This window comes from Eretmochelys imbricata, chromosome 5 (genome assembly GCF_965152235.1).
Source record: "Eretmochelys imbricata isolate rEreImb1 chromosome 5, rEreImb1.hap1, whole genome shotgun sequence".
Lineage (NCBI taxonomy): Eukaryota > Metazoa > Chordata > Testudines > Cheloniidae > Eretmochelys > Eretmochelys imbricata.
In genome coordinates this window covers 106,674,491-106,818,669 of record NC_135576.1, presented here as the reverse complement: position 1 = coordinate 106,818,669, position 144,179 = coordinate 106,674,491, and positions in this window count along the sequence as shown.

The window sequence follows — 144,179 nt, the reverse complement described above, 5'->3', positions numbered from 1 at the left end:
TATGCTGTTCAGCAAAATAATAACACAAGTTGTCATGGCTTCAGGCATTATCCTTTTTGCTATATTAAGTGTAAGTTCAACTGTTTGCTGCTTAGCTATTCTTTTTACCATACTTCTTTTGAGTCATGGATATAACTGAATATTTGGTATGGACAAATAAATTCTCATTTCTTTTACTTTCTTTCCTTTTGTTAACTTGGTTATTCTTAATACTTAAAAAAGAAGGGGCAGCTATACTGTATAAAGCTATTTATAAAGAGAGCCAATTTAGAATGGGATCTAGCTATTTACATGGGCAATTTAAATGAGACATGGCTAGAATGGCCTTGGACTCTTTTTAAGGCTCCAATACCTCAGGTTATTTGAATTAGAAGAAGCACAGTTGTATCTTCATTAACTTGATCCTAATGTGATAAACATAAGGGTCCAAATCACTTCCTTTGTGTATTTAAAGGAAATGAAATGGGGGGCCATAACCAGGGTTTTTGGGTCCACTGCTGTTCTGCTATATTATCTCTTCCAGCAGGCATGATCTGCAGTAGTGTGCATCACGGCTGAGAAACATGAAGGTTGGGTTCTGCAAGGATAACTTTTTTTTTTATTTCTTTACTCTTCTAGCCCCATCCACTAGTTTGTGTACATGCAGAAGCAACACCTCTCCTCCCCAGTTTGGCTGCTAACAATATTTTTTTAATATTTGGCATAAATGAAAGCTATAGAGATGGAGTTTCTGCAGTTTCAAAGAACAGTGGTTTACCTTTCTTTACTGGTTTCACTGGAATTCAAGGGAATAAGCTACCTAGCTCAGCTGTTTCCTACCACTAATATCAAGCCCCTCACCATGTGTGTCTCCTCCTACTTTGACCAGAAAGTTAAGTTCCAGCAAGGCCAAGGAGAGAAGAAAGGTAGATAGGTATGCATGCAGTTCAGGGATGTTACTATTCAAAACAATTGAATTAAAAGAATAGCTTTTGAATTAAAAGAATAGTTCTAACAGTTTCTACTGTCTTTAAATTCTCATTTGTGTTGGAACTGAAGGGATAGATTAGGTATAGAGCTCACTACTTACCAGGAGCATAGCTGAACCATTTTAAATTCACATATTGTAGTCCTACTGTCCCCAGGAGTCTTTGACTGTTTTACCATGCTTTTGTAATGAGAATATACTGACACATTTTCATTATTAGATCAAAGGAGTGAGGCATTGCATGAAACCACTTGCAAATGAAATATCAAAATTGGCTGGAGTATACACTTTCATTCTAATCAAATATCATTCTCTTTTTCAGAAATCAATAGAGGAAACCAAAGAAAGGAGACAGAGGGTCTGAATTTAAAACAGCTAGTGAAATCAGACTTAAAGTAGGTTCATTAATACATGGTTGACCGGAATAACTGAAACTTAGATTTTATAATTTAGAGGGCCTTTTGGAAATATCTACCTAATTTATAGAACGCTTTTCAAAAACAATGTTTAACTTTAGTTTCTTATATATTGAAACAAACTATATACTTGTTTCATGTTGAAATATGCATGAGACTCATACCTACACATTTCTATTCACTTAAAAAGAATCTGAATGTATTCTAGTCTTTTTATTTCTTAAAACTGAAAGAAGCACTGCTTTTAAATACTGTATCTAGAGATTGCTGCATTTTAAGTAATAAGATTCAAAGTCAATTGGGGGCATATAATTGAATTAGTACTCATTACTATTGTCATAGGCTGTGACATATCACATGAACTCCTTATTAGCAACCAGCACAAACTAAATTTGTGAGATCACCCAGTGTCAATAAGAGTTAACCAGTCTTCATACATTCACATGCCAAATCCTTTTTACCTTTAGAACATGTTCTCAGAGAAACTGCTTATGGAGCAACAGATTAAGGAAAGTAGAAAGACTCTAAAGAGCTGTCTTGATTTGCCAATGTGTAACACAGTTTAGGTGCTCCAGAAAGAAAATGCCTAGCTGTATGAAGAAAATATATATGACTAATTGGAATAGCTCATAGCTTAAAGAGGTAGTGCATGTGAAGCCCCATGAGGAATTTTTATAAAACCCTATTCTCATTTACTATAGTGATCAGCCTTCCAAATGTGAAGTGAAATGAGAAAAAAAACCTATTCAATATAATAGGACACTCTGCCAGCTTTACAGTTTCATGATTGCCAAGGTAATTCCATAGTCCCCATATCTACATAAAATTATACACCTGATGGAACTTGGGCAGCCACAAGAGATCATTTTGATTGCTATGGGCCATATTCTGCCACCTTTACTTACATTGAGTAATACTTTGCTTATAGAGAAGCCTCATTGGGACTGCTTAAGGAATTAAGGTACTAGTCAATGGGTGATATTCTCAACCCAGACCTGGGTCCTTTTCAGACTGCATCAAAGGGTTGAGGAAGAAGGTGCCCCAAAAGCACTGGATGTAGCCAGGGGAGAATTCCTCTGGCATAGGAACCGAGGAAGACAGTTTAAGACTTCTAAAGACCCCAGCCCCTCATAACCCCCCTGGTATAACAGACATGCCAAGGGTAGGGCTGATGGCAGAAGGGGAATGTTAGAGCTGGAGTTATAACATGTTGCCTTAACTTAGATAACCTCTGAAGCACCCCAGAATTGGGAGTGTGAAAACATGAAGGTATCTATAAAGTCACCTTAAGTCTTCCCCCTCTCCTTCCCATGCTGCTGTAAGGACACAGCACAGAATTTCACCCAGCATAAACAAGGGAATCACAGTCTTGCCCTGTAATTACAATTTTTCTTTTACCAGTGAAGTCAGCAAAAGCTCATCAAATATTAATTATAATCAAAAGAGGTAGGAGTTACAGATTCTACTTGTAGATTCTGTCAGCTTTTTCCAGCAAAAAACAAAAGCAGCACTCCACACAATATTATTCTGAGCTGTATTGTTGTAATACAAAGAAGTAAGAATAGTGTTTTGGTCTTGGAAAAAGATACAATGTGTGGGCACGGAAAAGAGCCAATGAATGACTTTATATATATATATATATGTGAGAGGGGAAAGAGACCATGCAGTGGATTTTTGTATGAGAAAAAGCACTTTAGCTTTGAACTTTGGGATAACTGCTCTAAAACTGGTAAATCAATAGTTTAAAGATTCATTCCCTCATTTTGCATATGACTAACTACCCTGTGCAACCTTGAAAAACATGTAAGCCACAAACAAGGTGGATGAACCTCAAGAAAGAGAGAAACCTGTTCCCCTCTAAGGAACAAATTAGGCATATATCAAAAACTAAACAAAACACAAAACCCTTGAACACTGTACAAAAAGGACAGAGCATAAATTAAAGGCTCCCAGGGGCAATTCCAGTGTGCAGCCAAAGCCAAGTTTGCTGCTTTATTTAGTCGGCTGGTCTCTAATTGTGCAACGCAATGAAAATCATTTATAACTATAAATGCCCCACAACAACATGGCAAAGAAACAGGGTTGCAATGTAATATTACAGAACATTTACCTGTGGGTAATCAGTACAAACTGAGGGAGATAATAACTGCTCAGCTACTCTGAAATAATTTACTCATAAAAGAATCTTCATTAAAGTAACATTAAGGAATGTTTTCAATGTGATATATAGGGATTTAGCTGCATGATTCCCTTTAATATCAATGGGACTTGTGGGGCTAAATCCACACATGCTGCAATGAAAATTGTATTTAAGATTTTAACTTAAATTCATAAAAGGAAACAAATTTGGGGTGAAGACTTTACTACATTGTGCCCACTTACTACTAATAATATGGAATGAGAGACAAGCACATTATACTGTAGTACCTGCAATAAACATGCTGCTGTACCTTACTTCTTTTAACTGCTTAGGGAGAGAATAAAGGCTAACCTCATGAGCACCAATGATGATAACAAACAGAGAAAACATCAGCTGAATTTTGTGAAAAGATTCTATAATCTAAATTATTCATACAGTCAGTTGTAACAATATGCTGTTAGTGAGATGTAAGAACAATTTCCCTGGATTCAAAGAGAAAGGGGTTGAAATAATTAGTGCTAAGATAGCTTGTGACATTTCTTAGGAGATCCAGCGAAAGCAACTACTCAAGTTTAAGGGTGAGATGTAAAGTAAAAACACCTGCCTTCAAAGGGGATTTCCATGATACCCTTGGAAGCCACCTAGAAGCTTACTCAAAAGCGTGGGACCAAAGGCTAATCAGTTCATTCTTCAGCTATTTTGCCACAGACTGGTATAAAAGCACACTAACTGGAGCAGAGTAACACAGATTCCTCTTATCACAAACTCCAATATCTTGGTAAAAGCAAAAAATGATGTATAGTGATGATAAAGGAAGAAAAAAAGTGTCAAGTATCTCCAGACCAGAAACACCCATAAAAACTGACAGACCGTGTGAGGGAGGTAGCAGGTCGCAGTAAGACAGGCTTTCCTAATGTTACACCCAAGAGTGACTGGAACATGTTATTTTAGTACTTTAAATGTTTTTTAGGCCTAAGTGGGAGCTGCTGGGTTTTTGAAAATCAAGCCACTTATGTAAGCACCTACATAAGGATTTAGTATCCTAACTTTAGGCACTCATTTTGTAAAATCTTGGCCCTAATAACCATCTTTCACTAGGCAATAGTACTGACATAGCATTTACTCTTAGGGGTATAACATTAGAACTCTTTTAGTATGACAGGCTTTTCTATCTCCCTTTCTAAAGACACCAAGGGGCCATGAAGCTGATTATACATTTTTGACTAAAGTTGGTCTTGACTAAAGTTGGTCAATCCTGCAAAGTTCTGATCACCCTTGCAGTGGGAGGTGAGGGTGCTTAAACCGTCTCAGGACTGAACCCTGGAGTAATGAGGATAGACTTCTTTTTAGCCTATGTGCAATGTGTCTCAGTGGCATATCACCAGGATCACTAAATTTGATCTGCTGGTTGGCTCATTAGCTTCCCCATCCTAGTTGCATTTGCATATATCCATATCTTCGAAGAGTTGATTTGCTGTTCCTGATAGTGATAATGTGACAGATGTAGAAACTCAGTAGAAGTGGCTATTTTGAGGTCAATATACTAAGTTAATTGTTGTATGTCATAACTAGGGTTTATATATTTATCTTAGGATTCCATGTGACTGTCATAGCCCCAGAACTCGCTTGGAGTCTAGATAAGTGACAGGAATGGGATCCAATGAGCATTTCCCCGTTATGTCATTGTAGAAAGAGGGGCTAGTAGGCAGATTGACAGTCCTTCAAAAAGATGCCATAGGATTCAAGGAGAGCAGGGAAAACTTGCCAGCAACTCAGGATTGGATGAGACTAAGCAATTGTTCCCTGAACTCATTGGACAATAAGGGGGCATTTCTGCCTTCCGCAACCATCTAAGAAGCAGTCCCAAGGCCTGGGGTAAGAAAGTAAGGAATGCCCAATTGTCCTACATTGGCCCAATTCTTCTGAGATTCATGGAAACTTTGATTGATATTGAAACCTGAAAGAAGGTGCACTTCTTGAAAAGGTATGCACAGGTATAAGTAAGATGTTGTCCAACTCAAACTGAAATGGTAGTAACTGGCTTGATTGAAAAAAATATTGTTTCATTGATTTTTTTTAATTCATTTGCTAACTACAAATAAAATATTTAACATTTTTAAATGTGTATTCTATAGAGCTGAAAAGTAATATTAAAACTTCTGCTCTGCAGATTGCAGGTTGGGTTTGGGTTTTTTTTTTTTTTTTTGTGGCAAGTTTACAAAAACTTCCATAAAATCACAGTATTTCTATGCAAATTAAAATCATCCTGAATTATCTGTCAACAATTGGAAAAAATTTTTAAAAAGTTTTGAAATTTCAATGTTATTTCCATACTGAAGCATTCACAATAGACCCATTTGACAGTTTTTGCAAGACTTTAATTATTTTAATGATTTTTATTGAAATGTTAGAAATTTACATTAAAACATTTTTAATTATTAATTTTTTATTTACCAAAAACTGTTTTCTCGTTGAAAACTAGGCTTTTAGTAAATGAAAATATTCTATAATTTTTAAGTTATACAGCTTTTCTAAAAGTTGAATCAATTTTATATCTATCTATCTATGTAATCATGAAATGTCATAAAACACAAAATTTCATTAATATTGAGACATCATATAAAACTTTGTTTTTTTGGAAAAAAGGTCATTTTTCTACAAAAACGCTTGAGTGAAAAATGTTGACCACCTGCACATGAAATTTTTGCAATTACACTATTATGTTCTATATGCGTTATACTATACCCTGTAGTGTGGTCCTAACTAATAACAGCCATGTCTAATATTTACCCTACATCATGAGTTAGGGAGACAAGTGTAATCATCCTCATTTTACAGGTGGTTAAATAACTTGGTCAAGACTGCAAAAGTTATTGTCAGAGCCTTCTCAAATCAATCTCTTTGACATAGAAGATCATTTTCATAGTCAAATATTTCTAAAAAAATTAATGAGCATTTTCAAATATAAAATGATCCTCTTCCACTTCCACAGAACAAAAATGACTTTGAAATTTTGGGGGTTCATTATAAGAAGCTTAACATTTTGACTAGTCCTACTGACAATAGCTCCTGCAGAGAGCACAAAGAGGAGTGGAAAATTTTCTCCTGGCACTGCTGCCCTCATTCTACAATCCTTATTAACTCATGGATTCATGGGGCTGGTCTACACCTAGAGCTTGGGGGTGTTATTCCCAGCTCACATAGACATACAAATGCTAGCTCATGAAGCTAGTATATGTCTATGCAAGCTGAGAATTACACCACTAACTCCCAGTGTAGACCTAATCATAAATTATAAGGCCAGGAAGGGACCATTGTGATCATCTAGTCTGTCCTCCTACATAACAGAGGTGATAGGACTTCCATTAATTAATTCCTGTTTGAAGTATATCGCTGAGAAAAATATGCAGACAGGATTTTAAAATTTCCAGTGATAAAGAACCCACCAGAGTTTGTTCCAATGGTTAATTACCTTCACTGTTCAAAATCTGAACCTTATTTCTAGTCTGAATTTATGTAGCTTCAACTTCGAACCATTGGATCTTGTTATACCTTTTACAGCTAGACTAAAGAGACATCTATTATCAAATTTCTGTTCCCCATGTACGTATTTATAGACTGGTCACCCTTAATCTTTACTTTAAATTAAATAGATAGAGCTCCATGAATCTGTCACTAAAAGTCATATTTTCCAATCATTTAATCATTCTCATGGCTCTTCTCTGAACCCTCTCCAATTTATCAACATCCTTGAATTGTGGACACCAGAACAGGACATAATATTACAATCCTAGTTGCACGAGTGCCAAATACAAGGGTGACATAACCTACATATTCTTGCTTGATATTCCCCTGATCATAGATCTGGGGATCACATTAGCCCTCCACTGGGAGCTCATATCCAGCTTATTATTGACCCTGACCCCCAAGCACCTTTCTGAGTTATTGCTTCCCAGGATAATGTCTATCATCCTGTATGTATGACCTTCATTCTTTTTACTTTGGTTATAATTTTACGTTTGATCATTTTAAAATGAATATTGCGCTTAGCTTTCCATGTGATCCAGGTTGCTCAGTATCAGTGACCCGTACTCTTTATTATTTACTACCTTCTAATCTTTGTCTTTATCTGCAAACTTTATCAGTGATGGTTTTTGTTTTCTTCCAGGTCATTGTTAAATAGCATAGGGCCAAGAACCAATCAATATGGGACCCTATTAGAGAACTCATTGATGATTTCCTGTTTACAATTTTATTTTGAAACCTGTCAGTTTTTAATTCATTTAACTCAGTAATTTAAAGGTTCATCCTATCAATAAACAAAACAAAAAAAAAAAACAGCTTGTTCTTGCTACCTTAATTTCACCATTCACCTTCATGAGGTCTTTGTCCAGGAATTTGTATAGGGCCAGGTTTAGAACTTGTGCTTCTTGCTCCTAACCCTCCATTTTGAGCACTAAATCCCTGTACACTCAAAATCACAGAATTTTTAACCTTAAAATCACTCAAATTTATTTAAACATAACCCCTCCCCCATTCCTAGAAAGACACCTTCTGTTGTAAATTTAAGCGAATGGCAAATTTTTACAACCATGTTGCTCAAAAACCAACGTTTAAGACCATTTTTGCAATATGCCAAATACCCTCAATTGAAGTAATTGGGATCTGAGGACACAAAAATATTAATGTTAGATATTCAGTTATATTCACATGCTCAGTACCCCTACAATACCAGAGGTAATAATGTGAAGAGGAAGCTGTGCATATAAAGCTCTTATTGTACCTTTCATTTTTAAAGCACTGTTATGAGCACTTACTATTTCTGTTAAATGATTGACACAGTAAGTGTTTCACTTTAATTGGCACTTCTGTGATTTATCACTATCTTGTTGGGAACATACCATTAGGCCATTTGTAAGTGAATAGCAGGGTATTCTACATTTGACAATGCTTCAAGACTTTTAATGATAGCTCCCAGTAAGACCAAGAAACCTACTAAGAGTTCATATCACCATTTGATCTATTTAATGAATTAGACCAAATTCCAAACTCCCCCTCTGAGTAGGACCATTCCGAAGGTCCCTGGAGCCATCACAATGTCATTTTTTCTGGTACTGCAACTGTGTGAACAATAGGATTTGAGAATCTAAACTGGGGAGTAGACCAGGCAGTCTCATCCTATCAAAAATAATTGCCTTACCATCTCAGCTCATTATTTGCAATATAACCAGATCAGTTGGTGCAGGCAATGCTATGATAATCATACGTTAGGCAAACAAGGGCCACTTCACGTCTTGCTTTCAGATTAAGTGAGTAGTCTTCTGATATTGAGATTTGAAAAACTGTATTGAGGGTTCCCTGCTGTCACTCTTTTACCTCACATACAGAATATATTATATTTCCTCCCCAAAGCTGTTCAATAAAACCCTGCAAAGGTGGCGACCAACCACAGCCTGAAAATATCAGTACCAACTATTGACACACAACCATATGTCCTTATGTTCCTAAGGATATACTCTCTATTTTCTTAATCATTCTATATATTATTAAAAAGCTTAAAGATTTCCAGCATAGCTTGAATGGCTCAATATCAATTTGACCCTTACTGTTGTGGAAGGAATCACCCCAGTTAGGATTTTTTGTGTATATAACTTTAGAAGGGGGCAGGGAGTAACAATTAATTCTGACACATTTTGATATGTGCATTATTTCCTTGGCATTTTGATCTGGCTCAAATGAGTTCTTTTCAGCTCCGACACTGTATATCACGTTTTATATTAGCAGCTTTAACTCACCATACCATCTGACTGTATCAACACCTCGCTTGCACTGATGTGAAAATGTTGGAAATCCACGTATCCTCTGCTCTGTCCTATGCACCATATTATCATATCATAGAATAATATCAACAGTTAAAACTTACTTCTGAAACTTCTGTTTGTTTCAAGATTTTTGAGTAGGTTATAATTGTAATTAGAAAAATCCTATTTGAAAAATGCCATTAGGAAAACAAAATTCTTACTGTAGATCCCAAATTATACACTACATGGTTAAAGCTGATGTATGTAAACTAATTCAATTCCAGAAGGAAAATCTGAAACTACTTAAAATACTGCTGACACTGATGTTATGATCTGGGGCATTTCAAGGTTATTTTTTTATTCATTTTTATTTTTGTTTTAGTACCAGTAAGCTGTTCTGTCAAGAATCAGAGTTTTAATGAAAAATAAACACCAGGAATGGAGTCTTGCCAAGACAGTTGATATAACAATCTCTTAGAATGGATGCAGGCTACTATAGATTTTGCCCAGATGCCTTTTCTCATCTCTACATGCATAGTGCATATATAGTGTATGCACATATAGTGTAGGAACTCTACTTTAGTTGCTTTAATTGAAATACTTATCAGGGACAATTAGGAACCCTTTCACAGGCAGAGAAATTCTGTGTTGGTTCAGTGCATACATGTGTACCTATGGTTGCGGGGTGATTGATATTGATTTAGGCTGGTCTACACTAAAAAGTTACACCCCTGAACAACTTAGTTAAGATGACCTAAGTCCCCATGTAGAAATGCTAGGTCAATGGAAGGTTTTTTGCATCAACTTAGCTTTGCCATCTTGGCGTAGGTAGTGAAATCTCTCCCATAGAGGGGAATCCCCTTGGCATAAAGTGCTGCAACAGCTCAGCTGCAGTACAGCCACTGTAGTTTCAAGTGTAGACAAGATGTTATAGATCTAGATTCTTTGTTGCCCTGCACCTCCTCAGTGCAAAGTAAGTATTAAATGCTACTAAATCAGAATGGTAATGATATACACCAATGCAAAGTGAGGGTAAATTACTATACAGGATAGTGGAGAATCTGGGCTACAGTAAGTTTTATGTATTGTGATAGACCCAGGCCAGTTGGGTACAGTAGAGTAGCAGAAGGCAGATATACTGGCCACTGGATGAAGTTTTCTGTTCTGTGACTGACCAGAGCAGGGACTGCTCCAGGCTAATGAGAACACCTGACTCCAATTAACCTGCAAAGAGTCAGGTAAGGCCATTAAGCTAATGTGATCACCTGACTCTAATTAAGGCCCCTCTGATAATATAAAAGGGCTCACACCAGCCGGGCAGAGGGGAGCCAAAGGAGAGGAAGTGGGGTTGAAGGACTGGTCAACGAAGATACCTTCAAGTCATTGGTAAGGGTGAAGAAGGGAGAAGCAGGAGACGTGTGGGGAAAGGGGCCCAGGGAAATGTAGCAACTCTGGCAGTGAAAGGTTGGCTGCCTGCCAACAGCTGCTACCATTAGGCTCCCTGCGCCAGAACCCAGAGTAGAGAGCAGGCCTGGGTTCCCCCAACCCACCACTACAAAAACACCTTCTGGGAGGGGAAAACAGGCCCCGTCAGGACAGGAGGCTAAACTGTTTTGGCATGAGGCGGTAGGAGCAACAGAGACTGTGGGAATTCTCTTACCAACCTCCATTGCTGGCTTATGATGGAAAAGGGCTCAGTAGACTATCCCTGGCCCTAGAGAGAGAGCAGGGCTACGTGGAGGGTTGCAATGAGCCTCCGAAGCTAGCATAAATGGCCTGGAAGTGTGGAACCCACAGGGACAAGGTTGGAGCTGTGCCACAGTATGTACATATATATTATTCATCCATAATTTCATAGACCCATACCCATAGCAAGTTCATAACTGAGTATTTTTGTAGTAGAAAACTGAAGTGTGAGGGTACAAATCTGTAAAATATTTAAGTCAATAGTTATTAGAGCTGTGTGTGCATGCATAGGTACATGTGTGTTTAATACCAGATGGTTTAGTATGTTGTAAAGATTTTGAGTATCTGGTTGGGATGCCTATTTTATTTTAAAGTGGTGAGGAAAAAATATTTTATACCACATGTTCCAGAAAAACAAAAACTATTTTCAGAGTGTATTAAAGTTCAATTAAATTCTGAAAATTGTGTCTTGTCTTCTGCCTCCTATGAAGCCAGGTGTCTTAATTGCCTGGAGTGCAACTGTGGGAAGTTCAGGAGTGGAAAATTATAACCAATGCATTTTAGAACACATCTGAACAGTGCCTAAAACAGCTTTCCTATACTTTTTAACTCCAATATCTGAATTTTCAAGGGATAGCATCAGGTAATTTCCCCTTCCTAATGGTACACATCTGCTATTTCTAGACCCAATGATTCACAGGTCTTTTGAATGACCTCAGTGGAGTTTGTCATTTACACTAGCAGAGAGCTTGGCTATTATGTTTTGATTCCTACTGCCCATCCTACTTTTTTACTATGTTTAATAATTATATAATCACGTAGGCATAAACCTTGGCTAATCTTTTTGTTCAATCTGCTGTGGTTGCTTTCTATTGTGTAAGTGCCATTAATGTATCTGACAATGACCATTAGAGAATTCCCTCTTTGGGAAGGAATTTTAGTGGAGGAAACCGGATTAAGGTAGCCTGCTGCATCCTGTGTTAGCTGTTTCCTTGTAGAGTAGACATCAGGATGGACAGAGTGGAAAATCTTTCTTTGATTAGGTTAATGTGGCCCCAATGAGGTCTATTCACTGGTGTTAACATAGACTTTTTAAAATTGATGCTGAACATCAACACTACTACCTTTTATGAATCAGACTTCTAATCACATCAAACAAGCAGTTTAGTTCGACAAATTTGTTTCGCATAAACGCATGTTGATTGGCTTTAATTATATAACCCTCTTTTAATTCTTTATTAATGAGTTCCATAACAGCCATGCCATTATTTTGCACAGGAGCAATGGAAGGGTGACAGGCCTATAATTACCCAGGTCATCTCATTTACATTTTTAAAATATTAGAACATTTAGTTTTCTTCTAATTCTCTGGAACTTCCTCACTGTTCCAAAATGTATTCAAAATCAACATTGACAGTCCAGTGAGCTTCTCATCCAGCTGTTTTAAAACTCTTAGATTCAAATTTTAGAATCAAATCAAGACCTACTGATTTTAAAAATGCCTACATTTAGTAGCTGATGTCTAATATCTTCTTTAGTTACTTTTGAAATGGAAAGTATTTCATCATATGACATGACAACATTGATCTTTTATAAATATGGAACAAATATTAATTGAACACTTTTTTCTGCATTATTTTTGACAGTATTATCATTTCCACCTAGTAACAGGCCAATATCCTTCTTAGGATTTTTTTTATTCCTAATATGCTTGAAAAGCATCTTATTTTCCTTAACTGTTTTTGCCATAGATTTTTCCTTAGTCCTTTTGCTTCTCTTATAAATTTTCTACAAATCCTAGGTTCTGTTCCATCATCATTACTATCAGCTTCCTCTTCCTTTCATTTGTTAAGTATGGTGTCATTTCATTTTAGGGTTTTTGGGGTTTTTTTGCTTTTGTCTTTAATCAGCGTGGCCTTCATTCTCAGTTGTGGTTTTTTGGGCATCATTATTATTGCTCACATTTTTCTTTTAAAATTTTTCTCCCAACTGATTTGGCTTATAATTGTTTTCAGATATGTGACATTGGCCCTTTTAAGATATCACGTGTGTCTTCTTTCAAGCCCATCTGTTAGCTCAGCAACAATGATGGGGCTAAGTGCAGCCATCTTCATTTGGTTTCTGTTGTCTACTATTAACCAGGCATTCAGTCATGACTCCTTGGTATACACTTGGAGGGCCAGACATGCCCTTCATGAGTGGTTGCTGCTGCTAGTTACCCTCCGTAGGTTTAACACCTTAAACAAAGCAAGGTCCTGGGGTGTGGCTCTGCGGTTCACACATAGCTACTTGGAGTGACAGCTGAGTGAGTTGCCAGGATCAACTGCAAGCAAACCACTCTCTGCTATGCAGACATACTACTTGTTGAACTTTCCCATATATCTAAAGCATACAGTACTTTAAAAGGGCCAGTATCACAAACCTGAAAACAATTAAAATCAGTTAAGAGGGGAAAATACTGGTTTGTACATAATCCATGTAATCAATTCATGATAACTTGTACCTGAGCTACCACTAATTTAGTTCTGTGATAAAGTTCTCTTCATCTGTCAAGATAGTCTAATATAGATTACCTCCATGCAGGATGCAACAGTTTTTGAGTTAGGAAATTGTCATCTATATTATTTAGAAATTCAGAGGATGTTGAATTTGGAAATTCAGAGGCAGGATAAGACCTAGACCTCCAGCATATGTCCCTGAGATTGAAGTTCCCCATGACAACACAGGTATTTTTCCCCCACCTGGTATAAACAAGTCCTTGAGGTGTCAGTTATTCTGTTCTCTATTGTGATTTGGTGGTCTATAGCAGACCTAAACTAGTACCTCATTTTGTACATTATGTAAGAGAACATTGATCCTTATCCATATCCATAATCATTCAAGATCATTTGCTTTTGAGTTGTCAATGGCTCAGAAATAGGTAATGTCATTTTTTTTGTAAAGTTGTACTCGCCGTCCCCTGTTGCCCACTTTATCCCTCCTAAATAGGTCTTAACTTCTGATTTTTAGCATTTCTATCCGACTTCAGTAACAGCACACTAAATTGATTTTATGTTCATAAAAGAGCAATTCCAATTTCTCTTGTTTGTTGCCTAGGTTCCTAGCAGGGGTATACAGGCAATTAAATATCTTTGTTTCTCTTCACATCCTTTGTTCTCAACATCTTATTTTGTGATAAATGAGTGTGTATGTGTACCCACTTCTCACCCTTCCCTTTTGTTATCAAAGTAATAGTGGTTTGCAAGTGATCTTTAAAATTTATGGAGTGAACCACTGCTATGGATAATGTGTCTGTCCAAGAAAATGTGGTGATTTTATATTTCTCTATACCTGAAGCATAAATGTTACAATATATCCAGTTGAGTGAGGTTGTACTATAAGATGACCAACACAAAGCAGAATAACAGAAATTGCATTTAAAAAAAAAAAAACCAGTCATGTTTTCCTGGTATTCAGGGTTGTTTTTGTCTAGCTGAGATATTCACTAAAAAGGGGGAAACTGTGAATTACTGGGTGCACAGTTAAAACAAATTATGTAGACACAGTTCCTTTGAAAAATATTCTGACATTCTTTATAACCAATATATGTTTAAATCTATGTGTAAAATTTATTCAAGAACATATTCACCTTTATTTGAGAGCATACCGATAACAACTACGTGAATGCATCTCAGAACTAATCTCTGCATGGCATTATGGAAGAAACTGCTCTATCAAAGCCTGCTCTTGCCACTTAATGACCTTCTCCTACAGTACATCTGATGTGCCTGCTGCTACCGTTGCTGCATTCCAAGTAGAAGTTACTGCCTCAACATCTCCTGCTACATTAGCTGCATTTCAAGACTAAATGACAGCTCAAGGATCACACTTGGCTTTTGGCATGCAGAACCCAAAGGGAGGGTGTTCTATTTTAGTCCATGAGAGACTATAATGCTGGTTTAAAATAGGATACCAAAAATTATCTTCCTCTGCTTGGGTCTGTAGCTTTGGAACCTTACCCTTTTAGTAAGTATTGAGTGTATGATTTGTGTACAGTCTGTAACGATGGGAGCTAAAACTCTTGGAAGCCCGGTGAAGCAATCTCTGGAGCAGAAGAGAAAGAGTGGCAATTATATGGATACTGCCAATGCCTATTTTCTTTAGGTGGTGTGTCAGCATTTCTGTTATGGCTCCCCTTTTTTCAAAATGGAAACTTAACATCCATGGTGTCTGACAGGTAAAGGTTTTGGTTCTGGGCCATTCTGTATAATCTTTTAAAAGAAGAAAAATCCATCTGAAATATTTAGTTAGTAACTAATTATGAATGTATGCTCTGTTTATCGGATACAGTTGAGCTTAATGGTGCCCAGGGAAAGAGCTATCAGGTAGAAGATGTGATTGGTACAGTAAAAGAATCTTTTATGTGGTTTAGTAAAGGTACTGAAAGCATACAGAGGTGACCAGCTGGAGGAAGCCCAAGGCCTGGGGCACAGATCCTCAAAGCTGACTCCCATTAATTTGAGTGGGAGTGAAGGCCCTAAATATCTTTGAGGATCTGAGGCTTCCTGACTCTTGTCAACCACAGCATGTGCTGAGGAAAAAAGAATTCTCCATATTGTATGTGAGAAGTTCCAAGATCAGGAAATAGTTACAACTGACTATGGCTTGAGCCATATCACGTTACTTTCTCAGCCCCATCTCCTCCTTCAGAAGAACACAAATGTTTCTTCATGGAGTTTCCTCCCAAGTCCTCCTTTTGGGGTTAAACTCCCCTAGGAAAAAAAAACAAGGAAGGCCCAATCATATACGCACACATCACATCCTGTGTGTTTCCACAGCTTCTCTGAGCCTCCCTCCTAGGAAAGGTTCACACTCTCAAGGCAGATCCTGTTTCCCCCTTCTTGTCAATCCATGTAAAGTGCTGATGCAATGTTACATTCAGCATCCAGAAGTACATAGAACACTTTATAATATGTAGGTGCAGAATAAACTAATAGCATCCATACTATTTATGGGCTTTTTTTAAACACCAAATAGGATCAGATTTTAATCACGCAACCGAGCTTTACTCCACTCTATCAAATAGGACAATAATGAATGTATCTGCTATGTATCACTGGCAGTGAGTGGCATAGTCTCCATTATGCATTGTTTCTGGAACTATTGGGCCTAACAAAGTAATCAAACAAGGCTAATACTACCAGCTAACCTTCAGAAGAAAAACAAAATAAGCAGGCTCTTGGGATAAATACAGTCCTGATCATTTTTCTGGGCCATTTCTATTACTAGCAAAGTGAACACTAGGCAATTCAGTGTCTAGTATTTGTATTTCCTTATTTGTTTTTATGTTTTTCATGGACTTTTTCAATACCATAGGGAGACATTTCACACACTAAAATAATGTGAGATCTGGTCTTCTCACAGTAATTCAATTACTGGATAGTGGGAATACCATGGAAAGACCAGATCATTCTTTATTTTGGCTCCCTTAAGGAAAAGAAACTCATGGAAAAAATAAACATTACTATCGCTATATTTAGGTTTATCCAAAAGTACAACCCCAACAAATAGAATAATTCATTTACTTAAATTTTAAATACAATAATCTAAAAAATGTCAGTCCTACCCTCTAAGTATTCTTAACATTAATTCAAAAATACAATACAAAAATCATTTCAAAACCACAACATCAGAACATTTCTCTCCCCACCTCCTTCACAAAAGTACTAGACAGGACAAATCAGAACTTCCCACACCTGAGCTTTCTTAGCAGTAGAAGATTTTCAACCAATACAGCCTGAACAGTCTCTCTACCACCCACCAAGGATGTCTTTGGGGCAGAGACTGAACCCATACTTCCTTTAAAATAATCCGCATCTTGCTCTGCTCAAGGGAGACAGTGACTATCTCCACCATTGAAGAACACAGTACTTCACCAGCCTGGAAGCTAAAGGAGCCAAAGCATAGATGAAGTTCTTCCAGGGCATTCCAAATCTCCATAGACAACACTGATTGGCATTCAAGCAGATAAAGCCTAGCATTTTCTCCTTCCTCCCACCTCAAAAGTTGCCCAGCTTCCATTTCTAGAGATAGATGAATCCGAATCCAATCAAATCTGTTGACAGTAAGCAGAAATTTCTTCACAGTGGGAGGAACCTGCATAGAAATCAAACGAAGACAGTCCCGATCAACAAAGCTTCCTACCACCTGAAACAAATCCTCTGAGACTTTTCAGGTGCTGTATGAGGTTAAAGTTCTCACATCTAGAAACAATATAAGAATGTTAACAAACTTTACAATTCTATCAGTCAGGCTCTCTGAGAGCTCCACCATGATGCTTCACCCTTCTTCTGTCAAACTTCTTCAGTATATTGTATATACTGACTGACTAATTTAAATGTCTAATGCCAGAGGGGGGGAGTGGATCTGCTTTGGGCTGAAATGCTCTGTCCCCTCTGAAAGCATAGGAATGGGGAGTAGGAGCTAGAGGCAGGGAGTCTCAGGGAAGAAAGTAAAGGAGGAAAATATTAAAAAGAAGGGGAAAATGTACAAAAAGGAGTAAAAAGGAAAGACTGAGGAGATTCTAAATAATAAAACTGAGGGATAAGAGGAAATGGGATAAAGAAACAAGGTGGGAAAAGCCAGAAATGGTAAGAAATGTATTTTTATTTCATTCCTATTCTGACAAGCTAGTCTGGTTTCCATTGGTGGTTCTTAAAGACCATATCTGCAGTTTTTAAAGTCCTGTCAATATGACTGACCACCTCTCTTGAAATAGTGAAGAAGGGAGAGTACCAACATGGGGTTTTTTTTCTTTTGCCTAGGGCACAAACACACTTAGACCAAGTCCTCCTCACCATCGACCCTAGTTCTGAAATCTCACCTTATAACACATTAATTCTGTTCAAGTTGCAATACAAAAATATCAAATTAGTTTGCGGGGGGGGCGGGAGGGAGTTGATATAGGGGGGAAATCTCGGCACTAGCAAGAAGGTTGCCTAACAATTCTCTAACCATTTTTGTATTACATACCTTATACTCTCCCTATTTCTCTGTGTTTAGATTATATTTATTTGATTTCAATGACAGTGAGGTACCTAAATACCTTTGAGAATATGGGCCCTCGTTTATAAATAATTCACAGCACCCTGCTTTGCACAAAAATTTAGTGCCAGATCCCTAGCTGGTGTAAATTGAAGTAGCTCAGTTGAACTCGCTTATGATTTTTTGGTGCTTATTTCACTCTAAGCTGAAATTAGAGTTTGGTGCGAACTGATTTTTCATATCCATGGAGAACATTTCATTACAAAATTTCAGCTGAGTTATTAGGAACTTGCCACTATCCCTGAAAAATTCTCTTCCTGGTCTTTACAAAGCCCTCAGGGTTAGGACAGAAATTTCCTGAATAGCATCAGCATTGAATGTGGGTGGGTATCCCCTTTTTTGGAAAGCCAACAAGAAATCTAAAATGCCGCAATACATTTTGGGCGAGATCCACAAAATCACTTAGGTGCCTAACTGCCACTTTTGGTGCCTAAATCCAAAATGTAGATCCTCAGAACCCCCACTCAGCTGCTACCTAACCCTGTAGCTGCATAAGTTTCCACTAGTAAAAAGCTGCCAGACAGAGGAAGGAATTAAACCTGTGAGTGCTCTAATCACTAGGTCGAAGGTTGTGATCAGGGGAGAAGTTCCTTCTCCTTTTGTTTGAGAAAGGGCTTAAGGGCCTAACTCCAGGAGAGAGTTCATGGCTGTGAATCCCAAGCAGAGGGAAGCACCTCCATCTGGCCCAAACTTAGGTGCCTAGGTTCCTTTGAGGGGTGGAGTTTAGACCACACCCTTCACCTTGGTATTTCCTACTGTCTATCTTAGGCAGTTCCCTGCTTTTCTTGCTAGTGGTGTTTGTGGATCCCATTCTTAGGTGCCTAACTTTCCTCATTCACTGTAAAGAAGTATGGCTAACTTGGGGGTATAGATTCCACAAGATGGAAAGGTTCCTAAAAATTTGTTGCAATGCTAAGCCTAAATGACCTTTGTGGATCTGGACCCTTTACTTGCCATCACTTTCATTTATAACAAATTAATAAGTGTGTTATACCAAGTTATACCAAATGTGTGGACCACTTTAAAAAAGGAAAGCATCATAGCTGGCACCTTGATTGTTTATCATTTGATGATGAAGGTGGCATTCCAGATTTCCCTTTTGCTAACAGTTTTATGTTGCTATGCACTTCCTCTCTGTGTGATAGAGTTCTAAATATATATGTTTGCACTGTGCAATCAGGGACATCCAAGATATTGGGCAATTTAGCCACAACATTCAATTTCTCTTTATTCTTCCCACAGGTTTTGTGGGATGGACGAAAAATAAAAGCATGTAGGTGATGCCTCATGTCTATTACAAATAGAGACCTCTAGATACCATCATTTGCCATCAGATAACAATATTTCTTGCCAGTATCTCAAGTGATTCAATGCTTAAATAATTAATTGGTTTATATATTTCTGTGTGCAGGATTAGGATACTTGCTTTAGCAATGACACAATCATCCAGTTCACAGCCTAGTAGATTAAAGAGCTATACTATCTTTGTTTTTCTTTGCAAAAGTTGTATGGAAAAACAGAACATTATGTGTAGTTCTTGAGTAATTCACAGATATTTATATTCTTGGAAAGCAGTAATGGAAAAGTCCTATATAACTTAATAGGGAATAAAATCAATAGGATACTAGAGAAATTTGCTAGCATTCTTTAGAATAGAAACTACTCTAAAAACCCGTTACTAGAGAAAGATTGCCTTATAGTTTGTTGGATTTTTTGTTTGTTTTGTTTTCAATGATGCCATCAAGAGGATTAATTTTTTTGTTAAATTCTGTAAAATGGTTCCAAAACACCTATGAAAAAGCTATCATTTTATTAAATTCTATAAGACATTTCTATTAGCCCAAGAATGATAGATTCTCCAAAGAACAGATACTAGGAATCCAGCTATTGGAGACTAAGTAGCTCAAGGGATGTCACTAAAAATAGAACAGAGAATCTGAACATGCTAGAATAATAAAGGAAAAAAGCAGAAGGTTAAAACAGGAATAGGCCTAAGGTGACTTCTAAACACTATGAGGGGTGTGAGATATCTTAATTTATGAATATTATGTTTCATCTGCTTGTTTGATTGGTATTGTGTTGTTGGCTACATGATAAGACTTAATTCAAGTAAAAGCTGACCAGTAGGTAGGCAGGAAAGTAGGCAAAAACTTCTGTTTTGTTACCCATTGACCCATATTTAAGACAACGCAGAGAACCAACTGCTGTGAAGTCTATCCCTGACCCCACTAATAGGCTGTATAAACTGAGTTAACCAGGCTCAAGAGACACAAGGAGGGAGACAAAGAACTCTGAAATGGATCAAAGGGGGACCGTCCCAGAGTAGGGGCAGAGACACAGGGACTATGAGGATGCAGATTAAAGTTGGGGGTTTCTGGACACAGTAGGCTAACCAAAGCCTTAGAAAAAAAAAGCTATGCACATAGTTGTTTGTTGTCTTAAATACTTTTCTTTGTGATTTTTATTCCCTCTGTTGAGATTAAATAATACTTTGTTTCAGGTCACTGTATTTGCCTACTGGTCACAGCTCCCAAAGGGAAGACTTGCAATTCAGTGAATCCAGTTGGGTAATCATGACTGCTACGCAGGGTAATGTAGCCAAGATACAGTCTGAAAGTGGAAGAATTGAGAGATTCCACCCCAGGACAGGTGAAGGCGAGAAGCCTAACATCTGAGAGTGAACTGCCTGCTGAACATTGACAAACACTACAGAACAAGGACTAAAATATTTCCTCCCTACCCCTCTCAAAAGCTAGACAGGAGATAAGATTCTTTTAAAATATGGGCAGTTTAAAAAAAAATGGAAGGGAGAACTTGAGTGTTTCTAGCAGGGGAATTGATCCTAGAACTCCAAAGAACTAACCCAGATTCCTGTCTAGATGCTGACTCTGTGACCTCTTATATACATGGTCAATGAAGACTATGTAGCCCCTGTAGAAATCTCCTGGGGCCCTATTCTCCTGTTGTAGGATTGTTATACTCTGTTTATATACTTAACACAATGGAGTACAGATCCTGATCAGGTCCTCCTAGGCATTAATAAATGGGAGTGTATACTGGTCAAGGTTCCTTTCCCACTCTGAATTCTAGGGTACAGATGTGGGGACCTGCATGAAAGACCACCTAAGCTTATTTTTACAAACTTAGGTTAAAAGCTGCCACCACCAAAGTGTTACACAAAGGACAGGGGAAGTGCCCACTTGGAAACTTCTCTCCCCCCTCCTCCCAATATCCCGCCAAGCCCTACACCCCCTTTCCTGGGGAAGGTTTGATAAAAATCCTCACCAATTTGCAGAGGTGAACACTGACCCAAACCCTTGGATCTTAAGAACAATGAAAAGCAATCAGGTTCTTAAAGAATTTTAATTAAAGAAAAAGTAAAAGAATCACCTCTGTAAAATCAGGATGGTAAATACCTTACGGTGTAATCAGATTCAAAACATAGAGAATCCCTTGAGGCAAAACCTTAAATCACAAAAACCGGAATATACATTCCATTCAGCACAACTTATTTTCTCAGCCATTTAAACAAAGCCAAATCTAACACATATCTAACTAAATTGCTTATTAACTCTTTACAGGAGTTCTGACCTGCATTCCTGCTCTGGTCCTGGCAAAAGCAACACACAGACAGCACCCTTTGTTTCCCCCACCTCCGGTTTTGAAATTATCTTGTCTCCACATTGGTCATTTTGGTCAGGTGCCAGCGAGGTTATTTTAGCTTCTTAACCCTTTACAGGTGAAAGGGTTTTTCCTCTGCCCAGGAGGGATTTAAAGGTGTTTACCCTTCCCTTTATATTTATGACAATACCCTACATTTTCAGAGAGTAAGCTAGAGTCAGAAAACAATTAGGTGCACTTGGAAGGTGGAGCAGCCCAATTTAGGATTAGGCTTAGTTGAGGAGGACCTTGGTGACTGAATTAAGGATTAGTCCGATCTGGGAGGAGGTATGTAATAATAAAAGGAGGACTTCAGGGTAGCAGAAAGGAACTAAGAGCCTCGGGGGGAAATAGGCTTTTGGAGCTTTTTCTGAGACAGGTGCTCTGGTAGAGAGCTAGGCCTGGGAGTGAGCTACTATGGTAAGCTTTAACAGAAGAGCCAGACACTAGAGAGGTGGTCTGAGCTCCCAGAGAAAAGGGGCTGCTCATTCTACCCCCATAGGAGGCAGACAAGGAGCCAGATCTCCTGAAAGAAAGCCCCAAGAGGCGTTGCTCTGTCCAAGGAGTAGAAAGGTCAAAACTTGCAGAGGAGTGAATGTAGGAAGGGACTGAAGAAAAGGGTGTAGACACACTGAGGTAGGAAGTGGTCCAGAGATGCAGTAAGATGTCTGAGGAAGCAGACCTTAGCTGCTGGCTGCAAGTTCCCTGGAGTAGAACCCAGAGAAAGGTTTCCTTACTTGTCCCTGAAGAACAAGATGTGGAAACCACCCTCTTAGAAGGGTGTATAGCACTATTGTGCCCAGAGTTGGGCTGGAGACTTGCTGTACAGTTATTGGACTACAATTTGGTGGTACTGTATTACCCCAGAAGGGGTGGGGGGTTGAAGGAAGACTGTAAGTGACTTGGCTGTAGGGCTGAGTCACAAAAAGAAGCAGACTACTTCAGGTCTGGAGCAGTATTGGTAGGAGGCAGCAGAGGATCACAACCTGGTGTGCCAGCTGTTGAATCACTCATCTATACTATGAGTGCAGGGAGTAGGCTAGCCCTTGGGTAGAGGCACCTGTGAGGGTAGTAAATATTGTTCTTCCCTGAACAGAAGGAACTTTGACATGATCTTCATGCAGTGGTTCTGTGAGGTGCAATCAATGTTCTTGTTTTGGTTTTTTAATAAAACTGATCCTTTTTGCAATTTCTGGGGGCTGATAGAATATTTTTTGCTTTTATGTGACAAGTCAATATAGACTCCTTCCATTTTGTTATGCAGCTCTGGTAGAGGAGATGTGATGCAATAGTATTTACCAATTAAAGGGCTAGATTGTGCCTTTTAGGTACAGCAATGAGTAGATGAGATGCAAACTACACCAACCTCTGCGTAGCCCCAGGAGGCATTCTGCGGCAGGCACCCCTCAAAATTCCAATGGTTCTCCTGCTATAGCAGCAGTGAATTACAATACTCTCTGTGCTGGTCAGGGAGTTATTTTCTTTTGAAAATCCCACTAGACCTATCTGCATTTTTAGGCAGCTAAATAACTTTTAGAAATCTGGCCTTTGGACCATAAAATTCTGAAAGGGCTGTTGTCAAGGTTCCTTCCCCACTCTAAACTCTAGGGTACAGATGTGGAGGCCTGCATGAAAGACCCTCCCAATAAAAAAAAAAAAAGGTAAAAAGAATCACCTCTATAAAATCAGGATGGTAAATACCTTACAGGGTAATTAGATTCAAAACACAGAGAATCCCTCAAGGCTAAACCTTCAGTTACAAAAAGACACAAAAACAAGAATATACATTCCATTCAGCACAACCTAATGCATTTTCTAACTAGATTGCTTACTAACTTTTTACAGGAGTTCTGGAGAGCATTCCTGCTCTGGTCCCAGCAAAAGCATCACACAGTCAGACAGACCCTTTGTTCCCCCCCTCCAGCTTTGAAAGTATCTTGTCTCCTTATTGGTCATTTTGGTTAGGTGCCAGCAAGGTTTTCTTATCTTCTTAACCCTTTACAGGTGAAAGGGTTTTCCCTCTGGCCAGGAGGGATTTTATAGTTCTGTATACAGAAAGATGGTTACCCTTCCCTTTATATTTATGACAGCTGTAATATGACATTTAGCCATATCCTTGTATAATCTTAAACTAAAAGTAATTGTATTCTCCTCTGTCCAGAATATCTTTTTATTAAGACACTTCATAGAAACAATAAATCTCCCATGGGACCACTCTAAATCGATAATATTTTGCAAACCATTGTTGCAAATCCTGCCCACTATTCCTATAACACAGTTCCATCCACACACAATTGCTTGTAGCAATACGGAAGTGTGCATGCTATTGTTATGATTGCATTTGCTGTGGCTGGCTACATCTGAGTAGGTAAGTTTTTGGGGGCGGTGGGGAGGGAGGGAATAGCCTACTGTTGCTCTAGCAGTGGTGCAGCTCCAACAGTGGGAGCAGAGACATAGATTGATCATTGGTATTATGACTGTGCTGTTTAATCCTCTTGTGATAGAACACTGAGGCCTGACAGGTGGGTCAGCACTCTGATCACTATAAGCTTGATTAGGTCCTTCCAGTGATGGATGGCTGAGCAATTAGCTAAACAGAAAGCAAAGCTGGAGAGATATGGAGCTAATCAGCCATCAGCTGGCTCACCTGGTCAAAACCAGGAAGGCAATGTTACAAGGGGGAGGACCAGTCTAGCTGAGGCCAAACTGAAAGAGCTCCCAAGATAGGGAGATCTCTTCCTTGGTGGGTCCTGGTACAGTTGGAAAGTTGTAGGAATTAAAACTGGATATTGCACTGCACTGTACTGGTGTTGGTGGAAGGATTTAGAATAAAATACAGACTGAACACGAATAGTAAATGGGTCTGAGCAGTTTCTGGGGCATCAGAGAATGTGGACACAGCATTGCCCTGTCATATCACCTCATAGACTTTGGATAAAATAATAAAACAAAGCTTTTACCACCACAAACACTCTTCACCTGTGCTACTGTGGCTATAGAGCTATTTATACTCACACCAGCACAATAAGAGCTAGCCCAAGTATGTGTACATTAGCAGGGGAAGCACATAATGTTGACATAGCCTCAGCATCCGTAGGAGATGAGAACATTCATAGGATGAGTCCCTTTGGCCCGCTGTTTTCATTTCCTGACTATCCACAGTTTCCATTGAAGTCAGGCACTTAATCTCAGGGGAGGGGAGAGGATGGGTTCTTCATCTAGAATATTTTGTGCCTCAGTACTGACCCTCCCCCGCCTGTCTAGCTGTCCTAAAAGCTTCCAGTTGTGGGACTTCTTCCTCCTCATTAGAACTCTCATAAGAGGTGTGAAATATTTGTAGTGAAAGGAGAACAGCTTGAACTTGCTCTTTTTTATTGTTACAAATTTTAAAAGGGGTCTGGTTTGCCAGTTCTCTCTCAGGGAAAAAAAAGAGAAGGGGGGGGAAACAAATCCCTCTTTTAAGGGACATGAGCCCATTTTTGAAGTGAAGATGAGCAAAAGATGGCTTCAAAACCTGGTGGTTGACATTGAAAATGGCATTTAGAAAATAGGTATTTCACTGAATTTCATGTAAAGAGGAAACTTCAAGGTCCTGAATGAAATCACTCAAAAATGAAGCAGCAAACGCTTTTTTTTTTAAATCCAGAATTTCTTGGGGAAATTCAGGGGGATGGACTCATTAGACTACACAACAGTAGCCTATCACCCATATTGTCTGTTTCCTTGTACTCCCTGTATATATCTATTGTTTCTTGTCCTATACTTATAATCTATCTTTTTATTTCATATTTATACAGTTTCTAAACACTATGGTAATATTAATTCTGGTTATCAATCAGAACTTTTAACAAGACTTCCTGGAAGTCAGGAAACAGATATTCCTAAATCTATTTTTTTTAAATCCAGGAAATCAACAGCAATTCACCATTCTAATCTTATTGGTGCTAATCAAATTAGTGTTTTAGACATCAACAATAACAAATGAGGTTTAAGTATTTGACATGGGGTTCATACAAGAAAATGGTTAATGCTTGAATATTTTATGCAAACACCAGAAAATATAATAGATTAGGACTAATGTACAAATAACCCTGATTTAGTTTTTTTATATCAAACCATCACTCTACAGTTTTGCCTGTACTTAGTTTTTAGAGATTACTAAGGTTCTATAGAATAGTTTATAAAAATGAGAGCTTGAAATGTTAGCTACCTTTTTGACTTAGAAAGAGATGTGAAAATAATAAATGGGTCCTTTAAAAATCTGTAACTGCCCAGTGCTTTATAAACAGTAAGGGCCAGACAGTGACGCCTTCACACACATTCTAGGAGATCCTCTGCTAGTGTAAATTGTCATCTCCACTGACTTCATGGAATATCCTTTGGCTTGACTTGAATGGAGCTATGACAACTTACATATGCTGAGGATCTGCCCCTCTGACTTCAACATGATTTAAGAGTTTAAGAATCTGAACCTAAATAATTTAAGTTTTACAGTGCCCCTCTAGGTAGTAAATATTTGTTATCTTCAGTTTACAGGTAGGGAAACTGAACCATAGGGTAAGTGCAAAACTTTCAAGTGTGCTGATTTTTGGTGTTCATATTTGTGAGTTTCCATCCTTGGACACCACAGTTACTGAGCACCCACAATTGCAAATGCAGCAAAGGGGAGCTGTGGGTGCTTGGTGCCTAAAACTCAAGGCACTACAAGACTAAAGTCAAGAGCTTTAAAAACTGAGGCACCTAGAATGAGTGGACATGTGTTCAGGGAAAAAAAATTGTCCCTTAAAATCTCTGCCTCACATAACTCAAACTGTGTCTAGGGGCCAAATCATGACTTTGATACATACCCAGGCAGGGGATTTAGAGGGGACCTTAAGACTCCTCCTTTGCTCCTTAACACAAACTTCACACGTTGTGAGCCACAGTGTAGGGAAAGAGAAACCTCCACATCGCTCCTGCTATTTACATGCAAGTGAGTAGACTGTGAGTGGAGCTGACTCTTCTCCCCCATCTCCATGTTCTGACCAGCACAGTTGAGCCAGCGCCATGGGGGCAGGAGGAGAGGATGTAGGCTACACTAGGTAAAATGCTGGTGCAGTTTAATTCAACCTGGAGCAAGGGGAAACAAGGCATCAGATTGTGACTCCGAGTAACAATGTGCTCCTTGGCCTCCTCCTGAGGCAACACAACTGCATGCTGTTCCTTACCCAGGGATATTTTTTAAGCACTTAAATAACCCAAATGAAACAGCCACTGTAAATATGGTAGATTTTTATAAATGCCAACAATAGGTATGGAAATGCTTGAGGTCACTGTAGTCAAAGAAAACTGGCTCAAAAAATAAAGATGATTGTAGCCTTTAAAACTCACCGGTTGAGTGTTTTAAATTAGGTTCTGTAATACTTGCCTCCTACTTAAGGCTGTTGTGAGCTTTAACTCAGTAATGGTCTTCAAGTGCTCTCAACTCAATAGAGGTGCTGCAACAAAGCAAAGTATTGTAGTTACTGAAAATACTAATGGGTTTCATTTAAAAAAAATAAAGCTAAACTTCCACATAATTGGTAAATGATCTCCCACTTCAAAACACTGCAATCATAAAATGGCTGATCCCTTACTGAGCTTTACAGGGGAAACAGGGAGCATTAGGCTGCAGGCAAGCACCTCTCCCTGCTAGCAATCAGTGATTGGGAACCTGCCAGCTGGAGTCACATGGCTTAGGTGCCTAAACAGTTTGTGGTGGGAATGGGTTGGCACTTGCCTTGCACCACACAAAATGGCTGGAGGAGATGGTGGCAGTAGCCACCTTAACGTTTAACCCAGTGGGGTTAGAGCACTTACCTGTGATGTGGGAGACCCAAGTTCAATTCCCTGCTTTCTGCCTGATGGATAGAAAGGGTGAAACCCCTGTTCGAATCCCCTTGGGAGTTGTGTTCTCCAACCACTGAGCTATGGCATATTCTCATGCGGGGTGGGAGGCTCTGTCCTCTTAAAGCTGTTTCTCTGTGGATAAATAATGAAAGAGTGACTGGAGGAGGGGGACTGGACTCTGGATCTTCCACCACCAGGCTACTAGGAGGAACTTTTACCCTGACAACTTAGGTGCTGAGTGAGTTTAGGTACCTATAGGATTTTTATGGGAGTTTTGTGGATTGCCATGGAGCCTAAAATCAGGATTTTGATTTTTAAACCTAAGATTTAGGAGCTTAGTACCTTCATGGGTTGGGGCCTATGTTCCTTCAGCTGGCCTTAATGACTAACCTAGGTCAAAACAAAAGAATCAAGGAAAGAAGGAACCAAGTATCGACAATGCTTATGGTATTGGAAATTCTACTTATTTGAATGCATGTGGTGGTCTATTGGTGAAAGTTCTGAAAGGATAACTTTCTTGTGCTTTTGTTCAAGAGCAATGATCTATTTCATCAGCATTTCTAAAGTACTTATCACCATCATATCCAGGCACTGAACATGGTTTATAAGAAATGCTAGGATCTTTGTGACAAATACAGCAACTTCTGGAAATATCCTGGGCAACGTATTGAATTAAATTTGTCTGTATGGAGTTCATTGTATTAAAAATTCAAATATTAATGTATTTTGTGGGATTCTATGTAACTTCTCTAGTGAGGGTATATGACAAATGTAAACATGAGAAGTGCTATGAGCTCCAAAGGACTATTTTAAACAATGCACCAGATAAGAATGAACTTTTAGTTGAGTAGGTTTCCTAGGCAACACTTGGGAGGAGGGAAATGCACATTTCCACCTCCAGACCCAAACCTTTAAAGTTATGCCTTGAGGAGAAACTATTGTCTTTTGATTACCTGTTCCCGGCCCAAAAATTGTATAAAAGAGTAACTTGCAGATTCACGGGGGTGGTTGTTCTGAGAAAAAGGGGTCATGAACTTGTAACCACAGGGGAAAAAAAAGCCTGTGTGAGGTTTGAAGGACTACTCACCTGCCAGAACCCTTGTTGGGGTGATCTCTGGTAAGCTTATTAACATGAGTGTAGGTTCTTTTATTATTTTTAATGCTTTCTATACAATGCTTTTTCCTTCAGAATAAATATGCTTGCTTTGAAAGAGCTGTGTGGTAACTTAACTGTGGGCAATTCTTCTGTTTGTAGCCTCTGAGAAGAAAGCAAAGCAGGTCTGCTGTGGCAGTCTGACATGCTGGGAAATTCACAGTGTAGGCAAGGAACATTGCAACCTGAAAATATCCCGCTCAAGCAGGAGAGACACCAGTTCCTGTCCAAGAGAGGTGGCAGCTTGGGAGCCAGAAACCTAAGAGTGAGTGCCCTTTCTGGACCACAGAGGGTGAATACAGTTACAGTTGCCATGACTTGTGACACATCCTGAGAGCATCCAGAAATGTTGGAATCTCTCATTATAAGGTAGTCAGTTCTTCATCCTGGCCTTTGGCTTGATCTTTTGGTTTCTGCAATACCTTTTGAGAGCACTGGCTCAATTCTGTTTGAGCATGCTATGGTGACAAGGTGAGATTAACAACCTGATCTGAAGACAAGGGAGAGGTGGTGTGTTCACTTGGCAGGGAGGCACAGGGCCTTTATTGAAAATATTATTCCTTTATTTCCCTCCAGCTTAAATCTCCGCTCTTTTATTCTACATGAGCTAGGTGACTGTAACGGCCTTGGTGTGTCCTGGAAAAAGAGACCGTCCTTGAGCTAGCACAACGTTCTCTCATTAAAGCTTCATAAATTGGCACCCAAGCCTTGCATTGAATCCAGTAGTGAATGGGAAGCCAATCCAGGTTATGGAGCACTGGCATGATAGAGTTCCCTTGGTTCATTACATTAAGGAGATGGGCTTTTGAGTCATTTGCCAGTTGAGTTTTCTTTGTGAATTTCTTCTGCAGGCCCAGGCCGAGTCAATTACAATAGTCTAGTTTGGAGGGTATGAAGGCATGAGGCCAATTCATCATCCAAAAAGAATAAAATGCGCTTAAAAGGAGGCTAAAATTGTAGTAATGAAGCTCCATATTAATGGTATTTTGATTTAATTTCCATTTTGCTTTCTTAGAAAAACTACAATTTTCAGGTATCTTTGATATGTGGCGGCTGAACATACATCTCATATCCCTGTGTTAGTGGAGAACATAAATAAAATGTATTTACTTGATAGGCTAGATCAGACACATTTTAAGAAATTAATGCACTCTGCCAATTTTATCTGAGGTAACATTTCCAGAGTCTAAATAACTTTTAAAATGGGATTTATGCTCCTATGTCTTTAAAACACTTCCAAAAATATAACCCCTCTGAATTTTTTACCCCAAATGCACAAGTAAACATATGATTATTTGCAGATTACCTCTATCTAGATTATTAATTCCTTATAAAATCAAGGGGTAAGTCAAATCAAAGTTTTTATTATAACACTAGGAAATATCTTTTGCAAGGACATGTAGCATGACCTTCAACTACTAATAATCTAGGAGGAGTTCTAGCCTACCTGTTCATATATATAGAATGCCTAATATATACATTGTTCTTCAAAAAAGTAAGGCACTAGGGAAATATAATCTGTATCCGTCACCATGACAAATGCCCTTATGGTGGAGATGGCTGCAAAGCACACTTTTATCTTATTGATAACACTGGCACAGCAAAGATACAGTCATTTTCACATGAAGTAGCACCAGCAAATTTTACCAGTTCAAAATTGTATATAGTACATTCCTCAGAATTGAGGAGTACAGGAAAAGCGGTTAATTTGAGAGCAGGATAAATGAGAAAATTTGAACAAAATCTAATTACATCTTCTGAGAACCTGAATAAAACAAAATTAATATTTTCTTCAACTCCCACTTCAACAACTATTTCCATTAGTTCCTGAATACATTTTAATTAGTATATTAAAATGGTTAAAAGTTAAACTTTTTGGTTCCTATAACTTGTCTATGATTTTGGAAATGTTTTCTTTGAGGTCTTTGTTTGAGTACAATATCAATTTGTATCTCCCTCTCTGCATAGAAATATGCAGTATTGCTATGTTATGGACATGAACAGTGAAATCAGGCAGAGAAACGACTCCGAGAAATGAAGGCACAGGCTGGGAGAAATGAAAAGGTGGTGGTGTGGGAGGAATGCGTTGCCTAGGGAGGTGGTGGAATCTCCTTCCTTAGAAGTTTTTAAGGTCAGGCTTGACAAAGCCCTGGCTGGGATGATTTAATTGGGTATGGGTCCTGCTTTTGAGCAGGGGGTTGGACTAGATGACCTCCTGAGGTCCCTTCCAACCCTGATATTCTATGATTCTATGGTGATAACAAAAAAGATGGCATAAACTTAAAAAAAAAAAACATTTATATGCTGGTTTTAAAAATGGGTCTTCTCTAAGATCAGCTTTCTAAGTTCTGTGGCAAGTAACTAGAAATGTATCATACCAGCAAATGACTTATCTGAATGTGGTAATATGAGAATCTTTGACTTTATAGATAATACAGTCACATTCCTCTGGGAAGGTGTGAGTTTCTTATAGAAACAATGATCTCCAACTACCACAGTTTGACACAACATGACATGTGGCAGCCAGAAAGAGAACACATATCACCACTGCATGTCTGAAGTGTGTTGCATCTGGATTTGTGTCGATAAATACACACATCACTCTTAAAGTTTAAGATCTTGTAGAGCTTGTAATTGAAAGTTACTAGTTGGAAGCAAGTCCCTACCTGCGTGAAAACTGTATTTTTAAAAATGTGATTTGTCCACCTGCCATCACTTTTTACCTCCAGACTACCCTGCTCCTCCATGCACATACATATTTCAAAGTAAATCTTAGTGCTCCTGAGGGACAGACTGAGAGCACTAGAGTGGGGCCATGTGTAGTGCAGGTTCTTTCAGTTTAAGTTTTCTCACACAGTTCTGCAAATGCATTTCAATCCCAAATTATGCTAACCCTGCTAGTCCAGGACTGGACGTTCCTGTGGAACATTAATAATGGTCAGTATGGAGTGTGGTTTCTATAATGCATTGTTCCAGGTTTACTTATGACACTAGTCAAACATGCATTTCAGCAATTGACTTGAAAAGTACCTTTTATTATAGGTGGAAATATTTCCCTTAATATTTTAGCTATCATATGGCCTTTTTACAGATACAGAAGCACAGAATTCCATCTCTTTTAGATAAAAATAATTGATTGGTTTATCTTTTTCAATCAAGCTACTGAGAATTTTCTTTACTTCGGTATAAACTTCACCTCTAGGTCCAGTTTATCAAGGTTAAATTAAAAGTGAAACTGTAAGAAATTCTTCTATTTTTGTTCAATTTCATCTGTTCATTAAAATTCAATCTTCTATTCATTAAAATTACATCTTTAACACATGCCCTTGTTACTCATTTATTCTAATATTATCCACATCACCCACCCAATTTTCTATACTTAACAAATCTAAAGGAAATCAATATCTACCAAATGTAATCCTGCTCTTCTCTCACTTCATTCCTCATTCTCAATCATGTCTTTTGGTTTATCCTGAGGGGCAACATTATTATGCATTTCCAGTACATTATTAACATTAGTTATATACCTACAAAATATTTTCCTAGATGTAAGTTCTAAAAAAAAAAAAAGTTAGTTACTAACTCCAGTTAGTTGTCTTGTTAATGTAAACCCAGATCTTCATCCTAGAACAGCATTCCACTTGAACATGCTAATGGCTGTTATCCTATAACAGAGAAAGTTAAATATCCAGAAAGACACTCTTTTTTGAGCACCTTAATTTCGAATTTGTTCAATTTTCATAAAATGAAAAATAGGTAGAGACCCTGTCCAGGGGTTAAAAGCCACATAGAAACCACCGGGAGCTGATGAGATCCAAACAATCTTTGTAGGGTAGGGTGTGGGCAGAAAGTTGTTTGAAAGGAGAAGGGAAATGTACAATTTCTGATATAGTACAATATTTGTATTGACATTGGATTGGATAATCTATTTTTATTTTTGCTGGACCTAGTTTCATAAATAAATCAATCTCTCGGACGCGCACACACACACAAGTGTAAAAGCACTATGTAAAGCCAAAAGATTGTTTTATTTATTACAGCATTTTTATTGTACAAATAATATAAATAGCAATGATAATGTGAATTAAATCTTTGATTCAGAAAAGCACTTAAGGGTGTGATTACTTACCTGGAAGAGGGAATATCATGAACACAGAAGTAGTTTTCCCAGGGTGAGGCTCATCCATTGTACCAGAGGTATACTTATGCCAGCAATTTTCTGAAATGTCAGGGAAACTACTGCATAATTTGTTGTTTGGTCATGGGACTTCATTTCAATGTCCCCTAGCTTTGTATGGAGAGGAAATGGGATACAGCACTGTACTTGGAGTCAGGAGACCAAGGTTCTATTCTTGGCTTTGCCCAGGGCCTGCTGGGTGACCTTCAGGAAGTAACTTCATAGCTCTGTGCCTCAGTTTACCTGTCTGTAAGATGGGGATAGATGATCCTTTGTAAAATGCTTTGAGGTCTACCAATGAAAAGAACTAGATGATATCATTAAAGTTAATCATGTGCTTGAGTACTTTGCTGAATCAGGGCCTTATTTGTTAAGACTTCAGTATAGGGAAAGTGCTTTTGTAAGCATAGAGCCAAATCACGCTCAAAACCAGCAAACAGTTACACATTTGTTTAATATAACTCACTTGACTTCAGTGGGACTATCAATGGAATACAGTTACTCAGATACTTTGCAGAATAAGCACATGCATAAATGTTTGCAAAATGACTGGGCATGACTGCGCAGGATTTGATAAGTACATTGGAAATGCATTGTGATGCTAAAGTAGAAACCATTTAAAATGCCACCAACATGGAGCAATGGGTGGGGAAACTTGACTGGAGCTGCATTGATTGGGACAGCCTCAGAAGAAAACGGGGAGAAACACATGATGGGGACACACTAGAGAGGCCCCTCCTCCTGCAGAGGCTCTATTCACCCATTAGTAAGCAGGAGGAAGAAGGGAGCTGATTGGCCCTACATTCTCTCTTTGCATTAATTTAAATCTTTGCTCAGATACATGGGAGCTATTACCTGCACTGTTTTTTCCAATCACCATCCCAACTCCATAACTCTAATATCAGACCTGAGGCGTCTGATATCTGATGCTGTGGGTCTGACCAAGTGTCTGTTTGGGGGAGTGGGAAGAATCTTTTTTTTTTTTCTTCCTGTTGGGGCCAAACTGACATAGGCCTATTTTTCCCCATCTTCCTCACAACATTTCAAAGGCACAATTAGGTTAGGTGGAAGTGGGACTGGGTAATTAGTGGTAGTACTTAGTAGGGATATTAGTTCATTGCAACTTGTGGACTGTTTCAAGTGTGGTTAAAAAGCTAAAAGGGATAGGTCCCAGAAGTAAAAGACCTGGGATTTTGCTGATGGCTCTTGTGCCTATGGGATGGCAGGAGACCTCTTGGCTTTCACAGGTGAAGCCTCCCCTCCCTTTTCTTGTGTCCTCTGTCTTAGTGGGCAGTGAGGGGAGCGACCACTACCTCACAATGTTTTTGTGCTTACTTAAAGTTCTGTAGAATGTGCAAGCAGGGGAGGGGTGGTATGGCCTGACCACTTTTAAGCAGTGGTCCTGTACTAAATCAGTACAGCTGCTACCAAACTTTAGTGAGTGGCATTGTGACCCAACTCATGGGAAATCTTTGCTTATACGATGGAGCACAGGGGAGTCTGCCAAGAACTCATTTCCTGTCAGCACCAGCACATGTGCTCTGTGGGTGAGTGAAAGGGGAGACTCCTTGGCTGTGGGAGAACCAGGGTCCCTGTGGGAGGAGGTAGGGATGAACATGGACAGGAACAAGGTCCCTGCTAGAGTGACAGGGACTAGAATTTGCCCCCCCTTACCTCCCCAAGAAGTATCTGAATTAGTGTCTCTGTACCCTCAAAGGTGTGCATGTGTGTGTGCGTGTTAAAGGATTCGAAGAGTGAGCTGAATCATGGGGCTAGGCTGAGGAAAGTCTATCCTGAGTTATGGGCGAGATACTGAGTGCCCTGTAAACCTCCCCTTACTCCCCCAGGACTACTGAAAATGTCTATGTGAAAGCATGGGTGTCAGGCTGGATAGGCCCTTGTGTCCAGTTTAATAAAGTTGCAGTCTACTGCTTAGAATCCATCCCTCTATCTTCATTCACCAACTTCTCCTGATCAAGACTCTATTGGCCAACCATTACCCCAAAAGTAGTGCAGCTAGCTAAGTATGAGGGGGAAAAACTAGGTTCATTTCAGGTTGTTGCAACTGTTGGCAAATACTGACCTTTTTAATGCTTACCAGTGAGTCCAGTTGAAAGAAGTGTGCTTCATTAATTTGCAAAAAGGCTCAGCATAGGGGGATCCGTCTGCATCATCTGCAAATTCTGCTCCGTGAATAGGGTTGGCTGAATGAGCTACACCTACAGACTTAAATTAGTCAGTTCCCTTTTTTTACAAATTCCATTGTGAGCACAACTAGTTAAAAATAATGTGGGTTAATAAGGGATGTTTTGAGGTGAACACAAGTTTAGTTTAAAACCTTGTGTGGGGGACTATATAGAACTGGAGTACCAGTGCTCTGACACCTTGAAGATGACTACAAAAAATCTGAAGTTTTGTAAATTGAAAACACTTATGTAAATCAAACAGTGCTTCTGTGGCCCCTATCTGTACTGTGACAAAACAAATATCTGAACGTATCAGTTCTTTCAGAAGATATGCTGCTGGGATTTCAATGGGAAAAGAGGTTGTTGTTTTTTTTTCCCAAAACAATCTTTCTGAAGCCAAAACAGTAGTTTCCTCATCTTAATTATGTGTGGATTAGACCAATTATTCTGATAGTGCTACTGCTGTTAAGGATAGGAAATGGAGCTGGTACTGCTGTGGTAGTCATTCTTGGGTCCACCTAGGATTAAAGATACTGCTTGATTATAGAGCTTGTTTTTGGCAGATGGAATAGGAAAAAAACTATTATCGTGGCTGCTGAGAAAAATAAGAAAAATGCTGTTATGGCAGGGCATGAAGAGATGCTACTGAAGCTAACGTTTTCAAGAACATTTTGAGTAGAAGCCATGCTTCTATAGGAGGTAGGGGAATAGGAAAATGTAAGCCTATAACACATTAACAAGACGAAGCATAGATATCACTTATTTCCAGAGGGAATATTACCCTGTTTGTGTAGGGGAGCTGTAGTTAAAAGTAGTAATACTCTAGAATAAGAGTACATTCAATTTTGGAATCTTATGACTAACATTTATTTTAAATAGCACAATAAATAATGTGCAAAACACGAGCTACTTTTTTTTTTAAAAAAAAAATGTCCTTCTATAGGGTGTTTGGAAAGACAGCAAAAGTTTTTCACAAAAAATAAATAATACACACATTGGAAGTATTAGGCCATAAGATAAATAAGATTTAATTGGCATCACAGAGACTTAGTGGGATAAGTCTCATAACTGAAATATTGGTATAGAGGGAAATAGCTTGCTCAGGAAGACAGGCAGGATATAAATGGAGGAGGTGTTGCTTTGTACATCAAGGATACACAAACTTGTTCTGAGGTCCAGAAGGCAGAGCGAGGCTTGAGTGTCCCTGAGGAAAAATAAAAGGTGTAAAAAAATAGGGGTGAGCTCATGACAAGGGGTCTATTATAGACTACCAAATCAGAAAGAGGAGGCAGATCAGATATTTCTAGAACAAATAACAGACATATCCAAAACACATGAACTAGTAGTAATGTGGGGCTTTAACTACCCAGACATCTGTTGGAAAAGTAATATGGCACAACACACATTTTTAAGAATTGGTTTAGACAAACACCTGTCAGGAAGGTCTTGTTTACTTTTTTTCTTCCTCAGAACAGAAGGTTGAACTTGATGTCTTCTCAAGATCCCTTCCAGCACTATATTTCTGAGATTAAAAATATAATCTTCTGAAAATTCAAAAAAAATTCACCAGGCTTAAATATTTACTCAAATATTGTGAGTAATTTGTATTTTTATCTCCTCAATTCTATGTAGGAGAAGAATTTAGAGGGGAAGAGACCGGGGTGCTTGAACAATTTTTATAGTGGGGGTACTAAGAGCCATTGAACCAAACTGTAAACATTATATATAATGGAAACCACTTCAAGCTATGGGGTGCTGCAGCACCCTCCACACCGCTAGTTCCAGCACCTATGGAATAGACTGCCATTGAATGAACTTGGAGTTTTTATCGGTAATGCAGACTAGAGTCACTATGTGCACTACTCAGCACTAATAGAATCTTGAAGCCAAACTTGCCTAATACATATTCCTAAAGGTAGACTCCCATATACTTATGTCAAGGTTCCTCCCCCACTCTGAACTCTAGGGTACAGATGTGGGGACCTGCATGAAAAACCTCCTAAGCTTATCTTTACCAGCTTAGGTCAAAAACTTCCCCAAGGTACAAAATATTCCCCCCGTTGTCCTTGGACTGGCCGCTACCACCACCAAACTAATACTGGTTACTGGGGAAGAGCTGTTTGGACGCGTCCTTCCCCCCAAAATACTTCCCAAAACCTTGCACCCCACTTCCTGGACAAGGTTTGGTAAAAAGCCTCACCAATTTGCATAGGTGACCACAGACCCAAACCCTTGGATCTGAGAACAATGAAAAGCATTCAGTTTTTTACAAGGAGCCTTTTAATAAAAATAGAAGTAAATAGAAATAAAGAAATCCCCCCTGTAAAATCAGGATGGTAGATATATTACAGGGTAATTAGATTCAAAAACATAGAGAACCCCTCTAGGCAAAACCTTAAGTTACAAAAAAGATACACAGACAGAAATAGTTATTCTATTCAGCACAATTCTTTTCTCAGCCATTTAAAGAAATCATAATCTAACACATACCTAGCTAGATTACTTACTAAAAGTTCTAAGACTCCATTCCTGGTCTATCCCTGGCAAAGACCAGCATACAGACTGACACAGACCCTTTTTTTTTCTCTCCCTCCTCCCAGCTTTTGAAAGTATCTTGTCTCCTCATTGGTCATTTTGGTCAGGTGCCAGCGAGGTTACCTTTAGCTTCTTAACCCTTTACAGGTGAGAGGAGCTTTTCCCTAACCAGGAGGGATTTCAAAGGGGTTTACCCTTCCCTTTATATTTATGACAACTTATTTAGGAAATAAGTAGCCTGATTTTGACTTTAACAGAAGCTTGCTGAGTGAAAACGAGGCCACTAATTTTAGCCACCTAAATATGGATTTAGGAACTTAATTTAGGCACCCATTTATTAAAAATTGTGGCCTCAGTAATATAGGTTGCATTTTGTTTCCCTTTAAATTGCAGTTCTTCAACATTAGAATAATTTCAGGATTTAGTGCAAGCAGGAACAAATCCTCATTTGATACAAATGCCTGCAGTTTTAGTACAAAGAGTTTTGTTTTGCTTATATTTGTGATATTGTGTTGGCTGAAAGTCAAATTCTTTTCAACTGAGAGGATTACTATAGCATAATTAATAATGCGAGCTAAATGAAAGTAGGACTGACTTACAGAGGTTTCTCCATCTTTTTTGCAGTTAATAGGTCTTTAACTGCACTTCTGTACTAGTATGCAAGACCTAATTAGAAACAAAACAAAACATTGATTTGTTTAAATTAAAGAGAATCTGTTTCTCTTTGAACCTGTTGAAATGCAAAGACACAAAAACCAAACTCTTCCACCCTATACAATATAGATAAAGAAAGCAGTCAGTTGCATTGTCAGTCAATTATCTGACTCTTTTAAAAAATGCACCTTGCTTCTTGCTAGATCTATTTCCCTCTCTCCCTCCAGATCCCAGTCCCAGTTTCCTTCACCCTTTCCACCCAGACAACTCTCTCCATCTCCCAGCCTGGCTCTAGTCCACTCTACATTTGATTTGGGCAGCTACCTCCTGCCAGGGACCAGTAGAGTGGGCATTGAGAGCACAGGAACAATGGGCTTCTGCTCTCATTCTATTTCCTGGACCCAGACCCAACATGGCTTACAGCTAGGAACTGCAATTTCATGGAAAGTCCTGCTGAGCCCCAGGCTGGATCATGTCTAGTGCAGATAGAATCTCTGGGGAATTTAGCTGTGAAGCTCTAGGTCTCCAATGAGCATGTGTAAACTGCATTTTTTCTAAAGCTTACAACTTGGCCAAATTTGGGAGAATTTTCATAGGAATGTCATAGAGCACATCCCTGACACAAAAGCCATCTGTCTGACAAATTTCAAGTCCCTGTGTTGCTCTAGAGCTCTTCAAAAAAGAGGTCACCAGTTAACAGGGCCAAAAAATGTATTTTTCCCTAGACTCATTCTTGGAAATGGCTGAACCATTTTAACTGACATTTTCCAAAACTATTCACCCTGAGGCAGTCACTCAGCATAGAAAATTTCAGCCTAAATACTTAAATTCTGTCAAAGTTATAAGCAACTGAAAACAGGCTCATATAATAAAAACAACAAGGAGTCCTTGTGGCACCTTAGAAACTAACAAATTTATTTGGGCATAAGCTTTTTGTGGGCTAAAACCCACTTCATCAGATGCATGGAGTGAAAAATACAGTAAACAGTATAAATATTACAGCACATGAAAAGATGGGAGTTGCCTTACGAAGTGGTGGGGGGGTGGTCAGTACTAATGAGGCCAATTAAATTAAGGTGGAAGTGGCCTATTCTCAACAGTTGACAAGAAGGGGTGAATATCAAGAGGGAAAATTACTTTTGTAGTGCTAACGAGGCCAATGCAATCAAGGTGGATGTCCCACATTTCCAACAGTTGACAAGAAGGTGTGAGTATCAGCAGAGGAAAAATTACTTTTTGTAGTGACCCATCCACTCCCAGTCTTTATTCAGGCCTAATTTGATGGTGTCCAGTTTGCAAATTAATTCCAGTTCTGCAGTTTCTCACTGAAGTCTTGATATTCACCCCTTCTTGTCAACTGTTGAGAATAGGTCACTTCCACCTTAATTGAATTGGCCTTGTGAGTACTGACCTCCCACTTGGTTAGTCTCTAATGTGCTACAAGGACTCGTTGTTGTTTTTGCTAATACAGACTAACATGGCTACCACTGTGAAACCGGTCTTGTAATAGGAAGCACCAGGCAACTTTTGATAATAAGCCATGCTTCCATACCTGATCACAATAAGGAGACTTAGTGTAAAATACGACTCATTTCCTGTCAATAGCTAGTGGGAATTCGGTAGTGTCCACTGTTGCCCTATCCCTCCTTTTTGCAAAAATCAATTATTTCTTCTTTTATTAGCTTAGATTTAGCAAAATGTAGCTTATACAGTTTGCAAAGCTTGCCAAGTGTGTTTATCCCATTGGGTCTTTTCTTTCATTTAACTGAATTAAGCCTGCTTCATTTTTGGATTTCCCTTTCCTCATTGAACTTTGTGAGGGAGCTGATAAAATCCAGTGTCTTCAAGCCATGTCCCTTCAGCAATGGCACTATATATGCGTGATTTGTAGCCTGCACAAAGTCCGGACAAAGAAATGTGCCTTGTAAGAGTTTCTAAATGTAAGCAAGTTTGAGTGGGAGCAAATTGCAGAAAATCTGTTACTATGAATGCTCTGTCTCTGGCACCTATGACATTCTTGGGGCAGTTAGTACAAGCCTTGTGGGTAGTCATATCCGATGGTGTGGTGGGTCAGAGATGGAGAGCTATTATAAAGTAACTAGGACATAGGGCCTTCGGGAATCATGGAAAATGGTTTCACGAGATAGGATAAAGTCTTAATTACTATTATACAAGTGGACCCTGCCATCCAGTCAGAATGCAAGGAAGCAGTAACTTTACTTGGTGATGACACACGTGAACTGTGTGAAAGCTTCAGCTTCCCAGACATTCCGTGTGGCCTTGCCTGCTCCAGCCAAAGCATCTGGCTCCCTGAATCTGTCAGAAGATGCTGATTAAAGACAACTAACAGTACCAAAACTCAACTGTACATTGAGATAGCAGTTATATAATTGGCCTTTACCTTTCTATGGCAATAATCAGATTAAAAACCTGTCATTTTATTGACTCAGGAATCAAATGATTACTTTTGTAAAAGAGTAACAATTATATTATTTCTAAGTTATTGTTAGTAAAATTTCTAAATTCATTTGAGTCACTTTCATTATCGGCAAAAGAGCAGCTGGAGTTACCTGAATAAGTGCCTTGAAAATAACCTATACCCTCCACTTCATTTTGCAGACAAGAAAAATCCCTTCTGAGTTAACATGTAGACCAGTGATGCCTCATTCCAGTATTTCTACTGCACTGTGAAAAATTTCATAGCTGGAGAAGACTTCTGGGATATTCTGTTCTACAACCAATATTTTATAACATTTCACAGTTGTGCCGAGAACAATCATGCATGACCTCATGGGAGACAAAGTTCTTTATGTTCATATCACCTATTATTTGTGACCTTTTGTTCAACTGGTTGTATGCCTGTCACAGCACGTTATGCAAACGTTCCTGTCTGCTATGTCCACCGTGATCGTATCAAAGCCATAGGATATCACAGGAACCATGCAACATTTTGTATTGATTGATATGAAAAAGCCCACATCAGTGTCAAAGCAATTCAGCAGTTACAGAAACAGTTTGGTGAGCAGCTTATCCTGGGAGAGTCTAAACCTGCAAAAACTAACTACTGCGAGTAATGCTCACTGTTGTGACCAATCCAGCTGTGACTTTAATCAGGCACTTAGGAGCAGTCAAGATCCTCAGCTCTGGCTGTGGAGAGCTTAGAGCTATTGAGGAGTAAGGATGCAAAGAAGCTTTTTGTACACCTTCTCAAGCTGCCAATGACCCGAAGGGGCTGTTCCAGCAGGTAGGGACTGCCAGGGCATAGGACGCCACATTCAGCCACACTTCTCTTCTTTGGTAATACCCTCTCTACTTATGGTCTAGGATGGGGGTGGTATAGAAGCCACTCTTATGGTTTTATACTATGTAAAGTTTTCCCTTTATGGAAGTGATCACAAGATGTCTGCAGGGAGGGTTTGTGTGCTTATTTAAATGTGATTTTGGGGGATGTTATTGAGGAAAGGCTAGGTCCAACATTTGTTTGTGAATGTGCTGAGGTTCATGGCCATACCACTATCTTCTAGAAACAAGTTTCTTAGTCATGGGCCAGTGGCTGAGAAAGCTCTCACTGCTGCACATGTCAATTTCAGCTTTTGAGGTTGCCATTTTTAGAGGAACTAAAGCATAGATCCTCACAGGTATTTAGGTGCCTGATTCTTATTAAAATCAATGGAAATTAGGTGCCAAAATACCTTTTGCAGTTCTGAGCCTTAAGTGGTCCTACAAGGTCATGATGCTGCACTGCTGAAATCTTGCCGGTAACATGAATCAGTCCCGTTAAGGGCTTTGCATGAGCAATCACTTCTAAACTTGTACACTTAAAATAATTCATAACACTGTCAAAACTGGTGACCAAATAAGTCACATTTTTATCAGTTTCAATAAAAGCAAAACAGTTTGTGGTTTTAGCTAGCTGGAGATTGTGGTGCTCGATTCTTCAGGAGGCCATGTCCCTTTGGGATTTGCAATGATGATTTTATTCTGTTGCTTTCCACAAAAAGGAAACATATGGTAATTATCATGGAAATCAAATGTGTGAAGAAGAATCTTTGATCTGATCCCAGGTGGAGTTTAATTATCCATGCAGAAAGCTATGTTTCCTGGTTAAAATGACCAGACCTTAATCCTTCTACTGAAATTGACTTGCTGTGTAGCCTTGGGCAAATTGCTAAATCAGTATCACCATCTGTAAAATGGGAATAGTATTGTGGGGGAGATTTTCAAAGTCACAAAGAGGACTTAGGCACCCAGGTCCCATTCACTTTCAATAGGAGTTGAGCACACTTTGAAAATCTCTACCACAGGTCTCAATCCTACATAGACTTACTTGCATGCTTAATCAGCAGTATCAGGGTGACTTGGTGATCTAATAGATGCATTATTAATATTAATGAATATTTGTAAAATGCCTCTAAGATAAAAAGTATTAAGTATTGCTATTGCAAATATTACGTAGATCAGACACTTACCAGATGTTTTAGATGCATGAATAGATGGTTTTGCTTTAAATTTCAAACAAGAGTCAACATCTTAAAATACAAAGTCATGCTCATCAGGTGTGAATCAGCATAACATCATTGGCTTCAATCACAGGGAAGGCATGGACTGCAACAGAGTGGCTGAAGATCTGGCCCACAGTTCTTGTGTGTAGAAAATATATGGAGTTCCACAAAACCTAATAGACTTTTAAAAAAAAAAATTTTAAAAAAGCAGTTCTAGTTTAGATTCAAACATTCTCATGCAATATTTGCAACCCAACCATCACAGCATTGTGGCAGTAGGAGGTGACTTTGAGAATACAATGCAAAACCTTTTATTTAGAAATGCATGACGTGAGGTAAGGTATGCATCACATACTGTGCATGTATGCATCACACAATGAATTGCATATGTCACATTATTAAAACTGTCATTGATTGTATGATTTTTAGCCAAATCCCTTTGATGATATTTTAGAGCAATGAGCTGAATATTCTAGGGAGGTATTTTCAAACTCACAAATAGGACTTAGGCACCCAACTCCCATTGTCACCTTAACTGCCCTCTGTGCCAAGGAGAATCTCCTCCCTCCCCTTAAGTACTTACCTGATTTTTTTTAAATACGGCAATTTTCTTTTAAAAATAATGAAAAACTTTTGCATCTGGGTGGAGCAAGTAAATTCAGCAGCAGCAGTATGGTTGGCTAGTGTCTATGTGGAATCTGTTCCAGAAAGTAAATTTGACTGGGGAAAAGAGAGTGGTGTTTCCTCTGTACCTGTACCAAACTGGTGAAGAAAATGGTGCTTGGCCACTACATTATCCTCCTGGCAGGTATTATTTGTTTTCTACTATTGTATAGTTTTCTTAAACAACAATGGGGGGCAAGGTTCTTCCTTCTGGTCCCAGCTGTGCAGTAATTTAGCAGATCTCTGCAACCTTAGCTTCTCCCAAGGGCTTTCTGATTTCTTCTTCATGATTCAGGCATCTGGGAAAATCTGCCAGAGTGAAAGCTTTGCCTTAACTTAGAGGACATAAACGGGACTCAGCTAGAGAAACAACCACTGTTTTATTTGAGATTGAGCAAGCCCCGCTTTAACGATGGAAACAGTGTTTTTCCATGCTTTCGGGCTTTGTCTGAGAAACTGGTTTTGCACAAAAAGAACAAATAAAATGTGTTTGCCATTTGAAGTTCTGTGCCAACCTGGTTATAAGAAAGGATCATCCTTTTAAAAGGGAAAAACTTAAATCCTGCCTCACCTTGGGGAGATGGAACAGATGACCTCTTGAGGTCCTTTCTAGGGCTATATTTTGATGATTCCTTAATTTCTCCCCCTTCTTCTTTATGGGCACATTACACCCCTGATCTTGGTGAAATCTTCTCCAGAACTAAAAATGCTTTAACAAAGGGCTCTAACAAAAAATAAAAAAAGGCCCCATAAACCTGTGATTTTAAACCCCCTTTACTTGAAGGAGGACAAGTGCCACATGTGCTGGCAGAGGAGAAACTGAGCATGATTTGTTTCCCCTTCTAAACAAAATCACAAGCGAAGAGGGAGGCACCAACACTTGACAAGCAAACTGCTGAGGCCCACATCCTGTGATTACTTGTACTTATCTTCAAGTCAATGGGATGGCTTGTATAAGGCAGGCCTAGGTCTTTGTAGGATCGGGGCCTAGGCACCCATGCAGGATACACATGTTCATAGCTGAAATGTGTGGTGCTTCTATTGTGTAGTGTTAAATTTATGTAATGTTGAGTTGGGGGGGAGGGGCAATTGTCTAGGTGGGTATGGGTGTATCCTCTCCCAGGAAGTGCTTTAATAAAAATATGCTTGCATGCTATGCAAATTAGTTTTTTCCAAAGGCCAAAATTCCCTACTTCCAGTCCTCATTGCAGAAGTGTTTTTGAGCTTCAGGGATAGAAATAATCTTGGGAGAGATGATATATCAGCATCCACAGTGGGAGGTGAACTTATCCAACGGAGGGGAAATCAATTGGTTGCAGAACTTTAACAAGGGGCTCCCCCAAGCCCTTCCAGGCCATGGTGAACAGAGTTGTATTGTAATCATTAGATTAAATATCATTTACTGCGAGTTGAGATCACATGTGGCCTTCAGAAAAGGATTCCCAGAGTGAAAGCAAAACAGGAACTTTGTCTCTAGAGTAAAGAAGCAAGGCTTTTGCCCTTCAATTTCACAAGTATTGTTGTCAAAATGTCCTTAAATCATGACGACATAAAGCAACACCAGCTGCCCCTTTTCCCCTGCTGTGCTTCCCAGCTCCCAATTTTCTGCCATCTAAAGCTCTGTGAGTGCCTCTTCTCCAGTATGCTGGTCTCTCTTTAAAATATATAACCACACTATTCACCCTTCTCTGTATATTAAGTATACTGGGCCAGATCATGAACTATACTACACGCTCAGTGAGGGCAATAAGGAGCCTTCAATTCTCTCTGCCTGCTACCATGGTGCTCCACCTCCAGGCATGTATTGCATCCCCTCCACATGCCAGTCAGTACAGCTGAGAGGAAGTAATATGTGTTTACTGGCTTATGCGGCTTGTTACTTTTGGAAAAAGGCGGGGAAGAAAGACCAACCTGTGAACCTCTGAGTTGCACTGACCCTTTCTCAAGGTAGACTGTAAGATTATTACCTAGTCCTTGAGGAGTATAACAGTGGTACCAATTAGGAATTAGGTAAGATATTTAAATATTTTTAATGATGACTTAACCATAGTTGTTATGCATGAAGACGATGTATCACCCTGACTCGCACCATACAAGTGAACTTTTCAATCTGTAGAAACACAAACTGGAGTAGGCAAAACTGCTTGGTTTCACACTTACAGCTTAACATCCTCTTAAGAATGATTTTTAAATTTGCAGCAACTTTTTGAAAAATAACTTGTCAATTTGGTGCTCATAAAAAGTGCAGAACTTAATTGTCCTGGAGGGTGTGAGATCTATTTGACCATAGAAAAGTTACTGCATGAATAACTTCAGAGCAGACTATCCCATGCTGACCTAAGTAAGTACTTGAGCCCAGGTCACCTCTAAGAGGAAGATGATGGTTCCATCTACAGCATGTTCCCTTTCAGTCCTTGATCTGTCTCCTGAGACTATCAACAAATGTGCCTGTTGTGATTGCTGAAGGTAATTAACCCCCATCAACATCAATCAGAATTACTCAACTCATTACACATTGCTGACTGACCCCTGAATGTTCTTCTATTGCATGGACTGTACCCCTACTCCTTTTGAACTTAAATGAAAATATCTATAACGAGATTTAGTTGCAAAGAGGAATATCTGACCCTAATCTGCCAATGTCCATTTAAATCAATAGATCCAATTTACATCAATTGTCAATCCAGTTCTAATTCAAGTGTGTATTAAAGGTTGAACATCGCTGGCATAGTCTCGCACCCTTTCCGGGGAGATTTTTTTCTAGTGATGCTGAACCTATGCTCACTGACCTCGCAAGAGAGATTCAAAACAAAACGCTCACACCTGCAGCTGGGAGAGATGGTAACAGTACATCTGAGGAGAGGTCTGAACAACTGAAAGTAGTTAATCATAATCATGAGAGCTGTTTCCCCCAGGATGCATGCCTGTATGATATGCAGTTCTTTATAAGATAAAGAGATGCAAAGGAAGAAAGGGAATGGAGCTTCTGGACTAGGGATGAGAGTTGAGCACAGGTAAAATCTATATATTTTAAGTTCATTTTCAAAACCCTGAAAGATGAAAAAAGCCCTCCTGAGGCCTGGCAAGAAGAAACATGTTTTCTAATGCTACTTTTTTTTTTGTTGTTGTTCCATGGTTTATGGTTTCTCAGCCTAAGGGTGCCTGACTCTGAGATACAAAGTGAATACATCTTCAGTCCTGTATTTAAAACAGATCTTCAGTGCCTTGATAAAGCCACTTTTTTTTCATGTGTGTGAGTGCAACAGAGAGGGAGAGGAGATTATATTTATTTTGCTGCTTCTTGGTGTTGAGATCCCAAATATGAAACGTTCGTGTACTCTACAAATACATTCTCACCTGAAAAACAAATTGATTTCTATAGTACTTATTTATGCAGATATTCATCTTAATGCCAATTCCTTCTCATATATACACAAGCATACTTATTTTCCAACACTTAGATTTCTCAGAAATGTTTTCCATGTTCAGTAGTTGGTAGGAATAGTAGTAAGAAATAAACAAACCTGCTTGAGATGCCACAAGCACTTATCAAACTCAAATACTCCAAATATAATCTGTCATCAGTGCTACATTCCTCTTTAGGTTTTTTTTCCCTCTTAGTATTTTATTTTCAGTTCCCACCCCAAACTGCTATTCTAAAAATACTTGAAATGCCAGCTAAAAATTTTGCTCATGGAAAGTCTTAATTTGCTCTGATTATAAATTGGCCTATCCCAGTCCAGCTAGGAGAGAGGAGCACCCTTCACACAAGGAAGACATGGAATTATCTATTATGTTTCATGTGCCAGAACAAGCTACAGGAGGATGGGATTGTGGGGAAAGAACAGACACAGCACAGAAAGAAGTGGGAGATTTTTGCGACTATTTCATGAATATATAAATTTAAGTCCTATTAAAATAAACCAGAGAAAGGGTTTACATGATTCCATTATAACAGAGAATTATCTTGGGATAATATATCAGGAGTGTTATGTTTATTTATTGACATAGTGGTGAAGAAAGATACCACCTTCATAGTTCAGGACCGTGACCTTTTTGATGGTGATAGTCCTTATAACAGAGAAGTCAGGCCCATTGCTGGTGCAGCAAAGGGAAGTTAGCTCACATGCTGCTTGCTTCTCTGTTTAGCCATAGAACAGATGCACAAGCGTTAGCTGTACTTTAATTTTACCTGCACTGTTACAACTGTTTCACACATGGTGCTTTCAAATCTGATCTCTCTCTGAGGTGGGTGAGAGTAGTTCATCCTCAGTGCTTAGTCCGTTCTTGGTCTGTTTTCTGATACAGTCAACAAAGATCCCAGTTGGGTGAGTTCTGTGCTGTGAATATCTATCACTAGAACCTAGGCTGAGAGCAACTCCCGCATGGAACTACTAACAAACGGAAAGATTTAGCTTTTTTTGGATGGACTTTCAAAATAATCCCCCCCCTCCCCCCCCCCCCCCAAAAAAAAAAAACCTGACTTCCTATCACCATAATCCACCTCTATGAATACCCAATTCAGCTGATTCATTTTTAGAATCTTTAAGCCTCTTTCTCCTACATCTTTTCCTTACGCACAACTGCACACACACATACTCCTGTTGCAGAAATGAGCATCTGCTTGTACTGGGGTCTGTACATATTGTCGCACTTAACAATCTGACATAGCCCAGATTTGGAAAAATAATCACAGATCAAATTCTCTGCACCACATTTATCCAGTCTTTTTAAGCCATCCTGTACTCCTGGGAAGAAAAGGCAAACTTCACATTCCTCTAGTTATAGTCTTACCCCCAAATCAGTAAAGAGATGGAGGATGAAAGTGTGAGCAGTTCCATTCAGGCTTGCAGGGCATTTGGGAAAGAATTAATTGATACCTAAGTCTCAAAGGCTGACTCACCAAAACTGGATGCACATGCTTTGGGTACTGGCATGCAAATAGGCAGGTGGAATATCTTACTTGCATCATCATTTCCTGTCCCCTCCTATAAATACTCCTAAACACAACCACTGAGTTGCCATGCTGTATGGGCTGGGGAGAGGGACTTGTAAAATGATCAAACATGATATGGAAAATAATGAGAAAATAAATATGTGAACTTTGTGAAGCCATTTTTTTCCCCAAGAGTCACATTTTTGAATATATCTGCAGTGTGAGATAGGTGTCCCTCAGCATTATATCAGATAATGGTATTATCTGCATTTTACAGATGTGGAACTGAGATATAGTAAGACTAAGTGATTTGCCCAAGATCACACAAGACGTCTACAGCACAGCAAGGACATGGATATATATGTCTCCTGTCCCAGGCTAGCACCCTAATCAGAGGACTATCCTTCCTCTCTTACAGGGATTGGGATCTTCTGGGACATAGAGAATGGCTCAGTTCAGGTCTGACATTTGCCAAAAGATACGGTGGAACTCAGTGCTGAACCAGGAAGTTTCACATGGTTATAGCTCAGAAGTTTTTACTCCACTGCAATTATAACCATGGATTGAATTTTGTAGAGTAAAATATTTAACACATTGTACAGTACGTTCAGAATCTGCTGCTCTATGATCAGTTCAGCCCCCTGAATGAGAGAGGTGTCATATAGCTGTACAGGTACTGGTTATATAGTGTACAGGAAGGCAAAATTTGGCTCATAATATTTAATTTATCCTCCAAGTCCAGAACTACCACACTACTTTATGTGCAGTCTTGTCTTTTGTGTGACATTATATCAACAATTTCCTTAAAATTGTACTCTGTTAGTCTTAGCACTTTTATTTAAAAACTATATCTACCTTCTGTGAATTATCTTTAATTATAGCTCTCGAAGTATTCTACTATCTCTCCGGTGACTAGTATTCCAATTTTTTTACCCATTGCTGAATTTAATCTTATGACCATGTATATCCACAGATCATCCCTAGATCCTTTCTTAAATATGCTGTAATATTGGCTACTCTTATGTGCCTCTCCTGTTTTCAATTAGCTTTCCTGCACAAGAATGATTGACTTGCTGCTTTAAAAAAAATCTTGGAAGAAAAATCTGATACTATTTAAATGGGTCTCCTTTTGGAATGCATTAGTGAGGTGAATGTTGGTGGTGCTGCTGCGAGCCACCCAAGCTGCTACGTTCTCTCTGTAGTGCCAGGCTACCACCATATTTAAAAACCACATATTAATGCTTCTGTAGACATATCAAAGAGCTTACAATATAACTTTTAAGGAAAATATCTACTGTTTTGTTTGTAGTGCACTTATCACAAAGAGGCCTTTACCCTTACTGGGCTCTGGGTGGTACCATAACATATGGTGGTCGTATAGATAATTAATCATTTTATTCTGACTATGCTTACACTTCTCTTGTATTAACTTCACTCCAGAGATTTTTACTGGCACAAAGATTCATGTAAGTGAATTTCAGAGTAGTATGCATTAGCATTCTTAAACTGAATTTTAAATCCTTACACATGCAAGTACTTCAAACACGAACACACACTCACCCAATCAGAATAGAAATAATATCATGACTTGTGAACAATGAAAGCTAAACATCATAGAAGGAATTCAACAGATGGTGGGAAAACTCTAATATCTGTTCATGATCAATCAGAGTGAGGGGATTTTGGGGGAGTGGCACACTGGGGAATTAAAAGGTCTTTGTCAAATATTGAGGAAATCATGCTTTGCTTTTAAAAGTTCCATGAATAGAAATTGACTCTAAATGAATTGTTGCAGACGATTTGCGTAGCCAGTATGTCATCTATACAGTGATCTCTAATAGCATCATTAAAGGCATATATTACAAATCTTCTTGACACGTTTTAATATCTTCTTGCTATTGTCCCTTGTGTAAGCCTGATGGATTGTGATTGTCATAGTGTTTCTCCCTTTCATCCCAACTAGACTTGCTATTCCCTCCTTTAATGTTGGAGTTTGTCATACATATAAAGGGAAGGGTAAACACCTTTAAATCCCTCCTGGCCAGAGGAAAAACCTTTTCACCTGTAAAGGGTTAAGAAGCTAAGACAACCTCGCTGCCACCTGACCAAAATGACCAATGAGGAGACAAGATATTTTCAAAGCTGGGGCGGGGGGGAGGGAACAAAGGGTTCTCTCTGTCTGTGTGTTGCTTTTGCCGGGACCAGAGCAGGAATGCAGGTCAGAACTCCTGTAAAAAGTCAGTAAGCAATCTAGTTAGATATGCGTTAGATTCTGTTTTGTTTAAATGGCTGATAAAATAAGTTGCGCTGACTGGAATGTATATTCCTGTTTTTGCGTCTTTTTGTAACTTAAGGTTTAGCCTAGAGGGATTCTCTATGTTTTGAATCTGATTACCCTGTAAGGTATTTACCATCTTGATTTTACAGAGGTGATTCTTTTACTTTAATTAAAATTCTTCTTTTAAGAACCTGATTGCTTTTTCATTGTTCTTAAGATCCAAGGGTTTGGGTCTGTGTTCACCTATGCAAATTGGTGAGGATTTTTATCAAGCCTTCCCCAGGAAAGGGCTTGGGGGGATTTTGGGGGGGAAAGGCATTTCCGATTGGGTTCTTTCCCTGTTATATTTGTTAGATGCTTGGTGGTGGCAGCAAACATGTCCAGGGACAATAGTTTGTACCTTGGGGAAGTTTTAACCTAAGCTGGTAAAAATAAGTTTAGGGGTTTTTTCATTCAGGTCCCCACATCAGTACCCTAGAGTTCAGAGTGGGGAAGGAACCTTGACGAAGCTGTATGGGGGTGGGGGTGTTTATCGTTGGTTTATTTTATTTATTTTTTGCCACCGATCGCAGTAAAATGAATGACTTATTTTTTTCTTCCCACTTTACTGCCTCCTCTTTTGAAAAACTAGTGGAAAAAGAAAAATAGATAAAAGGGTGTGTTGAAGTTATCACTCTTTTTGCCACCAAATAGAATGAGAAATGAGAGGGAGGGGAAAGATTGAGAGACAAGAATCTTAGAATTTCAAAATATCTAAATTTAAAAAAATGAGAATTCCATTTTGGAATAAAATGGCTCTGACAATGTCATTTTTTGTGACACTACTCATTTTCTGTCTTATACCAGCTATATATATATGCGACCCCCACCCCTTATAAATTAAAAACACTTCTTTAATATATTTAACACCATTATAAATGTTGACGGCAAAGAGGGATTTGGGGTGGAGGCTGACAGCTCGCAACCCCCCATACAATAACCTCCTGACCCCATGAGGGGTCCCGACCCCCAGTTTGAGAACCCTTGATATAGAGGAATTGATAGATACAATGCAAAAGTATCATAAAGCATTAAAAATTCTGCTGAACTGCATCTCCCAGCCTCATAGTGCATGAGATATGTTCTCTGTTGACAAACTGTAAATATTATGTTTATGAATTCCTGTGTGCCACAAAAGTATTATTCTATTAAAACTGAACACCGAACACCATGGGATGGTCAAAATTCGGTATGAAGAGGGAAGGTTTTTATATATTGAACTAGTCAAATATTTTTAGCAATGACTTTGCCTAGAATCACTTTTAAACAAACAGGGGAGGAGGGAGGAAAAAAAGAGCAGTCCATAACATGTTTTGTTTTGTATACCTAATTTAGGCATGTCTTCTCCATTGTGAGGCCCCCTTGTTATACCAATAAAATAAAAACCAGCAGGATCTTTTTAAAGGGAATAAGGCAAAATGCCACATTGATTGTGAATACAGAAAGAATCATAGTAAGCAGTTATAGCTATAACATTCCATTCAATTTCATATGTATTCACTCATTCATTCAGTCATTCATTCATACACACACACACAGAGGTTCTGCAAGGTTGTTATCGTAGTTACCAGCCTTACAGTTGCTCGTGCCAAGCAACTGGCCAGGTGGCCTGGACACGAAGAGGGAGACCCCAAAGTTCTCAGTTTCTAGAGTCCATTTTTATAGGAATTGCTTCATCATGCTGTTGCTGAATCAATCAGCAGATGGCACATTCCTGATGCCTTCATGTTGTTCTTCAGTTCTCCCATCCTTGAGGCTGTTGGGTGGATTGCAGTCTGCCCTCCAGGGGTCCTCTGGTTGTTTTCACTTTCTGATTTGGCTTCAAAAAGTGATTTGGGGAAACAGTCTTTTGGGGAGATGACAAATAGTATAGTAGAGGATAAAATAATTCTCATTATGTCTTCCTTGACCTGTGACACACTGGATACTCAAAGGCTTTAGGAATGGGAGAGGAAAAGGTCTTTTAGGTGTCTATATAACTGGTATAATTCCATACTGGTTACGCAGGTATCCTGCCTAGGTAGTGGATCTCTTTATAGGATCTGACTAGGGATCTGATCCTGCAGCACTGCAGTCAGGGGAAGCTTTAATATTGACTTCCAACAGGTGCAGACTTTACATACCTTTATTTGGAGACTTTCAGTGCCTACAATTTGTCAATAGAATCTCCTGTTGTTTAAAGGTGAGGTACTAATAGGAAAAAAATGGACTTTGCCCTTCTTTGTTTGTCTGATTCTGTGTGATGTCTAAAGAAGACTTGAACACTGTCTCTACTAGTTCAAAAAAAAAACAAAAAAACGTGTTTTTTTCCCTTTCATCTCTTACAGTAAATGTTCAGGCTCTATCTAACCTGAAAGTCCCTCTGACTAGAGAACTAATGAAATGCAATTACATCACAGGAGTAAAGATATTAAAAGCTGAATAATTGAGAGGTGAAAGGATTTTTAACAAACTGGTCAGAAAAATTGTGTGTTCACCCCGTCCCCCACCCTCTTGAAAATGTTCATGTGTGTGTTCCCCCTCCCCCAAAATAAGCCAATTTTTGGCAGAAAGCAGACACTTTCCACAGAATTTATTTGATGGAAAACTCAGTTTTCCATTGCACACAAATCATTTTTAATGGGATATTTTTTGAGGAGCCCTAACTTTTAGTCAGACTGTTTTAAAACTCTTTTTGGGTCAGTTTTACATCACCTGAGAACCAGGATAGCTCTGGTGCTACATTGACTTTAAATGACACCTATGTAACTCTCTTAGGTCTTGGTCCTGTAAGATTTGAGTTAATGGATCCCTACAGCCATGCAGAACCCCATTAATTTAATCCTGTGCAGAGCAGATTGAAAGATCCAGGCCTTAGATAGAGGCAAGTACGGTGCCTACCTTCATCTTCATATGATAATTAGCAAAACAAGGTCACATGTCTGATTAGAGCCAGTGGATGCTATTGCTGGATAAGTAATTGATAGTCACTGAAGGTAGTATCTTTATTAACTGGACACTTTGGAGAATGAACTCTTTTTAGTTAGATTCAACCTCCTTCCTGTTGCCCCTTCTATTAAGGTGTGAACCCAAAATATACATTTTCTCTGAAAACATCGATTCAGTGTGCAGTGGCAGTCAAAGTGAACAGAATTTTGGGAATCATTACAAAAGGGATCGATAATAAGACAGAAAATGTAATATATTGCCTCTATATAAATCCATGGTATGCCCACATCTTGAATACTGTGTGCAGATGTGGCCGCCCCATCTCAAAAAAATCTATTGAAATTGGAAAAGGTTCAGAAAAGGGCAACAAAAAATGATTACGGGTATGGAACGGCTGCTATACGAGGAGAGATTAATAAAATTAAAAAGAGACTACAGGGAATATGATAGATGTCTATAAAATCATGACAGGTGTGGAGAATGTAAATAAGGAAGTTTTATTTACTCTTTCTCATAACACAAGAACTAGGGTTCACCAAATGAAATTTGCAGGCAGCAGGTTTAAAACAAACAAAAGGAAGTATTATTTTCACACAACTTAGTCAACCTGTGGAACACCTTGCTAGAAGATGTTGTGAAGGCCAAGACTATAACAGGGTTCAAAAAAGAACTAGATAAATTCATGGAGGATAGTTCCATCAATGGCTATTAGTCAGGATGAGAAGGGATGGTGTCCCTAGCCTGTGTTTGCCAGAATCTGGTAATGGGCAACAGAGGATGGATCACTTGATAATTACCTGTTCTGTTCATTCCCTCTGGGGCACCTGGCATTGGCCACTGTTGGAAGACAGAATACTGGGCTAGATGGACCTTTGGTCTGACCCAGTATGGCCGTTCTTATGTTCTTATGTATAGCTTCTGTGAAACATCTGGGGAAGACAAGAGTTGACATTCTTTGTAATTCAAAGCTAAATTACAAGCAGGGAAAAAATCAACCAAAATCCTCCTTTAAGTCCTTTTTATATAACATAAAAAGATGAGCCCAATCTTCCAATTTTTTTTAAAAATGTTCTTTGCAGATCACCTTGAAGACAACCTGACTGTGAGATGTTTAATATTATTAGTGGAGATAATCACTCTTTGGCCATCTCCAAGAGAAACTGAACTCTGACTCAGCTAAAATGGGATCTGAAGTGCAATGAAGCCTGAGTGCAATGTCAGCGGTGAAGGAGCTGCATGTAGGCCAGTTTGATATACCCAGAGCCAAGTAACCTGGGGAATATTAAGTCATGGTAGGTGTTAAATGTTCTGGCAGACTTGTTTCTATTGTATTGAATGTTTAAACAAATAATCACAAATGAAAGTTCAAAATACAGTTCAAATTAACTTATATTTGCCCAGCTCTGGATTATATTTTATCCCTTCTATTAAACTCCAGTTCAAATGCTTGCATTGCACAGGTGAAAATGTGACTCGAGATATAGGGAAGTAGAGATGACTGGATTCAGACCCCAAATTTCAAAGTGTTGAAAAGCAGTCAACAGTGCTCTGCAGAGAAATAAAACTGAAAAGGTTTGGGCAAGGTGGTGATAGTCACACATTGTGTGGCAATAGACCTTTTTTATGGAAGTTGACAAGGAAGACTGAAAAGCGTGCTGCTACTAGCAGAAATGACTTTTCCACAAGGTTTTAAAATGCCAGAATGAACAGTGGAAGCAACAGCCACTCTTCCAAATTCCGCACAATTACAGCTATTACCCTAAATATTCTGAAAGAAACAGAAGGGACAGTTGTTCAGTTATGATCATCACCCTCCCAAAAATAGACTACACATAGGCATGAGTCCAACACATGTGTTGCCTAGTCTTCCTTATTTCTCTTCAATTTACCAGTAAAACATCACTGCAGACAGAAAAGTTGTCTATTCAAGAAAAACCTGCTCGAATCCTGTAGACTCTTGCAATAAGATGCTTCTTTAAGGAATGTTCACTATCCAAATGTCCATGTAAGTTACTTACTGAAGTACAATATATTACAACATAATGTGACACACTAACATAAGGCACGCTTATACTCTACAGTATTTTGTCTCTTGATGGCTTCCAGGTAAAATCTGTTCACTTCGCATGTAAATTGATCATTTCTTCCTTTTCCCCCAAAGCTTCCAGTCTTTCAAACTCACCTGGAGTTTTGTCAGTCAAATGTTGTTGTTTGTTGTTGTTTCTGGCTCACACACACCACTAGTCCTAAAGATTCTAGAATTGGAACTAGGACAGCAATTCTTGATTGCAAGCCAGAAAAAAAATCCAGTTTACTTCCTGTGGTGGTATTGGCAATGCAGTGCTAAAAATAGTATGCCCTTCTATGGAGCTAATTATCTCAAAGAACTTTACATATGTTGTTGAAATTAAGCCTTATAATAACCCACACACATAGGTATGTCGTATTAGCCTAGTTTTTCTACAGATTGTGTGTGTGTGTGTATGTGGGGGAGGGGGAAGAAGCACAATGTTTTTTGTTTGTTTTTTTTTCCCTCAAGGTCAAGTAGCAAGTTCTCAGAGTGTTCAGAAATAGTACTCTGCTTCCAGCCCTGCGCTGTAGCCATACATTTCTCCTCCTTTTCCTAGTCCTCCCAACCCTATAATTTGTAAACAAAAAAAAATACACTTTATTTTTTGTCAGTCATTAAGACTTCAATATGCAGAGCCAAATTTTGATCTTGGTTCCATGGGTGTGTCAGTGGAGTTATGACAGTTGAAAATTTGGCACAGAGAACCTATGAGCTACACCAGAAGACACCATTTTTACAATCCAGTTTTCTGACATAGCTGCACTTTACCTGAAACAGAAAGTTGGTAGAATATTGTAGGCCAGATCTTTGGTGCCAGCCACTTTGCACAGCCTCTGCTGCTCAGAACTACTGGAAAGCTACTCTAAAGGGCAGAAAGGAATCCTCAACTGACATAAAACCAGCTTTATACCACCTACTCTTCTGGGGAGCAGATTATCTGCTTATACCTTCTTCTGAAGCATCTAGTGCACTGAGACAGGATAATACACTGAGTATGGCTGTTCTTATGTGCTTTAGAGCAGTCCTTAGACTTACAAGCACCTTTCCTCACTATGCTGAGGCATACACAAGGCTCAACTGAGGATATGGCCCAGCTTACATATCACCATCTCCAATATGAGTCTGTGCAGATAAAATGAAATAATTTTAAAGGAAGTAGATATGGGGTTCCACCCTTCAAGTTCAGAGCACAATTCTTGCCTGAAGAATTATGACAATTCTGCTGATCAGCTTCCTCTCCACTCCTTCCTCTGAGAATATTAGAGTAGAATGAATTTCCTTATGGCAAAGTACACCGTGTGCTTTAAATAAGGCTTATTGAAGTCAGTGAGTGATGGATCACATTTCAGAGTAGCAGCTGTGTTAGTCTGTATTCGCAAAAAGAAAAGGAGTACTTGTGGCACCTTAGAGACTAACCAATTTATTTGAGCGTAAGCTTTCGTGAGCTACAGCTCACTTCATCAGATGCATTCAATGGAAAATACAGTGGGGAATTTATATACATAGAGAATATGAAACAATGAGTATTACCATCCACACTGTAATGAGAGTGATCACTTAAGGTGAGCTATTACCAGCAAGAGAGCGTGGGAGATAATCGAGGTGGGCCATTTCCAGCAGTTGACAAGAACGTCTGAGGAACAGTGCGGAGTGGAGGGGGGGAATAAACATGGGGAAATAGTTTTACTTTGCGTAATGACCCATCCACTCATAGTCTCTATTCAAGCCTAAGTTAATTGTATCCAGTTTGCAAATTATTTCCAATTTAGCAGTCTCTCGTTGGAGTCTGGTTTTGAAGTTTTTTTGTTGAAGATTTGCAACTTTTAGGTCTGTAATCGAGTGACCAAAGAGATTGAAGTGTTCTCCAATTGGTTTTTGAATGTTATAATTCTTGATGTCTGATTTGTGTCCATTTATTCTTTTACGTAGAGACTGTCCAGTTTAGACAATGTACATGACAGAGGGGGATTGCTGGCACATGATGGAATAGATCACATTGGTAGATGCGCAGGTGAACGAGCCTTTGATAGCGTGGCTGATGTGATTAGGCCCTATGATGGTGTCCCCTAAATAGATATGTGGACACAGTTGGCAACCGGCTTTGTTGCAAGGATAGGTTCCTGGGTTAGTGGTTCTGTTGTGTGGTGTGTGGTTGCTGGTGAGTATTTGCTTCAGGTTGGGGGGCTGTCTGTAAGCAAGGACTGGCCTGTCTCCCAAGATCTGTGAGAGTGATGGGTCGTCCTTCAGGATAGGTTGTAGATCCTTGATGATGCATTGGGGAGGTTTTAGTTGGGGGCTGAAGGTGATGGCTAGTGGCGTTCTGTTGGGCCTGTCTTTGTTGGGCCTGTCCTGTAGTAGGTGACTTCTGGGTACTCTTCTGGCTCTGTTAATCTGATCACATTGTGTCCAAAGGGCAGTGGTGCTGGAACAATTTGTATAGTGGGGGTGCTGAGAGCCACTGATCCAAACTGTAAACCCTGTATATACTGGAAACCACTTCAAGCCAGGTGGTGCTGCAGCACCCCCCCCCCCATACCCATAGTTCCAGCACCTATGCCAAAGGGCAACAGTCTAACATGGCTACTTAAATTTAAAATGAGGAGGTGAGTTTATGTGGGTTTAGTCTACATGGAGTATCTAAAGGAGAAAGAGTTGATTGTCTTTCATGATATTATTTCTCTCTAGGTGAGTGAGGATAGCAAAGTTTATACTTTAAATGTCTTGCCTCTATAGTAATTTTTTTTTGTATGGAAGTCTCCTCTCCCTTATAACTAGAGAGGCTTTTATATACGGAATATTTAGTCTAGGGTTCATGTCCAAAGGGCAAGAAAGTCTCATGAGGTTTGTTGATTGTTTCAAAAGGTTGAATCCCAAGATCATCTGAACAAGGAGATTACCATGAGATCAGGTGTCTTGCAAGACTTCTCTGAAGAGAAACTGGAGCCATTCTAGGTTTGGATCTAACCCAGTCCAAAAGTTTTGAGAAAAGAAGATGTAAGGGGAATCTGATGAGTCTTCAACTATCTTAAGGAGTGTTATAAAGAAGATGATGACCAATTGTTCTCCAGATCAACTGAAAGTAGACTAAGAAGCAATTAGCTTAATTTGCAACAAAGGAGATTAGAGTACATATTCAAACATTTTTCCTAACTATAAGGGTAAATTAAACTCTAGCATAGTCTTCCAAGGGGTGGAATCCCCATCATTGCAGGTTAGGAACTGCTTTAGACAAATGCCTATCTGGCAGGGTCTAGATTTCTTTGGTCCTGTGTCAAAGTAGGGGGCTGGACATGATGTCTTCTTGAGGTCCCTTACAGCCTGATGGCGCTCTATTTCGGAGATACTTCTGCCACTTCAGAAGAACCAAAGCTTCACACACTGAAAATGTGATGAAACCGTCAGTCACAATTCCCATTCTCACTGCAATCTTTGTCTCAAGTATAGAACCACCTCTGTCCCTTCCTTTATTCTCTAACAAAATTAAAAAATAAGTGTAAGTTTAGTATATATAAATATACTTTAAACCATTTATCACATAGCTCAGTCAACTAGAAAGTAAAGAGCATGTAGTCCTTCCCCCAAGGCATGGCTCCCTGGTGCTTTCTCACTGGAGTGTCTTCTCCACCCCCAACCCCCACAGATGGGTTGACTCCTGGGTTCTTTATTTTGGCACTTGGTGCCTCCACCCAAGGTGACTCCTCTCTGTGCCTGAAACACCAGGGGTGCAGTCCCTTGGGGAAATAACTAATAGAATTTCTCTGTTCACAAGGTATATAACTCAGTATACAAACAACAAAATATGTTAATACAAACCCCAACCAATGAAATGTCACACTCGAAAAGAACAAAGACCTCTGGATAAGGAACAGAATAAGATTAACTAACTAAAACATCAACAATATAACAAATTCCCCAACTCCCCTCTTTCACTAATGTGCACAACCCCCCTAGCTCCCTCCCTAGCATTGTTCCAGGTAGGTGGTATGCTAAGGATAAGTCCTGCGAGGAGTGTTGCAGCTCTGTAAATATTGGTCTAGAGCCCTGTGGAAGTTTTGGCTGGCCTTAGGTAGGTGGCACTGTGTTGGTGTTCTGCCTCCCTAATTGCTGGTCTCTGGCACTCGCTGATCACGTACAACATTCCACAATAGTTTAAAGTCCCTTTTAGTGTGTGGGAACGGGAACTGATTAGAGACTTCCCTAGGCTGTGCCTTTTCTGATCCAAAATCAGACAGCCCAAAAGTGAAACCAAAACGAATCCTTTTGTCTCTAAGGCAGCCTGTCCCTCTTACTGAGGAACTGGGCAGTCCTGGCTCATCCCTGGCCCAGCAAACTGTCTTCATAAAGCATTCCATCTAATGCTGCCCACTGGCTTTTGTGTAGAGTTTCTGGTTTATGCTCTCCCTGCACCAGACCCTGAGCAGGCTGGGGAATCATGTCCAGAGGCTCCAGAGGACCCCTAGAAGGTCACTGTAGTATTCCAGGAGTTACAAAATTCCAAAAGGAGTTACATGCATTTATAGAAAGAGCATTGAAATCTAGCAATATTTTCAATGAAACAAATAAGATATCTCCATAAACATCACAAGGAACATTTCATTTTTCAGTGGATAGTGTTGTTATACTATGTTAACTTTGTCAACACTGTCTTACCTAGCTGGTCACGCTATTCCTTTCCAGATGGGTATGAGAATTGCTCTAGTGAAGGGAGGGGGGAGGGGAATTGGTGGCCAACTTAATTATGAAATAGAAAGAATGTAAAAATAGTACTTTGAGAATAGACAAGACCTTCCACTTCATGTGCTTAATTCCAAAGACAGTTATAAAAGGATGGGGATTGAAGCACTCACTCACTCCCTTGCTGTTACCTGTCTACCTTTTAGTTTTTAATTTTATGGTCTTCCATGATTGATTCAGGTATTTTCCTGAAAGCATTATAACACAATAAAGCTTTTTGTACAGCCAGTAAATCTGATTCTCCTCTCCTTGCTGCCAGATTTACCCCCATTGACTTACATGGAGTTAATTCTTTCTTACTGTGATGTGGGAGAGGAGAATCAGAGAGTGAATAGCTTTGTGTTCAGTTTGAGAATACTCTTTTGTAGCTTGTGCATGGTAAAACATTAAACCAGTGAATAAAGGGATCAGCCTGTCAACTGCTTACTAAGCTGAACAAATATTAGAACAAAGCCAGAGAGAGAATATGGCACATGTTGAGAAGGTGGAAAATCCTGCTTTGTGCAATCTATAGAGAAGAAACTTCATCTCCTGTAGGCTTTTCTGATGAAAAGAGAGATGCTGCACTCTCATTTGTGACAATAGGGGACAAATTCATCAGTGCCATAAAGTGGCTCAACCCTGCTAATTTTAATGCAGCTATACCAGTTTACGCCTGTGACCAGTTTGGCTCCTGGGGGCTATAGGTTAAGCATTGTGGTCTCCAAACCCCATAGCATTCTATAGAAATAAGTCTGTTTACAAAGTAATCCATTGTTTTGATATATATAGCCAGTGCAGTGGTTACAGAAATAAACAAATAGCTATCAAGAGCATTACTAATTTAAAAATCCTACACTGAAAAGAAAAAAGAAGAGGGTATATTTATGGCTTTGAACACTGTTGAGAGCTGGGTGAGCATCAAGCGGAGTGGGTGTGTGAAAGGCACTGTACTTCTGGGGCTGGTGAAAAAGCAGGGGACATATCCAAGTAGTATAAAGAACAGTATTGTACTGATGTACACTTCATTTCAATATTGTTTTGGACTTGTGGAGATGGAAAAGACCTTCCAGGTCATCCAATCCATCTCCCTGTCAGTAGGATAGTTCCTCAAAACACAATGCACTCCCCACTGCCTTGTCCAGCCCATTTTACTCCAGTAATTCTATTAAAAAATCAATTAAGTTCAGATGTCAAGATTTATTATAAGTCCATGTTGTGTATTGCTCATTGTTCCATTACCTTCTAGATACTGAGTGATTTTTTTTCTGCTCTCCCCTCCCACGCCTTAATATTTGTTCTTCTATCACTGTACTAGGAATAGACAGAGTTCAGGGATAGTAACAGGCAGGACCACTTCTCTTTCCTGTTTTGAAAATCAATACTAATTTTGCTTTTCTTCAATCTTTTGGTTCCTTCCTTTTGCAAAACTAATTGTCAGTGGTATAGTAAGTGTATTAGCTAATTTATTTGTAGCCATATTCTATCACCCTTATTCATATTGAATAGCATCTGATTTCATGAGTTATCCCATTCAGATTCTTGCCTTTAGGACCTTTGGGCCATACTGTGAACTCATTACTCATAATGAGCAGTAACTCAACAGAGACATTCTGCCCCTCACCAAAGTTAAAAAAGGGTCCATGGTCTGGCCTGTAGCGTGCATTTAGGACCAGTTCTTGCAAGTCTTATTCACTTACTCGCAGACTGAATTGGAACTACTTGTGGAGTAAAGGGCTACTCAACAAGAGTATGGGGGGTAGATCCTCAACTTGTATAAATTGTCATAGCTTAACTGAAGTCATTTGAGCTCTGATTTACACTAGCGAGGATCTGGGTGGCGTGCACTCTCATTTAATCTGGGCCACCTATTTGGTATGTGTTTCAGCTCTCTAAGTATTAATCTGCTTTTTATCAATGCTTAGTTTTACAGAGTCTCCCTTTCTAGTTGTTCAAACTATTTTTTTTCTATATTGTTGTTGAAGCCTAATTTTCTTTTTATGAAAGGAGTTCAATATCTCAGCCATTTTGTCATTAATTTTATCTTCATCCTCTTGGGGCAAGAATAATCTTATTGTTGTTTATGTACAGTTCTGAGCACCATAGGCTCCAGTTCCTGACCAGGACCTTCCACTACTACTGCATTATAAATAATGCATCCCCTGCTTACTCTTTCATATTATTTTTTAGCAGAGCTATATTTATAAATCCTGTTCTGATATCCCATTCTCCTTTGGCTGACATTAATGTTATTCTGTTTTGATTTTTGTGACACTGCTGGTAACTTTTCCATGCAAGTTTTAACTGAAACTAAATATCTTTGTTTGATTGCTTCCCTTTTCCTCCCTTAAGGACATGGGAAAGCTTGCTACAATGGGTGTATTGACTTGTGGGATAACAGAATCATTTGTGTCTTTCCACAAGTTCCTACATGGCTTTAAAATCCCCACAACCTTTTGGAAGTAGATTAGAAAAGCTGGGAGGAATGACACATTGCTTTGTTTAATGCATGTGGGCTTTTATTATTAATTGAACGAATAAATTGATTACCAGGATCCTTTCTCTCCACCCTCACCCAGTAATTATTATTGAAACACACTTGGCACAAAAGAAGACCACGTAGCCTAGTATATATAATTTCACAAGACCTATGTTCTATTCCCAGCTTGATGCTGACCTGCTGTGTGACTTTGAGCAAATCACTTGTTGCTTCTCCTACCTTTTGTCTGACTTGTCTATTTAGACTGTGAACTTTTCCTATGGGTTTGTACAGTGCCTAGCACTGTAGATTCCCAATATAGTTAGGACCACCAGGTACTACTAGATTGCTACACACATAAGTGGGTATGCCATTTGATTTGCTCCTTTATTCTGACCAGCAGCAGAATACTTTGAGAATAGTGTACCACTGAGGCTCATACTCTGTACTTCAGCATAGCATGAGATTGGTACATTTATTACCTTGTGTAGTTCAGCTTCACTCACTACTCTCTGCTCCCAAGGGCTTGCATTTCAAATGTTTTCTGTGAGAAAACTACCTTTAAAAATGGTGTTATGTAAGACACGTTAATATACACCTTTTCAAGATTGTCACATGGATATTCAAAAAAGATGTTACAGAAAATATATGCAAAAAATTCAAACAACTAGCACTTAATTGGAAAAGCTTTGAAAAAGCAGGGAGCAATTTCTTAGATATGACCATAAAAAGTAATGAAGCTAGAAATGTTACAGATATAATAGAGAAAGATGTAGAGATATTTCATAGCTGTAACGGGGTCTCAGTCCAATGAGATATTGCCTGGGCTGCTAAATAATATTATGCATTACAATCACTCAATGAGCAAATCTGGCTCTCCATGTCATGCTAATCTATAATGCCTTTTAGACAGTTTTTCCCTCCATTATAGACCTTCAAGTTTACACCCTCTCAGTTACACCTGTCCACTAGTTAACCCAAAGTGAGGCTTTCTGTTAGCGATTCATCATCACTCTGTGTCTACTATTTGTCATGTAAATGATGCATTCAAAAATGTGTTAAAATTTCTGGTTTAAAATTATGTTTGCATTAAGGGTTCACGTGTCTTGTTTTAAAACAAACCATGGAATTGAAATTTGAAAATCTGACTGCCTTACATCTCATATGATTTTTTTCATCTCATATAGTTATCTGCATCTTTGGTAAATATGGTATGGATCTGCAAAATCTGAAGCTTGCCCATAGGTTTGCAACAAGAATTGACTAGTTTCACTTGGACTTTTGGCCAAATTTTTCAACCGTGACTATTGAAATTGAGGCACCCAGAATCTCTGATGCTTTTCTAATTTCAGGGACAGTGAACCAAATTCTCACAGCATTCAAAAACCCTTTCCAACACAAACTTGGGATGGTTAGAAGAGCTTTATTGCTTACTTTGTTTGTATCCATCATTGCTATAAACTCAGGTATACAACAAATGTAAAGGTATGTGATCCAGTTGATCTTAATAAATGTGATCTGCCTCTTTATTTCTGTAGCATTTTCCCATATTTCGTGTCCTATTGCTGGGACAGTGTCTCACAGATCTTGGGAGACAGGCCAGTCCTTGCTTACAGACAGCCCCCCAACCTGAAGCAAATACTCACCAGCAACCACACACCACACAACAGAACCACTAACCCAGGAACCTATCCTTGCAACAAAGCCCATTGCCAACTGTGTCCACATATCTATTCAGGGGACACCATCATAGGGCCAAATCACATCAGCCACACCATCAGAGGCTCGTTCACCTGCACATCTACCAATGTGATCTATGCCATCATGTGCCAGCAATGCCCCTCTGCCATGTACATTGGTCAAACTGGACAGTCTCTATGTAAAAGAATAAATGGACACAAATCAGACATCAAGAATTATAACATTCAAAAACCAACTGGAGAACACTTCAATCTCTTTGGTCACTCGATTACACACCTAAAAGTTGCAATTCTTCAACAAAAAAACTTCAAAAACAGACTCCAATGAAAGACTGCTGAATTGGAAATAATTTGCAAACTGGATACAATTAACTTAGGCTTGAATAGAGACTGTGAGTGGATGGGTCATTACGCAAAGTAAAACTATTTCCCCATGTTTATTTCCCCCCACCGCCTCCCGCCACACTGTTCCTCAGACGTTCTTGTCAGCTGCTGGAAATGGCCCACCTTGATTATCACTGCAAAAGGTTCCCCCACACACACACTCTCTCCTTCTGGTAATAGCTCACCTTAAGTGATCACTCTCGTTACAGTGTGTGTGGTAACACCCATTGTTTCATGTTCTCAATGTATATAAATCTCCACACTGTACTTTCCACTGAATGCATCCGATGAAGTGAGCTGTAGCTCACGAAAGCTTATGCTCAGATAAATTTGTTAGTCTCTAAGGTGCCACAAGTACTCGTTTTCTTTTTGCGAATACAGACTAACATGGCTGCTACTCTGAAATCTGAAGAAAGAGGACTATAAATATCTCCGTGAGCATAAACAATATAGATACCATCCACCCACCTCCTCAAAAGAAAAGGCCCAAATGAACCCCCAAAACACAAAATAGTTGTCATAAGGCAAGGCCAAATGTCCTTAAGCCAAATTTTACTCTGTACTGTTATAAATTACATCAAAATTTTCCAGAAATATATTATGGTCTTTCCTTATTTACAGCAACCTAAACTGTTGTTTTGTGTATGAACAGAACCACTGTTGATGCTGTACAAACACATAAGAAGTCATACTTGCTTTCTCAAAGACTTTCACTATCATACTCCAATTGGCTTTTTGTTTGATTTTTTTAATTCGTTAAATGACTGGGGAGGGTAAAACTTTCAAAAGCTCAGAAGTTAGCAGCCTGTGTCTGAAATCACTTTTTTTAAAAAGGCCATAGACTCCTAACTAACTTCTGAGAATTTGAAAGTTTTACTCCATGTCAAGTGTGTTGGCAGAGTACATTGGATCCATTAATTCCTTTATTTGATATTGCCATGAGATAAGAGGAGATAGTGAAATAAATTGACAATTTATTTCTTTGACATGTATTAATTCTTAAAGATCCAACGACAAAATAAAAACTTGTTCGACCCATGTCAAGGTTCCTTCCCCTCTCTGAACTCTAGGGTAAAGATGTGGGGACCTGCATGAAAGACCCCCTAAGCTTATTCTTACCATCTTAGGTTAAAATTTTCCCCAAGTACAAACTATTTTACCTTTGTCCCTGGACTTTTTTGCTGCCACCACCAAGCGTTTTAAACAAAGAACAAGAAAAGAGCCCACTTGGAGACGTCTTCCCCCAAAATATCCCCCCGAGCCCTACACCCCCTTTCCTGAGGAAGGCTTGATAAGAATCCTCACCAATTTGTACAGGTGAACACAGACCCAAACCTTTGGATCTTAAGAACAATGAAAACACAATCAGGTTCTTAAAAGAAGAATTTTAATTAGAGAAAAGGTAAAAGAATCACCTCTGTAAAATCAGGATGGTAAATACCTTACAGGGTTATCAGATTCAAAACATAGAGAATCCCTCTAGGCTAAATCTTAAGTTACAAAAGACACACAAATAGGAATATACATTCCATCCAACACAGCTTATTTTACCAGCCATTAAAGAAAAGAGAATCTAATACATTTTCTAGCTAGATTACTTATAGATTACACACTAACTTTACAGGAGTTCAGAGTAACAGTCGTGTTAGTCTGTATTTGCAAAAAGAAAAGGAGTACTTGTGGCACCTTAGAGACTAACCAATTTATTTGAGCATAAGCTTTCGTGAGCTATACCTCACTTCATCGGATGCATACTGTGGAAAGTACAGAAGATGTTTTTATACACACAAACCATGAAAAAATGGGTGATTATCACTACAAAAGGTTTTCTCTCCCCCGACCCCACTCTCCTGCTGGTAATAGCTTATCTAAAGTGATCACTCTCCTTACAATGTGTATGATAATCAAGGTGGGCCATTTCCAGCACAAATCCAGGTTTTCTCCCCACACCCACCCGCCCTAACACACACACAAACCTACTCTCCTGTTGGTAATAGCTTATCTAAAGTGATCACTCTCCTTACAACGTGTATGATAATCAAGGTGGGCAAGGACTGGCCTGTCTCCCAAGATTTGTGAGAGTGTTGGGTCATCCTTCAGGATAGGTTGTAGATTCTTGATAACGCGTTGGAGGGGTTTTAGTTGGAGGCTGAAGGTGACGGCTAGTGGTGTTCTGTTATTTTCTTGGTTAGGCCTGTCCTGTAGTAGGTGACTTCTGGGAACTCTTCTGGCTCTATCAATCTGTTTCTTCACTTCTGCAGGTGGGTATTGTAGTTGTAAGAACGCTTGATAGAGATCTTATAAGTGTTTGTCTCTGTCTGAGGGGTTAGAGCAAATGCGGTTGTATCGCAGCGCTTGACTGTAGGCAATGGATCGTGTGGTGTGGTCAGGGTGAAAGCTGGAGGCATGTAGGTAGGAATAGCGGTCAGTAGATTTCCGGTATAGGGTGATGTTTATGTGACCATCGTTTATTAGCACTGTAGTGTCCAGGAAGTGGATCTCTTGTGTGGACTCGACCTTCAGGAGGAGTCCATCTAGAATCCTTCTTTTTGTAGTGTTGGGAGGGAGGTCTCTGTGGATTAGTATGTTGTTCAGAGGTGTGTTGGAAATATTCCTTGAGTCGGAGATGTAGAAAATAGGATTCTAGGTCACCACAGAACTGTATCATGTTCGTGGGGGTGGAGGGGCAGAAGGAGAGGCCCCGAGATAGGACAGCTGCTTCTGCTGGGCTAAGAGTATAGTTGGATAGGTTAACAATATTGTTGGGTGGTGCTTCTGCCGACGTGCAAGGGCTGAAATTATGGAAAAGCAGCATCACTTGCCCCACAACCTCAGCTGTGCAGAACACAATGCCATCCACAGCCTCAGAAACAACTCTGACATCATAATCAAAAAGGCTGACAAAGGAGGTGCTGTTGTCATCATGAATAGGTCAGAATATGAACAAGAGGCTGCTCGGCAGCTCTCCAACACCACTTTCTACAAGCCATTACCCTCTGATCCCACTGAGAGTTACCAAAAGCAACTACAGCATTTGCTCAAGAAACTTCCTGAAAAAGCACAAGATCAAATCCGCACAGACACACCCCTGGAACCCCGACCTGGGATATTCTATCTACTACCCAAGATCCATAAACCTGGAAATCCTGGGCGTCCCATCATTTCAGGCATTGGCACCCTGACAGCAGGATTGTCTGGCTATGTAGACTCCCTCCTCAGGCCCTATGCTACCAGCACTCCCAGCTGTCTTCGAGACACCACTGACTTCCTGAGGAAACTACAATCCATCGGTGTTCTTCCTGATAACACCATCCGGGTTACTATGGATGTAGAAGCCCTCTACACCAACATTCCACACAAAGATGGACTACAAGCCGTCAAGAACACTATCCCCGATAATGTCATGGCTAACGTGGTGGCTGAACTTTGTGACTTTGTCCTTACCCATAACTATTTTACATTTGGGGACAATGTATACCTTCAAATCAGCGGCACTGCTATGGGTACCCGCATGGCCCCACCGTATGCCAACATTTTTATGGCTGACTTAGAACAACGCTTCCTCAGCTCTCGTCCCCTAACGCCCCTACTCTACTTGTGCTATATTGATGACATCATCATCTGGACCCATGGAAAAGAAGCCCTTGAGGAATTCCACCATGATTTCAACAATTTCCATCCCACCATCAACCTCAGCCTGGTCCAGTCCACACAAGAGATCCACTTCCTGAACACTACAGTGCTAATAAACGATGGTCACATAAACACCACCCTATACCGGAAACCTACTGACCGCTATTCCTACCTACATGCCTCCAGCTTTCACCCTGACCACACCACACGATCCATTGTCTACGGCCAAGCTCTGCGATACAACCGCATTTGCTCCAACCCCTCAGACAGAGACAAACACCTACAAGATCTCTATTAAGCATTCTTACAACTACAATACCCACCTGCAGAAGTGAAGAAACAGATTGATAGAGCCAGAAGAGTTCCCAGAAGTCACCTACTACAGGACAGGCCTAACCAAGAAAATAACAGAACACCACTAGCCGTCACCTTCAGCCTCCAACTAAAACCCCTCCAACGCATTATCAAGGATCTACAACCTATCCTGAAGGATGACCCAACACTCTCACAAATCTTGGGAGACAGGCCAGTCCTTGACTACAGACAGCCCCCCAACCTGAAGCGAATACTCACCAGCAACCACATACCACACAACAGAACCACTAACCCAGAAACCTATCCTTGCAACAAAGCCCGTTGCCAACTGTGCCCACATATCTATTCAGGGGACACCATCATAGGGCCTAATAACATCAGCCACACTATCAGAGGCTTGTTCACCTGCACATCCACCAATGTGATATATGCCATCATGTGCCAGCAATGCCCCTCTGCCATGTACATTGGTCAAACTGGACAGTCTCTACGTAAAAGAATAAATGGACACAAATCAGATGTCAAGAATTATAACATTCATAAACCAGTCAGAGAACACTTCAATCTCTCTGGTCACGCGATTACAAATATGAAAGTTGAGATATTACAACAGAAAAAACTTCAAATCCAGACTCCAGCGAGAGACTGCTGAATTGGAATTCATTTGCAAATTGGATACAATTAACTTAGGCTTGAATAGAGACTGGGAGTGGCTAAATCATTATGCAAGGTAACCTATTTCCCCTTGTTTTTTCCTACCCCCCCCCTACACTTCCTCAGATGTTCTTGTTAAACCCTGGATTTATGCTGGAAATGGCCCAGCTTGATTATCATACACATTGTAATGAGAGTGATCACTTTAGATAAGCTATTACCAGCAGGAGAGTGGAGTGGGGGGAAAGAAAACCTTTTGTAGTGATAATCACCCATTTTTTCATGGTTTGTGTGTGTGCATAAAAACGTCTTCTGTACTTTCCACAGTATGCATCCGATGAAGTGAGCTATAGCTCACGAAAGCTCATGCTCAAATAAATTGGTTAGTCTCTAAGGTGCCACAAGTACTCCTTTTCTTTTTACAGGAGTTGTAAGGCTGCATTCCTGATCTGTTCCAGGCAAAAGCATCACACAGGCTGTCCAAACCCTTTGTCGTCCCCCTACTCCCAGATTTGAAAGAATCTTGTCCCCTTATTGGCCTTTTTGGGTCAGGTGCCAGCGGGGTTACCATAGCTTCTTAACCCTTTACAGGTGAAAGCGTTTTGCCTCTGGCCAGGAGGGATTTTTTAGCACTGTATACAGAAGGGTGGTTACCCTTCCCTTTATATTTATGACAACACAAATTCTCATTTATTGGGTCACTTGCTGTTTCTGCATGACCTTGAAAATAAATTGTGGGATGAATTGCAGCAATCAAAACAGTATTAAAAATACTTCTGAAGATCTAATGTATTTTTAATAAATACACATGCTGGAACTGTTACTGTGGGGAAGTGTCTGAAACATCTGATGCTTATTAGTTTTCTGAACAGAATGCAGATTTACTTAGAAACAGCCATGTAGGCAGAGCAAGGGGTAGTACTCTATATCCTCTTTTTCCCCTCTCCCCTAAATCCGATTGAATACAGAAAGATTAGGTTTAAAATAAGGTTTATTGTGAAGTGTTGGGTTATTGCTTTATAAAAGTTGAGTCAGACTCTTCAGTCATCTGTTTCTTACAAAAGAGTCCTAGTGAAAGGAATCACTCATTAATTTTTGTAAATATTTGTAAATAACTGATAAATTAAAAGAAAAGGAGCACTTGTGGCACCTTAGAGACTAACCAATTTATTTGAGCATAAGCTTTCGTGAGCTACAGCTCATGAGACTACAGACTAACATGGCTGTTACTCTGAAACCTGATAAACTAAACAGTAATAAGTCTCCAGGACCTGATGGTATTCACCCAAGAGTTCTGCAGGAATTCAAATACCAAATTGCAGAACTACTATGTATCATCTGTAACCTGTCATTTAAATCAGCTTCTGTATGAGATGGCTGGAGGATAGCTAATGTGACAACAATTTTTAAAAAGGACTCCAGAGGTGACCCTGGCAACTACAGGCCAGTAAGCCTCACTTCAGTACCGGGCACATTGGTTGAAACTATTGTAAAGAACAAAATTGTCAGACACATAGATGAATATAATTTGTTGGGAAATGGTCAACATGTTTTTTGTAAAGGGAACTCATGCTTCACCAATCTATTAGAATTCTTTGAGGGGGGTTAACAATCATGCGGACAAAGGAGATCCAGTGGATATAGTGTATTTAGATTTTCAGAAAGCTTTTGACAAGGTCCCTCACCAAAGGCTCTTAATCAAAGTAAGAGGGGTAAGAGGGAAGGTTCTCTCAGGGATTGGTAACTGGTTAAAAGATAGGAAACAAAGGGTAGGAATAAATGGTCAGTTTTCAGAATGGAGAGAGGTAAATAGTGGTGTCCCCCAGAGATCTGTACTGGGCCCAGTCCCATTTACCCCTTTTTCCAGATCATTTATGAATATGTTAAACAGTGAGGTAGCAAAATTTGCAGATAATACAAAACTACTCAAGACAGTTAAGTCCCAGGCAGACTGTGAAGAGCTACAAAAGGATTTCACAAAACTGGGTGACTGGGCAACAAAATGGCAGATGAAATGTAATGTTGATAAATGCAAAGTAATGCACATTGGAAAACATCATCCTAACTATACATATACAATGATGGGGTCTAAATTAGCTGTTACCAGTCAAGAAAGAGATCTTGGTGTCATTGTGGATAGTTCTCTGAAATCATCCACTCAATGTGCAGAGGCAGTCAAAAAAGCAAACAGAATGTTGGGGATCATCAAGAAAGGGATAGGTAAGACAGAAAATATCATTTTGCCTATATATAAATCCATGGTACGCCCACACCCTTGAATACTGCGTGCAGATGTGATTGCCCCACCTCAAACAAAGATATATTGGAATTGGAAAAGTTTCAGAAAAGGGCAACAAAAATTATTAGGGGTATTGAACGGCTTCTCAATGAGGAGAGATTAATAAGACTGGGACTTTCAGCTTGGAAAAGAGGTGACTAAGGGGGGACATGATAGAAGTCTATAAAATCATGAGTGGTATAGAGAAGGTAAATAAGGAAGTATAATTACTCCTTCTCATAATACAAGAACAAGGGGCCACCAAATTAAATTAATAGGTAGCAGGTTTAAAGCAAGCACAAGAAAGTATTTTTTCATGCAACACACTGTCAACCTCTGGAACTCCTTGCCAGAGGGTGTTGTGAAGGCCAATACTATAATGGGGTTCAAAAGGGAGCTAGATAGGTTCATCAATGGCTATCTTCCATGAATCTGTTAGCCAGGATGTATAGGAATGGTGTCCCTAGCCTCTGTTTGCCAGAAGCTGCGATTGGGTGACAGGGCATGGATCACTTGATAATAACCCGTCTGCTCATTCCCTTTGAGGCACCTGCCATTGGCCACTGTCAGAGGACAAGATACTGGGCTTGATGGACCTTTGGTCTGACCAAGTATGGCTGTTCTCATGTTATGGGGACTTTTAAAATGCAATAAAACCATCCTATAAGCTGGGAACGTATCCATTGGAAGTGACAGAGGAGGAGAAAAACACGATTGTATTGGCTGACTGAGTTGCCAATATAATATGGCTGTGAAAAAAGTTAATGAAGTCCTAGGATGCATCAGGTAAGGTATTTCCAGTAGAGACAGGGAATTATAGTATTATTATACAAGGCAGTCGTGAGACCTTATCCGGAGTACAGTAACTCCTCACTTAAAGTCGTCTCGGTTAACTTTGTTTTGTTTAATTGCTGATCAATTAGGGAACGTGCTCATTTAAAGTTGTGCAATGTTCCCTTATAACACTGTTTGGCAGCTGCCCCCTTTGTCTATTGTTTGCAGGAAGGGCAGCCCGTTAGCGCTCGCTGGTGGGGGCTTGGAAGCAGAGTGGACCGGCAACCCCCAATCAGCTCCCCGCTCCCCTAAGTTCCCTGTGTAGCAGGTGCCCAGCAGGCTACCAATTGCCAGCAGTTCAGCTGTCCCTCCCCCCACTGCCACGTGCTGCTCCTGCCCTCTGCCTTGGAACTGCTCCTGGGAGCCTCTGGCTTGCTGTGCAGGGGAGGGGGGGGAGAGGGTGGCGAATGTCAGGGTGTCCCCTTTCCCCTACTTCTGCCCCCTGCTTACCACTTCTCCAAATAGAGCAGGGTGGAGACAGGACAGAGAGTTTGTTGGCTGCAGCTGCTGTCTCAACTTCCTGATCTTTTTAAAGGCAATGTATCAAAAGTGGGGTCAGCATACTTAAAGGGGCAATGGGCATCTCTCTCTCGCTCTCTCTCCCACACAAGGTGTGTGTTTCTGTCTGCCATGCTGTCTCCCCTCCCTCCATTCGTGCTGCCTTGTAGAGTGTGAGGCTACATTAACAACCATGTCTTATCCCTTGAGGGCTCAGCCGAATGCTAGTTCATCATTTAGCAGTAAAGCATTCCCCAAGAAATATCCTACCCTTTTCCACCCTCTAATTTCACCACCTCAACCCAGCTTCACAATCATCATTGCTGTGTAGAGTATTAAATTGTTTGTTTAAAACTTATACTTTGTGAATAGTATAGATTTCAGAGTGGTAGCCATGTTAGTCTGTATCAACAAAAAGAATGAGAAGTACTTGTGGCACCTTAGAGACTAACAAATGTATTTGGGCATAAGCTTTCATGGGCTAAACCCACTTCGTCAGATGAATGCAGTGGAAAATACAGTAGGAAGATATATATATATACACAGAGAACATGAAAAAATGGGGTGGCCATACCAACTCTAACGAGACTAATCAACTATTATGGCCTCCCCCATTTTTTCATGTTCTCTCTGTGTGTGTGTGTGTATCCCTACTGTATTTTCCACTGCATGGATCTGATGAAGTGGGTTTAGCCCACGAAAGCTTATGCCCAAATAAATTTATTAATATATAATATAGTTTTTGTCTGGTGAACAAAATTTCCCTGGAACCTTAAGCCCCATTTACATTAATTCTTATGGGGAAATTGGATTCGTTTAACATTGTTTCACTTAATGTTACATTTTTCAGGAACATTACTACAATGTTAAGCAAAGAGTTATTGCACTGTGTGCAATTCTGGTCTCCCATGTTTAAGAGAGATGAATTCAAACTGGAACAAAGATGCAGAGAAGGGCTACTAGAATGATCAGAGGAATGGAAAACCCTACCTTATGAGAGGAGACTCAAAGAGCTTGGCTTTTTTAGCCTAACCAAAATAAGGCTGAGGGGAGATATGATAGCTCTCTATAAATACATCAGAGGGATAAATACCAGGGAGGGAGAGGAGCTTTTCAAATTCAGCACCAATGTGGACACAAGAACAAATATATATTCATATAAACTGGTCATGAACAAGTTTAGGCTTGAAATTAAGCGAAGGTTTCTAACCATCAGAGAAGAGAAGTTCTGGAACAGCCTTAATAATGGGGAGTAATGGCGTTAAATTAAAAAAAAACCTAACTTGCTTCAAGGCTGAGTTTGTGTTTATGGAGGGGATAGTATGATGAGACTGCCTACCATGGCATATAGCCAATCTCCAGCTACTAGCAGCAAGTAACCTCCGCCGACAAGTGATGGGATGCTACGTGGGGAGGGCTCTGAGTTACTACAGAGAATTCTTTCCCTGGTGTCTGACAGGTAAGTCTTGCCTACATGCTCAGGGTCTAACTGATCCCATATTTGGAGTCAGGAAGGAATTTCCCCCCAGGTCAGATTGGCAGAGACCCTGTGTCGGGGGGAGGGATTTTCAGCTTCCTCTGCAGAATGGGGCACGGGTCACTTGCAAGTTGAAACTAGTGTAAATGGTGGATTCTCTGTGACTTGAAGTCTTTAAATCATGATTTGAGGACTTGAGTAACTCATCCAGAGATTATGGGTCTATTACCAGAGTGGGTGTGAGGTTCTGTGGCCTACAATGTGCAGGAGATCAGACTAGATGATCATGATGGTCCCTTCTGGCCTTAAAGTCTATGAGTCTGAGTCTATAATCCAAAATAGTCTTTAAAATATCTAAGATTTTCTGTATAGATTAGGATGGTCTCTAACAGCCTTATTCTGCCAACATGGAGTCATGCCTAGTCTGTTAGTAGTTCTGCTGGTTTCAGTGTGAGAAAGGGTAACAGAATCAGGTCCTGCACTACTATGTGAGGAAATGTTCTTTGTGAAGCTTAATCCCCATAGATAATGTCTGAGGGAAAGTATATAGATCACAATTAAAAAAGGGATCCAACTGTAAAATTCAACTCCACATTTCAACCCCTCAGTTTTGAAATCAGGATCTTGGTCCCCGTCCATTATAAATTTGTTGGGCCAGACTCACCATCTTCCACCAGCACAGCCAAACTCCCATGACCGCTGGTGGCAAGCCTGCCTGGTGCAGGAACCCAGAAGAGTGAGCAGCCCCAACCCTATATGTACCTAAAAGCCAAGAGTCAGCTGGTGCAGCCCTGACAGTGAGTGAGGCTGACCTGGGAAGGGACAGGGGCAAATCCTTGAAGAGAAGTGCTGAGTCAGCACCTCTTCGAGGTAGCTTCTGTTGGGGCTCCTATGAAGTCCTGGAGACCTTTCTAAAGCTACGCTCCACTGGAGGAACCCCACAGATGCATTGTCTGCATATCTGTGCGAAACTAGGTTACATTTGAACTTGTTAACTAATATGTTAAATACTTATGAAGATAAGAATGTGTTGTTTTTATATGTTTTTATGTATTTTCAACAAAGCCATTGTGCTCTATATAGTGGAAGAATCAAAACAGCAACTTGGGTGGGGAAGAAGGAAGACTACTAGTAATTCCATCGGAACCCTTCTGGTTTTATCCACAGAGCATAAAATTGCAATGGGAAGGAGAGCTTGAAGGAAAAATTGAAGGGAATCCATCTGGGAGGGTTGTTTCTCAGTACCCCATAAAAGGAAATAAGACAATCACAAACCATGGTGGTAGTTCAAGCAAAATATTTTATTTCCTCCTTTTGTGTATTAAAACTTACACAGACACACATGCATGTTTGTATGATTAGATACTGATAGACAAATACCTGTACAGCTCTGCTCCAGCTGAAATAAATACTAAATTACCAGCATACCGAGTTTTCCCAAGTCATACATGTACCTCTGCATGCTCTGTAGGCAGCTTCCAAAGCAAACCCTCTGCTTGCTATTTTGCTTCTGTTTCACAGTGCTGAATTCTACCAAGTGATACCTTGAAGCTGAAATGGGCTCCTTTCTACTTGGGATCAAGTACAGTTTAGAAGTGAGCCCAAGAGGTGCAAAAATGAACATTGCTCAAGTGCCACGTCTTATGTGTTCTATTTTCACCCTGCATGAATGGGCTGGACAGCTCCAGGCTCTCTATCTCTTGGCATTCGGTGATGTCAGTGGCTCAACAGTGTTGTAATTTCAGCTGTGTTGCTACTTTCTCATTTCTCAGTTTACTTCTGATCCCTAATGAAAAAGGCACATTTAGTATTCTCTTGTGTTCTATATATCACATTGAAATAGTTTGCTTAAATAGCTTAGACTCTCATGGTTAGTATTCAAGCTGAAAATAAAATGACACTCATCAAAGGCCAGCTGGTTTGCGAAGATCTCCTGAAAACATAATTGAAGTAAAAAGACAATTGTAATAGCAATTAATTGGGATGAAGGAAGAGGGGATTGTTAATATAGCATTATGTTTTGAAGTGTAAAATTACATACTGTGTAATATAGCATATTTATTTTTATTTGACTTGTAACAATTGTGGATTGATTACTTTAATGACAATACCTAGAGAGAAAATCCAAAATGAAATCAGCCATGATTTCTGATCAGTGGTATGACAATGGTGAATTAAAAAACACCATGTTAAATGTGAGCACAAGTCAATAGAAAACTGCATTTTTGTTTAACATCAGCATACACTTCCAACAGTACCATAGAAATGTTACAGAGACTACTGTAAAAATACTAACTAATATTAAACAAGATTAGAGATATTGTTGATTTTGTGATTATTGAGCAGAATTTCCCCTTTGCTTCCCCCTCCACAACTCTGGAAGCAGGGATAGAAATTGGCTTACACACTGAGTCTGGCTGAGCACGGGAGCCAAAGTAGGGGGGCAAATGTGGCTTTGTTACATTTACACCTTCTCTCCACCCCAGTCCTTTGGCTGCCTAAGGGCTGGTTTAGTCCCTGGAATAACTTAACTTAGATCAGCCGTCAAGGTGCTTTAGTAGAAGTTTTACGGCTGTTATGCTGGCAACAGTAAGTCCCCATAGGACTGTTCTGGTAATTGGTTTGCTGCAGTGCTCCAGTCAAACCCTCTTTCCCTAGCAACTCCCTGACACACCTTGCCCCTCTAGTGGGTGTTGCAAGGGGGGTGACATAGGATAAGCTATGCTACTGCTGGATTCCCCCTTTAAGTTTGATTTTCTCCACCAGAGCAGACTACTTTAAAGGACCAATGGTTCCAGTTTTGTCCCATCTCTGAACAGAATTACTTCACACATTGTAGTAGTACTTAGAGATTCCAATCCTAGGCCAGGCTCCCATTGTACTAGATATTGTGTAAACGATTTCAGTTTTTCCTTCCTAAATGTTCAAAGAGTGAGAGTTCAAAGAAGTATTCTATGAGAACTTGGTTCATTTGCAATTCCCTACTATAGAACTTAAGGTGGTAACTCTCACCTGCAACTCCCTAGCCTTTTAACAGAGCTGATTGAAATAGCAAGGAAGGATGAGAATTCAATGTACAATCCAGAAAACATTCTGAAAATACGTATGTGCATGTAACTAAAGCACCATTGTTAAAAGCTTTACAACTGTTCAGTAGTTGACACTGCCTGCCACCGTCCTCTTCTGCTTTCCCCTCTGTCTGTTTACCTGTGTTTGATACTTGTTTGAACAAATCTCTTGTTTGATACTTTAAATTGTAAGGTTGCTTACATCTAGCACAATGGGGTCCTGGTATATAATTGGGGCTGCTACTCAATATAAATAATAACCACCACGTTGCTCTTTTAGGTAAAGGCCATGCTTTTGTAAACTGCTTCATACAGGTGGAGTCCCATTGACTTCACTGAGGCTCTGTGTGGGCACAGGGACTGGAGCCTTGATAGTTTACTTGAAATCATGTTTTGCAGCATTATTAGAACATGCAGAACATTTCAAGATGTTTCAGTTACTCCTGTCAATTGTAGTTCATGGTGTTGTATACATGGGAGCCAAACTGGAGATGGTAGGTTTTATGGTAACTTAGCTGGGTCCACATCGTTTAGCTCCACATCACTTACAAATCCTGTAGCCTTCAAAAAGTGACTGTTTTTGCTAAAAAGCTGGAACTTAGATAACTTCAAATGTATTTTGAGATCTTTTTCTGATGTTTTCTAAACTGTAGTAGTTAGAGACAATGTTTTTGTCTCTGGAAGCTACCACTAGAAACTCAAGATCCTTTCTTTAGAAATATTTGAAGACTGGTATCATGTCCCCCCACAGTCTTCTTTCCTCAAGACTAAACATGCCGTGTGTGTGTGTGTGTGTGTGTGTGTGTTGCTTTTTTTAAGAACCTTTAAGCCCCTTCATTTTCAGTTCTAAGAGATTTTTTTACCAAAAAATTCCAGAGTTTTACAAAAAGTATTACTCTGATTTTTTCACCCTACTTTTGTATCATTCAAATATATAAAAATAATTTTGTTTTATTAGGAACATATAATACATTTCATGAGCTATCTGTATTACAATAATATATTACCCTGTGTGTATATGCAAAGCTGTCAGTTGAAGTAAAACTATGTATTAATCTAGAACAGTGGTCCCCAACCTTTCTGTGGGAATAGTATATTCCTATTCCCAGAAGACTGTGGCTGGCACCAGACACTCCACCGCTGAAATGCCGCCGAGAAGCAGCAGTGGCAAGAAGCCTCACTGCTGAAATGCTGCCGAGAAACAGCAATGCTTCTCGGCGGCATTTCGGCGGGCGGCTCTATGGCAGCCATGCTCGATGGCGGCATTTCGGCAGCGCGGTGTCCTGCAGGCGCACACAACTGCCTTGGCGGGCACCATTGTGCCCACGGGCACCACGTTGGGGACCCCTGGTCTAGAAGATGCACACAATAAACAAACAGGCATGCATGCAAGCTCTGAAGTGCATGACATCTGAACATACTGATGAATCTCGTGCCCACCACACACAGATTTCTGTTAACCGATAACAGTTTGAAGATTTGACACAGATTTTCACGTTCTTCCCATTTTACTGTATGCAAATACATTTCAGAACACACAGTATTTGAAAGTTTTAAAAAAAACAGGAGAAAAGGATGAGGTTGAGTGTATGCACTGCAAATGGTGTGGCCAAATTATTAAATATAAATATTTATCAGCTAATAGTTCTAGGTCTACACCAGTAATCTATTCAAATGAGAAGTTTTATTTGGGGATTACAGAGAGATTGTTTTCTTAAACTCAGAGGTGGCATTGTGTTTTCAGTTCTGTTGTAGTTCTGCAGCAAACCATGTTGGTGAACGGCGGAATTCAAAGCATTAATCTACTGGTACATTAACTACGTTAATTTTTTCCCATCTTTCTGTCCACAAAAATAAACCCCAATATTTATTTCCCACCCCCCCAAAAAAAATTTGCACTGATTTTTTCACCTGTTTTTGGTTTTGAAAATGAAGGGCCCTACTCATCGGTCAGGTTTTCTAAACCTTTTATCATTTTTGTTCTCTTCTGGAATCTTTCCAGTTTATCCACATCTTTCCTAAAATTTGACACCCAGAACTGGACACAGTATTCCAACTGAGGCCTCACTAGTGCCAAATAGAGTAGGGCAATTACCTCCTATGTCTTAGACATGACACTCCACTCCAGAATATTAGTCTTTTTTGCAACTGCATCAGAGTGTATGATCCACTACAACCCCCACATCCTTCTTCAGAAGTACCGCCGCCTGGGCAGTTAGTTATTCCCCATTTTGTAGTCGTGCATTTGATTGTTTTCCTTCCAAAGTACTCGGCTTATCTTGATTGAATTCATCTTATTGACTTCTGATTAATTGTCCAATGTGTCACAGTCATTTTGAATTCTAATCCTGTCCTCCAAAGTGGTTGCAACCCCTCCCACCTTGATGCCATCTGCAAACTTTATAAGCATAATCTCCACTCCAATATACAAATTATTAATAAAAATATTGACTAGTATCACACCTAAGATTAACCCCAATAGGACCCCACTAGACAGGCCCTTACAGTTTGACAGTAAACCAATTATAATTACTCTTTGATTATGATCTTTCAACCAGTTGCGCACCCAGTTTATAGTAATTTCATCTAGACCCATATACCTAGGTTTCTTGTGGGACTGTATCAAAAGCCTTACTAAAATCAAGATATAGACATTTACTGCTTCCCCTTTATCTACTAGTTTATTAATCCAGTCAAAGAAGAAATTTGGGTTGGTCTGGCATAATTTGTTCTTGACAAATCCCTGCTGGCTAATGAGATTCCATTATAAAGCCTGTTCTCTAGTCCGCCATAACTTTGGCTTGGAATACTGGTTGGTCAATATTCTCTTCTCCACATACCCCTTACACTGGAAATCAGGAGAGCAAGTGGCGGAGTAGTATGATCTTCTGAATTTTTGGACTCTTGCCATTTAACTGGTGAAAAGCAGCCAGAGAGCACCTGAGACAGGGTGGCAGTGTGAAAAGCTATCTCTGCAGTATTTCTAACATGACTGGAACTAGGGAAGGCTGGAAATGTCAGAAAAAATCCATTTTCCTGTTTTCCAGATGATATTTTCCACAATGAGATATACATAGATTTGAATAAGTAACAAATTATTATCCACACTGAATCTTCTCAAATATGCCCATTGCTATTCCCTTATCTTTGGAAGAATACATCCATGATGAAATACCTACACGCATCAGGAAAAATCCTCCATTCTAGTGGGAAGTGGAAGCTAAGAAGTCATCTATGACTATCTCTGGCAAATACATCCAGCATATATTCAGACTAGCATATCGTCTGTACTGCTTGTCAGTTACACTTTTGCAGTGAGAAGAATCTTCTTCCTTACTATAGCTTTTGCTGAGAGTCTCACTCTTTTTACAAGATGGAGCAGGAGAAACACCCCCAGATTGAAGAAGCTGGTTGAAGCACTAATGATCTATCAATGAGAGTTTAAATAGACTCTACTTGCTAGTATTTTCTGTGAAGTTATTGTGAGCTGGCCCCAAAATCAACTTGTCTGGTTGTCTTGCTGACATAAGTAAGCTTATACACTGGTGTACCACGTAGACATAGCTGGTGAGTGAGTGTTATTACTGCACCATTCACAGTACCCTTCCAGGCCCCAGAGGTGAGGAAGGAAATCTATTGCCTATAGCTATAGAAAACACTCATAGCAATGAAGAGGTTGTTTTTGTTTTTCCTTCTTTCTTCTTGTTGGGCCAGATTCTGCCACTGTTACTAACAATGAGTAATACCTTAATAAACAATCAGCCTTGTTGCATTTAACAGGGCTATTTTTTAGAGTCAGTGCCACATTTTTAAATGTGGTAGGAAACTAAAGAGGCATCTTGTGGGATGTTAGTATCTGCATCTTTAGGTGCCTCAAAATGTTTGAAAATCTGGTCTTTTAGGCACAACTCAATGTGAGTAAAGTTGGCAGAACCCGGTTTCTTGTGTTTCTGTGCAGGCAGTGATATTAAATTCTGTTGAGTAAGAACAATGGAACCCCAAGACATTTTCAGTTAAGAACAATGTCTAACCTGTGCATTTCAGGATACTCTTAGATTATCAGATTATAGATGGATATATCTTAGTATATTTCTGTAGGTAAAAAGGGAGATGGATGAATATCTGAATATTCTCTCTTTAATTAAAAATCTCTGAACTTATCTATCCAACTGTCCACATGTGTGTGTTTTTGTTTGTTTGTTTGTTTGTTTGTTTGTTTACAGTATGTTGTTTCCATCCCCAGGAAAGAAAATGAGCCTAATACAGTTATCAATACTTTCCAACACAGCATCTTTAAGAAGTAGATTTTCTAAAGGGCAGATAAAAAACTGGTCCACAGTAGTAATCATAGCACTAAAGGTCTGTTCAGTTTTTTTTATTATTACTTTTACTTTGCACCTGGTGTGTTCACACTGTGCAGCTCTGAGAACACATTTGTTCCAAGCACTAGGACTGCCCACAGTTCAGTTAACAATACATTTCAGTTATCGGCAGTCATCAGTGCTCAGCAGACAGTGTTAACAAACTACAGCTAGCAAGCAAGACTAACAGACAAAAACATTCAGCATATACACAGGGAATCCACAAACTTCTACTACGTAAACTTATGTGAAAATATTGGCCTATTGTTTTTAATATATTTGTATTCACTTGAACCGAAATCTGCAAAAGGAAAGGCAGTATTTAGAAGATGGAGGCCTAGATATTTTTTACTTGGAGCACACCACTGCTTAAGGGGTGATGCATGAGCAGCAGCACTGGGAGGCAGTGTGTTTCAGAGAAATGCCATTTTAGTCCAAATTCCTCCCTTTATTCCTCATGGCTAAGCTGGCAACTAATAGTAACACCCTCCTCTGCTTTTGAAGCTACTTTAGTCAGTGAATGTGAGGTGAGGACACAGGAAAGGCTGCATTCATTTCCTGACCCTCCCTGCCTATCTGCTCCAGGGAGGGAGTAGCCCTGTGTGCAGACCCAAGATCCAGCTAGCCTATGTAAGGGAAGGGAGAGGGTAATTAATTTCCTCTTATTCCTTTGCACAGCATGCCGTGCAAGTCACAAGCTAGCCCAGAAAGCATCTGTTGAGCTTTATTTGTACAACTTTGATTGGACTCTATCACCATATGTTGTACTCTTGCCAAACAGAACTTGTATAGCAAAGAAAAACAGAAGATGGCTTAATTTATATCATTTGGCAGAACAGATCTATTCAATATGGTCAATCTGATTTCTGTACAATTTCAATTAAAAGAAAAACAACCTTAAAATGATGCTAAGGCAGAGAATGTACAAAATGCTAGAAACAAGGAAATTCTCAGTGAATACTTTGCAGCTATCCATTAGGGGGTGAAGCATTGCTGCATAAATATTCTGTGTCACTTGGACATCACTTATTTCACTAAGGGCTCGAGAGAGCTGAATTCTGGCCCAGTCTATTTCTGTTGGAAACCTCAGCATCTCTGTGGCGCTGCCATGCTAATGGATGCCTTCATGAATTTTGTGGAGGGAGGTGGCTAAATAAGGCTTGTGTGGTGATTCAAACGCACCCACTGTTGAAGGACAGAGTATCTGACTATCTCCCTATGCCAGATAAGTCACTTGAGGTTCTAGAGGATTTAATCAAGAAAGGGAATACATCCAAGTGGGGAAAGTGTGAGGATTTCTTCCCGGTTGAGTGACAGGGTGAACAAATGGCTTACAATTTCTCTGTGAGTATTACAATTTACAGCCCATAAATGTGTATTGTAGTTAGGGCCAGGCTCCTTGGATTATACTCATCCATGGCAATCGGAGGGAGACAGAGCCCCCAAACTAGCCACACTTGAAACACCACCAGGACCCGTTCCTGACCCCTTCAACTCTACCCTTTTGATCAATCACATGAGGCTTACGGCAAGGACTCCATTCAAGCAATTTGTTATCCTTGGTACACTACAACACTGGGGGGTGGGAGACAGTATGACTCTACCCTCCTTAACTATATAGAGCCTATTTGGGACAGACATGCCATAACCCTGCGTCCTTGGGCACTCCTATTTATCAAGTGCACCTTGTTCACTGGAACCACCACCAGGACCAGTGTATGTAGAACAAAGCAGCATATATAGGGGTAGGGAGACTCTGAATTCCTTACTGTCATGTATTGTGTCCATTATATGATACTGTTCTATTACAGCATTTATGTGTAGTTTTAAAACTCTGACAAAGAACCACTATTAATTAGCCACGCACATCTGTCACTGCACTTGGTGCAACTCCGCCAATGCAACAGGGATTGCTATGGCTCAAGGAATGTAAATGAATGGTGCTTGGAAGCCTCAGTAGAGAATTTCCTTGGCTTTGTGAGGTTCTCAACTTTAATACTGTTATAAGACAGGTTTCAGAGTAACAGCCGTATGCATCTGATGAAGTGAGCTGTGGCTCACAAAGGCTCATGCTCAAATAAATTGGTTAGTCTCTAAGGTGCCACAAGTACTCCATTTCTTTTTGTTATAAGACAGTGTTAGGTGTTCAATAATTAATATGCATAAGGAAATCACTTACAAAGGAAGTGTAGTCCAGACTAGTTGTCCCCTATACTTGTTCAAGAGAATATGCCCTTACCTATGATGGAGAAATTGTGCTACTTTTTTTGTTTTCTTTTTAATGGGAAATGGGGAGGAAAGGCCTGTACCTTAAATACCAACAAAGTCTGGTTTATTTTTATTTGAATGTGTACTAATGACCAACCCATTAATGTAGTTTGCAGCCAACTTGTGCATGGGGAGTCACAAATCAGAGAGAATTTCTTCACTACGAGTTCTAAACCAAAAAAGCAGAGACAATGATTTGTGTAACTGTGGCCAGAAAAGTGACCCTGTGAAATGGCACCTTTATTTCCATCAGAAAGTCTGTTGAATGTATGTTTCTGTTTTTTGCTGCTGTTAGCCTTATTGGTCCTGCAGTACTAAGGGAGAGTGAGCTTGATTGTCTCCTAGCTCATGCATAATCAATGGAATTTTTAACTAAGTTGTGAGTGCAGAATCTTCATTACTGGTGAGATGTGAGTCAGAAAGAGCTCAGTTTGGTTTTCAGACCCTGGGCTGAGTTTGCAAGGCTGGCAAACTTTTTAAAACAAAAGAAATTCACTTTTCAACTGCGCGATTTGAAGCTGGGAATTCTTGAGGTAAAATAAACATGGAATCCCACAGTGATGTTTTCCTAAAATACCACTTTTGTGTAAAACTTGCACTTTCCCAATCTACAAACAATATCTATTTGATTTTATTTATAGATTCTCAAGTTGTGAGTGTTAAATATCTGGCAGTAGCTAAATATCTTGCACAAACAGCAAAGAGCAAAGATTGGCAATGACAGAAGATCACTGTTGGTATTCTCAGTACACTGGACAGATATTTTCCATTTCACACCTCAGTCACTATTTATTCCAGTGATTTCCAATACTCACTCAACCTTATCTGATGCTCCTATTAGCACAAGCAATAAATACAATATTGTCTTATTTTGTGATAGTTGTCTAAAAACCATAGCTCCCATTTCCCTCACACCTTTCAAATTGAACTACCTCAGATGCCTAGCTCATCTATCACCTAGTAATTTCCAGCACAGTTGCTATTCTGTGTCCAGGAGCATTAGACACAGCAGGCTAAATTGAGCTTAAATAACTGAAAGCAGGGTTTAGAGAGACAAGGTAGATTTGGTAATATATTTTATTCAACCAACTTCTGTTGATGAGAGAGACAAGCTTTCTAGCCACACAGAGCATTTAGTTTGGCAGTTACAAGGGGAACTGTTTTACTACCTTAACTTAACCCTGCAGCTCACATAGGACCTGATCCAAAGCCCACTGAAGTCAGTGGAAAGATTTCCATTGACTTAAATGGGCTGTGTTTCAGTCCCTAAAGGACTATTTTTATTGCAGTGATAGCAATGGTAATAAACTTGTCTAGTGGCAGCCACAACAGTGGTAATGCTAAACTGAGCAAAAAGGCAGATAAGAGATAAGTGGGAGGCTGATGGCTCAGATGCTAAGAATGTAAGTTAACACAACACTGATGAGAGAGAAGACAGATGCTGATGCCTAGAATAATCATGTCCAAATTGCTATAGGTGGAGCAGGGCAGAAGTAGTAGGTTATAGTAAGAAATCTTCCTAAATGTATCAATTTAAAACCCTTTTAAAAATATTTTGTAATTAGCCTAGAGTTACAGCAACAATGCAGAGTATGGCTTCCCTTGCCTATGGGTTTGTCTACGCAGCAATTAGACATCTGTGCTGGTCCATGCCACCTGACTCAGGCTCACAGGGCTCAGGCTGCAGGGCTGTTTAATTACAGTGTAGACTTTCAGACTTGGGCTTGAGCCTGGGCTAGGACCCTGTGAGGTGGGAAGGTCCCAGAGCTCAGGCTGCAGCCCAAGCCCAGAAGTCTACACTGCAATGAAACAGCTCTGCAGGCAGCTCAAGCCCCACGAGCCTGAGGCAGCTGGTGTAGGCAGTGTAGATTTACCCTCTGTTTCTGATCCTCACACTTACTGTATGAGGTAATGGCACTAAAACAGTACAGTAAAGCACAGTGAATGTACACACCTAAATGTGCTTTGCACCTGCATTACTCATTAATGAATTTCCACATAACACCTGGCACTATTGAAAATATGTTGGGGGAAGCACTTTATAGCTAGCTGATTTATACATCTAGAGAGGTCATTGGAATGCTGATCTCCTAAATGAACTGCTGCAGGCTATGCTGTATTTTACAGCTGGCCTCCCTCCCTCCATTTCCCATAAGCAGACCAAATAAATCTCCTAAAACCAATGTGTCCACATTCTTGGATAATCCTTGTGATAGTTCTTGGGGCATGCAGGTGAGAGAATCACCTTGTTAGAAGCCCTCACATTGGAGATGGGGAGTTTCTTGTGCCTGTCTGGATGTCAGCTCTCTAACACCACCAACCTTTCATCCACTCAAGCACTCTGCTCTGGGCTATGCCAGTCTTGTCTTTGCCTTTCAGGTTATTAGGTGCATGCCAGTCCCTGAATCCCTTTGAATTGTTCCCCCATGATATCCAGCCCCTGACACTGGTCACTTACAGAAATACATGATCCTTTGCCCCACAAAAGAACAGTTTACCAGCTTTTCTTAAACCTCTGTTCCTGTATAATACAGAGAACTTGTAATAAAAAAAATATTTAAGAAAGGAGTTAACTAGAAACAAGAGAGAGTGATGGAAATAATTGGTTACCATACAAAACAAAATCATAAAACCCAAACCTGGGTCTACACTTTATTAGATAGGAAAGGTAACTGTTAATAAGGTAGGTTCCCCCTGCCAAAGTTCAGTCTTTTGCAGAGCTGGCTGGCTTCACAGGAACCAGGATCCAAAATTTTAATAGAACATCTCCACTCCCTAAAATGTATCCTCACTGAAAGGAGGCAGAAGGTTTTCTCCCTATCTTCTATATGGAATCAGTCTTTTGCCTTATTCACAGGGTGACCCTCTGTCTTTAATTTTCCTCTTTTTACCTACAGGTGGTTTTGATCATTTGCAGTTGTCTTTGATGGTTTTCCATTGATAGTGTTGGGATAGAGCAAGGCTAGACAATTAAAACTTCCATTACATCACAGGCTAAACAGGGTAACAACTCCCTCAGGCTTGAATGGTCCATCCCTGAGACATATTATCCCCTAGTGACTAATTTTTACCCCAAGTCCATAAAGAATGCTTTTCAATATAAACACATTATTGCTCAAATATTACCCATACAGACATCTTGCAGTGATTATGAAACTTGACAAGTTATGAACTTTCTGTAGATACCTCAAATGCTACTCTTTCCTGGACAAATGCCCTGCAAGATGTGTTTGGTATAGTGAGTTTGTCAGGTCTGAGCTGAGTTGTTTGCAGAGAACACTGCACCCTTTGACAAAGAGCTTGTGTCACAATTCTACCGTGTTACCTGCTTCTCCCAGTCTCTGCTTCTGTTTTCCCAGCCACTGACGGTGAATGGGATGTGTTGGAGAAGGAAGTAAATGCAACCAGAAAAAGGGAGGGGGGAGAAATTGTCACATTTAATAGAGCCATTGTCTCTTGGATGCTCTTTTGCCTTTAGAGCAGTGACTGTATGAAGTTAGCATCCACTTCAGCTGTAGCAGGCAATGCAGTATGAAGGGGAAACCACGGTTTTAACTAAGCTGCACGCTTTCTTCTCTTCCTAATGGCAGCTCTGTGTTTTTTTGTAAGAAAAGCAACTGGCAGGTGAAGCGCTCTAATATCAGCTTTGGCACAAAAATACCACTGTACCTATCTGCTCTCCAAGTGGTTGAGCTCCTATTTGCCAAGCAGCCAGCTGCAGAAATTTAGAAAGGGAGAGTTCAAAATTGTGTAGATCAAGAGGGAGAGAAATTCACTAACCCTTGATACTTGCCTCATAAATCAGACCTCCTGTGAGGTTCTGAATAACTTTCAGGGGGCAGATGCATGCAAGGATTTCAAAGCATGTTACAGAGGTGTAGAATTTCCTCCCTATGTTTGGATAAGGCATCTAAGATAAAGTATCTTGCTCAAGATCTCACAGCAAGTCAGTGGCAATCAGAGACTGAATCTAGGACTCCCCTCTGAGTCCCCTGCTCGAACCACTAGAGGTGCTGACTGCCAAAAAGTCATTTGACTAGCTTTGCAAACCACGACTATGCACTCTCTGCTTGTGTCATCCCTTTCTCCTGGTCTTGTCTATCTTGCCTATTGTAAGCTGTTAAGAGCAGGTGCTGTCTCATATTATGTGTTTATATGGCATCTAGCACCATGCTGCCCTGATCTTGGCTGGAACTGTAGGTACTACTGTAATACAAATACTAACAACTGTATTTTTAAAAGGTTTTTAGACTCCTGTTAAGAGATCTTTAGTTACAGTGTGCTGAAAACATTAAATTGAATGTTTAATTATGCAAGTCTGACTGCCTGGAATAAGATAGTTCAATGTGCCATGAGCCCATAATCAGGGCTAGCTTACACAGCCAAGGACAATGTCTGTCCTCCTTGACGCTCAGGGTTTCCTCTAACCCACCCAAAATACAACTATTAGAATAACACACATACCAGAGCCACACCTACCTCAAAAGTTGCTGTGAAACAGAATTGTTGTTCTCCAGTCAGCTCTCCTTAGGATACTTTCTGCTTTCCAGCACATTATGCTGTGAGTTTCCCCTGTATAGAAACATCCTGTAAAAACGTTCTTTGTTGAGGAGAAAACATCCAGATGGGTGAACTGAACAAAGCATGTGATCAAGAACTGTGTCTTGTATATACGCACACAAGCCTGGTGAAACAGGTGGGGAGAGAAACAGTAGCTTTTAAAACAGAACTAACCTCTAAATACAAAACCTTCTTTATGACACTAGTATTATGTTTCTTTGCTTTCCTGTCTAATTTGTACTACACAAAAGGGCTTCTAGTTTACAAAGGGAGAGGAAGCAGAGCTTTCTACCCAGGGCACGTGACTATGGCTACCATAGATCCAGAAGAGAGTACAAGAATCACAAAGGGCTTGATCCATTCACTTTTTCCAATGAAGTCAATTAAACTTTCATTGACTTCAGTGGGCTGTGGATTGGAGCCTGAGAGAGCAATGGGAATATACTGAGAAGTTATGATCACCTAGTAGAAGGAAAAAAAGAAACAAACACATGCCAGGGCAGGGCTATCATATGTTTATGAATTAGGCTTGAATCAAATTTTTCTGAGCCTCAATCATTAATAAATTGGTGCAAGCCAGAAGACTTGTGAAGTTTATTGAGACTCATATTGACAATTGTGTTCAATCACTCAGCTAGTTCCCAGGGAGTTAGCAGAAATGGGCTCTCTGTGCATGTCTGAGAAAAGAATAATAAACTAAGGGGAAACTTCTATTTCCCAAGCCAAAGACTATGGTAGTGAATTGCATCCATCCCTTGTCCAAATGTACAATGAACCTAGAACAAGAACGGTATATTTTTCTCCAGCGCCATCTGATCATTTTGTATAAGATCTTTTTCAATACCCTTTCTCTTCTTTTTCATCTAATTAATTGTTCAAGGTAGCTGCAGTTATACTAAAAATGAGCTACAATTTATAAATGTAAGAACCAGGAAAAATGTTTCCACAAGAAATCTATAATGGCAGGATCTCTCTAGGCATTAGCCCAATTATGAATTGTTGACATGACCCACTACAAATTCAGGTTGTTACAGATTTTTAAGAAGCCTCATAGGAAATAAGACAAATATTTTGTAAGCCTAAGGCAACTGGGTACCACTGTACCACAAAAGCAAAATAAACTTTTCAGCATATGCCTGCAGTTCATGATTCTATCACATTTCATGAATGATGCATATTGTAATTTTAATTTCACCAGTTATTACTGATATTGGACAGCCAAATATTTACAGAAAATGTGTCTCTGGTAATGAAACAATTTTGCATATGGTACTTTAATGTCATTACTGTTCCAAGATGATTAAATATCTTGGTTGTTTACCCAGTACTTGATTGCCAGTCCTTATGATATTGGTGAGGATTGTATAGCTCAAAGTTTTTGCTAGTTTAAAAAGAAAAGGCAATTTCATTGAAATTATCTAATTCACCATCATCTGGCAAAAGCCCACTTGAATTCAATTAGTTTTGCTTATGTGAAATAATCTGACATATAGAAACATCTCATTTTACCTTCATAAGATTGGTGCTCCAGCCATTATTATAAAAAGTAAAACATAAATTTTTAAAAAGAAGCATTTACATATGATTTTACACGTGTGGGAAGAGAGATTTAGGACAAGTGGGAAAGTGAGTGTGAGGAGATGTCTGGATGGACATGGAGTCTCACTCTTGGATCTTCAGAATTTCAAGGAGAAAGTGAGCATAAAAGCACCAGTAAACTCCAAAGAAAAAATAAATTTTCAGGGGAGTAAGGCACAATATTTCGGACTAGGGCGATGCACAGAATATCTGCTTTCTGGATATTTTTTTTTAATGATGACTCCAAATGAAAACTGCTGATCAGAATCTGGACCCAAATCAGAACCTTTTTTCAGAGTTCAGTGGGTTGGGGGGACTGTGTGTGCTGGTTTTCTACTCCAGCTATATTTTTAGTGTAGAGATAAGAACTATTTTATGGGACAAGGAGAAAACCCTAAGAATATTATGGGCTCTTGTCACAATGATGTCAAGCATTTTTAGATTTACATTTTAATAAACTAAACTAGAAGTTGACTGCACACCCTTTAGGTGGTATAAGGTCAGTTCCTACACATTTATGGAGCTCCAGAGCACTTTGTTTTGTTTATCTGCACTAATAGAAAAATAAATTTAACAAGTGAGCATTCATCTAATAAGCCGCACCCAGTGCACACAGAGCAATTACGACGGCCCTGCCTAGATGGAGGATTCTTTCTCTAGCTATACTAGTTCATTTTCTTCAGGTAGACTAATAGGGCCAGTGGGTCCCAAAGGAAGAAAATACTTTTTTGAAAAGCTGAGAAAGTCTTTATCAAGGCCTGTGCACTCAGCTAGAAATGAACAGTTGACACACCACTTAAGAGAGAAGAACCTATTAAATATCTTTCACCTCAACTGTGGTTATTCAAATGTTTTTTCAAACTGACCTGTGTACACCGTAGGCTAGTGGGTTAAAGGTTCATCTTATGAGCAGGTGGATATTTCTGTCTGAAAAAATGATCTCCTGCTTCAGAATTAAGAGGCCAAAGGGCTAATCCACTTGTATTGCTGTTAGCCTGCGGGCACTGAGAGCAAGATAAACAGTGTTAGGGAATTGGACATGGTACCTGTAACTTTGTGTCACATAGCTTATACATATCAAAATGAGGCTACTATTACATGATTTTTTTGTTTAACCTGGGTTAAGGGTTCACCAGATACTTGTCTTGTTTAACTGCCTGAGTGCTATGGCTCTTGTGAGGCGCTTTGAGAGAATGCTGAATCTGTGTTGTGCCAAGCGGTGTAATTTACTGCCTTTATTCCAATAGCACCTACAATGTGTTAGGCACTCTTCATGCATATAGGAAGGCATAATTCCTGTCTCAAAGAGCTTACAGTCTGTCTATTCTAGGGTTTTATACAGCCGCTAATCATTAAAGTATCCCATCCTATATACAATATACCACTTTCAGTATGAATCTAAAACTCACAGTTGGCAAATACTCAAGCATAAGAAGTTAATGTTTGCTTTCCATGACTATTTGAGAAAATAAAACTCCAATCCCCCCTTTGTTTATTTAATCTAAAACAAAAGGGATACAAGCACAGCTAAAGCAACCTGCTTTTTAAATTCAAATGAATGATTTTTTTTGTCAGAATTCACCCAACTCTAGAGATAAAGCAAGACTAATTCTGATCAATAATCTCTTGGTGAGCTATAGAGCTGGAGAGGCAAGATTTATAAAACAAAATGTTTCAATAGTTTATATATGCTTCTTGATCTCTCTAGATTAAGGTTTTCTATAGTACCTCTCACGAGAGTATTGAAGGGCCAGAATTTCAAAAGCATTTGGGCACCTAACAGTTAAGATAGGCACCTAGTAGGACTTTCAAATAGGAGTTGATTTCCGTAGGAGTTATTTTCTCTTAAAATCCCACTAGTTGACTATCTACCTCTTTAGGTTCATAAATACATTTGAAAATCTGGCCCAAAGTGCTGGTATCTACAGTTTTTAAATAGAGTTTGTCTTCAAACTAAGAATAGGTTACTATCTTGTTTTTATACATTATGGGCCAGAGTCTGCCCTCCTCCCCTAGCTTCCTTGTGTTGCTCAGGCAGAGGTGAAGCTCTGCTGGTGAACCTGGCTTTTCTGCCAACTTTTCTCCTCTCCCCAGCATGTGGGCCACGTTGGGAGCAGGGAGCAACATGCAGGTGTATTGCACCATTTTTTCACTGCCAGGTGGTCTCTTATGGCAAGCTCTTACTAAAGCTTCGGTTGGAGCTTTTGCAGTTTTATTCTACAAACTAGCTGTGTTGGTTCCCTGACAGCACTCCCCTCCCTCCACCACCACCCCCCACCCACTTATGCGCTGTGTGGGTCTCAGCATAGAGGACAATATAATCCATTGGTATATTTGTTTGGTGTGGTTTCCACCTCTCCCTCCCCCCCCCCCCCCGAAAAAAAAAATTGCTCTTAGTTATGTGACGAGGAGAGTAGTAGTGGAAGCCCGAAGGGAAGGGGGTAAAGTATGCACTAGAGACTATTAAGCTGTTAGGCTGTGGAATCATTTCCCAAAGGCAATGGTTGAAGCCTCCTCACTTGGAACTTTTTAAATTAGAGTGGACAAAACTCTAGATGATACACTGTGGGGAATAATCCTGAACTGGCAAGGAGATGGACTGGATAATCAAAATGGTCTTTTCCAACTTCTATGATTTGATGATGTTGCTTAAGGCTTCACGGATGCATGTGTCACTCTCTGCTATTACAACTTCCAAATTCCCCTTTAGCAGAATGATAAACCATGCTGTGCTCTGTGCTGCAGCACTAAAACTTAGCAAAATACATTAGACCCCCTAAGTTCATCCCTGCTGTCTGCTCAATACGTGTACTTTAGGAAAAGGCAAGGGAACTGGTGTTTTCAGAGGTATTTAAGAATTTGAGCAGAGCACTGTTTGAACTGAAAGACTGTCCAACTTGCATAGTTTTAATGAACATTAAACTTTTTATTTCAATGTTTATATAACTAGTCCTCTATGATTATTGGAACTATTAAGACTAATCATAACTTGTAATAGCTTTAAATTATTAAGGACTTAAGCTTAACACATCTTTATTTATATAACCAGGCAAGCAATAATTACATTTTATTTCTTTTAATTTCTTTTAAATGGCATCATAATTAACATTTCTAATTTTAAACTTGAAATAAATGCTTTGATTTAAATATAAAATGGCATTAGTAATGACTAATTTTTAAAAAAGGAAATCACAGATTTTTTCGGTGCTTCTGATGTTTTAATATATAAACTACTGACAAAACCCAACATGGACTTCTTATGTGTTTGTCATGAGGAGCAAGTATAAAATTATCAAGTAAAGCAAACTAAGGTAGGAAAGAGTAAATATTGAAACAAAACCATACATGTGTACAAATGCACAGGATATTTTACTGCTCTGACCTGGAAGCAACCTGTCTGCACTCTGGAAAATAGCTTATTGATTATAGTGCTTAGATATAGATATCTTTTTTTTTTGTACTGAAACTATAACCCTTAAGTATGAGGTGAGGAGGAATACTGAGGGTATTGCCAGATGTCAGGCTGAGGTTTTATAGCATAACAGGAATGATAGGAGGTTTTCTAAATGAAACCAATGCAGTAAACATACAACGGTGCTAGTCAAATTACAATCTATGAAGTACGTAGAATGACTAAAAATCTAACAGTTGCTTACAAACAGCAGGTGGGACCTGCTTTTTTGTTGTTGTTGTTGTTTTGTTTTTTATGCTTTAAGCAGCAAAAGAAACTTGCAAACAAAAGTGTGAAAGCTGACATAAATTTAGCTAACATCTGACCTTTCCCTTATAAGAACATAAGTGGATAAAAATAAATGCATACTCATACCAGATATATCATATGTTGTTTTCAAAAGGAACAACATTAAAAAGAACAAAAACTGGTGACTGAATGGCTTAAGGGATTGGATTTAAGTTTGGAATGTCTTGTTTCTGGTTCAAATAAAAAGTTGCAGCCAAAGGTGATTATATGTCCTTTGTGAAATGAGTTGGTGGTCTGTGCAATTCAGTCAGAAGATTTTCATATCTGTGTTGGAAGCCTTAGCAGAAGAATCAAGTTCTAAATAGATACATAAACTGAACTATCAGCTCAACAGATGCTTCTTCCATTCTAGGGTTGGACAATGTAGGGAACATATCGGGTTTTTTTACATTTTTTTTTTAAGTATAAAGAGAGGATTTTACTGTAGACTGTCTAGCACATTTCACCCTCGCTAAATTAACCAGAAAAATTCCTTTTTTAACCACACTTGAATCAAAAATAATGTACATGCATAACCTCAGTTAAAGCATAAAGAGTTTTTAGGGAGCTGATTTAAACTGAATTAATAGCTTTTTTATTGTATTTATATTACCTACAGTCCACAGTTTATATAAAAAAAAAAAAAAAGATGAGATGAAATACATAGTGAGAGTTTATGGCCAAGACCTGGCAAATAACAGATTTTTCAGTTCATTGGCAATTCTGAAACATTGAAATAAATTTTCACTTGCTGGAGGATTCTCTGCTCCTTGAAGTCTTTAAACCACGATTTGAGGACTTCAATAGCTCAGACATAGGTGAGAGGTTTATCGCAGGAGTGAGTGGGTGAGATTCTGTGGCCTGCGTTGTGCAGGAGGTCGGACTAGATGATCATAATGGTCCCTTCTGACCTAAATATCTATGAACCAAAAATGAAAATTTTAAAAATGTTCAGTGAAATTGTAGCATTAAAGAATCAAATATTCTGTTTGAACTTTGAGCATTTTTTAACATTTTAATTAAAAAAAAAGACAATGTTTAGATGTAACATCATTTTTTATTTTTATTTTTTTTAAACTTGAAACAAAACTATTTGGGAGGAGTAGTTTAGGTTTTTTCAAATGGAACAGTTTGGCAAAATTTACACAAATTTGTAAAATGTTTGTGTTGCTGAATATGCATTTTTCTTTGGGGAAAAATTGTTTGACATTATTTTCCTTGCTCTGGTTATGTCTAGAATAGCCCCATTTATTTAAATGTCTTTACAAGCAAAACTCCCTTCAATCCCCCTCACACCACCATCACGGCAGGATTGACAAATAAAACCCCAATCTTCCAGTGAGTTTAGTGTGTGTAGATCCCTTTATTGCAGAGCTAATAAGATGGTGCAGGCCCTGGGGGTTGTCATTGCCTTAGTGTTTACTCTTGGGCTCAGCAACATTACAATAGTAATAATATTTAAGATTTTAACTTTGATTAAGCAGTATTTTCTGACAGACAAAATACCAACTATCAGACAAATTCAATCCCTCATCTCTCTAACCGCTCCAACCCTGCAATCACTTATGTATCTGAGTAACCTTACATATAGAAGTGGTCCAGTGGGACCAATTGTGTAAACTTACTTACGTGCCCGATAGAAGCCAAAGAAATGAAACAAATTGGGGAACAGATAGGACAATTTGATTGTTTATTTGTTTGGATAGTTCATAGGAGTCAGAAATAAATCTAAAGCTAGAAAATGATGTAGCCCTAGGAGGAGTTTGTTTCTTTTATTGTTTGTGTGACTTTTTTAAAAAAAAATGTTTTCAGTACTGTATTGTCAAGGGTTTTGATACCTACAAAACAAACAAAAACTAATATAGACTGTAGCCTGGCAAATAAGGGTTTGGCACAACTGAAATTCTGCAATAGCAGGCATTCTCTGAAGTAAACTTTCAGGACAATTCTCATGGATTTAGAGATATAATTCTTATTTAATACTAATGGTTGTAGTCACACAAAACATTCTGAAGGATAACACTGAAAATGTACCTCCTTGTGTTTATTATGTTTGCTTTTGATGTTCTTAAAGCTGTCCAAATCTTATTACATTTCTCAGAAGAAGGCAGAGTCTTGTTATTCTTTAAGAATTATTAGATTGTTTCCTTATACAGTGCTCAGAGCTCTCCAGTATGAGCATTAAAAATGTTTATTAGTATAATCACTTAAAGATCACATTCTCTCTCTCTCTCTCTTTCTGAATCTGTACTCTAAAGTTTTTTTTTTTTTTTTGTTATATTTATGAAGTGAGTGCCTATTGCTTTGTCCTTTTGTGGACATTTGTCTGGAAGTTGGGAGGCTAAGGGTTTGCTACTTTTTATGCTCTATCTCCATTGTGCTAAACATTGTGAAAAATATTGGTGACTTAGGGCCTGATCCTGAACCATCGGAGAAGAAGCAGAAAAAAATGGGACCCTGACCCCACACTATTTTGTTGACATTAATATTAATGGCAGAAGTCCCATTGGCTTCATTGGTACAGAATCTAGCCTTTTGGGTAAATCCAGCATTTCACATGGTACAGACTCTGATTCTGCAAAAGCTTGTGCTGCATGTGTTTATCTTTAATGTAAATGTGACTTTAAATGACTTCAGTGGAATTACTCATAGGAATAAAGTTAAACACTCATTACATTTATTTACAGGATTGAGGCCTATATCAGGATTCTTATTGTTCTTCTGTTTCATACTTTAAAATGTGAACATAAATAATGACTCACTAGTAAGTTGAGAAAATCCAAAACAGAAGATATGCATGGGTTGACTTACCCTTACTCATTCAGATATCTACTGCCTCAGTTTTCCCCTTTCTTGGGCTCATGAATAAATTTATGTAGACTTATGTGAGTCAGGCAACAACCCCCTTTTAGGGTCTGGTTTATTAACAAAACATAAGTTAGTTGACAATTCAAGTACAAATCTTCCAGCCCTCTTTCCCAGACTCTACAGCTCCTTCCCCAAGCAGTCTCTCTCCTAAAGTCTGTCCCAACTTATGGTTTTTCTCCTGCTCCCTGCAGGTATCTCCTGCCATACCATCTACCTCGGTGGTACAGAGAGCCACTCCCAGTTCTCTAAGAGTGAGAGAGAGCCACTCCCAGTTCTCTAAGAGTTCCCCTGTCCATGGGTCTCCTCTCTCTCTCTCTGGACAGGCTCCCTCTTACAGTAAGTGTAGCCTCCAGCTGCCATCACTGAATCCTTGGTCACCAGACTCAGCCATAGGCCAGAGCCTTCAGACAGGGCACTGGGATATGTGCATGTGCTGAAGGACTAGCACCCTATCAGAGGCAGAAAAATATTTTAAAAAATCTAAAACTCTGAGCCTGCAAAGATATGCTCAACTTTGTGCAAATCAGTAATCCCTCTGAAGTCACTGTAATGATTCACATAGGTAAAGTTACTCATGATGAAATCTCTTCAGGATCTAGTACATAGAATGTGTCAAAGGGAAATGCTCAAACTGGAAGAAAAACTCATCAGAAAATGCCTTGGGCACTTCTGGAGGGCAGGGTGAGAAAAGCAGAAGGATGAGAATCACTTTCATTTTGTTTCAATGCAGGATCATGTTACTATTAGAGCAGGTCAAACTTTTTTGAATATTTTTTTTCCCACTGAAAAATAGGGTTTTGTTTGGGGTGGGGGAAGGAAATTATAAGAAAATGTTCAGTATTTAGAAAATTGCAATGTGAAATTTTGAATTGAATTTGTTTATTTCAGCTCACACTTTAGCAATCAAAATATTTTATAACTTTGTTGCCCTTTTTTCCTATCCACTGAAAATAATACAATCAATATTATCTAGTTTAGACTGTGTGAATAGACTGTGTGTTTCCAGTTCGGTGACAGTTCCAACAAATTGAAGAAACATTCAGGTTGAACCAAAACTGAATTTTTAGTGAATCAAAAATGTTGGAAAAACTTTGTTTCAGGTCACAAAAACATTTTGGATATTTATTAAAAAAGTAAAAGAAACATTCTGGATTCACAAAACAGAGGAGGTAGTGCGGTGCTTTCCCTTCTTATACTATTTAGCCCAGTGGTTGTAGCACCTATCCAGGATGAAAGAGACCCAGGTCTGAATCCTTGGTTGGGAGCAAGGACTCAAACCTCGGGCTTATCCTTCTCAAGGAAACGCCCTTCCCAAGGAAACCTTGCTGTTCTTTGTTTTGAGGATTTTTATGGGAGGAGGGTGAAGTATCCCAATCATTCCTTTGAAGCTGTTTCACTTTGAATGAATAAATATTCACTGGTGCAGGGGCTGCAACGCCCGCTTTTTCCTATCTCCTCGGTGAGGGCCCTATCTACTGGGCAATAGGGTATTTTGTACTGGATCTCTCTCAATCTCTCCATTTGAAGCTGTTTTTAAATACTTGACTATTCATTGGGCTAGAGAGAACAAGTGATAATGATTTTGCGGTCTTGAGGTTAGGGCACTCAGGTAGGATGTGGAGCACCTGGATTCCAGTTGCTGCTTCATATTGGGGACTCTCATTCTAGGTGAGGGCCCTATCCACTGGACTATTATAAGTCTAGTTTTAGCCCCATCTCATGTGAGTTGAAAAAAGATGGTGTGGTCAGAGTTCAGTAATCTCATTTATAATGTTGCCTTCTTTCTCTTTTCACCCCCAACAGTTCCTGTGACTATTGCCCACTGATTGTGGCACAATTTTGTGTGTGGAGCAGTGGTGTTAAATGTTGGTCATCTTTTTCTTTTTATAGTGAGGGCCAGATTCTCAGCTCTTGTAAATTGGCTTAATTCTATTTAATTCCTGAAGTGTGTGCTGATTTTCAGTGTTACATCCAGTCTTGATTTAAAATTATCTTTAAAAGATTTGCTTTAGCTCCACTATAAATTACAGGCTTGATGCAGGAATTACTGGTTGAAATTTTATAGCCTGTGTTGGGTAGGAAGTCAGACTAGATAATAATATCGTCCTTCTGGCTTTGAAATTGTTAATAAATTTAGAGTTTTCTGTTAAACAACAGCACATGGGTTGGGTCAATCTAAATTTCAAACACTGCCTAACCAGTGTGCGTCATATCTGTCCTTGGTCTGGTCCATACGCACAAATTGCACTGATTTAACTACATTAGTGCAACTTCATTATGTGAACACTCTTTACTCGGTTTAACCGTGCATTATATCAAAAGTAGCTTAACTGATATTAGCCTGACTAAAACCAGACCGAAGGGGATTGCACCAATTTTGCTAAATAGATTTAGAATCTGATCTAGTTAAGTCAGTGCAATTTTTGGGTGTTGAAAAGCCCCTTGCGAGAACTACCTGCACAAGTGAGAGGATAAATAAGCTTCCATGCCAGCTGAATCCTTGGCTTCTCTGAGACTGCCAATTACTGCCAAAACATGTGTTTTGTGATGTAAACACCTATCTGATAGGAACTGGAGTTGAGACCATCAATTTATTTCGCATACGCCAAAAAAAAGCTATCAGATACTCACAGCTCTAGGTTGCTATTAGCCTGGATTGGATTTGAACCGATAGCCCAAAGGTGAAATACTCCATCTCTCTTTGCCATACCAATCCTAAAGCCATTAGGATTCCCTTAAGGCTTGCTCTTTAATGCGACAAGCTTTAATGGATGAATGGCATTAACTTCACAAACTCTGAAAGCCTTGTTTGCCACCAGGCAATACAATAGCAGTAGTTCAACTGAGCCATAAAAATGAACTATTTTGGTGACTGTTGCTTTTGACTAGGTTTTTTACAATAAAAGCTCATACAATGAATGCTAAACAAAATAATAGTTCTATTTAAGAAAAATAGTGTATTGGCAATGTATTTGTAATTCCAATTTTCATTTTATATTTTACAGAGGGCCTAATAGAAAGCGCAGTGAAGTCAATGGAAAAACTCCCGCTGACTTCAATGAGTTTTGGATCAAAACCAAAGTGTATTGGCCAAATGCTAATGCAATTAAAACTCAAAACCCCGAAATTGGGAAAAAATCTGACCACAAGTTTGAGAGTGTAATCACCCACATTTCCTTGTATTTATGCCAATAAAATCTATCATTCCCACCCACCTATCAGCACACCTGCCAGTAAAAATCTTTGAGTACTAGCCAGTCAAAAAATAACAATCACATTGAAATAAGCTAAAATATCCACTGAAATTATTAGTTGGTTTAATTTGTTTTCTTTACCTGTGTAAAAATAGAAAACTAGATATTAAATAAGACTGCTAAATGTTGTCTCAAAACTAGTCTGTGAGAATTTAAAATGTATGTGCCTGTATATTTCATTTACCGTCAGTGCTTGGCCCTACGTTGGAAATCACAGTCCTTCAAAAACATTATTATTTTACTATTTTATGAATAATAATGATTTGTGTTATAGGATCTCAGAGTAAGTCCTGGTCCAGGACCCCATTGTGCTAGGTGCTGTACCAATACAGAACAAAGAGACAGTCCTTGCCCCTATGAGCTTACAGTTCATTGTGATCATGAATGACTATGAATTTCCCACTATGAATGAGAATGAATGGTCATTAGGCCAGAAAAAGTATGAGGATGATTCTACAGCTGGGTAGTTAGGGTGGGAGAACCAAATTCAAGTCCCTGCTTCAATGACTAGTTAATTATTTATACAAAGTAGAACAGCTTCAAAAGAGAGCTTAAGGAAATGTCCGTAACCCAGTGGCTAGGGTCTCTCACCTGCAATGTGGGAGACCCAACTTCAAATTCCTTCTTATCTGGCAGAGCGGAAAATTGAACCTGTGTCTTCCAGGTAAGTGTTCTAACTACTGGAAAAGGAGGGGATGAGAAGGAAGAGGACAAATGCTGTGATGCAGAAGATGGGTATGGTGAGAGCCATAGGTGAGTGGCAGATGGATAAGGGTCCACACACACTATGAATGTTGTTGGGCTTCTAGAAGTTCCGCTCAGGCAGCTGTAGAGTATTGTCTCAACATGCCTGGGAGCATTGTCTCAGGTCTGATCCTGGAAGGATCTGGGTGGGGTGCATTCCTGGAATGCAAGCAGGTGCTTTGTCTGATGCTTGCAGAAGTTTCCCTTCAGGTAGCTGGAACTGAATAGCAAACATCAGATCTGAATATGATAGTCATTAGGATGGGATGGCTGGGGAGGTTATTAATTCATCTAGCCTCATTAAGATGCAGGTCATTTTTATTATTTATAAATAGCTTGCTTCCCTGAATGCATTGCTAATCCTGATATAATTCAAAATGCTGAAATATCCAACATTTCTATTACTACTACTAAATGGAAAATAAACAATTCTCTCAACCCTTTTAACATTGGGTCCATGAGTGGTTTACATCAAGCAGTCATCGGACCTCTTTCTAGATCCCTTGCATCATTATTTTGAGCTTAATTTGCTCTGTTTGAAAGCTGCCCTGACAAAATCACATGCTTTGTAATGGTATTAGGGAAACAAATTACTCTGGAAGGTCAGTTTAAGATCGTGCAGATTTTCAGTGGGGGGAGGAGGGGAAATCTAGCCATTTAAAAGTGTTACATTATTATTGTGAGTCTTGCAACAAGAAATAAGTATCTAGCTCTCATGGTTGTGGAGAAAAGTTGGAAATATGAACCCTAAGGGCTCAAAAAGAAACAGAAGGGAAAATGAAAAGATCCGACAAGTATTTTTTTTTTTAAGTCTCATGATATTTCAGCCAACCTCATGACTTCTTCCGGGGGGGGAGGAGGTTGACTCATGATTTTTGAACAACAGGGGATGAACAATGCAGCCTGATTAGGATAAGGAATTACTCAAACCTTCGTTCAAACTCAAATTGGAGCCTTTTTATGGATTAAAAAAGTTTGGATAATTTTTATTAATTTAAGATTTTTATATTACTCTTTACATTATGTTTTTGTCCAACAAAATACCACGATACAGCCTGACTTCTAGTCCAGCTTCACACAGTGAATAGGCTCATTGTTTGGACACACGTTCTAAACATTGGGATGCTTCTTTGAACTGAACTTCTATCTGTACTAACAATTTTGTAGCATCATTTCTAAATGTTCTCTTTGAAGTTATTAAAACTGAAACTTATGTTTTAGTTTTTTGCAACTGGACACTTGTTCTATAATGGATCAAAACAAAAATGTTGGTGTGTTTTTGCAATCTGGATCTAAATTTTGTGACTTGAGACAGTGTTTAATTTTAAATATTGTTGTGCAAGTGTCCCAAGAGGTCATTGTTATACATAGTCTTCCAAGGTGGGTTTTTGTTTGTTTTTCTGTGTGAGCAAGTTTTTTAGCCTTTGGTTAAACTGTGTTCCCCACAGGGTGAGTAGCAGGCACTTTTGCTCTCTGCCTTGGTCTCTGATCAGAATCAAGTACTGAGCAAAGTTGCTCTTTGGGAAGTAGGCATTGGTATTGGACTGAATTCAAGAAAGAAGGGAATGCCCTGCATGTTGCTTGTGATCACATCTGTTTCAGGACTGGCACATATGTAAATAAAGCAAATTACACCTAGACTATACCCAGATTCCTGATCCCCAATATCTGCTACAACTGGACAGAGAGGTACATGGGTGCTGGAAGATGGGACAACAATATGTTAATTAGAAAATTAGTAATTTTGGGGACTTAGTGTGTGGGGGGTGGCTGTTTGTTTGTTTGTGTTTTTTGTAAAGGAAAAATTACCTCCAGGATTAATCCAAGGCAAGATCTGCGGATTTGAATTCCAGTTCAGAAGAGGGCCTGTGGACCCACAGGTTTGGATCAGAGTAGACGCAAAAGAGAATTGAGGTCCATCACTGTCTGTGGAGCAGGAGAAAATGACCACTTGATTCCTAGCCCCACCCTTACCTTATAGCTATTTCTTCTAGCTGATTCTAGAACCACCTGCTTTTAGCCAGCTGATGGCAGCTACTATTTGCAGCTGAGTGCTGAACAGTCTGCAGCTTATACTTGCACTCAGAATTCCGCTTTCTCTCCTCAGAACCCTGCCCCCCCACTTCACTTACGTTGTCTACCTCAGGGATCGATGCTGCCTCCTTCCCTATTCAACATCTACATTTAGTGACTTACCTGATACAATTTCATGTAAGTTCATTTGTGCTGACAACATTGTTCTTGCTGTACAAAGCAAAAATCTCACCATCATCAGTTGACACCCCCTATGCTGACCTCAGGATAATGGTGAATACTTTCAGTATTGGAAGCTTCTCCTTAATGCCTCCAAAATCTTAGTAATAGCTCTCCCTTCAACAAAGCCACAAAAGAACCACCCAAATGTCACTTTCTGTGGTGAACAAGTCTGAAAAGAGCCCCACCCGAAGTATTTTGGTGTAACCTTGGATGGAAGCTTGACTTTTCAAGCTCATCTGGAAAAGAATATGCAAAAAGGAACGAACATGCACAAGCTTCAAAGACTAACTCTAGCATTGTTATACTCGACTGCTCAATATCGTGAACCAATCTGAGCAGGCTTCATGCATACTAAATCTTGGGATGTGCAGTTTAATGTCAGAATAAGAATCATAACTGGAACATTGCAATCAACACTCGTTCAGTGATTGCCCACTTTAACATATACCTTCCCCACAAAATCCAGAGACACATAAAGCTCATTAGTACAATTGAGCCATGCCCAGTTTACCTCCAGAATTTCAAAGATGTCTGAAATCTTGCAAGCCTTTTAGAGATCAGGTTAGAGCTCTGTGTCCTCATTCAATCCTGAAGCACTCTGGAAAGATTTCTGGTTCGAGTTACTTCATCCACGTCTGAAACTTTTGGCAGGATGGCCTCAAAGATAGGGGTGAGATGAGCCAGTAAGACTCTCTCCATTATCTTTGAAGTGGTGGAGTGGAATGATATTAGGTGATATCTGGCAACATCATTTGGTCATCGTCTGTACTTGAGGAGGGCCACAACTACCATCTCAGACCAACTTTTGGGAATCTTCCCTGTAAAATATACAGCAGTGAATAGGTCTGCCAAACATGCTTGTACCTTTTACCCCAAATTCTTAAGGAATTCAGGATAAATGCCATCTTGCCAGCAGATTTTCCATTTCTTCTATAGTATATGTGGGATGATAGTGGTGAAATACTAAGGCTTTGTTGGATGTTTAGAAGGAGCTCTTTCTGCACCTTCTGTCTAGTCATCTTGTCAGTTTTGATCTTTGAATTACAGAGAAGGTCTGAGGTGGTTTAGCATTGGCCTTCACCTTCTGCTGGCGAGTTTCACTGGGTCAATGACTCCAAGCCTACAGTGGAGTGCTCAGATTATATGAGTGGAATAAGTCAAGATCCTCCACTGTCTCATTCTCTTTCTTTAAGCAGGCAGATTTAAATGACTCTCTTAGTGCTTTTGCTATGTCTGGATCACCAGTCTTCTCATACTCCTTTGAAGAGTGCAAGATTATACTCCATGGGTTTGATTCTTCCATTGAAACTGGAGAGGTTTAGAGCACAATGTGCATATGGTGAGGGGGAGGAGAAGCACATTTTATGTTCTTTTCAGAAGTAGAGCTGTGATTTGACAGCGTTTAATTGTATGATTCTGTACCTGACCTACCTAATCACTGTCAATGATAATTTTCAGAACCAAACGCCACTCTGTATGTCACTTGTGAGAAACACAGCTTTCCCTGTCCTGCCCTGGGATGTGGCGCTCCTAGTTGCTGCTTCCTTTGTTTGCACTTATGGCCAGCATTGGCACTATCTATCTTGCAAGGTGGCTGACAGCTAAAACTCTTGCCTCTGTAATGTGTTGCTGTTGGAGGCTCCAGTAGTTTATCTTTGCAGCATCAGGTTTCTTCCCATTTACTAGTGTGGCTAATACTAGTAAATTAGGGGGAGATATATATTTTTTTCCCCGCAGGAGATGTCAGATTATTGATGGATACGTTTTTCTCCCACGCATTCCCTCACAGGTCACGTCTGGTGACCACATGAAGATTTCCTTCTCTTGCACAATGTAGTCTAACGCCCTTAAAATACACATGGAATAAAGAAGACAGAGCCATTTGGTGAGTCTGCATCGTGCTTTTCTCTCTGACCCAAGACGTAACTAGAGGGCAGCCGGAAGAAAATGTCCCTGCCACTTCCTTGCAGATATGTGGTAAGTTTATTGTGGGCTGTGAAGAGGAAATGAGGAAAGTCATAATGTCTGACTTTGTTATTTAGGTCTAAATGTGAGTAGAGGGCACAGAGCTGCAAATGCCATCCCTGTCAGTACCAGAAAGACAAGCATGTAACGCTGACATCACAAAATCCCCAAGGAATTTTCTTTAAGTGAGGAGAAATTTGTATGTCCACCCTGCTACAAAACACTGCTTCTTTTTGTTTAGCCACAGGCCTAGTCCATTTGGAAATATTTTAATTCCAAGAGGAAAGCCCTGCAGGGCCCCCCTGCAGTGGCTTGATCTGCAAAACTCCAGAATGAGTTTAATTCCTGCTGCTACCTTTTTTCACTCAACGATCACAATCCATTTTATTACTGGTAAAATTCCAGGGTAAAGTGTGCCAGTGTGGCTGCTTTTCAGCACAGTTGCCTTGTGAGAGAAATGAGGGATTGGAAAAGGAGGGGGAAGGATGAGAAAACAGTCCAGATGCAATTATGAGTGACCTTGGAATGCTGAACTGGCACACTCTGCAGAGTCAATAGCCAGACAAGTTTCTGTGGCAGATCCAATAAAGGGAAAGAGAGCTAGCGTGCGGTGGGGGTGAAGAAGGAAGGCAAGTAGATTAAAACAAACTGGTGGCACTACTACTGCGTCAATGCTCTCACACAAGACTTGAAGCAGAAATTTGATTCACACAAATGACAGCTGTTGCTGCTTTAGCCAATGAAGGGGCAACACATGTAGTAATTTTATGCTCCGTCTGATATAAAACCAGGTACTTGAACACAAGGCAGATCGTCAAAAATAATCAGAAGCTAACATCCCGGGGAACCAGGAATTTGCTTTTTTTTTAATAACATGGTATTGTTAATAATAAAAGTTCTGTCTCTTGGAGGGGAAAACTATTCTAAGTATTCAGCCTGATAAAAGGGATCTTCAAAAGCAGTTACTTGTTTCAAATCAGTGCTGTGCTTCATCGGGAAAAATGGACAAAATATAGCACAGGGCATCACTTTATTGAAAAAGTGCTTATGGAACATGTTTAATGCAAATTCTGTATCTCAGTACACAGGATGCTTAATCAGACCATAACTAGTTCAGTCGCAAAATCCACAACAGTTTCTGATCCAGCAGATGCAGCTTTCTCTCTCTGGTAACAAAAGTCAATGAAACTTATTGTTTTGCTGGACCTCTTCCAAGAGGTAAAAGGAACTGGGAATCTAATACCCTCTACCCTCCTCTGTTGTGTCCCTGGTTACTGTTAGCTCCTTAAATCAAGACACTGATATCCAATAGCTAGGTACATCCTATAAGATTTATTGATCATGTCTGCACTGTAGAAGTATTCACACTACACTCACTAAAATCCCTAATTCACTTCCTGTATGCACTGGGCTTAATAGAAAACCTGGTCTGGATTCTCTGAGGGCTTGTATAGAGATCACTTAAGATAAGCTATTACCAGCAGGCGAGTGGGGTGGGGGGGGGGAAACCTTTTGAAGTGGTAAACACCCATTTTTTCATGGTCTGTGTGTATAAAAACATCCACACTGCATTTTCCACTTTTATGCATCTGATGAAGTGAGCTGTAGCTCATGAAAGCTTATGCTCAAATAAATTGGTTAGTCTCTAAGGTGCCACAAGTACTCCTTTTCTTTTTGCGAATACAGACTAACACGGCTGCTACTCTGAAACCTGTATCTTCTTTGGTTATTACAAATTACTGGACAGGAACCTAAGGGAGTGGGGCGGGGGGAGGGGAAGGGGGACTGAGGGTGTTTAAATCAGGATTTTACCCTCTGCTCCAAAGTATGTCATCAAACTTGATTTGCAGGAAACTTCCCCACTAGAACTTCAGCTGTCAGTCTCACCAGTTCAACCCACTGACCATTGTAAAAAAGGATCTGCCGTGCTAAGTGGACCCAAAGTCCATCTTGTCAGTATTCTGTCTCTGATACTGGTAAGTTCCAGGAGCTTCTGCGAAAAGTGCAAAAATGCCAAAATAGCCAAATAGGCAATAATCTTTGCACAAGGGAAATTTCTTTCTAACCCCAGACAATTAATGATTGGCTTCTGCCATGGAACTTGAGGGCTTAAATATCCCTTTATAAATGATTTATCCCATATAGCTATGGATGTTCTTATAACTCATATAAATGTCTAATACTTTTTTGAATCCTGCTGAGCTCCTTGCCTTGTCTTTAAAAGGGTTGCTTTTCTGTGACTGAAAGCAGAATTTGTCCCATAAGGATCTATGAATATCTCCACAAAAGCATAGTGAGAGCCATGCTGTCCTGTACTAATGCATCACAATCATAAAGAGATGGGGACAAGGATCTGTAACCAGTGAGCCATCCAAATAGGTGATAAAGAAAGACAGGAGCGAAGGAGTCACTCTTTAAAAGAAAGATATAAATAGATCTTGAAATGGAATGCAAATCTGTGTTATATTGTTCCACCACTAGATGGTGCTGTATCTTATTTAAGCTAACCTGTGCCATATCTGTTAGAACAATAAACAATCTTATCGTGAACAAATCTGGTGTGTATCTCTCTGAGAAGAAAGCTCTATTGCCAGCCCATATCTGGTATAGAAGCCTGATCTACTAGTAACTGCCCTGCAACCTATCATTACAATGCTGTACATGACATGGTGTCAGAAGTAAACTACTGCCAGATCAGAACAGAAACATAAAGAGAAAAGTTTATAGATAGGGGTGGTGGGGCAACAAAGGTTGCAGTATCTCATCAACATGCCACTCTTTAATGCCCCCAGAGAACATCAGCTTTGATAAACCTTTGCAATGGACAGACAGGAAGCAGTCATCTGCCACCACTGAGAACAGCCGAACTCCATCCTCTTTGGAACCGACTTAACGTAGCTGAAGGCTGCTATCAAATCCCCCCTCACTCTTCTCTTCTGCAGACTAAACAAGCCCAGTTTCCTCAGCATCTCCTCATAAGTCATGTGCCCCAGCCCTGATCATTTCCTTTGCCCTCTGCTGGACTCTCTCCAATTTGTCCACATCCTTTCTGTAGTGGGGGGCCCAAAACTGGATGCAGTACTCCAGATATGTCCTCACCAGTGCCAAATAGAGGGGAATAATCACTTCTCTCAATCTGCTGGCTATGCTCCCACTAATGCAGCCCAATATGCTGTTAGCCTTCTTGGCAACAAGGGCACACTGCTGACTCATATCCAGCTTCTCATCCACTGTAATCCCCAGGTCCTTTTCTACGGAAGTGCCGCTTAGCCAGTCGGTCCCCAGCCTGTAGTGGTGCATGGGATTCTTTCGTCCTAAGTGTAGGACTCTGCACTTGTCCTTGTTGAACCTCATTAGATTTCTTTTGGCCCAATCCTCCAATTTGTCTAGGTCACTCTACCCTCCAGTGTATCTACCTCTCCCCCAGCTTAGTGTCATCTGTGAACTTGCTGAGCGTGCAATCCATCCAATCATCCAGATCATTAATAAAGATATTGAACAAAACCGGCCACAGGACCCACCTCTTGGGTACGCTGCTTGATACCAGCTGCCAACTAGACATCGAGCCGTTGATCACTACCCATTGAGCCCGACAATCTAGCCAGCTTTCTATCCACCTTCATAGTCCATTCATCCAATCCATACTTTCTTAACTTGCTGGCAAGAATACTGTGGGAGACTGTATGAAAAGCTTTGCTAAAGTCCAGCTATATCACGTCCACCCCATACCTACAGAGCCAGTTATCTCATCATAGGTGGCAATCAGGTTGGTCAGAGAATTCAAGGATCAGAAGAAAATGTTGACTCTTTCATTGGCTGGAGACTGATTATTTTTTTGGAACTGCTAAGTATGAAAATATTTGGAGACAGGCTGGTTGTTGGGTTAATAGATAAAAATCTCTCTAGATCTGGTTATGGTACTTGACGAAGCAATTTGAATAGATGCTTTTAATCAATTCAGTAAGAGAAAGAATATTCCATTGTGATGGGGCAGAGAGGGTCCACGTCGGAGGAGAAGGGGTTAAGGGTAGCCCAGGGGCTCAGCTAGCCTCGCCTTGCTGTACCATCAACAAATGCCAACCCTGGAGAAGAAATAAAATAAAAAATCCTGGCTCAATTCAGGACTGATTGGCCTGAAGGGAACTTCGTCAGCAGAATTGTGTACAGATGGGCCTGCTAGCTGGAATAGCCACTGGGAATAAGCAATTAATCCCAAGGAGCAGGCAACATATGAATAAGAGATTGTTTGGGAGCCAAGCTTGAAGGAAATGGCAGAGATGCTCCAAGGGAAGAATGGTGGGTGACCAGTATTGAGTTGTTTGCCTTTTGTTTAGAATATTTCAAGGCTACGCTCTTCTAACACCCTGCTCCCTACTGCCGAAGTGGGGGACTGAAGGACAATTAACTGGTGGGTTGGAGCCCACCTTAATGGAGACAGAGACTTCTTCCCTTGAGGAGACATATAGGCACCTGGAAGGTCCACAATGGGTCGCTGCTCCAAGCATGCCGCAACAAGCATATTGTGCCATTTTCAGCAGCATGGTGATAGAAGCAAGTTACTTATCTCCAACCTATTTGCTCCCAGTCCTGCAGTGAGCTCCATGCAGACAGACCTTTGACCCTGTGTGGAACCCCACTGAAGTGAATGGGATTGTGTGAGAGCACAGATGCCTATCCAGTCTGATATCATTGCAGGATAGAGGCCCTAATTTGCATAGTTAACAAGGAATGATCATGAAATCACAGCAGCATCTCATAATATCTTCATTTTCCTCAGTGGAGCAAGCGTTATTTATTAGGGGTTCTCTGGAGATTTCACTGTAACTCTAATAGAATCTTGTATATTACAATTACTTTATGCCACATTGTTTTATACAAATTTTACAGCATTTTTAATGATTTGCAAAACTAAACATTTTGAAAAACACTTCTGTTTTAAACAGCATGTGATAAAATTGAAGAATATGTGCCTTTACTATACCTGATATTTATACCCAACAATTTCCCATTTAGCTTTAAAAGTTAGTATGTATCATGCAGGAAGGATAGTGACAACATTAAACAGAAATCAACTTTTAAGATGCAATACAAATGCTATACTCTCACCAGAGACAAGCCCAGAAATCAGTTGTTCCAGTCAATTTTCAAAATAAAATTAACCCAATATTATATAAGTGAAAAATCTTTGAAGAATAACCCATTGTGTTTCTGTTACAGAAGAGAATAGATAAGCACCGAGTGTTACCTGGGTATTTAATAGCTGTTTTCCTCTCTGTGTACGTTTCGTTGGGATTGTGTATCAGAGGTCTTTTCTCAATTCTCACATTCCCCAAGTTCTCAAAAGTAAAAAGACTGCTGGGTGCTATTTTCCTGTAAATTGTGATTAATGGAGCAGTCCCTCTAACTGTCATAAGGAGGTTATTCTGCAGTGTACCTCTGGAGTACATAGTGCATGATGAAACCTAGATATAAATAAGGTAACGTTATCTAGGGCTCTGTGAATATTAAAACACTGTAACTGCTGTCAGACATATTTGGTGATTAAAATATCCATACAAAGAAACCATTTAAAAAAATACAACCCTGCTTGTTATCTTTCCCATCAGATACTGTCATGTTCTACAAAATTGTGCCCTGTTTTGTCATGTCATTTGCACTTAGTGTAAGGTACCACACTGCAGCTACATCTGACAGGCCACAAATTTTGTTCGGCATTTTCTCCACCGTGGATTTCATGCTGGACTATCTCTGCTACCTGAAAACTGGTTTGTTCATGCCATTCGGATGTTCCTGTGTTCCTTTTGGCAGCTGGATGAATCCTTCATCTTGGCCCCTTTGCCTTCAAAATCAAAAGCAGGGATTATGTTTATATAAACATATTTTTGAATATCCAAAACTTCCGTAAGTATAGTAAATCAGAATAGGGTTAATGATATCCTCTTAAGCAATGTACCATGTCTTCCTGTCTGTGTCTAAAGAACATATGCTATAGTTAACTGAACAGTCATACTGCAAAGGGGTCAGTCAGGAAATTTCATTCTGCTGCAGATAGTTGCTTAAAAATATTTGTTTCTGTTCCGTAATCATGATGCATACTGAGTACCAAAAGATGCAAGGGTGCATTCTCAGGAAATGATATAGGGATTCAGCAGCAAAAACTCCATTAAAAGGCAATGAAAATCATGCAGCTGAAACCCTGTTCAACTCTTTGAATATTTACTGTATCTCCATAATTCCCTATTTACTTTAAGCTTATAAATACACAATATGCTTTTCTTTTAATGTTATATTTAAGCAATAAGACAAGATAATAGGCAGTGGATTTCTAGGCAATTATAGAAACCCTCGATATAATTCTCTGGTATTCTAAGGACCAAAAGTGTATTAAGGGGACTACCAACTGGAATTTGAAAATGAAAATAGAGATAAAAAGTAAGTGAAGTCCTGAATATGCTTAATGTAGGTACAAACTTAATGATAACAAGTCCCTTTGTGTTTCCTAATGCCACTTCCTTAAAAAAAAAATTGCCTTTTATAATGGCATATCTCAAAGGATTCCAAAGCACTTCTCATACATGCAGCCATCTTTATGGTACAGGATGACAGCCAACCAAGCAATCCTAAAGATACCGAGGCAAACCCCTATTCTTTGGAATTTTTAGCATCTACTTAAAACAGGAAGGACCTCATGTCTTTTTATTTTTCTTTTGTTTTAAGTTCTCATGTGAGAGAACCTTTGGAATTCAATTTACCATACCTACCTCACAAAGGTGAAAAGCTAAGATGACCCTTCTAGGATTTACCTGTAGTTTCCCCAAATCTAGATAATTTAAAAGTCGGCAATACTCATTAAGGCTAGTCGGTAAATAAGAGGGTGTAATATTCCACCCACTCTGTAAGGCCTGCTCAAATTGCATGTCCGGGTGCAGAGGGGACAGCAGGGTCTACAGGGTAGCTGTCCTCTGCAAAGAAGGGGGGAATTTGGGTTGAGGAGGGGCAGGGCATGGGTGGAGCCTTGGCTTCCCCACCCAAGTCACAGGACAGCACAGCTGAATGAGCACATGGATGTACCCTGGAAAGGTCACTTTATGCCCCATGCTAGAGCAATTCTTGCCGAGGGCTTCTCCTGGGGAGGCATAGCTATATTATTTATTTATTTTATTTATTGATGTACTGCCTTGTGATAGCGCTAAGAGCCAGGTGCCAACTGATCAAAATACTGTTTAAACTGATAACAAAGGTATAGTCCCTGCCCAAATGATATTACCATCTGAGTTTAAGACAAAAGGTGGATACAACACGTAGACAAAAGGAGCCCATGGTATGAAGGGATCACAAGCTGTCAGGGTTCCCTCCCCACTCTGAACTCTAGGGTACAGACATGCGGACCTGCATGAAAGTCCCCCTAAGCTTATTTATACCAGCTTAAGTTAAAAACTCCCCAAGGCACAAATTCTCCCTTGTACCTTGGATTAGGTAACACTGCCACCACCAAGTGATTTAGACAAACTCAGGGAAAGGACCACTTGGAGTTCCTACTCCCCGCTAATATCCCCCCAAGGCCCCTCACCCCCTTTCCTGGGGAGGCTTGAGAATAAACAGGATGTGCATTGACCAACCTTGGGGTTTTTTAGGACACTAAAAAAAACCCCAATCAGATTCTAAAAGAAACAGAACTTTATTATAAAGAAAAAAGGTAAAAGAAGTACCTCTGTAAAATTTGAATGGAAGATAATCTTACAGGGCAATCAGATTCAAAAACACAGAGGATTTTCCTCTGGGCCAGACTTTAAAGTTACAAAAAGAAAACCAGGAATACACCTTCCTCTCAGCACAGAGAAAATCACAAGCCAAAACAAAAACAAGCTAACGCATTCCCTTGCTAGTACTTATTAATTCTAATGGAGTTGGATTGTTTGCTTCCTTGATCTGTGTCCGCCAAGCACACAGAACAGACAGACCAAACCCCCCACCACCACCACCACCACCCAGATTTGAAAGTATCTTGTCCCCTTATTGGTCCTTTTGGTCAGGTGCGAGCCAGATTACCTGAGCTTCTTAACTCTTTACAGGTAAAAGGATTTTGTGCCTCTGGCCAGGAGGGATTTTATAGTACTGTATACAGGAAGGTTGTTACCCTTCGCTTTATATTTATGACACAAGCTTTGTGCCATCCTTGCTAAGAGCTAGACGGAAAGGATCAGTGTAGCCCTATGCAAGATATAATTAATATTTTTAAAATCACATGCTGGAGTAATCTAAAGGGGCACTCATGAGAGCACTTATTGAAATTGTACCACTGAACTGACAGGAGCAAGGGAGAATTGCTGCCTTCTCATGCCATTCAACCCCTCTCTGAATAATATCTTAGTTATCCCAGCTGGAGATAATATATCTCTAAGGCTCATAAACTTAACCTCTGAGAACCCAAACAATTCTTTTTTTCCCCTGCAATGTACCAGTCTGCACCTACTGTCAGGTTATTTTATGAATATTTTTGCATTAAAGGTAATTCCCAGTACAATGTTTTACATAGACCCCATTTAAAAATGCACACAGTCAAGACCTTGTTATAGAATCAATGTGCTTCATTTATTTTTCAGGAATAAAGTAGAAGTATTTCCAGCAAGTTAATTTAATATAAGTTTATTTGCAAGTAGGGTGACCAGATGTCCCGATTTTATAGGGACAGTCCCAATATTGGGAGCTTTCTCTTATATAGGAACATATTGCCCCTAACTCCTGTCTCGATTTTTCATACATGCTATCTGGTCGCTCTATTTGCAAGTGGTCTTTCTGCTTTCTTTGGTTATAAGAAACCATTTTTGTTTAAATGGGAAAACAAGTGAATAGGTTTCTCATTGCCTGTTCTCATGTCTCCACAAGGATATGTACCCCTGTTTATCATAGGCATTTATCACAAGTAAAAGAAAGGGGAAATGTTTTGGGAACCCCTTTTGTTCAAATTTTGGTAGTGAATGTCTACTTGAATAATAATATACTGTAGTGGAAATAGATCTACCATTAGAGCAGAATTAAACTACTAATTTTTGTTTCATGAAAACTTGCAGGAAACACTGAGATATTCATGAGTGTTTGCAAGAATTTGTTCACTTGATCCAGAATAAATGCTATTAACTTTACTATTAATGATCACATTTTTTTGTGAAATATACAAACATTTTCAATGGGCATAATTTGTAAATTTGCCTAAACTTTTGACCTTGAGCAAAATTCAAGAGAAATATCACCATTTTCACATCATAAGACTTCTATGTGTGCATATATAGCACTCCATTCTAAAAGTATAGTATGTCAGTTAATTTTCTACGATGCCTATATAACCCATGGGTGAGTGTGTTACAAATACACCTCTGTGCCTAATCTGCAGACTATATGTACTTGTTTGAGCCCAGTTAAGGAACTTTAGCTTTAGCTGTAACTTTAGGTTTAGCTTTAGTCTAGCTCTGGAGTTCCTGTGTTCAATTCCCCCATGTTTTGGCCAAGATGATGACTGTCACATATGGGTAACCCACTGGTCAGTTTGTGTTATGCATACCTGATCCACAAAAGTTGTTGGTCTGTTAAACACGCAAACAACACCTTTGTTCTTTACTTAAAGCTTTATCAACTCATGTTTTTAGCTCCAGAACTTCCCAGTTCAAACCCCAATGTTATCAAAAATGGTAGTCATAATGCACGCAATACTTTGAAATGTGTGTAAGCTCACTATTTTAAAACCAACCCTTTCCTGTTTCCCCAACCACCCCCCACAAATTTAGCCAAACATCTAGTTTACACTGGGAATTGATTAAATGCCAAGTCTGAAGCTTTCAAATTTAGTTGTTCTGAGTTATCCCAGACAGTGTACACATGTTTGTTTGTAGTGTTTTTTAGATCAGAAAAGTGATTTTTGTTAACCATCTCAAACTCAAAAAAGGATGGAGGAATTTGCCTTATTTTTCTTTAAATAAATAAAAGTCAGACAGAGACTGTGTGGTAAATTTCAACCCCAAATGTGATTTTTTGTGTGTATTGAGGATGTTTTTTACAGATTGTGCGAGGAGGAAAAAGTTAAACAGTGTTAAATGCTGCTTTGCACTCAATTCACAGCAATGCTGAGGATTCAGGCATGAAGTGCAAGGCATTGATTCGTCACCAAAATAAACTATGAGCCATATGCATCTTTATTTGCATTGATTTTAGTGGGAGTTAAGCTCATGGATTCTATGCAGTATATAGTCCTAAATACATACAGTATTAGGCGCTGATCCTGAAATGGCATTGATTAAAGTGGGCCCTTACAGTACTGGGAAGTCCCATTGATTTCAGTGGGACTACATGGTGGTGGGTGTAAGGACCAGGCTAGAGGATCCTGTTGCAGGAGTGGGTCCTAAACACACATTCATTGACTTGTAATAGAAAGCTTTCTGCAGTTATCTGACAGTTCATGGGAAAACAAATTACACTTTTAAAACCCTCTGGTATGTTATGTTCTTGTGTTTGTGCACAACTCATTAAAGGCCATGGAAAGCTGTTCCTCCATCCTTCAGGTTCTATTGTAACTTGGCATGTTCCTCCTTTTCAGCCAATATGAAAGAGATAGTTGGGCCTCTGCTCTGGCCCTCCCTGCCTCCTCTGAAGAGCCATCTTGCATTACTTGCATTACTCTAATTTCTTCCTGCTCCTTGTTAACCAGGACTGGAATTGTGGCTTTGTATAAGGTGGGGAGAAGCCCCTGGCACCTCTACCCTCCCTAGAGAAGTTAGATTTAGCACTATTTGTAACTTAGAATCATAGAATCATAGAATATCAGGGTTGGAAGGGACCCCTGAAGGTCATCTAGTCCAACCCCCTGCTCGAAGCAGGACCAATTCCCAGTTAAATCATCCCAGCAAGGGCTTTGTCAAGCCTGACCTTAAAAACTTCCAAGGAAGGAGATTCCACCACCTCCCTAGGCAACGCATTCCAGTGTTTCACCACCCTCTTAGTGAAAAAGTTTTTCCTAATATCCAATCTAAACCTCCCCCACTGCAACTTGAAGCCATTACTCCTCGTTCTGTCATCTGCTACCATTGAGAACAGTCTAGAGCCATCCTCTTTGGAACCCCCTTTCAGGTAGTTGAAAGCAGCTATCAAATCCCCCCTCATTCTTCTCTTCTGCAGGCTAAACAATCCCAGCTCCCTCAGCCTCTCCTCATAAGTCATGTGTTCTAGACCCCTAATCATTTTTGTTGCCCTTCGCTGGACTCTCTCCAATTTATCCACATCCTTCTTGTAGTGTGGGGCCCAAAACTGGACACAGTACTCCAGATGAGGCCTCACCAATGTCGAATAGAGGGGGACGATCACGTCCCTCGATCTGCTCGCTATGCCCCTACGTATACATCCCAAAATGCCATTGGCCTTCTTGGCAACAAGGGCACACTGCTGACTCATATCCAGCTTCTCGTCCACTGTCACCCCTAGGTCCTTTTCCGCAGAACTGCTGCCTAGCCATTCGGTCCCTAGTCTGTAGCGGTGCATTGGATTCTTCCGTCCTAAGTGCAGGACCCTGCACTTATCCTTATTGAACCTCATCAGATTTCTTTTGGCCCAATCCTCCAATTTGTCTAGGTCCTTCTGTATCCTATCCCTCCCCTCCAGCGTATCTACCACTCCTCCCAGTTTAGTATCGTCCGCAAATTTGCTGAGAGTGCAATCCACACCATCCTCCAGATCATTTATGAAGATATTGAACAAAACCGGCCCCAGGACCGACCCCTGGGGCACTCCACTTGACACCGGCTGCCAACTAGACATGGAGCCATTGATCACTACCCGTTGAGCCCGACAATCTAGCCAGCTTTCTACCCACCCTATAGTGCATTCATCCAGCCCATACTTCCTTAACTTGCTGACAAGAATACTGTGGGAGACCGTGTCAAAAGCTTTGCTAAAGTCAAGAAACAATACATCCACTGCTTTCCCTTCATCCACAGAACCAGTAATCTCATGATAAAAGGCGATTAGATTAGTCAGGCATGACCTTCCCTTGGTGAATCCATGCTGGCTGTTCCTGATCACTTTCCTTTCATGCAAGTACTTCAAGATTGATTCTTTGAGGACCTGCTCCATGATTTTTCCAGGGACTGAGGTGAGGCTGACTGGCCTGTAGTTCCCAGGATCCTCCTTCTTCCCTTTTTTAAAGATTGGCACTACATTAGCCTTTTTCCAGTCATCCGGGACTTCCCCGGTTCGCCACGAGTTTTCAAAGATAATGGCCAATGGCTCTGCAATCACAGCCGCCAATTCCTTCAGCACTCTCGGATGCAACTCGTCCGGCCCCATGGACTTGTGCACGTCCAGCTTTTCTAAATAGTCCCTAACCACCTCTGTCTCCACAGAGGGCTGGCCATCTCTTCCCCATTTTGTGATGCCCAGCGTAGCAGTCTGGGAGCTGTCCTTGTTAGTGAAAACAGAGGCAAAAAAAGCATTGAGTACATTAGCTTTTTCCACATCCTCTGTTACTAGGTTGCCTCCCTCATTCAGTAAGGGTCCCACACTTTCCTTGGCTTTCTTCTTGTTGCCAACATACCTGAAGAAACCCTTCTTGTTACTCTTGACATCTCTCGCTAGCTGCAGCTCCAGGTGCGATTTGGCCCTCCTGATTTCATTCCTACATGCCCGAGCAATATTTTTATACTCTTCCCTGGTCATATGTCCAACCTTCCACTTCTTGTAAGCTTCTTTTTTATGTTTAAGATCCGCTAGGATTTCACCGTTAAGCCAAGCCGGACGCCTGCCATATTTACTATTCTTTCGACTCATCGGGATGGTTTGTCCCTGTAACCTCAACAGGGATTCCTTGAAATACAGCCAGCTCTCCTGGACTCCTTTCCCCTTCAAGTTAGTCCCCCAGGGGATCCTGGCCATCCGTTCCCTGAGGGAGTCGAAGTCTGCTTTCCTGAAGTCCAGGGTCCGTATCCTGCTGCTTACCTTTCTTCCCTGCGTCAGGATCCTGAACTCAACCAACTCATGGTCACTGCCTCCCAGATTCCCATCCACTTTTGCTTCCCCCACTAATTCTACCTGGTTTGTGAGCAGCAGGTCAAGAAAAGCGCCCCCCCTAGTTGGCTCCTCTAGCACTTGCACCAGGAAATTGTCCCCTACGCTTTCCAAAAACTTCCTGGATTGTCTATGCACCGCAGTATTGCTCTCCCAGCAGATATCAGGAAAATTAAAGTCACCCATGAGAATCAGGGCATGCGATCTAGTAGCTTCCGTGAGCTGCCAGAAGAAAGCCTCTTCAGAAGCCGCTTCAGAAGAAAGAACTTCAGCCTTTATCCTGCCTTCTTTATTTCATTAGCAGAATAAACTGAGGGGAAAGTGTTAGCCTTAGCTTTGAATGGCCAATATTCGTGAAGCTGCTATAAACTGGTTCCACGGTAAGTTATCACAGTCAGAGTAAACCTCATTCTTTTGCATTCTAAACATTTCACCAACTGCTGGTCTTTTGAGTTTATTTTTCTAGCACCGGTGCCTTGGTGACTGGTGAAAAAGGTGTTTCTTGATCTTTTGTATTAATTGTTTGTGGTGTTGCTGCACTGTGTGCATTCACTTTCTTTATCAAAAATGTGCACTGGTAGTGTAACCTGATGGGATGATGGGAATTGTGGTAATCTGTTATTTGAAACATGTATTTTAGAGTTCACTATCTTGTACAAAATCAATGTCTGAACATAGCCTTATAAGTGGGGGAAGTTCACCCCCACATGAAACAACTATGGAAGACTCACTGTGCCCTTCACACCATATGTTTACCTTCTACAGGGCAGGACTGCATGTGGAGGGTGAAGAATAGAAGGAAATCTATGTATCCCCTATACTCAGAGAGCATAGACTCCACATTAACCCTGAACAAAGTGGTTTGGGAATTGTTCTTGAGGCTGGTCAGGGGTGGGGTTGGGACTACTGGATCTGGAAATTCAAGATTCAGTACCCCAATACCATGCTGGTTAGTCCTTTAAAGAGAAAGAAGCTTAGCCTTGCCTGTGATCTAGCAGCTATTCCTCAGCAGCTCTTGCTTATATTAGTGACCTCAGCTGTGAAAGGGTCAGGAAAGGTGACATAAGGATGGAGGAGAACTCAGGGAAAAGAACAGAGGAAGGAGGGAGGTCATCACTCTCTGGCTCGGGGAAGACAGACTGAAGAAGGCCATTGAGATATAATTAATCCCTGTGGTGGGGCCTGGAAAGGGGGCAAGTCACAGAGAGGCAATATTGAGGGGTCCGTTTCCAGTAAGAGAAAGGAGAAGCCAGAGGTCTGAGACTCCGAGGAGAAGCTGTGTAAAGCACAGGCTGCAGGGAAGCAGCACAAGGATCTCAGAGGTAGGACGTGGCCCCTAAAAATAGTAGCACGTTTGAAAGAGCAGCCCTAGCTGCTTAATGCAGCATCCCTGGGCAAGAACGCAGAGTAGAGAGTGCTTCTGGTTTCCCTATCTGCCCTGAGGAAGGGGCATACAAACTCAACATAAGGACTGTTGAGTCCAGCATTGGTCTGAAGATGGATGCTCAAGGATAGGCTTAGGATCTTGTGCTGGGACATTTGGGGGCTTTTAGTTGTTGTTTTTTTGTCACCATGGAAGGGGTCCAAACTAGATGGGACTAAGCCAGAGTGGTGAGTATGACAGAATCAGACCATTGCAGGAGCAAAAAGGTGACCAAAAGGGGCTGCTAGAGGCAAATATCCCTGCAGTGCCCTGACCTAACACCAGGAGATGCTACTGTGGTGAGTGCAACCACTTACAACCCCAAACACTCCATCCCAATGGCACTGATGACTGCAGCCAGTATCCCAGCCCTATGGTGAGATAGAAGAGTGGAGTTTGTTTTTCCCACACTCATTCATTTCATTCAGATAATGATCACCTATTCAGCTTTAATGCTGGTGAAGTCAATTTCATCCACTGCAATCAGTAGTAAGAAGCCTAAGGGCAGGTAATAACTTTCTTTCCTGGAATTCCCTTGCAGCAGTAATGGAAAAATTATTCTACAGCTGGTTATTATACCCCCTGTAACTAAGAGAATGCACCTATAGGTTCTGTAAACCTCTTCCTAATATTGCTAACAACATTCATTTGTAGTGTGTGATGACATTCCTGTTTTCTGTCTTCAAAGCTCATTTTGTATGTGCGTATCAATGGTACTGTTATTAATCTGAGATCCCGAAAGCTAGAATTTCTGTATAATTATGCTCTTAGCTATGAAAGATCACATTTTAATAACCAGTTAGTGTATAATTTTATTGTAAGTTGTTTAGAGGGGGGTGAAATCGTGTAAATGGAAAACAAGGCAATTTCATAATAAGCCAGGGGGTATTTCTGCATTTGTCCGTTGTTAAAGAATACCCAGTGTAATTGCTTTAAAATCTTGAGAAGCATTGGAATTCGTTAAACTTCACAAATGATGATATTGCCTTGAAAGCACCAGGCAAATCCTAGTTAAAAGAAACAAACCAACAAATAAGACTTACTAGAGCAATTTAGCTCTAGAATGTGGGTTTCATACTATGGTGCAGCACAAGTTGCCAGGAATAGAGGGTTACAAATTGCTGATAAAAGAAGTTTCAGCAAATGCCCCGTAGTTCACTGAGACCACAGTTCAGCAACATACTTGAGCACATGGCTAATTTTAAGCAAGTGAGTAATCCCATTGACTTCATTTTGCCTGTCTTAAATAGAATAATAAAAGAGCACTCTACTAATCCTGGCTGGGTATCAATAGCAAATAAATGAAAGGCAATATGATCTGCAGTAAAAGTAGGGGCCTTGTAATTCCTGTAGTACAAATTTATCATAAAGTAATCATCTAGCTGAAGGGTACTGTGAGGCTTAATTCATGTTGGTGAAGCACTTTTGAACCCACAGATCAGGCCTTCTGTATAAATTCAAAATGTTGCTCATAAAGATCTGCTGATACTTTTGAACCAGCGCTTTACTGGCAAATACGTATCTGGAGATCACATTAAAATCTATAAGAACTTTGAACAGGCTTTGAAAGGAAGGGATGGAAGTCCTATACCAGGTTATATTTAAAATTGGTTTGGCCCAAGCACTAATAGATATGCAGATAGTCCATTCTGCTGCTATCATGCTATGTGACATGACAGGCCTTTTCTACCTTGTATTTTAATCATAGAAATTAAAGCTTTAGTCTCATAACTCTGCTCAAAGATGCTCCCAAACTGTTTGTCCCTCTAAGAACACCTTATTTTTCCCTCTTCTAATTGAAAAATAAACATTTTTTTTCAAAAGGGAACTGGGAATCTAGCTTCCTTAGGTGCCTTTGAAAATTCCAGCCTAAAATGGTAATTCATCTGTTGTACATGTAGAGAAAGTTGCATTCCTGATTGCTACGAAGTTCATTGTTACTCTGTGTGTCTTTCCTCTGATTCCCTCTCCCCTCGTTTGTTGTCAATTTTTTTCCAAGTATGTCTGAAAGGATTATTCAGACAATGCTGTTAGTACCTACTGGTCATTGCTAAAATAACAGAAACAATTACCCTTCAGGCATGATATGGTCTTGCAGCACCGCATGAGCAACAGTGGCATCACCAAACCTTCTTTGTATGCCATTATGCAAGATAATCGAATTGAGGACTCCAAAACATAACAAAGTGATACGATGGTGCAGGCAGGTGGCCTAGTGTATATGGCTAAGCTGGTATTCAAGGGACCTGAGTTCTGATCCTGGCTCTGCTACAGATTTGTGGTGGGACCTTGGCAAGCCATTTCAACCTTAGCCCCAACTTGAAGAGTTTTTCTCTTACCAAATGTTTGTACAGAGCACAGCACAGTGGGTTCCCAAGTAGCAGTAGTATAATTATCGGATTATCGAATGGGGCTGCTTGTGATAGCAGGGAACTGGTATTAATGACCCAAGGAGGTTCCGTCCATTGCTATAGACTTCTGTTTATAACTTTTACCCATTGATCAAATATCCTAATGAGGTTTCTTTTGACAAATACTATATTATTTGGTCAACTGAGGTTGTTTGTGTTTCACAGGCTACATTTCTGGTTGGCTTATATACTTCTTGAACAGAATACATACTTGCCGGTGTAACATTATTATTAAAACTCTATGCCCTGTATCTAATATGACGAGAATTAGATGCTTGAATACCTGCTCCTTGTTCATCCTGTACATATGCAAAACTATCTCTTGCTTTGATGTATAGGAATCTGTATTCTGAAGAGGAATTCCATTCGAGACCTGGGCTTTCAAATGCAATTGCAATACTTATTTAAAAGGTGGAATTGGAGCCCTGGAACTTATCAACAATAAATTATGCTCCTGTTAAACTTGCTGCTAAACAAGGAGTTACAGTCCTATTAAAATCCAATTAAACATGCACCACATTTGAGTGATATAATTAGAACAACTGTAGAGGGTAAATGGTTCAAAGCACTGTGTAGCTGGAAAAAACATCAGCTGAGTGCCAGAAGGAAAAATAACAGTATTCTAGCAACTTCCTTTCCTCTTATTCTATTTTACATATTTATGTAGTGTCAGTGGATCATGGATATCAAAAAGAACTGCAAGCATTTGCTGCCATCAGTGATGTTGATAATAACCTCTTGGAAGTTGTTCACTTGTAATCCCCAGAAAATGCTCTGGGTCTGACTCAGAAGAGATTTTTGCACAGATACAAAAGCATCAAAGGCTGAACCCACTTGGCTTTAAATTTGCCACTTCAGTAACCCTGCGCACTGACAAAATGATAGTAATACCACTAATTAGCATATTTCTTTTCTCCCCATTCCCCTGTCTAATGCCCAGTCCAACTCCTTGTGAAGTCAATGTATATTCCTACTGACATTAGTAGGAGTTAGATCAGGCCCTTGTATTGGCCCTGGACCCTGTTTGAAAGCCAATTTAAATCAATGGAAATAATCCACTGATTTTGGATTAGGCCTATAAGAACCAAACCGGCAAAGCACTTGCACATGTCGAACTTTAAGCATATGAGTTAGCTAAGCACACACTTATGTGCTTGGGTATAATGGGTCCATGGTTATTTAATTGCTGTACTATGCCAATATATAAAATTATATTAAACTTACATTTAATGGAATTATAAGATATAATTTTAAACATTCAAAACTGTTAAATCCATGTCAGACACTGAAATCTTATACTAACATTAGTTATCTCTATAATTCCCATCAAAGTTGTAATATTGTATATTCATCTTACATGTACCATAACTTGCTAGGTATTGGTAGAAATGTTAAGGCAGGGAGAAAAAGTAAGTGGTGAAATCCTAACCCAATCTTAGTCCATAGGAGTTTTGCCATTGAGTTCACTTGGGCCAGGATGTTTATCCAAGGACCTCTCTGTTGCTCCTTGTTCTCACCATAGTGCAGTACAGAAAAGTAAAATGGCAAGTGGAAAAAAGTGGTGCTATGGACTAGCCATGTTTACAAGTGTTGTCTTTTTCACTCAAATTGTGATCTCTTTAAGGCAGGGACCATCTTTTATTTCTGTTTTTTGTACAGCAACTAGCCCAATGGGGTCCTGAGTCATGACTATGGTGTATACCAAGCATTATGGTAATGCAAATAATAAATGCTGTTCCCCTTCATCATAACTGTCTGTCTTCTCTTCTCCCCCCTCCAAATTAAAAAACAGTGCCACCTATAGGCCACATGAAACAGTGTGACTGGGCTAGAGGAAGAGGCACACTAAAGCAGTGTGCATTTGGACACACGCCTTCTCTTCCCCTCTCCCCAAAAAGACGGAACCAGAGTTAAAGCTTTCAAAAAAGAATGATCTTCACCCGCTTCTTCATAATTCCTCTGTCTCTGAGCACAGTCATGGGCCACCTCTTGAGAGTTGAATTGGAGGGAGAATCCTGTGCATCTGGCCAGGGAACCACATGATTGCAGCCTGAGGGATACATGTGGTTCCTTGGCCTTTGCTTGGCTGGCCCCAGTACCTGTCCTCTCTGCATCCCTGGCACAGAATGGAGGTAATTAAAATATGCTGATCCTGTGTCTCCGCTAGAGTCACAAAGCAATCCTATTACATTTTTCCTCTCAATGCAATTTTGAACAGGGCCATGATGGGCACTTGTGATAAATGAAAGGGGTGGGTAGCTCCCTTTTATGGACCCAGTTAGCTATAAAGTCCCTCTTAGTAGCTATTCTGTAATTGCTCTACATTAGGGTTAAAACCCTTTACATTAGTAAAGGGTTAAAAGAAGTGAGTGGGCACCTGGCCAAAAGAGCCAATGGGAGGGCTAAAACTTTTTAAAATTGAAACAAGACTACCCTTTTGTTTGTCTCTTCTTGTTCTCGGGGAGAGGGAACAGAGCAGCTGTGCTGTAAGAAGTACGGCCAGGTATGAAAAATCATCGGATCATACTTAGAAACTACTCATTTTAAACCCCAGATATATAAGTAGATCAGGGAATGTCTAGGAAGATTAGGTGTATCTCTTTTTTTTTCTTTATGGCTTGTGGACTCGTATGTGATAACCCCAAATGCTTTTGTTTTGCTTGTAGCCTTTAAGCTGGACCTCAAGAACATTATTCTTGATGCTTAATCCTTGGAAGTGTTTTTTTGTTTGTTTGTTTTTTAATGTAGAAATAGCCTGAGTTTCCACATGTTCTTTTCTTTTCTTTTGATTAAAAATATTTTTTTAAGAACAGGATTGAATTTTTGTATCCTAAAAGGTTTGTGCATGAGTTGTTTAATTAGCTGGTAGCAACAGCTGATTTCCTTTCTTTTTCTTTCTCAGCTCTTCCCAGGAGTGGGGGAGGGTGAAAGGGCTTGAGAGTACCCCACAGGAAGGAATTCACAAGTGCACTTTCATGGGTCCTCAAAGGGGTTTTGCACTTGCGTGATGGCAGGATCTACCCATCCAAGGTTAGAGAAAAGCTGTAACCTTCTGAGTTTGGTACAATCCTGGAGTGGCCAGTATTAATGTTTAGGATCCTTGCGGGCCCCTATCTTCTGGACTTGAAGTGCCTGAGTGGGGAATCATCCTTGACAGCACTGCTGATACCCTAAGGTCTGTGGGAACATGAAGAATGAGACACTGACTTTACAGAAAGGATAAGTTTGAGAGGTCTGAGAGAAGACAAGGAATTTCAGAAGAAAGACTGCCAAAACTCACTTAGCTATTTCCTGGTACTTAAGTATTGTAGAACATACGAGAGAGTTCCATGGCACAATGGATTGTGTGAATTTGGAAAAATGGCAGATAAATGTCTAATTAGATTGGCAACTGCACTTGCCCATGCTTTAATAGTTTCAGCAGATAACACTTAACACACAGAAAATATCATGCACTTGTATGGACATATATATGGTAGGCTAGATTCTTAGCTGATGTAATTTGGTACAGCTCCCCCTGATTTCAAAGAAGCTACCCCCTGTACCATGTCACTGCAAATAGTATTTTTTTTACTAGTCATCTATTTACATTCCCCAAACACAGGGCCAAATTGTGCTCTCACTTACATAAGTATAAATCCATGGTAATTCTGTTAAAATCAACAGAATTCGTTTGAATTTACAATGATTTTAATGAACTGTAATCGTGTATACAGCTTGCTTATGGCTGATCCACTGACCAACTCTTATTCAGAAAACAAATAACCTGAATTGATACTCTATCTACACTTAGAGCTGGGGATGTGAGTCCCAGCTCAAGTAGACATTGCCTGTGCTAGTTCTCATCTAGCTAGTGCGCTAAAATAGTAGTGTAGCATGGGTAGCAGTGAGTGGTAGTTGAAAGATGGCAGGTATTTTCTCAGAACAATTTCAAATAAAATGAAAAACTGTTTTTGTTTAAAAAAAAAATCAGATTTTTCTTCCAGAAAATGAATTGAAACAAAACAGTTTTGGTTTGTGTTGAACCAAAACTGCTTGTTTCAGACCAAAACTTTATCATTTCAATTTTCAGGGGGTTTTTTTGTTTGTTTTTGGTTTTTTTAGTGTCTCTCTCCCACCCCCTTTTCCCCACTCACTTTTCCATTGGAAGGAAAAGGAGTAGAATAAGACATGCTATTTTAAATTGAATAAAAACAATACTAAATTAAAATGTTCATTTGGATTTTTTTTTATGGAGAAAATTTAAATGTAAAAGAAATGAAAAAAATTAGTTGCAGTGAAAAGAGTCTAGTATTGATGCCCCACCTTGCATAGTTTATGAAATATGATAAAAACAGCTGCAGGCAACATGGCTACAGGCATCAACATCACTAAATGTGTATTCTTCGTCAGTGGGTTAGCTCCTCTGATTCTCACCCTCGCCTTTCCTACTCAGGATGACTGGAATGGAATGGGAGAGAACCACCCCTGGAACTGCTACCGCCATCCAAGGCTTTGGGTAGGGGGCGGTTTGAACTTCCAGGGGCACATGAAGCATGAAGGTGTGCTGATAGGGAGTTGTAGATGCCTGTATTCATATGTGTGCATGCGTATGCAGATTTGATACAGGGTTGGGGCTTTTCTTCCCCTAGCCCCAAGTATGGGGCTAGGGGAAGAAGAGAATTAACTGATGTAGGGGTGCAAGATATGCAGCTGAGGGAGCACAATGTAACTTAACTTATGGTCTTTGGATTTCGGAGAAGAGTTGGAGATGAAAAGATTCAGTTGCTAGTCATGCGAAGGGCTTGTTACAATATTTAACCTTTCCATCATTTGTATAAAAGGAAATGATGCCAGTGGATTCATACCTTTTTTTTTTAACAAGCTAGCAATAACTTTCATGTTCAAAAAACTTGTATGGCTAATTGTCAGGCAACCAGACCACCAAAAGCTCATCTGTGGACCACAGGTCAAGAACCACTGTTCTATATATTACTTTATACTTCTTTCAGAGTGGTAGCCATGTTAGTCTGTATCAGCAAAACAAGGAGTCCTTGTGGCACCTTAGAGACTAATACATTTATTTGGGCATAAGCTTTCGTGGGCTAAAACCCACTTCATCTTGTTTTTCATAACAAGCTTTATGCTGTGTTGGAACTTGGCAAAAAGGTAGTGACTGAAGAAAGCTATTCTGATAAAGTTGGCCTTTTGTCTTTCAGCACATAGTTCTCACTGGGCCTGACCAAAACAAATTTTTGAACTCCAGATGACTTATGGCTGAATAGCTCATGAAGCTTTGAATCATGTTCTGTGATCCTCTGTAAACTTGTGAATTCTGTCTGCATAGAAGCCTGTCTCTGAAGATGTAAGCAGTTCACTTGGCTGAGTCACAAAATTTTTCTGTTGCTTGTCTGATTTTTGGCATGTTGGAAAGGTCTCTCTATTTCACCTGAACAGTAAGACTGTGACCTGATTTAACTAATCATATATCACAAAATAACTACAGAGTGCAGATCCTCCATATATTATGGCTGTGACCATATCATCCATCAGAAATAGAGCAGAATTAATAGAGTGAACTTGGATACCTTACTGCAGCTGTAAATTATTATTAGATCTGGTACGATTCTAAGAGAGAAACTTTAAGGTACTTTTAATTAGGTCTAGCAAAGAAAAGCTAACACTGACAACATAAATTTCTTTGTTCACATTAGTTTTAATTAATCAATATTTCTTGGGAAAGTAGTGCTGTAAGGTGGTGTGGTTATTGTCTGACAACATTTAAGCTGCATTTGAGAGAAGGTTAAAGCTAACCTGTAAGTAATCTTCCAAATAATGTATTAATGATACACAGCAGAGTCCCATGAAAGCTTCTGAAACAACTCAGAAGAAACGATGAGGTAATCAAAGAATGAGGGGTGGGTTTCCTTGTTGGCTTATGAGTCTGTCCAGGATCGTAGAGTTTGATTTTGATTCTGCTACATGTTGTTAAATAAATGTGTTGTTGCTGTCAGCTATGTTAAGTTGAATGTGACTACTGTTGTGGGTAGTAGATTTTTTGTTTCACAGTCATGCCAGCAGCTATTTTCAAAGTGCTTCACTCCATCATTTACTGTACATGACTAGTTTATTTGATTGCTAGCTATATTTTTGTTGCTGTTACACAGTTGTAGGTTATGTTTGAGAATATGTCTTTGCCTACATTCTGTTATGAGAATATAGAAAATGCCACACTAGCTTAGACCAATAGACCAGTGACCAATAACATCATTCAGAGGAATGGTGTAAGAAGTTCTGAACTAGTCAATTATGAAATAACTGATCCAAAAAGGAACTTTATTTCTCACCCCCATAGTTAGAAATTGGTTTGTTCCTTGAAGCATGAAGATTTAGTTACATTCCAAAAGTTTGGATTTTTTTTTAATCCTTAAGCGTATCTAATCCTCATTCAGTTCACCATAGACCAGTTGTTCTGATACATACATCTAGTATCTTCACTGGAAGAAATAGCACATTATTAATAATTTGTACTTAGAACAGATACCCTCAGAAACAAATATCCTGTGATATATTATTAACTTTATCCCATGACATTGCCTGTATTTTACTTATATTACTGGAGAAAGGTGTATGTACCTTACTAATATAAATATTTACCTTTTTAATGATGCCCACCACACTTAACAGAGCACCTCAGAGTGATTTATCAATTTCACCAACTGCATGAGGTGGATCAGATTTTTACAAATTGATGGATTGAGGTGCCTCAAAGACAAATATTGTATCCTACTCAGTCACGTTGCTAGTCAGTACTGGAGCTGGTAGTAGAACCCAGCCTTCCAAATCCTATGCTGCCACTACCCATCGCAGTACTATCTAGCTATATGTGTTAAAACTAATCTCCTTAAGCTCCAACCTAACATTTAGACTTTAAGGTCAAATAAACATAAGGATTTTTCTTCTCTAAGTGTCACACAACAGTATAACCCAGATGATATATGTGTAGTGCACAAAAATTCCTTCTGTCTGCATCTTCACTTGATCAAACCATGCAGGTGACAGGAAGTTAGTGTTGTGGGACATTATTCAGACAAATAGAGGGTATGCTATGGACATGCCCATGGTTATGGCCTATTTGGATTCAAGTGCTGAAAATAAAGGAGATAGTTGTAAGAAGAGTAATAACTTGGTGCTACGATTTAATAAACTTGTATTATTTTACTGAAATTAAGGAACTATAATAAAGCAGTTCATCTGAATTACTAATGCACTGCCAGTATTAAATGACTAGCTTCAGTGCACAGGAGAAATAGCTTTGTTTAGAGAGATGAGTTGATCCACAATTTCAATGAGTTGGCAAAATTTTGGGATATGGGAAGAAGTATAAATTAGTTCCCATTATTGTTAGAAGAAATCTATAGGTTCAAGACATGAGGGTTTTTTTTATTATTATTTCAATTCTTTTCTCTGATTCTTCACTTGATTCTACTTTCTCATTTTCTGTGATCCTTTCAATGTAAAGGAGATCTTTTGACTTGTAAAACTTTTCCTTCTTTTCCCTTGTCATTGTCCTTATATGTTTGCTTGTGTGTCAATCACATGCATATATGTAATATATATATATATATATATATATATATATATATATGCAAATACTGCATATGTTTAACATACAGTAATTTATATTCATGTGTATGTATATCTATGTACACATACAGAAATATGTATCTAACAGAGTCGTTTACTCTCAGTAAACATGATAAATGGAATAAACAACATATTTAGGTGACTAAGTACATGTTGGTCAAACTCATATATAGACCTAGGGGATCCCAAATTACATGTGGAATTTTCTCATAAGAATATAAATATTATCTTATGGATGAACCACAAAATTACATTTGAAAATTCTTTGTATTCCAAGTGTTTGGCATAGGGAGACATTTTAAAGAATTACTGAGAGATGCCAAGAACTTGCTATTCTGACAAAGATTTGGCATTATCAGTTGATATAAAGCCCAATATGTTGATACCAAATAATTGCACCTTATTTTCCATCAGTCAACCAGCTAAATATTAATCAATATTTGAGAGCAAGTTTGATTGTATATCCTTCCCCTAATGTGACTAGACTAGCCAATAACACACCACTTTTGGTGCTTCTTAAATACAACTGGAAAAATAATATCATAGACCCATTGTGATGTTTTCTCAGCTGCATGTAGTCAGTACCTTCATTTTTAGGTAGATAACTGATGATCTCATTTAAATAAGGTAGAACTACAATATTTTAAATTATGGGTAAACATGCTATCAAAATCATTTTTTCTGTTTTTGTTGTTCTATAATTGTCCATAGCACAATCTGAAAGAGAACTAAGGATGAACAGGGGAACTAAGGATAAACAAGAGGTTCTCAACCTCTCCAGACTATTGTACCTCTTTCAGGAGTCTGATTTATCTTACATACCCCAAGTTTCACCTCTCTTAAAACTTGGGCTTTAGTTTCAGCCCCGTGCAGCAGGACTGGGGCTTTGGCTTTCTACCCTGGGCCCAGCAAATCTAATGGCGACCCCATTAAACGGTGACCCCATTAAAACCAGCTTGCCTGCTGTTTGAGAACTGATATAGTATATGGGACCGTATAAACAAATCCACTGTCTATATGAAATTTTAGTTTGTACTAAGTTTGCTAATGCTTTTTAAGTAGCCTGTTGTAAAAACAGGCAAATATCTAGATGAGTTGATGTACCCTCTTGTTGAGAACCACTGAGCTAGAGGACCAGAGAGACATCAGAATCTCAGCCCAAACCCTCTAAGTTTCATGTGAATCTAGGTGAGAGGATTACTTAAGCATGCAAAGTAAACATCAGTCAAGTTTTGACTGGGTCTTGGTATCAGTGTGAAACTTGTGCATAGCTATAATGACCTTCATCAGAGAGAGAATCAACAGCTGACTACATCCTCACATATGGTCCATCTGGCTGCTGGTTTGCAGAGATGGAGCCAACAATCCATCTGTGGATCACTGGCTGCAAGTCTTATGCTGCTGAACCTCCTGTGGTTCACTGGAGTATTAGTAACTGGCTTGGGGCTGCAGCAGTAGCTGAGCTAGGAGTGCAGCTAAGAGCTGTGTTCTGCACAAACACTCATTTACCAGCTCCCACCCCCACTTCCTTTGGCCCCTGGGAATCCCTCAAATCCAACTGGCAGAGGGCCCCCATATTGTAATTTACCTCAGGCCTGACACACTGCCCAAACTTACTGTTGTCGTATTATCTCAAAGGTCTCATGTAAGGTATCATATGTAAATAAGTGACACACTGGCCCTGAAAATTGTTGTCATATATGTACAGGTTGCATACAAAGTTATAGACGTGTATTAGAAATATGGCAGGAAGTGCATAAACCTAGCCTGTCCGAGACAAAAGAATGTATATTTGGCTATCAAACTCAAGCATCTTTTGAGTTTGAATTCTGCCTCTGACACTAACTCTCTCAGTGATCCTGAACAAGTTGCATAACCATATTGTTTCTTAGTTTCCTCATCTGTAAAATGGGGATGAGAATAGTTCCTTCCCGCACAGTGACACGGTATGTCTGTTTAAGAGATAAGGTGCTTTCGATGTGAAAAGTACTAGGTAAAGTCCCAAGGATTATAAAAACTACATGTAGTGCAAGAGACCCCGAAATTGAAGCAAATGCCCAGTCCTTCACCCTTCCATTTCACTTTTGGTTCCCTTATTTCAGTTTACTTGAGATCCAGAAAGCATCTTGTTTTGCCGTTATTTTCATCCTATTGACTTAAGAAGCAATTTCTGTCAATAAAATGTGATCCCTGAATTACTAAATGTAAAACTACAATACGCTGCCTTTATAAATACAGTCTTTGTCCCTATTTTCAGCCTTGGCGATGTTTTCTATGGCACCCTCTTAGCCTGCAGAGTTCCCATCTCTTCAAGGCTCTGGACAGTACCTATTTCACTTTTAGAAGCAGGAGTCTCCAGTGAGACAAGGTAGTGAGTGGGAATGAGAGACAGAAATGAGAGAAGCTCCCTAGAAGTGTGCGGGGGGGGGGAGGGGAAGGGGCTGTCTGTCACCTTGTCATCCCATGCCATTGTCCTAGGTATTGCACAAACAAATAATACACAGACAGTCTCTGTGCCAGACAATTTACATTCCAGGATTTATGGGAGGAGGAGGAGGCAACAGCCGATGTGAACAAGTTTTGGGTTAAAGCACATGCTGTGCAATAAAACCCAAGTTGCAAGGTGATTTGTGATTAAATTTGCCCCCCAATGATGTTTTCTCTTTAATTGTTTTACCATGGCCCTATTTTATTTTATTTTTATTTTTATTTTTTGTGCGGGAGAGGTTATATTCAGTGTTAGAGAGTGGCATGGAGTTAAGGAACAAATGGATTGTGTGTGTGTGTGTGTGGAGAATGGAGCTGTGAGGATATTTCTATTTGGTCTTTTCATTTCGAATTTGTGAAAATAGTTCAGCCACACGAAAAAGCTGTGAAATAAAACAAGGGGTTTTTTTGCTGGGAGAGAGATCTATCTTTGCATGAAAATAGGCCTATCTTTTCTTAATAGTCTTGTTTGAGTGACAGCCTAGTAATCTTGAGACTTTTTTCTTCAGGCTGTGAGAAGTTTTTTCTGCACTAAAACACATGAAATCAAAGACTTTCCCCAACCCTCCAAGTTTTGTTAGAAATCATGCCACTGAAAGGAAAGCAGGGATGTTTGTGGGCTAAGAAATGTAGTTTTGAAAAGATCTGATGTACTCTAGTATATGTATCCTGCTGTTTAGGGGTATTTTGTTGTAAAATATCGGGCCCTAAACTTTGTATTAAATTTAAAATACTGGACTTGTGACTCTTTGTAACTCTTGATATTTATTATTCCCTGATTTTCTCCTTTCATTTTATTTTTTCCACTGGGTTTCCTATTAGACTTCTTTCTCCATTCTGTTAGCTTGTTCTTTTTCTCTTTCCATCTATACTTTCTTTTTTCCTTCCCCTTTACTCCCTCTTTCTCTCTTTCCCTCCCTCACATTGGGATGGTCTCTGCTTCCCACCCCTCACCCCCATCTTCTTCTTTCTGCTCGTCTTCATTCTCAATTTCTCTTTATTAACTTTCCTTTACTAAAGGAATAGGCATCCATGTTTGCTGCAAGCTTCATGACTTTGACATATACTCTTCCATTACATGGGTAAACCCCTTTAATGCTAATAAGAGTTATTTTACAGGTGTAGAGTTAATCTCCCGAGGATAACAGATCCCATTAACTGCTCTGGAGAACACTTCCAGGAAAGTTAACAAATGAGAGCTTGATAGTACCTGGAAGACTTTTCAGTATATGTTAAATACCCTTTTCATGAAATGTGTATCATTTGGTCCCCCAGTATGAATAAACAACATTTTTATTACATGGGGTGGGGATAGGGTGGCCAACCGTCCAGGATTGTCCTGGAGCCTCCAGGAATTAAAGATTAATCTTTAATTAAAGATAATCTCATGTGTTACAATCTCCAGGAACATGTCCAACCAAAATTGGCAACCTCTGTGGGGAGAAAATATGATCTTTGTTTTGTTCTATGTTTCACAGAAACAACTTGTGTTATCTCATCCATCATGCAATTTTTAAAAGGCTGCATAAGATTTGATAATAATGAACTGGAAAGACAGCATGCTCTAGTGGTCTGAGTAAAGGACTAGGCATCAACAAACCTGTGTTCTGTTCTTGATTCTGTCTTAGCTTTCTCTGTGAACTCAGGCAATTTACCCATGCCCTCTGGTTATGAGTTAGTTTCTACACATGTAAAACTGTGATAATGCTTGCCCATTTTTGTAAAGTGCTGTGACATTTGGATAAAGGACTCTGTATAAGAGAAAACTATTATTGTTGGTGATTCTGTTAGGCATACAAAAATATATAACCACAGCAGAATCAATTTTCAGTGCAATTACAGCAAGCTTGGGACATAGCTTCTATTATTTTATGGGAGTTGTGCATTACACACTGTATGACTCAGCCTACATTGACCATAATACTTGACAAACAAATCCAATGTGCAAAAGAGCTTGATTAGTTGGAGACAGGGTTTAGAAGATATTCTCTAGGACATGGTTTCTTAATGACATATTTATGTTGCATACTGTGTGTTTATTTTTAGTGAATCCCTTTCTTATTTAATCCTTGTACCAGGATTTAGCCCTATGTACAGATATTACAGAGAACAAGGATTGCATCTGCATGTTATGATGCTGTGATAAATGCGGTTACAGAAATATAACCTGTTTCATAATATTCTATTCCTCCATTGACAGGAGGTCATGATACCATTTAGATCAATACTTCCTTATAGATTAATCTGAGCTGGCTATGAAACATAGGTAATAAAAGCAGGAAGTACTATGTATAAAAGCCCATCAGCGTTTGATTGCTTTCTCAGAAATGGACACCATTTTTTATGTTTTTCAATGGATTTATGTTTTTCCCTCTTTGTAAGTGGAATGTTTATATACCGGTAGGTTTTCTCTTTCAGCATTACTACTAAAAAGGAAATACTGATAAATTGAATAACTAATATGTTTATAATGATTCAGAGGAGGAAAAAGGTGCATCCACTCAGAAAGCAACATAACCAAAGATCTGACATTGGTGTACTGGTAATTGTGCTTAATTATCCTACAAAAATGCAAGCTTATGTTTCAGTAAAACTCTGTTCAGCACAGTGATAAAATGCTGAGCACTCTTCAGTTCTGCTCTTTCTATTTCTTCTAATGACTACAAAGTGTTTCCTGTGATTATACATCAAAATATTCAAACTTTGGTGCCTTATTATGGTTTTATGTGGCACATGTTAGGCTACAACATTAGGAAATTTTTGCTGGAGTGGCTAAATGTTCTATTAAAATGATTACCGGTAATTATTACAAAAATTCCTGTTCACAGTGTCAACTCCAGGTTTGTTCATTCTTGCACAAAATCCACAATACTTTCCCTTAAAATGAAGGCTTCTCAAACAGTGCTAAGACAACTCCGGATGCTGTACTTGTCATAAGATAATCATTTTATTGTACCTCCAGGGTATAAAATGCTCTCTTATAACTCCCTGGATGCATGATTATCTAACCAGAGTGGTATTTTCTGTGTCACCTTTTTCTTGTGGTGCTGTGTGAAATATGCCTACTTTTTAATTGAATTAAGAATTTGGAAAGATAACTGTATCTTTCATGCATTGATTAGCTAATTTCTCCATCAGTGATAGTTGAGTATTAGACACTAAACAGACTAGGATCAGGGATTTAGTTTTAGTTTTCATTTCACATTGCCTATAGTTATGCTACACATATACACAGATGTTTAGATCATGCTCAAATAATGTAATAGAAAGTGCTTCCTGTAGTTATTTAACAAGATATGCCAACAGCAGCAATACAGTCTGTATCGGCTTAACTAAATAAAGAAAAATAGTTTTTGTTGGTAGCATTGAGTGTAGTTGATTTTTCAATTTTATACTTACAATCATTTGTATTAAGGTAATAGTTGACCTGCGATCTTCTTATTACAAATAAATCCTGTCGAAATTTTCAGGTGCTTTGGTGGGGGGGGAGAGAATCTAAGTAAGCATAATAAAAATCCGTAAAGCTACCAAAATGATAAAACCATCCCTAATCTAACAACAACAAAACCAGAAAAAACAAATGAAGGGGTTACTATGTGAGAACAGAATGGGGAAATGTTCCAAATAGCATGTTTATTATTTAAAATGCGTATTGCAGTCATGTCTAGAGGCTCCAATCAGGGAGAGGGGGTACTTTCATGGTAGAAATCATTGGAGGGAGAATCTGAGTCCCAAGTCCAATGCCCTAATCACCAGAAGATCTGGGTCAATACCTAGCTCAGCCATGTACTTCTTGTGTGTCCTTTGGCAAGTCATTTAATCTACCCTGCACCTCAGTTATAAAATGGGAATAATACATCCCTACTTTAACGGGGTACTGAGTGGATATGCTCAGATACTATCAGGAGGGCCAGGTAACAGACATACACAATAAAAAATGCAGTCCCTACTCCAAAGAGATGTGATTTACTTCTCATACATATGAGATGAAAAACCTTTGATTACCTTTTGACTTACATTTAGCTGACAATATGTTTTATTCACAATTCATATAAAAGAGCAAAATCTTTTAATCTCTAGGAAATTCCCTAGACAAACACATTCCCTCTGGGAAGTGTGAGCTGCCTAAGCATGGTAGATAATTTACATTCATTGATGGCTAAGAGGTGCTAGACAAAGTCTTATTTTAAAATGATACATAGACTCAAATGACAGTTCTCAAATCAATAATTCTTTAGGTGAGGTAGTTACCCTTGTCTGTTAATTGCCTTTTAAGGGAGGGTCCCATTCACCAAAACAAAAAGTTTACACAGATAAAATTGGAAATATGTGTTTATTGTCTGTCTGACAGTCTGAATATTTCACCTCTGGTTCACAATGAATATTTATTGTTACTCAACATAGTGGTGCCTTTTATAGAGCAGACATACATTTGCATGGACTGGTAGGACATATTTAAAAAAATTAGCAGTCAGCCAGCATACTTTGTATTTGAGGGTATATGTATACAGGATTTCAGTTGAGAAGGGATAAATGTGGACTGCTTAAAGCTTTCATTACATTGCCAAGAGAAACCAAATTAGCATGCCAAAAGAGCGAAAGGTGCTGCACATGCTGCTGTTTCTGGGTGATGCATATTTTGCTTTTGTCTGTTTGAATCAAAGTAAGCCACTTACTTAATTTACATGGCCAAAAGCAAGGGGGAAGAAGGAGACTTTCAGGAAGGTCCAAGGGTTGTGAGAACTGCACCTGGTCCTAGCAATATCAGAGTACTATGCCTAGTACCACGGAACGTGACCTACAAATTTTCTAATGGCTAGAGAGAGGGTAAAAGCATGAGCCATATCAGTGCCTGGAAATATGCAGTAGGATAAGTATTTTGCTCCTTATGCCACTTCCTGTAGGCATTAGTATTTTTTCTAGTTATTCCCAGATGAGCTGCCTTGCAAATAGAGTTGTCAGAGATGATACAGAGATGTGTATGGTATTTGCCCATTACGGCAACTTATTTTATGTGTGTGGACGTTGACTTCAATGGGAGCTGCGGGTGCTCTCCACTTTTCAAAGTATGGCCTGTAGATACCATTGTGCTGCCAAAAACGCATGCATGATGCAAAATCCTATTATCACTGGAAAATAAAACAAAAGCTGGGAAAATGAGATGCTTGGAGAATGAGATTCATACACTGACTTGGGTTATTAGTGTGGCTGTGGTGAATAAAATCTAAGTAGTACCACACAATGAGAACAGTTGAGAAGGTCCTGTCTAGACTTCAAAATGCTACATTATTTTTAGGTTTTGATGCAAGCGAAGGGTTTTTGCAGATCTGTCTCAATAAAAAAGTGCAAAGCCCCAATGTTGATATATACACGCATACACGTATGTATATTTAAACGACTTTCAGGAATGCCTCAGCATCTGACATGTTTTGTGGTATTCTGACCCCAAATCTTTGAGGATCTGGATGGGATAGAAGTAACTGTGGATGGTCGCTTTATTTGGTTGAGAGACTGCATAATGTTCTGGAACATACAAAGACTATAATTTTAAATTGAAAAGATGAGATTGAAGGAGATCAAATAAATGTCAGTTTCTGGTTTCCAAGAAGTAATTTTAGCTAAGCAAAGTTGTTTTAATCTCTGATTTTGTAATGGCCGGTGGCTGAGGTGAGCTAGAAGGCAGTCCACAGATGTAGTCACAGGTGCAAAAGTGTTCAATATCACAGGGAGTCTGGGCAATGGTTGGAGTTCTTGCAGGGGTCAGTAGCCAGAAGATCCAATCCAAGGGCCAGGTCAGCAGGTTAGGGAGGTGAGGTTGTGTGGGGTGGTGAGGCAAGGCAGGGTGAGGCAAGGCAACAGGGTAACAAGGAAAGGTCAGGCAAAGCAGCAATGTGGTCTACACAGCAAGCAGCAGGTAATGGTCTCTTGTTCAGATGGCTTTCTCTTGGGGCCTTTATATAGTCTGGCCACCCAAAGAGCCTGCTGGCTGGCCATCGAATGGGGGGCCTAGGACATAGCTGCAATGGGTCTAGAGGCCTTTAGTATTCAGGCTGTCTGTTGCGGGTAGTGGTTCAGTGAACTGCACAGTGGCTAAGGATGCCGCTTAAGGATCTGGTGGGCCTGCATTCAGTACCAGGCTCCTGACAGATTTTTCTGAACAGTCCTTCTTACTGAGTCTTAAGCTATAGTTATAAACAAAAAAAAAAATTTTTTTTAAATCTATCTTTATAAAAACAAATGTGTCCATCCTACTGAATTGTTTCAGGAATCAAATTGAATTGGGCGATGGTCTCATGGCAAGACTGGAAAGTCTGGATCTCACCAGGGTGAAGACATGAGGTTGGAATGCCTTTTTATTTCATATTCGCAGTGGTGCTGTCATGTTGGTCTCAATATATGAGATAATGTAGGTGAGGTAATATGGGTTTTTTTGGACTAACTTCTATTGACAAGTTTTCATACTTAACAGAGCTCTTCCTCAGGTTGTCAAGGTAAACAGAATGAATAAGTTAAATAGAAGGTGGGACCATCTATATACCTTCTCTAGTTCTGAGAGAGAGAGCTCCATGAAGCTCGAAAGTTGTCCCTTCCACCAATGGAAGTTGGTTCAATAAAAGATATTACCTCACCTACTTTGTCTTTCCATTTAATAGAAACAACGTATTTCTCACCATATTGAAATGCTATATTGGCCAGCTAAAGTAGGGATCAAATGGCTATTACAAATTTTACCTTTGCGACCAAATTCTGTGCTTGGAATTTGAAAAATGCAAAGATTTTCTTGTTATAAATTGGAGTAACATTCAAGTTGTTTTGGGTGTGGTGTTTTTTTTTGTTTGGTTTTTGTTTTTTGCCAGGTTTGGCAGGGAGAAACAACAATACTGTCACTTTAGCACCAATCCTGCAAAGAGAACTGTTTGGGTGGATCCTTGCTCCCAAGCAGAGCCCTCTTGACTTCTGCCCACACTGTTTTATTTGCAGTAAGTATTTACTGTGTGCATTCCTGTGATACCTAATTGAGATGTAAAAGTATTGTAACCTGTGGAATCAAAAATTCTGAGCGCTGTATATAAAGAAGGAAATGGGAAAGCATTTGGGATCATAGTGCTATCAGGGAGGATCTGCTTCCACCATAAAGGGAGACTTCTAATGTTCTTTATGAATGAATAAATAAATAGAAGTTATAGCCTTTAATTGAGAGATCAGTCTGTTTAGCAGGCCCCAGTTCTTGGTATGTTGCCCATATCTCAGGGGTTTGTGTTTATAAACACTCTACAAAGTGGTCTGAGAGGTTTGTATGAAAAGGAACTGAGAAAGTTTAATTTGAGGGATTTTAAAAATATTTTTGCAGATATACTGCACTATCAAAATAAAACATTTTCCTGTAAAACATACATATACAGGGAGGAAAAACAGTGTAGTACAGAAGGCCATGTTTTTTATCATGAAACTGTTAAAACCCCAATTCTGCAAACACTTGAGCACCTACTTAAGTTTATGCTCTATGAAGTCCCATTGAAATCTATAATTATAAAATGGATTCTTTTAATTGTGAACTCTTATTTATCCAGTATAGGTGACTTTTGGTAAATAGCAATTAAATACCCTCTCTAGTTGTGGTTATTCAATGTTTATGTTTTTTATTATAAATATGAATTTTCAGAAGAATATATTTATTTGAATGAGCATAGTAAAAATCCTAAAGGAGTTACGTACAAAGAAAAGTCTCTAAAATGTTAAGACTAACAACAAAGCAAGGGGCATGTGTCAAAGCAGTGCCTCTGTCACTGTAATTAAGTTCTTGGATCACTGAGTTCACAACCTTTAAGAACCACTGCATCATGGAATGGAGTTGGAGAAAGCCACAAAAGCTTAACACAGCATCCTGTTTGGGGTGCCAAATTCTGCCCCCAGTAAAATCAATGGGAACTTTTCCAGACTTCCACAGAAACACAGTCAAGCCCTGTGTTTTGGGAGGTTTAAATTTGTGGTGAGATTGCCTCAGTGTTGTGACTCTCACCATCATTTATGTATGTGACATTGCAATGTAATGTCAGGTAGCCACACAGGTAGTATTTATAGCTCAGAAATAATTGGATGCACTCTTATGCTGAGAAACTTGCTTTCGTTGTTGTCTTTGTCTACTGCTAGGACAGAATGTTGGGGCAAGGAGAAAGCTGGCCTCTGAATTAGATATCTGGTTACAAGAGCAACAGAACACTGTTAACTATTTAGTGTCTGACTATTACATAGTATCTCCTTTCCCTTGAAACATACTCCTTACATTTCCTAAACTTTGGGCTAAGGATTATTTGACCCATGTATTTTGTTTATTTCACCATGTAGATATTTTGGGGTGGATTCTGACCTATTTCAGTCAGCCCGCAATTGCTTCTGGGACTATCTGCACTTTAGTACTTTCAATACTATCCACCACCACCTTCTTCCAGTTGGTCTTGGGGTTGGTCTTTCTTGGGAACTGCAAATATGTGAACAAAAAGGCAACATTTACAAAAATAAATTCTCCTTCCCACCCTCACATTTTCATACGTTACTAGATTCCTCTGTGTGTGTGTGTGTGTGTGTGTGTATTTTGTTTATGTTTTCTATCAAACAACAAGATTTTGGTGCAAATGTGGAAGATGGCCCAAACAAGCTATCTTTTTGCTATAGAGATGGGTCTCCCAGCTCAAGAATAGCGGGTCTGGCTAGCCATTTTTGATCATTGTATTCTACCTTGCACTTTCCAAATACAGAATGATTGTCTCACCTTGTGTGAGACTGTACAAACAAAGAGAGAGTCAGCCCCTGTTCACAGGGCCTGGGCCTACAGTCTAAACAGACAAGACAGATGAAGGATAAGAAGTAAAGTGACTCTCTGGAGGTCACACATGGGTTAGTGGTAGAGGGGGAATTAGAACTCAAGTCCCTTGACTCCTCGAACAGAACTTTATCCGCTCCACCTACATTGCCTCCCCAAAGCAACTTGTAGAACCTCTCCTTGGTTACTGTCTTATTCTGTCAAAATGGGTGATATTCCTGATAGTTTGATATTGCATCTCCTACCACAGAGTAAGAACTTTTGCAGGTGCTCTTAATTCCTGAACGCATTTATGCATTTTAACCCACTCATTGTGTCCACTGGGGCATCTAGGTATCAGCCTTCACAAACAGAATTCTTTTCAGATGTCTCTATGGCTTCTGTGCAAAGTTTTTCTCCCTCTTTAATAACTGTCTCTTTAACTGGTATGATCTGCGATTAAGAATAATTAGCAATTATACATTCAGTGAGAGTCTTATAATCACATGTTTTTATTATTCTTGCTACAAATGCCCCTACCCTCTTCCTGGGTTGGCTGTCTAAAAACATGTCTTTCAAATGCAATGTTCCTTTTTAACTAGAAGAATACACTCTAATTTGGCCATGGTTATATCATAGTCACCATTGTCGCCACTCTCTTCCAACATCTCAGAAATACCCTGTACAGCAGAACCAGCCAAACACAATAGGATGGCCTGGTACTGTTCATATTTGTCCACTCACTCCAGCATCTGCAACATAAAATAAGAAGCTTTTTCTCTATTTTTTTTTCTCTATTTTCCTCTATTCTAGCAATGGGAGATCAGGCTTTGTTTTCAGACAAATCCTAGCGTCCAGGGCAGATACATTTGGGAATTTGTCAATGTAGTCTTTATAGATGAGGAATGACTGGAAACATCCACCAGTTCTTGTTTTCAGTGTTGTCATTGTTATCTGGAATGGAGAAAGCCTGTCTCTGAGTTAGCAATGCTCGATGTTATTGTGGCTTGCTCCGAGTCCATTTGTTGTATTACATTCTGTCTCTTCTCCAATTTTTTTCCCATTTTTGGCTGCTAGGATGCAGAGTATATAGTTCCATTTTTCTCTCCCCTTCCTTCTATTCTTCTTTGAGCTCTTGGCTGCTGTTAAGAAAATTCTCTCACTGTATCAAATTAATGTGCTGCAGACAACAGATAGAATGAAGACGGTTCTACTCTGTGTGTGTGTGTGTGTGTGTGTGTGTGTGTGATTTACATTGCAATTCTATTTCAAACATAGAGCAAGTAGAACGTTCAGCAGATTTGTGGACTGAGCCATACTGGCTCTGAAGAACAGATAGTTTGACATCTCCATGTTACATATCACAGCTCTTGACCTCAGAACATGAGATGATCTTTTGTAATGAGAGCCAAAACCTGCTGTCATTTATAATAGTGCAGCAAACTTAATTTCTCTTTAACTTACCTAAAGTATTTTTGTCTGCTGATTCAATGAGGGTGCATCCGTATAAGGGAGAGCACAATTTGGTCCAACAAGTCCTGCAATAATTAACTCTGAATTCTCTTGTCACCTCCTTTAAAATTATTTCATCTTTTTATTTCTCCATGGTGGCATCCCAATGGCATTAGATGAAGGAAGCTGGGTGGCAAAACAGGTTAATACATTGGACTCGCAGCTCTGGAAACCTACGAATTTAAATGGTAATCAAATTCTGTACAGATTCCAAGAACCAAATGAGTTTGGTGGCCTTGGCTGAATCACAAGTGAACATTTGCCCATGTTACAAATCCACCACTGCCCTTAGAATAAATCAGGGCAAATAGATGCTTAGAAAAGGCATCACAGATGTTAGAGATGAAAAGGTTCTGTTAGGCTATCCACTCCGTCTCGCTGCCAATGCAGGGTTATTCCTACAAAAGTTTTCAAGTACCTTGTCCAGTGACTTTTTGAAGCCTGAACTAATGGGTCTTCCGTCTCTTCCCTTGGAGATGATTTAACAGCTTAATATATTTAATTATAAGTTTTCATTCTTAATATGCAATCTAAATGTTGCCTGTATTAGTGTCATCTCATTAGTCCTAGTTACTTTAAATAATTACACCCTCCATATATTTGTAGATAGTTATCAGAATAGCGGGGTTTTTTAAGGTTAGGATCAATGTGCTTTTGGCAAAGTTGTGAGGGGAAGCTTGTATAATGCTGGCTCCCACTACGCCTGGCTCACATCTGTGTTATCAGTCTCCCCTTTTTACAAGCACCAAATTGCTCCACAAATATTCTTAAGAAAATGTTTAAAAGAATGGCAAACCAAATGAGCTTAGACTGTAAACCCTCTGAGTATAGATATCACAAGAAGAATGGATCTATTTTCACATTTTCGTGCATTATAGATAAATTCTTATTTAATCAAATTTGTAATGATGTCAGTGGCTTCACAAGCCAAAGGGCTTCTCTGTAACATCTTCTATATTAGAAAGTCTGTCCTCCAATTCGTTACAGACAGGCCAAGAAGTAACCACAATACTTAACATTCTTTCAGATTTCCCTGGAGCACTTGCTGCTTTAATGGAAAGACCAGACAAAAGTGAATTAAAATGACCTTGCTTGTTTGAATTAGTAAGAATTGGTGCATGCAGGCACTTAATCAATGGCTGGCATCAGCCCGGCTCCGCTATATGGAGGCCGCTCATAATTTGAGATACAAAGTATCTGTCTTTGCAGATTCCAACACTTGCCCTATCTTCCTCCCAGAACCCACTGTGCTAACACCTGTCTGAACTTGAAATTTGAATTGAAGGTGCCTTAATAGCTTGCCAGTTGTGCTGCACAGAGCTGCATAGTTAAAAGATTCTCAAGAGACATCAGGGCTCTTGTGCCTGAAGCCAGTGTTGAATGGCAAAGCATGGTGACGACACAATTTATCTTTGCTTTACTGTTTCAAGTTGCATCAGGCAGAAACTTCACGTACAAGCTGGAGTGAAATTTTTCATGATAAACTTTAGATTCATTTTTTTTA